This window comes from Capra hircus, chromosome 21 (assembly GCF_001704415.2).
Source record: "Capra hircus breed San Clemente chromosome 21, ASM170441v1, whole genome shotgun sequence".
NCBI classification, from domain to species: domain Eukaryota; kingdom Metazoa; phylum Chordata; class Mammalia; order Artiodactyla; family Bovidae; genus Capra; species Capra hircus.
Window position 1 is genome coordinate 4501471 of NC_030828.1, and position 144179 is coordinate 4645649.

General features: G+C 43.9%; 1 protein-coding gene across 1 annotated transcript; it reads left to right on the plus strand.

Moving 5' to 3' along the window:
• CHSY1 (chondroitin sulfate synthase 1) lies at window positions 11026–91260 on the plus strand. Its single transcript, XM_018066428.1, has 3 exons — window positions 11026–11356; window positions 26600–27095; window positions 88270–91260. The coding sequence occupies exons 1-3, from the start codon at window positions 11034–11036 to the stop codon at window positions 89857–89859; spliced, it is 2409 nt and encodes an 802-aa protein (XP_017921917.1). The 5' UTR covers window positions 11026–11033; the 3' UTR covers window positions 89860–91260.

A 144179-nucleotide genomic window follows, 5' to 3' on the forward strand; every position in this document is an offset into this window, starting at 1 on the left:
CCAGACATCCTGGAATGTGAAGTCAAATGGGCCTTAGGAAGGATCACTAGGAACAAAGGTAGTGGAGATGATAGAATTACAGTTGAGTTATTTCAAATCCTAAAAGACGATGCTGTCAAAGTGCTGCACTCAATATGCCAGCAAATTTGGAAAACTCAGCAGTGGCCACAGGACTGGAAAAGGTCCAGTTTTCACTCCAATCCCAACGAAAGGCAATGCCAAAGAATGCTCAAACTACCACACAATTGCACTCATTTTACACATTAGCAAAGTAATGCTCAAAATCCTCCAAACCAGGCTTGAACAGGACATGAACTATGAACTTCCAGATGTTCAAGCTGGATTTAGCAAAGGCAGAGCAACCACAGATCAAATTGCCAGCATCTACTGGATCATTGAAAAGAAAAGAGTTCCAGAAAAATATCTACTTCTGCTTTATTGACTATGCCAAAATTTTTGACTGTGTGGATCACAACAAACTGGAAAATTCTTAAAGAGATGGGAATACCAGACCACCTGCCCTGCCTTCTGAGAAATCCCCATGCAGGTCAAGAAGAATAGTTAGAACCGGACATGGAACAACAGACTGGTTCCAAATTGGCAAAGGCATATGTCAAGGCTGTATATGGTCACCCTATTTATTTAACTTCTGTGCAGAGTACATCATGCAAAATACTGGGCTGGATGAAGCACAAGCTGGAATCAAGATTGCCAGGAGAAATATCAATAACCTCAGATATGCAGATGCCACCACCCTTATGGCAGAAAGCAAAGAACTAAAGAGCCTCTTGATGAAAGTGAAAGAGGAGAGTGAAAAAGTTGACTTAAAACTCATCATACAGAAAACCGAAAAGATCATGGCATCCAGTCCCATCACTTCATGGCAAATAGATGGGGAAACAGTGGGAACAGTGAGAGACTTTATTTTCTGGGCTCCAAAATCACTGCAGATGGTGACTGCAATCATGAAATTAAAAGACGCTTACTCTTTGGAAGAAAAACTATGACCAACCTAGACAGCATATTAAAAAACAGAGACATTACTTTGCCAACAAAGGTCCAACTAGTCAAAGCTATGGTTTTTCCATTAGTCATGTATGGATGTGAGAGTTGGACTATAAAGAAAGCTGAGCACCGAAGAATTGATGCTTTTGAACTGTGGTGTTGGAGAAGACTTTTTTTGGGGGGGGGGGCAGTCTTTCTTACATATATTATCAAGTTCTTACACATTATCATAGTTCTTTTTAACATAGTTCCCTAGGCTCACCTTTAATCAATGTGTACAAACAATGGAAGTGAAATTGATTTATGCCCTGGTCATATACCCAGGCTCATTAGAATTCAAGATCCAGGAGAGAAGACTCTTGAGAGTCCCTTGGACTGCAAGGAGATCAGCCCTGGCTGCTCATTGGAAGGACTGATGCTGAAGCTGAAGCTCTAATGCTTTGGCCACATGATGTGAAGAACTTTCTCACTGAGAAAGACCCTGATACTGGGAAAGATTGAAGGCAGGAGGAGAAGGGAATGACAGGGGATGAGATGGTTGGATGGCATCAGCGACTCAATGGACATGAGTTTGAGTAAACTCCGCGAGTTGGTGATGGACATGGAGGCCTGATATGCTGCAGTCCATGGGGTTGCAAAGAGTTGGACGTGACTGAGTGACTGAACTGTTTTTAAGTGTGCAGTTCAGCAGCGTTAAGAATATTGACATTTTTATACAGCATCTCTCTAGGTTCACCTTTCAAAATAGAAACCTTACAGATTAAACGACTATTCCCTCTTCCTCTCTGCCACCTCTGGCACCCAGCAGTCTACTTTCAGTCTCTTTGAATTTGACTGCTTTAACCTCTTATAAGTGGAATCACACAGTTTTTGTCCTTTTGTGATTGACTCATTTCACTTCGCATAATGTCCTCAAGGTTCATGCGTGATGCAGCAGGATGATCCATGTGTGACAGGATTTCCTACCTTTTTTGAAAAAATTGAAGTATAGTTGATTTACAATTATGTGGCAGTTTCTGCTGTACTGCAAAGTAACTCATATATATATATATATATACACACACACACACACACACACACACACACACACACACATATAAATTCTTTTCTATTTTTTTAAAAGTGAACAAAAGCATTGAACAGACAGATCACCAAAATGACATTCGGATAGGTATTCATGAGAAGGTACTCAGCATCATTAGTCATTAGGAAAAAGCAGTTAAAACCACCATGAGGTTCTACTACATACTTATTAAAACGGTTATTAAAAATGACTCAGTATTCCAAGTGTTGATGAAGATGTGAAAGAGCTGAAATTCACTGCTAGAAGAAAAAAAAATGAGAAAACGTTTGGCAGTTCCTAAGTTGAAGGCTTCCCTGGTGGCTCAGATGGTGAAGAATCTGCCTGTAATGCATGAGACCCGGAAGGCTACCCACTCCAGTATTCTTGCCTGGAGAATTCCATGGACAGAGGAGCCTGTCAGGCTACAGTCCATGGGATCACAAAGAGTCGAACACGACTGAGCAATTTTCACTTTCAAAAGTTAAATCACACTACTCTACAATCCAGTCATTCCTCTTCTAAGTATTTGCCTAATGGGAATGGAAGCATGTGTTCCTATGAAGACTTCCACATGAATATTCATAGAAGCTTTGCATTTAACAGCCTAAGTCAAAATCAGTACAAATGTCCATCAGTAGGTGAATGCTGGTATGTTCATAGAATTCAGTGCTACTCAGCAGTAAAGTGGAATGAACTCTTGATACATGCAACAACATGAATGGACTCCAAAATAATGTACATGAAAGAAGCCAGATTTTTTAAAGTAGGTACTCTGTAATTCCATTTATGCAAAACTATAGAAAACGCACACTAGTCTATAATGATCAGTGTCCCCGAGATGGAGGCTGGGGCAGGGAAGGAGTAACTTTTAGGAATGACAGATGAGTTCACTTCATTGATCATGGTTGTCTCAGTCTGTTCAAGCTGATGTAACAAAACACAACAGACTAGGTGGTGTATAAACAACAGAAACGTGTTTCTCACAGTCCTGAAATCTGGCAGCCTGAGATGAGGGTGTCAGCACAGTTGGATGAGGGTTCCCTTCCAGGTTTCAGACTTCTTGCGTCCTCACATGGTAGGAAGGGCTAGAGAACTGTATGGGTCCCTTTATAAAGACGCTAGCCTCATTCATGAGGGGTCTCCATCCCAAGGGCCCTACTTCCTGATGCCTTCACCTCAGAGGGTAGGATTTCAGCATAAGAACTGGGAGGGGGGCACAAACATTCAGCTTATAGCAGTGGCGATGTTTTCACAGATGCATACTTGTATAAAAAATTAACAAATTGTATATTTGAAATATGTGCAGTTTATTGTAAATCAATTAGATCTCAATAAAACTTAAAATCTTTCTGTTCAAATGACTGGCAAGGTTTCTATCCTCTAACTAGACTCTGATGGCACAGGTGGTAGTGATGGGGGATCAGAGCTCTCTGTGGGATCTGTGAGTCTCTGCCAGTTTTGCTTTCTTGACGGCACAAAATCTGACCAAGGAGTAAAGCAGAGGTGGTTGGGGCCTGGCATATGTTCCAGGTGTCATCATGCACAGTCCGCATGTCTGAGCCGAAGTGCAAACATCCTTCTGGTGTTCACTCACTTGTAACCTGGCTTCATTACTATGAAATATTTAGAAATAAAGAATGTTTTGCAGTGACATAAACGCTCATTTCTCACTAAGCCACATAAAACAGTGATTGGAAAATGTCATAAAACCCAGAATATACAGAGCAGAAACCAATTATACTAGTTTAGTTAATTTCCTTCTGTCCACTTCAACATCACTGAAATGTTCGGCATCAGGGCCAACTGTGTCAAGGGCCACTTTTAGTTTGTGATAATGAAAGCATGTTAGTGATGAGGTTTTTCTTGTGTTTGCTAGGCAGGAGGGCACATGTACAGGGCGCCGTCTGAATTTAGGTGTGGGTCGAAACTGGTGCCCTCCTTGTGGGGAGCAAAACCAAAGCAAATGCTGTGTGCAGTTGACCACACCACCAACAGTTTAATCAGAAGGATTAAAGGTGGCTTTTTGAGAAGAATCTCAAAGAAGACATTTGGAGTTCTGGGGCCTGCAGACAGCCTCTCCAATGTGAACCCCTTTGCAGCTGTGAATCTGAGCAGTTGCAGGAGGAATCTGCTCCCATATACAATCAATTTACACTGGCTGACACTTTTCATATATTGAGGAAATCAGCCAATTTTCCACAAGAAAGCAGATATCCATGGCTCTCAAAACTATTTGGGTATCAGAGTCAAGAAGGGGAAGTGAGTGCTAAAACTCCCCCAGAGTGTCTCACTCAATTTCAAAATATAAGGAAGGGGTAGGTTCTAGCTGACTGTTTAGCTCAATTCCTCTCATTTTTACAGTATCATCAGCTAGTTAGTCACAGATCCAAGACCAGGATAGCACTTTGGCAAATGCTGGTAAAGTGAAACCATAAAATAAAATACCCAACATTCTCTGAGTCCAAGAGTACAGGCCTTCTGGTGACAGAAATAACTACACACCATAAGAGGGCGCCATTGTCCCAAAGTTCTAGCACTGCTCCAGGCTTTCTTGAGTGTAGTGCTCCAAGAGTCCAAGAGTTTTGAAAGATGGATTTTTCTTTTAAGTGGGAGGAAAAGATGGGGCCAGAGCTCCTAAAATTATGGGAGATCCAAAAATTAAGTCCAAGGAGGAGCCAGTACAAAACAAATGGAGAAAGAGATTCTGAGATGAGTGCTGCTGCTGCTGCTGCTGCTGAGTCGCTTCAGTCGTGTCCGACTCTGTGCAACCCCATAGACGGCAGCCCAGCAGGCTCCGCCGTCCCTGGGATCCTCCAGGCAAGAACACTGGAGTGGGTTGCCATTTCCTTCTCCATGAAATGAGTACAGGCATGTCCATTTTGATGGTTTGAGAAGGCTCTTAATATTTCCTCAGCTGGAAGAACACTTAAAATGATATGCTAAGGAAACTGGAAAGTAAAAGTAATTAGACCTCAGAAATTAGATCTCATTTCAACCAGTTCCTAAGGGGCAAGAGACAAAGCTTGAAAGAAGATATTTGGGGGATTCTTGCTTACAGTCTGCGGCCGGCAGACTGACTGGTTTGGTGGCAGCTCTCACCATGCGGCTAACTGGCACCAGTGGAAGCAAATAAGTTGTCAGGGAGAATGTATGGTGTTAATGGTCAATGCTCTGCTAATAGCATTTTAGGGCTTCAACCTGAAGGAAATGGGTACTTTTTTTGGAGAGGTGGATAGATAATACAGTCACACACTAAAAAATCAGAAGGGTATTTGAAAGTACCCATTGGGAACTCCTGGCTTAGGTCTCTCCTTTCAACCATCCCCACCATCCACCCCAGGTTTCATTTCATTTTGTGTGTATTCTTCTAGTGTTTTGATGTAAAGACCTGAGCAAAATTCTTATTGTCTCTGCTTTTTGTCCTGACGGAATGGCAGTCTCTCAGTCTAAGAAGGAAGAGAGTTTCCTCGCCCTGTTTTACATCTGCAGAATATCTCATTCTCTGATGGATACAGAGTTGTTTACTTCCTCACTCCCCTCTAAATGGACACAGGTCTAATCATTTACTATCACACACAGGTGACAGAGAATAATCCAGTACAAGTGTCCATCTGTACTGGTATGTATGACTGGAAGAAAAATTCTTAGAAGTGAGGGTGCTGAGTCAAAAGTAAATTCATTAGTAATTTGCAACTGTGATGAAGCTGCCGTCCAAACGGGTCGCAGGACTTGGCTCTCCCAGCTGGTTTCAGAGCCTCTTTCTCCAGACTGCCCAGCAGAATGTCTCATCCCACTGTGTTTATTTTAAACTCCGGTAGAGGCCTTACTACCATGGTTGATAACAATGTTATCACCCATCACTGGGTGATAGAAGTCTTTATGACCCTAGCCTGAGCGGAGCAGGATAGCATGACAACAATGTATACAAATGAATGATCAATGCAGTGAGGTCATTTATTGAGTTTATGGTGTTAAAATTTTCTTATCCTTGCCTTGCCCGTTATGCGTTTGTGGATCTGAATTTCTGCTGCCCCAGTTTGAAGCTTAAACCTTCTTCTGCAGCTTGAATTCCACTCCACCACCCCAGGCAATTTTATGCTTCATTAGGCCTCGAGTAAAGCAAAGAGAGTTTGAGTTGCACTTCTGGAACATTTCCACGAGACTCCCAGACCTGACCACCACTGTGTGCGGCCCTCAGGTGGCAAGGCAGCAGGCCAGCTGACCAGTGTCTGGGGGTGGGGAGGTACTCCTTCCCTCTTGAGAAATGGAAGCTTTGTCTTTGTGCAAACTCTCCAGCTGTGGAAACTCCAGCACGGCTTTAAAGATTAATGGCATTACTTGGCGATGAATGGGAAAGGCAAACTGCTCTGCTACACAAGGATTAAGTCCTAGACTAGGAGCAAACTGTCGCCAGCCTCTGCAGTGAGGTTATCTCCCAGAGAACATTCCGGCAGTTTCCTGGTGCTGGCGGTTGCCAGCATTTTCTAGTAAGATTACATCCCGTCCGGACAGCACAGAGTGGCGCCCAGTTCCTCTTCTCTCTCCCATACACACAAACACTTGCACTTGTGTGAGAAACACACACACTGACTCAGTGTCTGACAGAAGAATGGACAGAGCTGATAAGCAGAACAAGGAAGCATGAAGTACATTCTAGCACAACCAGCGTCGCCACCATTAGGGTGTGGAAGCCAGAACATAAGGCATATCGGTTGCCCTTTCCTGCATCTGGCTGGAAATGCTGCAAATACAAGGGAAACCGGGAGCAAAATTCATTAGCTAATGAGGACCTTAAATGTCAGTTTAATAGCAGCATTAATAATAAAGCAAAGTTTTATTGGGTTAATAGAGGTTAAGTGGTAATATTAGTAAAATGGTCATGATAGATTTTCTTCTTTGCAGGCAATGAACAGAGCCTTCTGAAAGCACAGATTATAACTCCCTCCTCTGCATTTGCTGTTTCTTGAAAGAGGCATTTCTAAAGGTTTTAAAAATTATGACCACTTTTTGCAGTGCCCCCTGTTTGAGGCAGGAGTCTAGTAGCTGTGTCTTTAAAGAAGCCCTTACAGGGAACTCTGTCAGTTGTTCGAGGCTTGCTGCCAACAAACAATTGAGGTATTTACCAAGGGTTTCCAAGAAATTGCTGCAAATTATATGAAATATTATACCTGTAACAGGCATTCAATGTATTAGGAACAGGAAAAAAATGTAACATGTGTGGGAACAGTGTTGCAATTTGTGAGAAAGTGTTCAGTAATGTAGGTAGAGATGAATCACACTAATGAAAACAGAAAGGAAGTTGGCTGATGTGGCACTTTTGAACAAATTTTTCATCATCTGTCTAGAATCACTGAGGAGAAACTTCTAACATGAACTAGTGGAAAGGCTCACAAGGAAACTAAGACACTGAGGAGTCTGCAGATGCTTGTCTGGGGGGATACCCTCCATGCAGAAGGAAACGGAGACCCTTACACTCGATGTGAGGCCCTCATTCAGCCCAGGCCGCCTCATGGGTGGGGTGTGCCTTTAGGAGTCTTCCTCACTGAATACCTCTATCTGATTATGGTTAACACCATTCCTTTTTTAATATGAGAAAGACAGTTAATGACTTCAGCCTAACAGAGAGGGCTCCTAGTACAGCTCCTTGGAGGAGAGATTTTTCCTCAGTTTCCTGAGGTGAAACGCCTAGGAACTCTGATGAACCGTCTTCCTCACCTTTGCAAATAAATAAAGGAAAAGAAGACACGGGGAGTGAGCACCCGCCCTGACCTTGAGGGAGTTCCGGGGAGGGGGCATGTGTGTGCAGGGCAGGGGTCTCAGAGCGTGCCTCCAGCTGTGAAATCCTACCATACGGGAGAGTTCTGCCTCCTGATGCAGACCTCTGAGGAGGCCCTTGAGTCCTCACTTCTGCGTCCCTCCCCAGAACTGCCTTAGCCAGACCGTCCAGCTGTGCAGGAGCTTCCTCTCCACTTCCCCAGGCTGCACTTGAGAAGCTGTCCCACCCCCAGCCTGCAGGCTCTTGGAGACCCTGGCCGGCACCTACATGACCCAGCCCTCCCTAGTCTCCTGCCTGCTTCTAGCCTAGCATCACCCCACACTTGTCCGGAGGACTTGACCTGTGTAGCATTTCCCTTGACCCAGGTGCTCTAAACCTTCAGGCCCAATCTTTATTGAAAATAGGTTATTTTCTCTACATTAAGAAACACACACTCCCATTGAGTCTACAGGTATGCAGCTAAGGCTACTGACCTAGGAACTGACGGGGACCTAGGAGCCAGGAAATGGAGGGGGACAAAACATAATTCAAAAAACTAAAATCATGGCATCCAGTCCCATCACTTCATGGCAACAGATGGGGAAAAAATGGAAACAGTGACAGACTATTTTCTTGGGCTCCAAAATCACCGTGGATAGTGACTGTAGCCATGAAATTAAAAGATGCTTGCTCCTTGGAAGAAAAGCTATGACAAACTTTGATGGCTAATTAAAAAGCAGAGACATCACTTTGCCAACAAAGGTCCGTTCAGTCAGAGCTATGGTTTTTCCGATAGTCACGTATGGGTGTTAGAATTGGATCATGAAGAAAGCTGAGCGCCGAAGAATTGATGCTTTCGAATTGTGGTGCTAGGGAAGAAGACACTTGAGAAGCTGGTTCTCAAAACGTGTCTTAAGAAATCCATGGCACTTTTGTGTATGCGAAGACCCGACTCATTGGAAAAGACCCCGATGCTGGGAAAGTTTGAAGGTAGGAGGAGGAGGGGATGGCAGAGGATGAGATCATTGGATGGCATCATTGACTCAATGGATGAGTCTGAGCAAGCTCCAGGAGCTAGTGAAGGACAAGGAAGCCTGGCATGCTGCAGTCCACAAGGTCGCAAAGAGCTGAACATGACTGAGTGACTGAACAACAACACACCATTTATGCGCTTTTTAAATCAGATTTTAGTCTAGATGAGGAAACAGAGAAGTTTAAAGCAAGTTAGAAAATATTGAAATCATTATGTCAAAAAATTGAACATCTGTACCTAGCTAGATTTGTGCTTTATGGACATCATTGTGAATTATGAGGCTGTTGCTGAATTTGGGGAACTTGGCATTTGTGGCTTATGGTCTAACTGGAAACCCCTTTGGCTGATTTTTGAGTCTCTAATTCATGGTTCTGCATTTTTCTCAAGACCACTGTTGGAATCCTGTGTTCACTGTATAATGAGTATTTTATTTTTAGATGTGGATCACCTACCCAGGGAGCCTGTGGGAAGGTGGGTAATGAACTATATCTGGCACAATTCACAAGTGCCGAAGAAAGTGCTGATATCCAAAGAATACCAAGAGTGACCACTATTTAGCGGCAGAGATGATATCTCTCCTGTAAGATGGTACTTTAAATTGTGTATATTTCTTCATTTGGTCATCTTAGCAATGAAGAAAGATCCAAGGTTTACCCAAGCGTGCTTATTTTCTGTCCCTAATTCTTGGCTTCATTTGTTTAAATGACGGGAACCTGTCAGGCCGAGGGAACTACTGTGCTCTCTGGGAGTTTCATTAAAAAAAAAAAAAAACCTCCAACACACTGGCGACTAAATAATAATAATTTACACAAATATTTGTTGTGTGGTCATTTCATCAGCTTTTTGTTACCTTAGCTGTTTTAAGAAGAAGTGCATAGAATTCAAAATCCATCATAGAGAAGCCGGTTCTCAAAAACTGTTTTTAGAAACCCATGGCACTTCTATGGATGGATGATGTTAAAACACAAAGACTCAGACTAGAGAAACTGATGAGTTTCTACGTAGAATGTAAAGAAAAAGCGTATTAACACCATCTACCATTTCTTCAACATCCTTTAAATGCTGCTAGTGTTAGAAGGTTGGACACTGAGTATAGCTTTCTTTTTCTTTCTGTTTTTAGCTTGGAAACCAGTAGCAGAGAACAAGGTAGCTGAATTCACGGTTCATTCTGCAGTCATGCACGTTTCAAACGGTTCCTGAGCTGTTTATGCTACACATGCTCGCTCGTACCCACAGAGCTGCGGGAACAAAGATACAGTGTGAATCGGGAGGACGCAGGGAAGGTGGCCGGAGAGGTCCGCCCGGCTGGAGGGCTGGGCGTGGGGAGGCGGGTGTGTCTGAGGACAGTGTGTGCAGGAGGAACGCGCGGCTCGTCCTCCACGAGTGCACTGTTCGAGGACCAAGAAGCCCCTTCTTAGAAATCCCTGATAAGATCCACGTTGGCGCAGCGTCTCGCGGCAGCCGGAGGCCGGGCGGAACGGCCTAGAGCCAGCGCCGCGCGCCGCAGCAGGGATGCCCCGGCGGGGCGGGTAACGGGCGGCCGGGCGCCTCGCTCCCGGCCCCAGGCGGCGCCGCGCCCGACCCACGCCCCCTCCGCCCGGGGCCGCCGCAGACCGCGCGGGCGGGGCTCTGAGCTGGGCTTTCTTTTTCGGGCAAACTTTCGCCACGTGAACCGCCCCCCATTCACTGCCGCGCCAATCGCGCGGCGCGGACGGATCCCGAGCGGGGCCACAGCGCACCGCCCCCTGCGCGCCGTGCGTGACGTGCGGCGCCCCCGCGGCGATGGCGCGCGGAGCCGGACGATGAGCAGCGGCCGCGCCGGCGCCGGCCACGGACATCAGCGTGCCGCGCGCAGCGCCAGCGGAGCCGAGCGCCCGGGGGGCGCCGCGCGGGGAGCCGAGCCGGCCGGGGAGCGCGGGGCGCGGGGCGCGGGCGGGGGGCCGCGGCCGGCGCGCGCTGGGCATGCTGCGCCCCTGAGGGCGGGCGCGCGCGAGCGGGACCGAGCGCCGGCGCGGGGCCTGCGGGCGGCCCGCGCTCCGCGATGGGCACGGCGGGCCCGCCGCAGCCGCGGCGCTGCCCGGGCGGGGCCGCGTAGGGCGGGCTGGCCTCGGCGGGCGGGCTGAGGGCGCGCGGAGCGGCGGCGGCGGCGGCGGCCCGGCGGGCGGAGCGGCGCGGGCATGGCCGTGCGCGGCCGGCGCGCCTGGCTCAGCGTGCTGCTCGGGCTTGTGCTGGGTTTCGTGCTGGCCTCGCGGCTCGTGCTGCCCCGCGCCTCCGAGTTGAAGCGGGCGGGCCCGCGGCGCCGCGCCAGCCCCGAGGCTTGCCGGCCCGGGCAGGCGGCCGCGGTGCCCCTGGCCGGCGGGGCGCGCGGGGATGCGCGCGGGCAGCGGCTCTGGCCCCACAGCGAGGCCCAGGATGGCGTCCCGCGCGACAGGAACTTTCTCTTCGTGGGAGTCATGACCGCCCAGAAGTACCTGCAGACCCGCGCGGTGGCGGCCTTCAGGTGAGTCCCCGCTCCCGGGCGGCGTCCAGCATCCGAGCGCGCTGCCCCGCGGCCCGCGTGCGGCGCGCGCCTTTGCCTGCCTCCCAGACCCGGCGCTCGCTGGGTTTCCGTGGGGCCGCTGTGCCCCGTGGGGCGTGCCGGGCGTTGGCAGCGGGCTCAGGGGCCGTATAGCGAGCGCAGCGCTCAAAAGCAGGGGCTTTGGGGTCCAGCGGACCAGCGTGGCCCCTCTGGGTGTAGTCTTCACGCGGACTTTCTGCTCCGCGCTTCATCTTTTCTTGTCCTAGTCCTTTCCTTTGTTGAATGAGCACCACGGAACATTTCCAAACACCCATAAGAGTGTTCGGAAAACTCAGCACAATAATGGTAATTGTGGTGGCAGCGGGGGTTATTATTCGAGGCTCTGAAACCTGCACTTTTAGCCTTGCAGAACTAGAGCCTGTGTAAGTTAATTTGGTCAGAGGCCTTCCACTTTTAGTTTTCACTGTTGGGACCATTCTGGTAAATGGAAGGGGTACACGCTGCACACTCAACCCCACCAGACTTTTGTAATTGGAAAGAGAACCTTTGGGAAAGCAGTTCTTGGCTCATGGTAGATTTGTTGTTAACTAGCCCAGTTTAGTGACGTGTGTGTTATCCGGTATCTGGGTCCTAGTTGGCCATATGAGTCAGAAAAGTGGCTGGAATCATGTTCAGGATTAACAAAGGGATTAGCCAAAGTAATCTTTAGAAGAGTGAAAGAGAGATGATATTGGAATGAATTTGAGGTAGAAGAGGGATGTATTAATAGATTCAGTAAAGAGATTTAATGGAAACCTTATCTGTGTGAACTACAGAAATGCTTACTCTACAGATAACATTTGGTATTCATCCAACCACAGAGCAAACCAACCTGAGAGGTCTGCTGGGAATGGACTCTTAGAGCAGTCATTACTGAGAGAGGCCAAGCTGGTGGTTGTTCTTAATTTATAACCATCACCTGTATAACTTCGGCTTTTAACTGTAGTCCTGGTCTAAATTTTCAGGCATTAGATGTTGTGAGGAGAAAAGCATATTTGGGGCTCCGTTCCTCTAAAGGAGGAGGAAAAGGGTTGAAAAGGAAGGTAGAGAGCAGTAGAGAAAGTCTGCCTTTTCAGTGCATTGATTCCCATTCCTGTGTTTCCACTGGATCTTGTTTAAGTCCATGACCTAGGTTCTGCCAGAAGGGGACTGAGTGCCTGAAAAGGTTAGAAAAGGTAGCATAAATTTGACTAAGATCATGACTTGGAAGCAAACATGCAGATCATGGTTTTCTCCCAGATGTATTGAATTAGGTGGAGTTGTGCTTTTTGTTGTTTCGTGGTTTGTTTTTCTGGCCTTTGAAGTATAGTTGATTTACAGTGTTTTAGGTGTATATCAAAAAAACATTTGATTTTTGAAAAAGGGAATACCTAATCAGAAATTGAGGATGAGCTATATACATTGTTTACAACATGGTTTTTAAAGTAAATCTATATGACTCCAATTTGATGACAAGTTCTTTGAAATCAAGTTTGGGACAGTTACCAAAGTGGTTTGTTCAAATATGGACATGTAACTCCCTGCCCCCCAAGCAAATACTTTTTCATAGATAACAAAATCACAAACTAGAAGGGGTCCTGGTAACACCAGCAATACTCAGAAAATGATTTGCACACTGGATACTATTTAACACTTGGAAATGATCTTTCCCCAAACCCATGCTTGAGGCTCTATGCTTGGCCTCCTTTCCAAATCTCCTACCTCATCTTTTTTGGATGTAGGATTTTATCTCATTGTTTATTTTCTTTAAGGCAGCTAGGGAAAAGTAGAAACATAATTTGTCCTCTGGCCCTTCTTTGTGGAAGTTCTGCCTTTTTGATAAAACCCTTGCCCGGAAATGGTATATTCTATACAGTCGTTCCGTCAGCTTTCCAGCATACTTCTTCTTGTGTCTCTCTGATCTTAAGTAGTCACATTAGTTGGAGCCTAGGGGTGGACCTGCCTGTTTAGTTAAGGTCCTCTCCTTCTCAGCTTGTCCACATTGTGATTAGACTGGCTGTAGGAGAGGACACAAGACGATTTTAGCCTCAAGGAACTTCTGGGTAAAGCCAAAATTGGGATGGAGGTTATAGGATGTAACTTATAATTATGGCTTTGCTGTGCTTTGCAGCCTGGGCCAAAAGTCCGCACTCAGCTTTCAAACTGGAAATTTCATGCAGTATAAAAGTTGGCTTGAATCTTCTAGCACAGGGTAGAACTCTAGTTTGGCACTGAGTTCTACATTTCCGCTGAAAGGTGAATGTGTTCTTTACCGTAGGAAAAAAGTCAGTGTTTTTATTTTTGTTTATTAAAGTAAAAATTTTTGTTCGGCTTATAGGTTGAAGGAGATGGCAGTGTTTTTAGAAAGATGACACTATGATGTACTTTTATGCTAGGATGTTGACAGTGTCAGAATTCAGATTTAGGGACTACTAACTGTCTGAGATTCAGAAAGGAGCTATAAAAGCCTTTGAGAAATTCAAGGAGATACACTTGTCTGCACTAAAGTTGGTACAGTTAAGTGATGGGAGAGCACCATCATTGCCGACTTTTCAGTTCTGCCATATGCTCAGTGAGGAGAGGGAGCACCAGTAGACGTTAGCAGTGCAGCTGAAAGCAGGCGAAGCCAAACAGTGTGACCTTCAGACAGGGCAGCAGTGGCGCTCCTTCACAGGCGCCGGGAGATACCGTGGCTCTTATGCTCACGGGAGTGATCTTGGCTCATCAAATGATCCCATACACTTAGGATTCATCCCTTCGTTCAACAAATACGTGCATGGTGCCTTGGGCCTGGACTCTGAATGTTTGGGGACACAAACGTGAAGATGCCTGCCCTCATGGAGCTTCTGCTCTAGTGAGAGGGGCAGATACTTAAAAAGAGGGCTTCAGCTAGTGATGGTACTGTGGAACAAATGAGCAGGGTGATGGGATGGCCTCTCTGTTAGATGTCTGGGGAACACCTCCGAGAATGTGGTGTTTGGGCTAAGATCTGGGAACGTCACTGATGAGTGTGCTTGGCAGAGGGAAGAGCTGGTAAATTATAAGACAGGAATCAGTTTGAAACTTGAAGAAGATCAATAAAAGAAAGAAGATGCGTGTCTGGTGTCATGGAATTTTACTCTAAGTGAATTAGAAAGCCTTTGGAGGTTTTGGGCTTCCCTGATAGCTCTGTTGGTAGGGAATCTGCCTGCAGTGCAGGAGACCCTGGTTCGATTCCTGGGTCAGAAAGATCTGCTGGAGAAGGGACAGGCTACCCACTCCAGTATTCTTGGGCATCCCTTGCGGCTCAGCTGGTAAAGAATCCGCCTTCAATGTGAGAGATGTGGGTTCAGTTCCTGGGTTGGGAAGATCCCCTGGAGGAGGGACAGGCTACCCACTCCAGTATTCTGGCCTGGAGAATTCCACGGACTCTGGTCCACGGGGCTGCAAAGAGTAGGACACAACTGAGCATGTCTCTCTTGGACGGTTTAGATGGGAAAGGCAGGGGCTTGCATTGTGTTCTGAAAAGTTAATTCCCGCTGTTGTGTGAATAGGTTGTGGGGGAGCGAGGAGCTGTTAGGAGGTGGTCTAGGTGAAGATGGTTGGGATGGAGAGAGGATCATTTCCCCACGAAATATGCAGGAGCCAGAGTTGGGGACATGTTGACAAAATGCTTCAGAGGCCGTGAAGCAGAGAGGAATTCAGGATTATCTGTAGGATTTCGCCTTGAAAGAAAGGGTGGGTGGCGGTGTCATTTATTGAGATGGGGAAAACTAGAGGAGGAATGAATTTAGGGGGAAGGAGGTAAGTCAGCAGAAATCTGGTTTTGTACAGGAGCGGGTGGATGTGTCCTTAGTTTTGTAAATATAATGAATTTTAAAAGGAATTGAGAACAGATTTATATCTGAAGTGATTACAGTGTTGCAACTCTAAAGCTGTCTTAAACTAAAATTCCCTTAGGGTTCTGGATAGGGTGGTGTTCTACAAGTCAATATGTAAGATTTTTTTTTTTCCCCACTCATCTGTAAAATATTTGTATTCTAGGTAATTTCACTTTAAAATGGTTCTGTGATTCTTCTAAAGTAATTTAGTGTGCTGGTTAGTGATAGTTCAGTAGAGTCTCCGGCTGGGTTCATTATATCTTACTGTTACTAGCTGCAATTTTTTTTTTCATGTTTTTCTTAGTTACATCATTTGATATGCAGAAGTTAGACGTCCATGTAATTCAGTCTCTTCCTTTCAGGAAGTGCAGAAAGGTTATTGCCCTGGAGAGAGTTTTTTTTTTTTTTTTTGACTGTGCTTCTCAGCTTGTGGGATCTTAGTTCCCCAACCAGAGATCGCAGCTATTCCCCCTGCGCTGGAAGTGTGCAGTCTTACCTGGTGGACAACCAGTGAAGTCCCAAGATTTTTTTAAGGAACATTATTCTCATTTTAGAAGGGGTACAAATCATCTCATCATCATTTTCACCCCAAATGATACATTGTCTCAGCACCACCTGTTAAATAAGCTCCCATTTCCCTACCAATTTGAAATGCCATCTTCATCATACTCAAGATTCTTGGGTATCTTTTTGGACTTCCTGTTTTGATTCATTGATCTTTCTGTCTGTTCTTGTTCCAGTACCACCCACTGAAATTATTGAGGATTGAAAAATATTTTAATATCCGGTAGACAAGTCCCCTTTGTTACTCTTCTGTTTCAAACATTACTTGGCTACACTTACCTGTTCCTGCTGAGAGAGTTTTGGTGCTATTTGAATTTTTTTTTTTAATTAATGGTTTGATTTTTTTAAATTTGTATTTAGATTTCAGTCCATTTTTATGCCCTGAACACTAAACTAATACAGCGCTATCTATTTATCTTGACTCTTGCTTCCCCTGGGCTGAAGATGGGGAACTGATTTGTTCTTTTTCTCAGAATAGAGGTGGATGGTTTCCCTTCTTTGCCCCAGGAGTGATAAAGGGTGCTCTGAAATATTAGCATCTGTTTATAGGGAATTATGGGAAGAAAGTTCAAGAAACACTAGCTTTAGATACAGGAATCTTATTGCAAGATGTTTTATCAATTAATGGCCTCTTCCTAATGTTTTAAATGATGGCAAACTGTTCCTTTTATCAGTCTCCATGAGCAGATCTGAGAGTTCCTTCTTTTTTGAATGCTGTAAACCATGTTTATTTTGAAACAGTTTAGAGCAGTGCTTGCTTTCTTAGAATTCAATTTGGCAAAAAATTACTGAAAGCTTTCTATAGTCAAAATAATTGACATGTAAGTGAACTTTTGGGGGCACAACCCATTTCACATTATAAATTACCTGTATAAGAAAACTGATGAAAATTACGGTCCTGAAAATGAGTTTAATGTTATATATCATGGCTCCAGATCTGGATGTCTCCAAACAGAATATTCCAAGGATACTTTGGTTGTCAATAGAAGATAAACACGATTGTGTTTTTGTTGCATTGGCAATTTCATTTTTTTTCCCATTCATTAGTTAAGCTGCAGTTTTTAAAAGTAGATTAATAATTCCATTCTTGTGGAATTAATTGTCTAGGGAAGGAAGCAAATGATACTGTTGAATGAAAGGGCTCGCAAGGTGCCTGGACTTGTTACTGTGTGGATGCAGAAGAGAGAGGTCTGCACTGACTTACGAAGGGAATTGAAGAAGGTCTCCCTCACAGTCTTACCCCTCTTCCCTTGCGTAGTCGTGAAGGATGAGCTGGAGTTTCTGAGGCAGACACAACAGGTTTCTGGAAATGTGAAATAGCAGGAGTTAGTGAAGGGATGATGAGAAAGAACAGTTCATTGGGACTGGGACCTGAGATCTAGCAATTCCACTAGAAATGTTTCCAAAGGAATTTAGAAATGTGCTCAAACATGTGTTCTATGAAGTGGGAATTGCGAGAAGCTTTGGTGTCCCGCATTAGGGACGACGGACCGTGATCAGTTTCTCCAGCTTGTCCAGTTTGTGACCTGCTTCTCTAATCTTAAGAAATGGTGTGGCTGAATATGTTTATCGGAATGAAGAAAAGTTCATAATATATCTAAATGAGAGTGGGTTTTAAAACTGTATGCCAAGTATGAGACCATTTTAAAAATCAGATGGAATGCTTCTTTTTCTGTGACATAGGAAAGAAAGTGTAAAAGATACACATACCATGATGCTGAATGATTTTTCATATTCTGGGTACTTTTTGTGTTTTTGAGTTTTTCTGCAGTGAGAACTTATTTTATTATAAAGCTACATGACTATAGTTTTTTTTTTTTTAAAGCAGAGAGGTGACAGCTCTTGGGAGGAAGTGTGAATGCAGTTTTGAGCATGTTAATTGCAGGTACCTGCCGGACTGCTGGGCACAGGGGACGTGTTGGCCCTGGGTTCCCTGGGGTTTGAGGTCAGGGCTATTCTTGTTTCAGTAAATGACAATTATTCCTGCCCCCCAAATGTAGGGATAACACATTTATGTGGTGTTACTATAACTGTATTTCATCAGTTACTGTATCTGTACACTTCCAGATGATACTGGGGAGAGTCGGGTGACAGCGTTTTTAATGTGAGGGCTTCTGTGTATTCATAGTATTCTCTGCCTCCATCTTCTGTCAATGTCTTTTTGGCTTCTGGTTCTGGATGAAATTGGAGGAATGAGAAACTTAGTTACAATGTAAAAGAAGCGAAACTAGGGCTTCGCTGGTGGTCCAGTGGTAAAGAATACTTTACAATGCAGGGGACACCTGTTGGATCCTTGTTCTGGGAATATCCTCCGTACGGAGGAGCATCTGAGCCCGTTTTGCACAGCAGCTGAGCCTGCAGCCCACACTCCACAGTGGAAGCCACGGCGGTGAGAAGCCTGTGCCTGGCGACAGAGAGCCGCCCCTGCTCGCCACAGCTGGAGAAAGCCTGTGTGTGGCAACAAAGACCCTCCATGGCCAAAAGATAAACACATCTTTTTAGAACAAGGTAGCGAAACTGTTCATCTCACCTTAATTGTGTCATGAACTGAAGTGTTCATGGCTACTATATTTGTTCTGTAGTTAAGTACATTTTTCTGTGGATGATTAAAAATGAGGTGGTCTGCTCTGATTTGATGTCAACTCTGGGCTTGCAAAGCCTGAGGATGATTGAAAATGTAGCTTGTTCATGCCATTAAAATGATTGCTTTGTAAATTGAACCTAGATGCAACCTAATACCAGAAAATAATTGGGCAGGATTCGGAGGGACAAAGGGACCCAAAGACAGAATGAAAGTTTCAGGAAATTAGTTTTGAATGAAGTCTTCTGGCCTTTGAAATCTGCCCAAACTATGCAGGTATCCTTCGATGGGCAGGTCTTAGCCAGGCAGACAGATGACATGGGAGGCAGTGACTGAAGGCTGTCTCCTTATCTGTGATGGCTGTTTTCTCAGCTGGGGTTTCCCTGGTGGCTCAGATGGTAAAGAATCCGCCTGCAATGCTGGAGACCTGGGTTCAGTCCCTGGGTTGGGAAGATCCCCTGGAGAAGGACATGGCAACCCACTCTAGCATTCTTGCCTGGAGAATCCCCATGGGCAGAGGAGCCTGGCGGACTGCAGTGCCTGGGGTCACAAAGAGTCTGCACGACTGAGGGACTAAGCACAAACACGGAGCAGCGGAGGAGGGACTGCAGGAGTGTGGGTAATAACCTGGGAGAGCAGTGTGACGTGTGCAAGCCAGTGGACTTGTTAGAGTCAGACCTCACTGGTGGCCTGGCTTCCACGTTTTTAGCTGTGTGATCTTGGGCAAGTTACTTACCTGGCTCTGAGCCTCAGTCTCCTCCTCTGTAAAAGGTGGGTCTCAGTACCTCTCACGTCTCGTGGTGTTGTCGTAAGTTTGAGTGTCTGATGCCCTCAGCGTGCACTGCCCCTTACGCCGTAACTGTTGCGTTGTTGATGATTGTGAAGCAGGCTTGATGCCAGGAAGCACTCCAGCAGAAGACGACGACTGGCTTCACAGGAGTTGGCTATGGTTCAGGGTGGTTTCAAACAACGCTGATTTTTTTTTTTCTTAAGATTACATTTGAAAACTTAATTTTGTTTATGCATGGTTAAGAATTAGTTGTGTGTTTACACTTTTTAAGTGTAAGCAGCAGAATATAAACGTATAGCTTTCTAAAAGTAGCTAAGACTTGAAGCTTGGAAATGGACCACAGGGTCAGAATTTATCTTCTGCTATTAACACTCCGAAGTTTAACTACTGTGTTTCCTGGATGGCGTATTTGTGGTCTCTGTGGATAAGTGTTTCTGTGGTTTGCTGTAAATCTAGGCCCAAAGGTGCTGCCTCCTGGGCTTGTGCCCAGGCCATTGTTGAGGTGGGAAGCTGTCATCCACCCTCCAACAGCTTTATTGGGTGGGGGAGCTCTTTAATGTTTGATTTTAGCTTAAGTCTAGTTTTCAGGATTAATGGTAAGTGGTCTAATATGATTTTTCCTTTAAAAAATTTTCCCAACATTTGTGATCCCTGTTACATACTTCCCCACCCGCTTCCAAAAGACTTTGAGATTGCTCATGTCATAGGGTCAAGCAGCGAGGCAGTTAAACATTTAAAAAGAGGAAGCCACATACCGGAAACCACATGCATAGAAGAGAGAAGCTGCAGCTTAGTGCTCTGACTGCAGTGCTCCTGGAGGTAATGGGCTGAATAAGGCTTGTGGTCTCCTGCCAGGGACATTCCTTCAGTTCCGGGAGAGGCTGTGAGTCCTCACTGGGTAGCCTGCCTGGGAAGCCCTCCTTGTTCTCCAGGCCCGTGGCTGCTCTGACTGGCAGTCTAGAACTGTCCTTCATGGGCTTTTTTGGGAGGTTGAGCTAAGACTGCTCCTCTGTCGCGTTGTGCCTCGTGTAAGGGTGCTCCGGACCTTTGCTCCATTTCTTTGTTGTAGACGCAGGGGAGAAACTTCCTTGAGGTCTTAGTATCTAGAATCATTATCCCACTTGACCCTGTACAGTGGAGCTCAGTCTTGTGACTCCTCTTGGTTGCCTGCTGAAAGACTTACAACTAAATTTGGTGCCATGTTAGCGGACGTAGAGGACGTGTGACAACTGATGAGGTCTCGCCCCTTGAGCTCACTGGGTAATCACGGTCATGGGTACTGAGGTGGGCAGGCAGCCCCCACCCTGATTTTGTCCACTCTGCTGCAGGTACCACCTTCATGCCTTGCTCCAACTTTCCGACTTTTGTTTTTCTTTTGCCTAATTTTTTGATTATTCTTTTCATCTTGTATGCGTTTTGGTTAAGTTGTCTTAAATCCTTTCTGTAATAGGGAAGAATATAAATGTGTGCATTTAATTACACCAGCATGATTACGGGAGCCAAACATCCTGGAGTGTGAAGTCAAGTGGGCCTTAGGAAGCATCACTGCAAACAAAAAACTAGTGGAGGTGATGAAATTTCAGCTGAACTATTTCAAATCCTGAAAAATGGTGTGGTGAAAGTGCTGTACTCAGTATGCCAGCAAATTTGGGAAACTCAGCAGGGCCCATAGGACTGGAAAAGGTCAGTTTTCATTCTAGTTTCACAGAAGGGCAATGCCAGAGAATGTTCAAACTACTTCACAGTTGTACTTATTTCACGTGCTAGCAAGGTAATGCTCAAAAATCCTTTAAGCCAGGGTTCAGCAGTACATGAACTGAGAATTTTCAGATGTCCAAGCTGGATTTAGAAAAGGCAGAGGAACCAGAGATCAAATTGCCAACATCTGTTGGGTCACGGAAAAAGCAAGGGAATTCCAGAAAAACATCTGCTACTGCTTCCTCAATTAAAATACCTTACCTGCCTCCTGCGAAACCTGTATGCAGATCAAGAAGCAACAGTTAGAACCAGGCATGGAATAGCAAGCTGCTTCAGAATCATGAAAGGAGTATGTCAAGGCTGTATATTGTCAGCCTGCTTATTTAACTTCTGTGCAGAGTGCATCATGCAAAATGCCAAGCTAAATGAATCACAAGCTGGAATCAAGATTGCTGGGAGAAATATCAATAACTTCAGATATGCAGATGACACCACCCTTATGGCAGAAAGTGAAGAGAAATTGAAGAGCCTCCTGAAGAAAGTTAAAGAGGAGAGTGAAAAAGCTGGCTTAAAACTTGACATTCAAAAAACTAAAATCATGGCATCTGGTCCCATCACTTCATGTCAAATAGATGAGGAAATGATGGAAACAGTGACAGACTTTATTTTCTTGGGCTCCAAAATCACTGTGGATGGTGACTGCAGCCATGAAATTAAAAGACGCTTGCTCCTTGGAAGACAAGCCGTGACCAACGTAGACAAACAGCATTAAAAAGCAGAGGCATCACTTTGCCAACAAAGGTCCACCTAGTCAGAGCTATGGATTTTCCAGTAGTCATGTATGGATGTTGAGAGTTGGACCATAAAGAAGGCTGAGTGCTGAAGAACTGATGCTTTTGAACTGTGGTGTTGGAGAAGACTCTTGAGAGTCCCTTGAACTGCAAAGAGATCCAACCAGTCTATCCTAAAGGAAATCAGTCCTGAATATTCATTGGAAGGACTGATGCTGAAGCTCCAATACTTTGGCCACCTAATGCAAAAAGCCAGCTCATTGGAGACGACTTTGATGCTAGGAAAGATTGAGGGCAGGAGGAGAAGGGGACTACAGAGGGTGAGATGGTTGGATGGCGTTACTGACTCAGTGAACATGAGTTTGAGCAAAGTCAGGAAAATAGGGAAAGACAGGGAAGCCTGGCCGTGGGGTTGCAAAGAATCGGACGTGACTGAGGGACTGAACAAACAAACCAACCTATCAGTTCGTAGGGGAAAACTATATTCTCCCTTCCTTCCTTGACTAGAAATTGCAAAGTGATTTGATCATGAGTTCTTTCAAACTTACACTGTGACCATCAGACCACATATGTAATAGTGATTTGGGGCAACTCACAGAAAATCTCCCCTTATTTATAAAACTTAATATAAACTTTTAAAGCTTAGAAAATGTGAAAGGAAAGTACTCAATCTTACGCCATTTTTCTCTTAGTTTTTTCCCCATTGAATAGAGTAAAAAGTATTACACAAGTAAAATTATCTCTTGTCAAATTCTATTTCTTTGGATGCTTTTTAGTTTGAAGCTTTCCCTTGGACTTAATTTTTTTTTTTTTTTCTGTATTTGTTGTAGAAAACATGAAGAAAAGTAAATCCCTTCTGATCCTCTATCCAAAAATAACTACAGTACACACTTTGGGGCAGAGTTGTACATTATTTTACTTTGTGTGTGTACTTCTGTTCCTCCGTTAATCCATATCACAGGTGTTCTGTTGCTTGCTTTTAAAATTTAGCCACATGAATGTACACCCAGGACAGTACTCATACTGTAGATGGGGTTTTGTACAGAAATGTATTTTGTGTAGTTTTTCTTAAAGTGACGTAAATAGAGATGGAGACTTTTATTAAATCCCAATTCAGCAAAGTCATTCCTCAGCGAAGCTAATGTTGTCCAGCCGTGTGACTTCACTGTGACTTAACTCGGTATAGGGGCAGGGTTTAGAAGCCTGGAGGAAAGGAAGATTATTGACTTGGCATTCACAGACTCCAGTTATCTTGTCTGCTTTAGCAAGAGTTGGTTATCAGCTCATTGAAAAGTGAGCTTTCTGGCAGGGACCCATTCAAATGTTCTGTGGTTTCAATTAAGTAGGAGCTCTTTCCTGCCAGTTACAAATGTGTTGATGGCAAAGTTGATGTTTGCTTATGAAAATTAAGGTTGCTAACCTGTTTCTGTCTCAGAAAGGGGAGGGCAGTTTGCTTCTTCAGTAGCATTTTCTTCATTTCTTTGGAATTATCGATGCCCTCACCTTGGTTCCCCTAGGGTGATGAATCATGATTTGTGTTCCGGAACTCTTTAACTTTATGGAGCTAGTTAAGCTAAAGGTATCCTAAGTTAAAAGATAGTAATTTATCGAGATTAAAGGATTTACAACAACTTCATATTGAGAGATTTCCCTCAAATCACCAGCCATCTAAGCGAAAGGGCAGCATGAGATTTTTCCATGGGTCACCTGAGGAAAAGATAGTAATGGTTGGTGTTACCTTAAAGCTGCAGAGGCTTTCAAAGATGGTTTAAAGTTAGATTGTCTGTTTTTAAAATTAATTGCTTGCTCTTCCTGGACACATTAACACCATTTCAGGTTACAGTTCAAGCATCAATCACGTCACTGATGGTTGTGCCCCTAAGGCTTCCGTCTCTGTCTTCTCTGGGGGCAGCCATGGGAAGCAGAGCCAGACCAAATGGGTTTTATCCTCAGTTTAGTATGAAGGATTGCGGAGTTTTAAGTGAGAGCGCTTTCACAGTTTAAAGTCTTTTTAGACTTGCACCCTGATGTTGTCTTGAGGTTCATAATATGATAGAACTTGTCATATAGCTTAAGTGTCAGGTTTTTAGCCAGAAATAAGAGAAGCAGCATTTATCTCTGTGCTTTCACTTTGGGGTGTAATCTTGAGGCCGACTGTTCCAAGTTCAGCCCACAGTTTCCTCTCTCTCTCATTTTTATTTCAGTACCTTATTTTATTTGCAAACTCTTGTCTTCCCTAATGAGTCACACCTGTAGACTTGCTTATCTCACGCCAGGCTGGCGTTTTTAGATATAATAATCCACTTAACCCTCACCCCAACCCTACAAAGCAGATATTTTTTATTATCCCCGGTTCACAGATAAGGATAGTGAGGCACAGAATATTTTGCCCAAAGTGAGGGCAGGATTCTCACCCCAACAGCCTGATTCCTGAGTCCGTGCTTTTAGCCGTCACACATCCTATTGTGTCTTGAGAGCAGGTTTTTCCTGTGGAGGTAGACGTTGTCTTACAGCCTCTGTATTCCAGACAATCCCATGATGCTTTAGTATTTTAATGGCTTCTGGGACTGACTACTTTAGTACTACTTTGAACTTGGTCTGTGTTGTTAATCACAGAAGCAGTTGGATGGAAGCTAAAGCTAAATTGATTTTATTCATTACCCTTTTAAAAATCAGTTGTGAGATACTACAGACTATTTAGCTTTAAATTGCATTTCAAAAGTAGCATGAATGGTAGTATGTTTCAACTCAAGTATGCCTGTGGATTTTACCTCTTAATAATTGCATTCTAGTTGTGTTCTGATAAAATTGGTTTCTTTGTGCACATAGGAATATTAATGTGGCTCTCTTGGAAAGTTTTCAGAGATAAGAAACAAATGGTTTCTTCCCTTTAGCATGCCCACACATGTACAAAGGTATTTTTCAGTCACTTACTTCACACAGGTGACCAGTGTTTACTGAACACTGTTACATGCCAGGGACTGATACATGAGTTATATTTTGTGTAGGTTGGGGCTGATTCCCATTTTAAAATGGACTTTCTCTTTATGGGAGGGGTTGATTTCTCTTTACATTAATTGCCTCATTCCTGCTATGTTTGCATACTTCTTTTCAGGAGCATATCATTTGTGAAAATGTAGTAACCTGGTATATTTTCTGTAGTCTAGTCAGGTTTCATTTATGCCAGATTCTTTGTTAAGGGTTCTATAACTGGCATAAGACCTGTAGGTCCATTTTAAATCCATAGGCGTTAAGGGAAAAACATTATCAGGTGGCGCTGTTGGTAGTGAAAAGGCCAGTGCAGGAGACAGAAGAGGTGCAAGTTCGAGCCCTGGGTTGGAAGGATCCCCGGGAGGAGGGCATGGCAACCCACTCCAATATTCTTTCCCGGAGAATCCCATGGACAGGAGCCTGGTGGGCTACAGTCCATAGGGTTGCAAAGAGTTGGACACAGCTGACGGCGACTTAGCACTCATTACAATACAACTACTATACTGTATACATTCTAAGATGGGCATTGTTTTCACATTTTAGCATCTCTGAAGTGAAGGTGCATTTTACAGTTGCTGGCATTATGTGATTACAACTGGCAGTATAGGCATATCTCATAGTTACACTGGAAATTTGTAGCTGCTGCAGAAAAACAAGTATCACAAGAATGCAATTCACACAATTTTTTTTGACTTCCCACTGCATATAAAAGTTATATTTATGCTATACTGTGGTCTTTTAGGTGTGCAATATCATCATGTTTAAAAGTCAGTGTACATACGCTAATTTAAAAATATTTTATCACTAAAAATGCTCACCATCATCTGAGCCTACAGAGAGCAGGAGTCTGTTTTCCGTTGACTTTCAGTTGTTTTTCACTATAATAAATACAATTGTAACAGTCACCTACAATAAGACTATATTGGAAAGAACATCATTTGGAAACTATGCTTTTTGACTGTATTAAGGCTAAATGTATGGTTTCATTTATTCTCTGTGATATGTTTTTCCTAGAAGTCGTTTGTATATAAATGGATTTTTGTAGCTAGACTACTTCAACTCTTTATGTAGCATAAAGAAAGCATAAGGAAAAATGTAATCTGATGGCCTTAAATCTGTTGTTTGGCAGCAGAATTCGTCACTGTTTTCTCTTAATTGACCCCTAATGTTTCCTGTGGCAGTGGGATGAGCAGTTTCCTATGAAAGGCATATGTTCCAGAGCTCAGGGCCCTTCACCTTGACGCCAGCGGCTTCCTGCTGTTTTAAAACAGAAAGGCCCCACTGCTGGGGGGCTGTCAGGCCCTGCAGTTTTCCCCTGCTCTCCCCCCAAGACTGCCCCTGCGCTCTGGGCCTGCTGCACCCTGAGGTTCCCCCGCCGCAGGGAAGCAGTCCCTCCCCGGCTCTGGTTCGCATCCTTTCTGTGCTCGCCTTTCCCTTGGAGAGAGATGTGTATCTGCCCTCCTGTTGACTGCACGTCAGCTGGAGGATCTGTGATTTGCTCACCACTGCATCCCTGTGGCCTAGCACATACTTGGCACTTGATGAGCGCTCTAAGAAAATGTGTTGAATGAACAATTTTATTTTTTAATCTTTTATTTTATAGAGCAGAGGGTTTTATAGGTAGGGAGTCGGTAGTATCAGAAACTTAACCTGAATATGTAGACTTCGACTTTCCAGCCTTAGCCAAAACATAGTTATCTGGGAAATATTTTAATATTAGTCATTCTTTTTTGTTGGGATTCCTTTGAAAACAAGTTAGAACTTTGCAATACCCGATAGTGTGGGCTTCTGTTAAGGAGAAGCAAGCATATCAAGTAGCTTTTTATCATCCTTTTGAACGTACAGTGATTCACCGTGAGTCGATATGGGAATTTATAGAAATGGGAAGCTTGGAATGAACTGTTCTCTCACTGATGTTTATCTTAATTCCAGGACGTGGTCCAAGACAATTCCTGGGAAAGTTGAATTCTTCTCCAGTGAGGGTTCAGACACATCGATCTCAATTCCAGTAGTGCCGCTACGGGGCGTGGACGACTCCTACCCGCCCCAGAAGAAGTCTTTCATGATGCTCAAGTACATGCATGACCACTACTTGGACAAATACGAATGGTTTATGAGAGCAGATGATGATGTTTACATCAAAGGAGACCGTCTGGAGAGTTTTCTGAGGAGTTTGAATAGTAGTGAACCCCTCTTTCTTGGGCAGACGGGACTGGGCACCACGGAAGAAATGGGGAAGCTTGCTCTGGAACCTGGCGAGAACTTCTGTATGGGGGGTCCTGGTGTGATCATGAGCCGGGAAGTTCTCCGGAGAATGGTCCCACACATCGGCAAGTGCCTCCGGGAAATGTATACGACCCACGAGGACGTCGAGGTGGGAAGGTGCGTCCGAAGGTTTGCGGGGGTGCAGTGCGTCTGGTCTTACGAGGTAAGAGCAAGAAGAAAATCTGTTGATTTTGCCATTAGTTCTGGACCAGTCATAGGAAACTCTGATGACGTCCTCCTTAGCACTTAACATTTGGTACTAAGTTATATACTTTTACCTTAGTTCTTTTGAGTTCTCTCTTATTACCTTTTCTCTTAGCTTTTAAATTTACCTTCTGTACTTTGGTCCTAAAGTTTTAGTTAATGATGGCATTTGGGACCCAAAGAAAAGGGTTAATACAGGTCACGGTGATACTTTCATGATTTTCCTGAAGACTCGTTTATTCTGACCTCTGATTCTGCAGACGTGATTTGTGAGAGTGTCCTTTTTTCTTCCAAAGGCCTGACGCCTCTCATCTGGTCCTGCTGACCGCATAGTTTAGAGACTTACATGTTTTGAATTCAAAAAATGAGTAATAATGTAAAACAACCGACAGTATTTGGGTGCGTATTTATTTTAAACCTTGACTTTTTTACAGTTACTAAGATCTGGAAGTTTGTAATACAGTTTTCCTTTCAAAATAGGCAGTTTATGAGTTATATTATGATACATAAGTGCGATTTTTGAAAGAAATCGACTTGGAGATGTTTTCTTTTTAATAGTTCTGGAGAATATGAGTTAGCTTTTGACTTTCTTGTGTTTATTGGCAGATGTTCACCTCTTGCCTGCAGTTGCAGGATGTGATATTAGTCAGAATGGAAAAAATTATTTAGGTTGTGTTGTGTTTAGATGGATAAACTACTGATAGTTGTGAGGCACAGAGGGAATTGCTAGACCTTTGCCCAAGAAAAAGAAACGCAGCTTCAGATGTAAACTGTTAGCCTGTCTTCAGAGTTAATTTTCTGAAGTGCTTATGTGAAGAAATGGTGTTCTTGCCCGTACTTGTCTTTCCCCCGGACTCCTTTCGAAATGTCTCCTAATCATACTGTTTCTTTTGGTTAAACTTTCAGGGAAGTGGACACTTTCAACTACACAGGAGGTAGTCTTCCTACAGTTTCCAATTATAAAAGTTGCCTTTTAAGTCAGAATGCCATCCGAGTGAACGCTGTTGTCTCTGTCTCTTCCCCTGCCTCCCCATCCACCAGCTGTTGCTCCCTGAATCGAAGGAGGATTCTGTTTTCACGGATTTTTGCTGCTAGGAAAGCTATTTGGGAATTTTGTGGAGTTTTAAACAAAATAACAGCTGATGATATTCTTGCATTTTCCTCATCCTTAATTAAGTAGTTTTAACTTTAACATGTTTCATTATGTTTAAAATGTGTAATGCCCTCTATTGTGGAGTAGTTTATACTGCCCCTGAACTCTGAGGAGCTAGCCTTCTCGCTAGAAATGTAGAGGATAGGCCTGCCTTTGAGGTGTGCCATGTGCATGCCAAGTCGCTTCCATCCTATGTACCTCTTTGTGACCCTACGGACTGTAGCGCACCAGGCTCCTCTCTTCATGAGGTTCTCCAGGCAAGAGTACTGGAGTGGGTTGCTGTGCCCTCCTCCAGGGGATCTTCCCAATGCAGGCATCGAACCCGTGTCTCTCCTGTCTCCTGCATTGGTGGGCGGGTTCTTTACCGCTGACACCGCCTGCTAAGCGCGTCTGTCTCAGTGTTGTCACACTGTTAGACCTTATATGCTGCTGGTAGGCACCAACACTCAGTGCACTGAGTTATCAAGAACTTAGACCCAACATTAATGCCGAGATAGAGGGAGAAAGTATTATCCTGAGGTTGTAGGGGTTGGGAGCCAGTTTGAGGGGCTATTTCTCTTTTTACCATGTGATCACCAAAGTTTTGTAAGGCCTGAAGTGAGGGTGCTGGAATCATCCCATCTGTATACTTGGAACTGCTGGTTAGACTTGATGGGTCTGGTAAATGACCTTATTAAAAAAAGGGCCTGGTGGGGGAGGAAGCTGCCTTCACTGCTTGTGTGACCGTCACTGCTTGTCCCTGCCCAGGAGCTCCTGAGTCACCTTGGATGCAGGCCCCACTCCTCTGCATTTCTCTAAAGCCTGAAGACAGTTTTTTTCTAGACACTGCTGGGTTGGCCTCCACAAGGCTTATACCAGATGCCTCTGCTTTTGTGGGAGAATGTCTTTCACCTGGGCCTTCCCCGGTGGCTCAGAGGTAGGGGATCTGCCTGCAGTGCAGGAGACGCCAGTCAGATCCCTGGGTTGGGAAGATCCCCTGGAGGAGGAAGCGGCAACGCGCTCCAGTGTCCTTGCCTGGGAAATCCCACGGACAGAGGAGCCTGGCAAGCCACAGTCCATGGGGTCCAAAGAGTTGGACCTGACTGAGCAACTGAACAACAGCAGCAATCTTTTACTGGAGTGTAGCTTGTCTTTTCACTTTAAATATGGTATTTTTAATATATGCAAGTTATGAATTTAAGTGTAGTCTAATTCATCATTTTTTCCCGGTGTGGTTTGTGCATTTTATGTCTTAAGAAATTCTTCCCTTCCTTGGGTCACAGGAACTTTATATATATTTTTCTGTAAATTTAATTTTCACATAGAGTTTATCACCATCATTTTTAAGAATTCTGTTGAGGCATTTACCCCTTTGTTAGACTTTTGATTTCTTTTCTCTTTCCCTTTATGGAGGGCTTTAAGCAGTTCTAACCTGAAAAGTCGTTAGAATTTATTGTGTTCACCATAATCCCCTCATGTGGATGAGGAACTTTTATTAAACTTTCTGCAAAATCTAGATTCTCTGTTAAGGCTCACATTATGAGAAATTGTTGAGGTGGAGTCTTATGTTAAAGACAGTTATGTTAAGCTTTGGATCTTGGAAGGTACTGTTATAAACATAGCCAGAAGGTGTATTTTTTTTTTTTTTTTTCCTTTTTGCAAGTCCAAAATAATACCTTGGGATTACACTTATATAATTAAAGTGGCTCCTCAGGAGCAACTGTCATAATCAAAATTCAGATTCATTTCTACACTTGTTTTGTTTTGTTTTGTTTTGGCCATGCCATGCAGCACACGGGGATCTTAGTTCCCTGACCGTAGATCGAACTTGTGACCACCTGCATTTGAAGCGTGAAGTCTTAACCACTGTACCACCAGAGAAGTCCCTGTTTTGTCTATTAATAGTGGCTGATTCTTGATACATGACTTTAAAAACTTTATTTGGCAATCATTTTAATTTTATAGGAACATTACAGGAATTAAAAAAAAAAAATGCAAGCCTACACTCAGAGTAACCTGTTAATGTTTTATCCATTTGTGCCATCGTTTGCTTGTATTCCCACTTGCCCCCCTTTCCTTCCAGTACAGAGACATAGACATACTCAGCCACCATTTAAGGTTAGCTTTCTTTGTGGCCCTTTACTTTAAACAGTGTCAGTGTATTTTGACTACAAATATAGAAATTCTCTTATACCACCACAGTACAGCTTAAGTAAATTAAACATAATGTCTGTAGACTCAGTAAAGTCCCAGCAACATCTCGTCCTTCTCCATTACAGCCTCCATCCTGGGGTCAGGCATTACATTTGGTTGTCATGTCTCTTTAATCTGGGATGTTTGCACAGCCTCTTTCTTTGTTTTTCATGACCTTGGCATTTTCAAAACATGATTTTCATATTGAAAAAATGTGACTTAAATATAGTAAACCATTAGGTGGTTTTTGGCTCTTCAAGGTTTGTTACCTCGCAGCACAGTGTGGGCCTTGAGACTGTTAATGTTGGTTGGAAAGAGTCAGGAGGAGCTCGCAAGCCTGGTTCTCCCTTGTCACATAGGGTCAGCATCACTACCTCACATTCTTTTCTTAAGAAACATTATTGAACAGTTTGAAACAGTAATTTATTTAGGCAAATACATGACATATTATACCACACACTACTCTTTTAATAGGAGGGACAAAACGAAAGTTGAGCCAAGTAACCCATTCATCTTCATTTCTTATTGAAGTGTATGTTATGCCTCTGGAAAAGTGCACAGATCATAACTAAGTGCAGAGCTCAGTGGGTTTTGGCAAACTGGACACAGCTGGGTAACCAGCATCCAGATCTTTCTTGTATGATTTTAACTCAATGTTGGACTAGTATTGAATGTGTTTGGGGTAGAAAATGATCATTACCAGTGAAAGTCAGTAACAGGAATAGATAGATACAACAACTCAAAGTGAAAGTCGCTCAGTCCTGTCCGACTCTTTGCGACCCCATGGACTATACAGTCCATGGAATTCTCCAGGCCAGAATACTGGAGTGGGTAGCCTTTCCCTTCGCCAGGGGATCTTCCCGACCCAAGGATCAAACCCAGGTCTCCTGCATTGCAGGCAGATTCTTTACCAGCTGAGCCACAAGGGAAGCCCATTTTTAGCAACTTAAAGATCTTTTTAATAGTTAATGCCATTACGTGCTTCAGAATTCGTACGTGCAAAGGGCTTACAAAGATAAGTCCTCCCACCTTTATCTCCAACCACTGGGTCCCCCAAAATCAGTCCCTGCAGTGCGCCCTTACAGTTGCACGCTGTGCGTGGTTTCTTGTTATTCAGGCCCTAAGGCATTCCTGACTCTGCGACCCCATGGACTGCAGCGTGCCAGGCTCCTCTGTCCTGTGCATAAGCAGTTACGTTTGTGTGTCTTCCCCCTTTTATACAAATGGTAGCATGCTCTACATACTATGCACATCCTGCTACGCTACACTTACATGTCTTGGAAGATTTTCAATTTGGTACAGAAAGAGTGTTACCTTTTTCGTGGCATTCAGGCTGTTTCTAGTGTTTTTCCAGCAGTGTTTCTAACCATGATGTATCCTAATGTTTCCCAGTCTTTTTTACATCATGCACACGTACTGAGGAAGCTGCCTCCAGAGGGCTCCTGCTACCCCAACCCCTAACGCTCCACCCGCCCCATCCAGACCCAAGGGGTTGTTATTTGGCACATCCTGAACTGTCCGGGGATACGTCAGTATACCAAGACCATCAGTTGTGAGGTCTGAGTTAACTGGTAAGTGTTTGTTAAGGGAAATTGCCAAATAAGGATGAAAGAAAAATGGCCTTTTTCTCTCTCAGAGACTTTAGTTTAAGGAGATAAAAATACATATGTTCATGAAATAGTTGAAAAAAACTTAGAAGTGTAAAACTTTGTGATACTGATTTTAAAAATATAAAACAGGGAAAGATAAGATCTATTCAGTTCAGCTGCTCATTCGTGTCCAACCCTTTGCGACCCCATGAACCGCAGCATGCCAGGCCCCCTGTCCATCACCAACTCCCAGAGTCCACCCAAACCCATGTCCATCGAGTCGGTGATGCCATCCAGCCATCTCATCCTCTGTCGTCCCCTTCTCCTGCCCTCAACCTTTCCTCAGTCTTTCAAGGTCTTTTCAAATGAGTCAGCTCTTCGCATCAGGTGGCCAAAGTATTAGAGCTACAGCTTCAACATCAGTCTTTCCAATGAACACCCAGGACTGATCTCCTTTAGGATGGACTGGTTGGAGTCTTCTCCAATACCACAGTTCAGAAGCATCAATTCTTCTGCGCTCAGCTTTCTTTATAGTCCAACTCTCACATCCATACATGACCACTGGAAAAACCATAGCTGTTTGGTTTGACTAGATGGACCTCTGTCGGCAAAGTAATGCCTCTGCTTTTGAATATGCTCTCTAGGTTGGTCATAACTTTCCTTCCAAGGAGTAAGCGTCTTTTAATTTCATGGCTGCAGTCACCATCTGCAGTGATTTTGGAGCCCAAAAAAATAAAATCTGTCACTGTTTCCATTGTTTCCCCATCTATTTCCCATGAAGTGATGGGACCGGATGCCATGATCTTAGTTTTCTGAATGTTGAGTTTTAAACCAACTTTTTCACTCTCCTCTCACTTTCATCAAGAGGCTCCTTAGTTCTTCTTCGCTTTCTACCATAAGGATGGTATCATCTGTGTGTCAGAGGTTATTGATATTTCTCCCGGCAATCCTGATTCCAGCGTGTGCTTCATCCAGCCCGGCATTTTGCATTATGAACTCTGCATGTAAGTTAAATAAGCAAACTGGCCATATACAGCCTTGTACTCCTTTCCCAATTTGAAACGAGTCATGTTCCATGTCCAGTTCTAACTGTTGTTTCTTGACCTGCATGCAGATTTCTCAGGAGGCAAGTAAGGTGGTCTAGTATTCCCATCTTTTGAAGAATTTTCCACAGTTTGTTGTGATCCACAATAAAGAAGCAGATGTTTTTCTGGAACTCTCTTGCTTTTTCAGTGATACAGCGGATGTTGGCAATTTGATCTCTCATTCTTCTGCCTTTTCTAAGTCCAGCTTGAACATTCGGAAGTTCATGGTTCATGTACTGTTGAAGCCTGGGTTGGAGAATTTTGAGCATTGTTTTGCTAGCATGTAAAATGAGTGCAATTGTGCGGTCTGCCTTTCTTGGGGATTGGAATGAAAACTGACCTTTTCCAGTCCTGTGGCCACTGCATAGTTCTTCACTTCAGATTTGCTGGCATATTGAGTGCAGCACTTTAACAGCATCATTTTTATCATTTGAGATAGCTCAACTGGAATTCTGTCACTGCCAGTAGCTTTGTTTGTAGTGATGCTGCCTAAGGCCCACTTGACTTCACATTCCAGGATGTCTAGCTCTAGGTGAGTGATCACGCCATTGTGGTTATCCAGGTCATGATGACCTTTTTTGTATAGTTCTTCTGTGTGTTGTTGCCACCTCTTCTTAATATCTTCTGCTAGGTACGTATCATTTCTGTCCTTTATTGTGCCCATCTTTGCATGAAATGTTCCCTTGGTATCTCTAATTTTCTTGAAGAGATCTCTGGTCTTTCCCATTCTATTGTTTTCCTCTATTTCTTTGCATTGATCACTAAGCAAGGCTTATTATCTCTCCTTGCTATTCTTTGGAACTGTATTCAAATGGGTGTATCTTTCCTTTTCTCCTTTGCCTTTCACTTCTCTTCTTTTCTCAGCTATCTGTACGGGCTCCTCAGACAACCATTCTGCCTTTTGGCATTTCTTTTTCTTGGGGATGGTCTTGATCACTGCCTTGTGTACAGTGTCACAAACCTCCATCCATAGTTCTTCAGTCACTCTATCAGATCTAATCACGTGAATCTATTTCTCATTTCCACTGTATAATCACAAGGGATTTGATTTAGGTCATACATTTATGGTCTAGTGGTTTTCCCTACTTTCTTCAACTTAAGTCTGAATTTGGCAATGGGGAGTTCATGATCTGAGCCACAGCCAGCTTCTGGTCTTGTTTTTGCTGACTTTATAGAGCTTCTTCATCTTTGGCTGCAAAAAACACATCAGTCTGATTTCAGTATTGACCATCTGGTGATGTCCATGTGTAGAGTCTTCTCTTGTGTTGTTGGAAGAGGGTGTTTGCTATGACCACTGCGTTCTCTTGGCAGAACTGTTACCCTTTGCCCTGCTTCATTTTGTACTCTAAGGTCAGATTTGCCTGTTACTCCAGGTATCTTTTGATTTCCTACTTTTGGATTACAGTCTCTTATGATGAGAAGGACATCTTTTTTGGGTGTTACTTGTAGTTCTTCATATAACCGTTCAACTTCAGCTTCATCAGCATTGCTGGTTGGGGCATAGACTTGGATTACTGTGATATTAACTGGTTTGCCTTGGAAACGAACAGAGATCATTTTGTCGTTTTTGAAGTTGCATCCAAGTACTGCATTTTGGACTCTTTTGTTGACTTTGAGGGCTACTCCGTTTATTCTAAGGGTTTCTTGCCCACAATAGTAGATATAATGGTCCTCTGAAATAAATTCACCCATTCCAGTCCATTTTACTTCACTGATTCCTAAAATGTCGATGTTCACTCTTGCCATCTCCTCTTTGACCGCTTCCAGTTTACCTTGATTCATGAACCTAACATTGCAGGTTCCTAAGCCGTATTGCTCTGCACAGCATCGGACTTTACTTCCATCGCCAGTCACACCCACAGCTGGGCATTGTTTTTGCTTTCGCTCTGCCTCTTCATTCTTCCTAGAGTTATTTCTCCACCTACCAACCTGGGGAGTTCATTTTTCAGAGTCATATCTTTTTGCCTTTTCATACTGTTCATGCGGTTCTCAAGGCAAGAATACTGAAGTGGTTTACTATTCTCTTCTCCTGTGGACTACGTTTTGTCAGAACTGTCCACCATGACCCATCGGTCTTGGGTGGCCCTACAAGGCATGGCTTGTAGTTACACTGAGTTAGACAGTGCTGTCGTCCATGTGGTCAGTTTGATTAGTTTTCTGTTTTTGGTTTTCATTCTGTCTGCCCTCTGACGGGGAAGGATTAGAGGCTTATGGGAGAGACTGACTGAGGGGGAATCTGGTCTTGTTCTGATGGGCAGGGCCATGCTCAGTAGGTCTTTAATCCAATTTTCTGTTGATGGGCTGTGTTCCCTCCCTGTTGTTTGACCTGAGACCGAACTATGGTGGAGGTGATGAAGATAAGGGCAGCCTCCTTCCAAAGGTCCCATGGAGGCTCTGCTGCACTCAGTGCCCCCAGCCTGCAGCAGGCCCCCGCCGACCCATGCCTCCGCCAGAGACTCCTGGACACTGACGCGGAAGTCTCTTATGGGCTCACTGCTCCTTTCTCCTGGGTCCTGGTGTGTACAAGGTTTTGTTTGTGCCCTCCAAGAGTCTACTTCCCCAGTCCTGGGAAGTTCTGTAATCAAAACCCATTGGCCTCCAAGTCAGATTCCCCGGGGGTGCTCAGTCCTTTTGCCAGATCCCCAGGTTGGGATATCTGTTGTGCACCCTAGAATTTACTTGGTGTAATTGTTCTACAGTTTGTGGGTTGTCTGCTCGGTAGCTCTGTGGTCGTGTTAGTGGTGACCTCCTCCAGAAGGGCTTATGCCACACGCTGTGACCCAGAGCCCCTGCCCCTGCCACAGGCCACTGCTGACCTGTACCTTTGCAGGAGACACCCCAACACTCAAAGGCAGGTCTGGCTCAGTCTCTGTGGGGTCTCTGGGTCCTGGTGTGCACAAGGTTTTATTTGAGTCCTCCGAGCGTCTCTGGTGGGTATGGGGTTTGATTCTAAAATGCGATTTCGCCCTTCCTGCCATCTTGCAGGGGCTTCTCCATTGCCCTTGGATGGGGGGTATCTTATTTTGGTGAGATCCAACATTCTCCTGTCAAAGGTTGTTAAGCAGCGAGTTGTAATTTTGGAGTTCTCACAGGAGAAGATGAGTGCAAGTCCTTCTACTCCACCGTCTAAAAATCTGTTTTATCTGATATTAGTATAACCACTCCATCTCTTTTACACGGTACCTTTTGTTCCATCCTTGCTCTTCCATCCTGTTTGAGTCTCTGACTCTAAAGTATATCTCCTTTATGGCTGGCCAATGGAAGGATGGGGGAAGGGGTGGTTAGGGAGTTTGGGATTGACATGGACAGACTGCTGTATTTAAAATGGATAACCGACAGGGACTACTGGATAGCACACAGAACTCTGCTCAGTGTTACATGGCAGCCTGGATGGAAGGGGAGTTTTCCGGAAGGATGGATACTTATGTATGGCTGAGTCCCTTTGCTGTACACCTGGAACTATCACAACACTGTTAATTGGCTAGACCCCAATACAAAATAGAAGTTTAAAAAAACAGAGTGTATCTATTAGAAACCATATAGTTGGATCATTTTTTAACCCATTTTGCCATTCTTCTTTTTGATTGAAGTGTTTAACCTATTTATATTTAATATTACTGATACAGTGAACTACTGCACAGTTGCACTCATCTCACACACTATCAAAGTAATGCTCAAAATTCTCCAAGCCAGACTTCAACAGTATGTGAACTGTGAACTTCCAGATGTTCAAACCGGATTTAGAAAAGGCAGAGGAACCAGAAATCAGATTGTCAACATCCGTTGGATCATCGAAAAAGCAAGAGAGTTCAGCAAAACATCTACTTCTGCTTTATTGACTACGCCAAAGCTTTTGACTGTGTGAATCACAACAAACTGTGGAAAATTCTTAAAGAGATGGGGATACCAGGCTATCTGACCTGCCTCCTGAGAAATCTATATGCAGGTCAAGAAGCAACAGTTAAAACTGGACATGGAACAACAGACTGGTTCAAAATTGGGAAAGGAGTGCGTCAAGGCTGTAAATGGTCATTCTGCTTATTTAACTTCTATGCAGAGTACATGATGAGAAACGCTGGGCTGGATGAATCACAAGCTGGAATCAAGATTGCCAGGAGAAATATCAATAACCTTAGAGATACAGATGACACCACCCTTATGGCAGAAAGTGAAAAAGAATAAAGAACCTTTTGATGAAAGTGAAAGAGGAGAGTGAAAAAGTTGGCTTAAAACTCAACATTCAGAAAACGAAGATTGTGGCATCTGGTCCCATCACTTCATGGGAAATAGATGCGGAAACAACAGAAACAGCGACACTTTATTTTTCTGGGCTCCAAAATCACTGCGTGTGGTGACTGCAGCCATGGAATTAAAAGATGCTTGCTCCTTGGGAGAAAAGTTATGACCAACCTAGACACCATATTAAAAAGCAGAGACATTACTTTGCCAATAAAGGTCCATCTAGTCAAGGCTATGGTTTTTCCTGTGGTCATGTATGGATGTGAGAGTTGGACTATAAAGAAAGCTGAGCCCTGAAGAACGGATGCTTTTGAACTGTAATGTTGGAGAAGACTCTCTTCAGAGTCCCTTGAACTGCAAAGAGATCCAACCAGTCCATCCTAAAGGAAATCAGTCCTGAATATTCATTCGAAGGACTGATGCTGAAGCTGAAACTCCAATACTTTGGCCACTTGATGCAAAGAGCTGACTCATTTGAAAAGACCTTGATGCTGGGAAAGATTGAAGGCAGGAGGAGAAGGGCACAGCAGAGGATGAGATGGTTGGATGGCATCAGCGACTCGATGGACATGAGTTTGAGTAAACTCCAGGAGTTGGAGATGGACAGGGAGGCCTGGCATGCTGCAGTCCATGGGGTTGCAAAGAGTCAGACACGACTGAGCGACTGAACTGAGGATTTATGTCTCTCATTTTCCTATGTGTTTTACATGTCATGTCTTTTTTTGTTCCTCCATGCCACTTTCGTGTTAAATGCACATTTTCTATACATTTTCACTCTTGTCGTTTCTTTTTTTAATTTTTTTAATTTTCTTAGAAGTCACTCTGAGTGTTACAGTTAACATATTAACTGATAAAAACCTTGGTCAAATTAATTCCAGCTTAATAGTAATATACAAAACCTTTGCTTCTGTATACCTAATTCTCCCCTTAGTCTTTCATGCTGTTATTATAGGGAAATTATTATCTCTATATAATTATGTATACCCGTTGAGGTACATTTATAATTATTGCTTTATGCAGTTGTCTTTTAAATCAAGATAGAGAAAAACAGACTTAGAATTTTTAAAAATGCATTTATAGTATCTTGTATTTACCTATGTAGTTACTCTTAATGGACTTCTTATTCATGTGTATTTGTGTTACTGCCAGTGTCTCTTCATTTCCGTTTGAAAGACTTCAGTATTCCCTGGGGTGGGGAGGGTGAGGACGTGGTGCCGGGCGCCACCGCAGTGGGAGGCCCGGGCACCACCACGAAGAGTAGGCCCGCTCAGTGCAGCTGGAGAGAGCCCGCACCCAGCACAACCGAAAAATAAAAAAGGCGTTCTTCCAAGTGCGGTCTCCTCGGGCACCACTGCACAGGTCTGGTGACGACGGTTCTCTGGGGACGGGGCTATGAAGGACGTGCAGCCGCATCCTGCCTCCTCCTGTGGCTGCCAGGCCGCTGGTTTTCACCATGACGGTGAGCTAGTGATTTTCAAATTTAACACATTGCTAGGAATGTGGGAAGGGAAATAGGGCAAGTCGTAATGTCACAAGACTCACTCTTCTTACCAAAATTTCAGTTATTCTTGGAGAAATGCTTCCTGAATTACTGCAGACCTTTGATTAATATTCAGAGTCCTGAAGAGAGTGTCTGAAAGCATGTGGGGGGCACACGTCTTTGCTCCTGCGAGGGCTTCCCAGGCGGCATGCGTGGTGGGGAGCCCGCCTGCAAGTGCAGGCGTCCTGAGAGAGGCGGTTTCAGTCCTGGAGTCCGGAAGACCCCCTGGAGGAGGGCCTGGCAGCCCCCTCCAGCATTCTTGCCGGGGAAATCCATGGGCAGAGGAGCCTGCTGGGCTGTGGGCCATGGTGTAGCAGAGTCGACATGACTGGAGCAACTCAGCATGCGTGTACCCAGGTGGCTCAGTGGTAAAGAATCTGCCTGCAAATGCAGGAGATGCGGGTTCAGGAGATCCCAGATCAGGAAGATACTCTGGAAGAGTAAATGGCGACCCACCCAGTATCCTTGCCAGGAAAATCCCACGGAGAGGAGTCTGGTGGGCTGTGGTTGATGGGGTCACAAAGAGTCAGACACAACTAAACGACTAACACTTTGTCTTTGTAATAACAGTGTTTTCTTGGAATCTTTGTTTTCTTTTACAATTTTGGGAATACTGTTCTGATGGAACAAATCACAGTTCACCTGAAATGAAGAAGTCCATTGCTTTGGACCTGCAATTATCTTCGTGGCAAGATGAAACCTCCTATAGGTACTTAAACACCTCTGCAGTGGTCTCAGTGTTTAATATAGCAGTCTTGTGGTTCTGAGGTGTGTATCTAAGGCAAATAGATACATCTTCATGACATTCACGTTTGGTAGGAGTGTGTTAAAGGTATTCTAGGCTTTATATACTAACCACCTTTCTTAGTGGAAACTCATAACAAGGCATATTTAACTTAATGTTCAGTTGACAGGAAAGGGCCCCTAGCAACATTATCAGGAGATGGGCTCCATGTATCCTTTTCTTTATCTTACAGTACAGCAGAAGAGCTTTTCCTGTATAGTTGAAAAGATTGAAATCATAAAGGTCATCACCCCAATTCTTGTAATAAACTGACAGTCTATCTTCTAAATTATATCTCAGTATTCAAAGTGCTTTACAAGCCATTGTAAAATGAGCTCTGAAACTTACTATCACTATGTGAAAATGGACTAATCTATGCAAAAAATGCCTCATTATCTAATGCTAATAAAAATAAGCCAACAGTAAGCCAGGGCAAATAGCGTAAAGCACACAGGAGAGGGTGGCGGGCCTGTGGAACAGTTAGGATGAGGCAAGATGGCTTGGGGGACGGTGTGGAGGGGGCTTGCCCTGTCTGGGCCACCACGTTCTCTGAAGATGGCTGGGTCTCGGACTGTCGGGAGCAGTTAGGAAGCTGTCTTGTCACGTCCGGGGGAGGTCTCCGGATGGCAACAGCAAAGGCTTCTAAAGCTGTTAATTCCGGGACTCTCCCGGTCACCCCACCCCCGTTGCCCCTGCCCCCGCCACTTTCTCGTGCTCGTTCTCTGCGTCTGTGCTTCTGTTCCTGCCACGCTGGTGGGTTCCTCTGGGCCACTCTGGGGCTCCCCTGGTGGCTCCGACAGTAAAGAATCCGCCTGCAATGCAGGGGACCTGGGCTCTTTCCTGGATCAGGAAGATCCCCTGGAGGAGGGAACGGCTACCCACTCCAGGATTCTTGCCTGGAGAATCCGGATGGACAGAGGAGGCTGGTGAGCTGTAGTTCGTGGGGTCACAAAGAGGCCCACGTATATCTGTTAATATATGATATTTGGGGTTTTTTTTCTGACTTAATTCACTCTGTATGATAGATTCTAGGTCCATCAAATCTCCACAGATGACCCAATTTCATTTATTTTTATGGTTGAATAATATTCCCTTGAACATTGAGTTGCACATGTCTTTTTGAATTATGGTTTTCTCAGCATATATTCCCAGTAGGAGGATTGCTGGATAACATGGTAGTTCTATTTTTAGTTTTTTAAGAAACATTCATACTGTTTTCCACAGTGGCTGTATCAATTCACATTCCCCCCAACAGTCCAAGAGGGTTCTTTTCTCTCCACACCCTCTCCAGCATTTGTTGTTTGTGGGTTTTTTTGATGATGGCCATTCTGGTTGGTGTGAGGTGTTAACTTCATGGTGGTTTTGATCTGCATTTCTCCAGTAATGACCGATGTTGAGCATCTTTTCCATGTGCCTCTTGGCCATCTGTATGTCTTCTTCAGTGAAATGTATGCTTAGGTCTTCTGCTCACTTTTTGATTGGGCTGTTTGGTTTTCTTTGATATTAAACTGCATGAGCTGTTTGTATATTTTGGAAAGTAATCCTTTGTCCACTGCTTTGTTTGAAAATACTTTCTCCCATTCTGTGGGTTATTATTTCCTCATATGGTTATGGTTTCCTCTGCTATACAAAAACTTTTGAGTTTAATTAGATTCCATTGCTTATTTCTGTTTTTATTTTCATTAACCTAGGAGATGGGTCATAAAAGACCTTGCTGTGATTTATGTCAAAGAGTATTTTTCCTATGTGTTCCTCTAAAAGTTTCATAGTGTCCAGTCTTCCCTTTAGGTCTTTAATCTGTCTTGAGCTTATTTTTGTGCATGGAGTTAGGTAGTGCTCTAGTTTCATCCTTTTACGTGTAGCACTCCAGTACTCTTGCCTGGAAAACCCCATGGACGGAGGAGCCTGGTGGGCTGCAGTCCATGGGGTCGCGAAGAGTCAGACTCAACTGAGCGACTTCACTTTCACTTTTCACTTTCATGCTTTGGAGAAGGAAATGGCAACCCACTCCAGTGTTCTTGCCTGGAGAATCCCAGGGACGGGGGAGCCTGGTGGGCTGCCGTCTATGGGATGGCACAGAGTCGGACACGACTGAAGCGACTTAGCAGCAGCAGTCCAGTTTTCTCATCTCCCTGTATTGAAGAGGTTGTCTTTTCTTCATTATATATTCTTGCCTCATTTGTCATAGATTAAGTGACTGTTGGTGTGTGGGTTTATCTCTGGCTTTCTAACCTGTGCTGTCTTCTGTATTTCTGATTTTCTGCCAGTACCAAACTGTTGATTTCTGTAGCTTGGTGGTATAACCTGAAGCCGGGGAGCCTGGTTCCTCCAGCTTTGTTTTTCTTTCTCAAGATTGCTTTGGTTATTCAGTGTCTTTTGTGTTTCCATACAAATTTTAAGATTTTTTTGTTCTTATTCTGTGAAAACTGGTGTTATTGATTTATAGGAATTGCGCTGAACCTGTAGATTGCTTTGGATTGCTTTCGAATCCAGGAGCATGGCATCTCTCTCCATCTGCTTGTGGCCTCTTTGATTTCTTTCACTGTTTTATAGTTTTCTGAGTACAGGTCTCTTGCCTCATTAGGTAGATTTAGTCCTAGATATTTTACTCTTTTTGTTGCAGGGGTAAATGGTAATTACATTGCTTGTCTGTAAACCTTGTGATTTCTCTTTCAGGTCTTAGTAGGATCAGTGAATCTTGGTGGTAGGTTTTTCCCTTTCATCACTTTAAATGTATCCTGCCACTCCTTTCTGGCCTGCCAAGTTTCTACTGAAAGATCAGCTGATAACCTTAGTGGGATTCCTTTATATATTATTTGTTGCTTTTCTCTTGCTGATTCTAATATTTTCCTTTGAGTTTAATTTTTGTTAGTTTGATTAAACTGTGTCTTGATGTGTTTCTCCTAGAGTTTATCCTGTATGGGACTCTCTGCACTTCCTGAAAGTAAGTAGCTATTTCCTTTCTGATGTTAGGGAAATTTTCAACTATAATCTCTCAAAATATTTCCTTAAAGCCGTTTTTTTTATTTTGCTTTTTGTTTTATTCTTGTAGGACCCCTGTATTTGAATACTGATACATTTAATGTTGTCCCAGAGATCTCTGAGAGTGTCCTCAGCTCTTTCTGTCTCTTCATTCTGCCCCTTGGTAGTTATTGCCACCATTCTGTCTTCCAGCTCTCTTGTTTGCTCTTCTGCATCAGGTATTCTGCTGTTGATTCCTTCTAGTGTGTTTTTCATTTCAGGTGTGATGTTGTTCATCTCTCTTTGTTTTTTAGTTCTTCGAGATCTTTGTTAAACATTTCTTGTGTTTTCTCAATTCTTGCCTCCATTCTGCTCTGAGATTTTGTATCATTTTTACTGTCATTACTCTGAACTCTATTTGAGGTCAGTTGCCTGTTTCCTCTTCATTCATTTGGTCTTGTTGGTTTTTACCTTGCTCCTTCGTCTGTAGCACACTTTCTGGTTGTCTCTCTTCTTTGATGGATAGGGTTGTTTGTCATGACGTTTCTAACACTGGAGTTTGCAGCCAGTTTGGTACAGCCAGGACTCGGTACCTAGATGGGACCTCACTGATTAATATTCCAGGGGGGTTGAGATTCTCTGTTAGTTCAGCGGTTTGGGCTTGGCACCCTCACCACAGAAGCTCAGGCCTGACCCCCAGCCTGGGGACCAAGATCCTACCAGCTGCATGATGTGGCAAAAGAAAAGAAAGGACAGTACAATAACCAAAGAATAGAAAACAAAATAAAGTTGTAAAAATTAAAAATATATTAGGAAAAGTAAAAATGTAATGGAAGCAACTACAGCAAGGTAAACAGAGGAACAGCAGGAAAAAGAAAAAGGGGGCAGGGGAAAACAAGCCAAAAGTAACATAGCAATAACAGGTGAGAAGTAGAAGTGAAAGAAAATTGTTAGAAATAAAAATATAAGTGAAACAACAAGGTAAAACAACCACAACCCCAAAAGAAAGGCCAGAAAAGACCTTTGCTGTAGGGGGCCTTACAAGTAGCTGAGAAAAGAAGAGAAAGGAAATGGATACTCATCTGAATGCAGAGTTCCAAAGAAGAGTAAGGAGAGATAAGAAAGCCTTCTTAAGTGAACAATGCAAAGAAATAGAGGAAAGCAATAGAACGGGAAAGACTAGAGATCTCCTCAAGAAAATTAGAGATACCAAGGGAACATTTCATGCGAAGATGAGTACAATAAAGGACAGAAATGGTATGGACCTAACAGAAGCAGAAGATACTAAGATGAGATGGCAAGAATACACAGAAGAACTATACAAAAAAGGTATAATGACCTGGATAATCATGATGGTGTGGTCACTCTCCTAGAGCCAGACATCCTGGAATGTGAACTCAAGTGGGCTTTAAGAATCATTACTAAGAACAAAGCTAGTGGAGGTGATGGAATTCCAGTTGAGCTATTTCAAATCCTTAAAAAATTATGCTGTTAAAGTGTTGGACTCAATATGCCAGCAAATTTAGAAAACTCAGCAGTGGCCACAGGACTGGAAACACTCAGTTTTCATTCCAATCTGAAAGGACAATTGCAAAGAGTATTCAAAATACCTTACAACTGTGTTCATCTCACATGCTAGCAATGTAATGTTCAAAATCCTTCAAGCCAGGCTTCAATAATATGTGAATCATGAACCTCCAGATGTTCAAGCTGGATTTCGAAAAGGCAGAGGAACCAGAGATCAAATTGCCAGCATCCATTGGTTCAGAAAAAGCAAGAGAATTCCAGAAAAACAATCTGCTTCTGCTTCATTAACTATGCTAAATCCTTTGACTGTGTGGATTACAACAAACTGGAAAAATCATAAAGCGATGGGTATACCAGACCACTTTACCTGCCTCCTGAGAAACCTGTATGCAGGTCAGGAAGCAACAGTTAGAACGGAACATGGAACAATTCACTGGACTGGTTCAGAATTGGGACAGGGGTACATCAAGGGTGTATATTGTCACCCTGCTTATTTAACTTATATGAAGAGTACATCATGTGAAATGCCAGGCTGGATGAAGCACAAGCTGGAATCAAGATTGCTAGGAGAAATATCAATAACCTCAGATATGTAGATGACACTACCCTAATGGCAGAAAGCAGAGAGGAACTAAAGAGCCTTTTGATGAAAGTGAAAGAGGAGAGTGGAAAAAAAAAAGCCAGCTTAAGACTCAACATTCAAAAAATGAAGATCATGGTGTCTGGTCCCATCACTTCATGGCAAATAGATGGGGAAACAGACTTTATTATCTTGGGCTCCAAAGTCACTGCAGATGGTGACTGCAGCCATGAAATTAAAAGACACTTGCTCTTTGGAAGAAAGCTGTGAAGAACCTAGACAGCATATTTTAAAGCCGAGACATCACTTTGCCAACATATACTCAAAACTATGGTTTTTCCATTAGTCATGTATGGATGTGAGAGGTCGGCCATAAAGAAGGCTGACCACCGGAAAATCAGTGCTTTCAAACTGTGGTGCTAGACTCTTCTTGGTCCCTTGGACAGCAAGATCAAACCAGTCTTCTAGGAAATCAACCCTGAATATTCATTAGAAGGACTGGTGCTGAAGCTGAAGCTCCAGTACTTTGGCCACCTGATACGAAGAGCTGACTCATTGGAAAGACCTTGATGCTGGGAAGGATCGAAGGCAGGAGGAGAAGAGGACAACAGAGGATGAGATGGTTGGATGGCATCACCTATTTAATAGACATGAGTTTGAGTAAGCTCTGGGAGTTGATGATGGACAGGGAGGCCTGACGTGCTGCAGTCCATGGGGTCGCAAAGAGTCAGACACGACTGAGAGACTGAACTGACTGTAGATGGTGGAGGTTAGGCAACTCGGGACTTAGGTACAGGCAGGGATTAGGATGTGTTTGGGGCCTAGACTCAGGACCCACAGGGCCAGAGAGGGCCTCAAAGGGTGAAGATTAGGTTCGAGACCTCAGCAGGCTCCCCGGGACCCATGTGGGAAGAGGAGACACTGACCAAGTTCCCCTGCTATCTTCTGCCCTCCCAAGGGTCTTCCCCTCGCCACTGATACCCTCCGTACTGGTGGGCCCCTCTTGGGATGGACACCCCTCCCTAGCTGCCCCTCAAGGCCACAGGTCCCCTCCCTGGCCTGTGCATTTCCTCCTGTCTTCCTCCCCACCCACATCCTACCTGGTGGCTCTGGGGTTGCCCCCATCCCATTAGGTGTCGGTGGTTCACAGCCAGTGCCTGGGAGGCGCCCGAGTCGTGCAGAGATGGGAAGTCTGCATCCTCCTAGTCTCCCACCATCTTCTGTTAATCGTTCTCCTTTTTCGTGTTTAAGAACTATCAATGCCGTTTATTTACCCTTAAAACATTTCTCCTGATCCAGTATGTTTTGAAATTGAGTAGAGACCGTAGTTGTTTTGGTTAATTGCCATCATCTCCTTTAACCCCTGTGGAGGGCTTTGCCCTGGGTAGTGGAGAGCACAGAAAAGGAGTTTAAGACTTTTGCCTTCCCAGGAAGGAACTCACAGTCCAGTTGGTAGGGAAGCCAAACTTGGCACACAGTATCCTCTGGTCATTTATGTTTGGCAGGCTAATGCTTTATATAAATATATTTTTTTCCTTTCTGTCCTTTTCTAAGCCATGTTAATTGCAATCTGGCAGATTAAAAAAGTCAGTGATGATGAGTCCTGGTCAACAGTAAATCCTGAGTAAATGCATCGCTTTTAGATGCAGTGATGAAAATAAGAACTTTTGGGCAGAGATTAAATGGACAAACACTTTAAAGCTAAAAGTCAGTGATATTTTAAAATACTGTTATTTGTCCCTGCAATTTTTGATTTCTCAAATATCTATGTGTTCTGGTTATAAATCTTTCTCAAGGCTCAAGCTTTCTTCTTCTTTTTTTTTTTTTTTCCTATTTTAAGCCTCAGTCTTTGTTAGTTGCTGTGAACCATAACTTGAACTTTGTTTATCAAACAAATTTCAGTTTTAAAAAGTAGTTACAAAGTATTTATTCATCACTATGGTGGTTTTGGGCTTCGCAGGTGGCGCTAGTGTTAAAGAACCCTCGTGAGCCATACAGGAGACTCAGGTTTGACATCTGCGTTGGAAAGATCCCCTGGAGGAGGGCATGGCAACCCACTCCAGTATTCTTGCCTGGAGAATCCAGTGAACAGAAGAGTCTGACGGGCTGTAATCTATAGGGTTGCCAAGAGTCGGACATGACTGAAGCAACTTAGCACGCATGCACGGTGGTTTTAACAGTCACGGATTATTTGATAACCTTCCCTCCTGGAGGTGGAACTTACTTTCCCTCCCCTTGCATGTGGAGTGAACTTGGTGACTCATGTTTAAATGAATGGAGTAAGGAATAGAAAAAATAGTAACTTTATAGTAGAAACCCGTGGCACACCAGGGGGTGGGATGGGATGAGAAAGCTCTTCACGTCTGCCTTAGTCCTCCGTCAGCTACGAGAAAACATAGACAGACGGAGCTGAGGAATATTGTGAAATACTTGGCCACGGTCATGAAAAGCGACGAAAGACTGAGGCACTGTCCCGGAATGGAAGGGACAAAGGAGACACAGCAGCTGAATGAAGAGAAAAGGGACATTGGTGGGAAAACTAATGAAATCTGAATAACGCCTCTAGTTTAGATAATAGTGTATTAATGTTACTTTCTTAGTTCTGATATGTGTTGAATAGTTACATAAGATGCTAACACTAGAGGAAGCAGGGTGAAGAGATGGGAACTCTCTCCACTGCCTTTATAACTGTGCTGTAATTCCGGAATTATTTCTAAATAAAAAGCAGTAAGAACCCATCGATGATTTATTTGGACACAGAAGTGAGGTTGCCGTCTCTGCCACCATGTCGCATTGACCGCCCAGTGCCTTGGGGAACCGGGGAAAGTCATAGAAGACCTTCTGTGAGTCTTAAGTATCAGGCAGGATGTGATTTTTAGCTTATTGACTTCTAGGAAATCCAAGACAGAAAGGCCTTTGTTTGAGAGGACTGCAGGCTTTTAACCCTCATAAAGAGCTTATCATTGGAGCAAGCTTATAATGCACTGTGTTATTACTGTAAGAAATTTGTAATGGTACTGTTACAGCAGAACTTCTCCCTGGCTTAAAGGAATCTTTGAGCATTCACTCAACAATTTAGCACTAGCACCCTTGCCGATGTCATCATGTTTAACCCTATAACGTTCTGCTTCTGTGTTTCTGTTTGTGGACCTTTGCAGGGATTAAATCAGTACAAAATTATTGTCTTTGATGTCTGTCATCATTATTTTCAAAGGTTTTTTTTTTTTTAATTCTTTCAAAACAGTTTTTTCTTTTGATAAATACTGTAGGTACTACTTTTCATTTCGTATATGTTAACATCTATGCATTTCTCTTCAATAGGAACACTCATTTAAAGACATGAGGCTTATTTTTATTTACAACAATGTGGTTTATTTCAGGCAGAAAGATGAGTCCACTCTTAATTCTTTCTTACCACCCAAAGAACACTTCTGTTTACTTTTTAGATTTCTATAAGTTGTTTCTATAATCATTTAGAATTCTGGTTGTTTTATTAGGATCAGGTGGGTATGAGATCCCAGATGATGCAAGCGTACTTTAATTTTTCTTAGTGGTTAATTCATTAGAAAACTACCTGCATGCCCGTGGTGTGGCAGGCCCTGTTCTAGACTCTGGGGTCGCAGCAGGGAGTACAGCAGAGCACTCGTGACACATTTACTCCTCCATGGGAACATCAGAGAATAAGGAGAAAATACATAGCGTCAGGTGGTGCTAAGCCCTCTGAAAAAATACAGGCATGGAAAGGGGATAAAGTGATGGAGCGGCGGGGGAGTGCTAGTCCCGCTGAAAGAGTAGGAAGCACGCCTTGTTATATTGGGGTGGGTCATCTCCAGCAGAGGGAATGGGGTGTGCAAAGCCCTGGGGCAAAGGATGTTGCGTGGTTAGGTCTTGCCGCTGGAGCCCGTGCGTGAGAGGCCGGGTGCTGTAAGGCCTGCCCACGGTTAGGGCTCTGGGTTCCATGCTGAGTGATCTGGGAGGGCCCTCTGGGTTGTGGGGAGAGGAGTGCAGCTTGTCAGTATTTCAAAAGGATTCCTCTGGTTTGTGGACGAAGAAACTGCAGGGGAGCAGGTGTGGAGCAGGGAGATCGGTGAGCCAGACAGGCAACCCCAGAAGAGGGAAGGGTAGCGGGGCCCAGGGAGGGAGCAATGAGAGTGGGGAGAAATGGTTAGACTGTGGGTGGATTTCAGACCTGCCGCTAGTAGGGTTTGTTAAGGGATGAGATGTGGGGAGAGGAAAGTTGCTTGAGCAGGTAGAGAGGGTTAAGGTGGTGGGAGAGACTGGAGAAATTCTGTGAGTCGTCTGCATCTAGACATTTTTTAAAGCCAGAGGACAAATAACATCTCCTAGGAAGTTAGTGGAGATAGAAAAAGGACTGTAAGGCTGAGTCCTGGGGTTGCCAGGGGTTAGAAGTTAGAGATGGAAAGGATCCAGCAAGGGAGACAGGGCTGGTGAAATAAGAGGAAGGTCTTACCTTTGACTGATGTTTGTTTAGTTTTAACTTGCAGTGTTTGAATACCCGCCATTGAGGTACTTGTTATATATATCTGATTTAAAAGATAATAATATGGGAGGTTTTTTTTTTTTATCAGAAGTGATCATTTCCTTCTTTAAAATGAATTTCCTGATATGGGTAGGCAGGGTGGGAGGTATGCTGGCATAATGTTGAGGAGCTTTTTTTAATCAGCTAATGACTAGTGTATGGGAATATTTTCATTGTTTAGTTGCTGAGTTGTGTTCCGCTCTTTTGCACCCCTATGGACTGTAGCCCGCCAGGCTTCTCTGTCCATAAGATTTCCCAGGCAAGAATACTGGAGTGGGTTGCCATTTCCTTCTGCAGGGGATCTTTCCAACTCAGGGATTGAACTTACGTCTCCTGCATTGACAGGCGGATGCTTTGCTGCTGAGCTCCCAGGGAAGTCTGTGAGAACTGCTTGAAACTGATAAACCTCAGGGCAACCTGAAGACCAGTGGACCACAGATGGCTGGTGGTCAGCACCCGAACAGAAGCCAGAACATTGTTTGCTTGGAGTAGTAAGCGCTGAGGCTTGTGCACCTGCGTTATAGAGGTTTTACTTATGAAATTTAACACTTACTTGTAGTGATTTTTGAATGACTTGGTTTTGCTTATTTTTAGAAAGATAAGCCACTCATAGTATTGCATGCATTGATCATGGAATCACTGCACAACCTTTACCAATTGATAGAGAAATGTAGTAGGGGCTCAGTCTTTCTGTTACAATTTTTTTGCTTATAAAACTCCTGCTAATCAGTGGAAAGCCTGTTTATCATCAAGTGATCTAAGTTGTTTTGTCATAGTTATGGTGGGTCCATAGTATTTCCCAGTGGGCATTTAACTTAGAAGGCAGAAATCACTATTAATTTCAGGATAGAGCTTTAATTGAGCATTATTCAGTTAAGCCATTGTAACAGATAGTTTGTTTTTGGAGAGGGGTGAGGTTTAAAGGACATTTTATGCTTTAACCTCTGGTCTCCAAGTCTGTTTCCTCTTCTGTGAATACAGGGTTACTTAACTCATCCAGAGTTGTACAAAAGGTTAAGTGCTTAATTCCAAACTTGAATCCAGGCAGTCTAACTGCAGATCCTGCAGTTCTAACTCGGATGAAATGACATTTTCTTTTTCTTTATAATGCACTGCACTCTGCCTTTTTGCTGTAAATATTGCCAGTATTCATTTGAAAAGAACCAATAAAGTTCAGTTGTCAGGAATCTGAAAAGAGGGGAAGATTTTTGTGGTCCTTACATTTCTTTATTTGGTAGAATATTTTTAGTATGCTCATGTAGTACTAAGATAATGTTTAATGGATAGCAGTTAGACATAATAGTACTCTCTCGGTTTTCTTTGAGACTCCTGCCAAGCCAGTGTAAATGACTTGTTTAAAGCAGTGATGTAATGGGTTTAAAGTGGTGGACCTCAACCTAAGAACAAACAAAGGGGAGTTTGATTTTCAATCCCTAGATTTATTCTTAGGAAATTTTCATTGTAAAAGCAGCAGAGCAAACATTCCTAGATCAGTTTCTTGAGAAATTTTTAAGCTAGTCCTAAAAGTTTCCCAAAAGTCTTTAAAGATCAGGATCTTCTTAAACAAGTTCTTTGAATTCTCCAGCCTTGTAGAAGGTGTTTATTAACTGTAAGTTGAATTTTTGATAGTTTAAAAGACGGCAGTATTTCACATTTGTAGTTGATTTTGTATGGTATTGTGTGGTCATGCCTATAGAAAGAAAAAAGTTGTCAGATCCTTGATTAGAAATCTTCATTCTCTGCTATAATTTTATAGGAGAAATCCATTAGATTAGCATCCTGACTTACAACATGTGTAGTACGTTGAATAATCGCCACCCAAAGGCATCAAGTACCCATCCCTCAAATTGGTAAATGTTACCTTATTTGGAAAATGGGTCTTTGCACATGTATTTAAGCTAAGGATTTTCAGATAAGGAGATTCCAGTTGGGTCCTAAATGCCATCCTAAGTGTTTTTGTAGGAGAGAAACAGGGAATTAACACAGACACACAGAGGACTCACAGAGGAGACAGGCAGAGATTGGAACCATGTGGCCAGGAGCCGGAGAAGCTGGGAGAAGGCAGGGCGGTGCCTTCTCCTTGGGGTGCTAGCTCTCCCCTGCTGGATTTCAAACTTCCGGCCTCCAGAGCTGCTCCTGTTGTGTTAAGCCACCCGGTCTGGGGTCATTTGTTATAGCTGGCCAGGAGATGAATACAATGTGTTGCCCAGAAATGCTGCCCCAGAAGAGGGCAGGACAAAGGTTCCGCAGTCCCATTGGTGATTACTCAGCCAAGAAGAAGCACTGTCGCGCTCTGCGGTGGGTGTGGTGAAACCTTTCTCACAGGTGTGTCGCAGTAAGTACCTGCAAGCACCCAGTAACGGCCGCTCTTATTGCTCGGTTTTTGTAAATCAGAGATTTTCAGAAGTGTGCTCCCAGACCCACAGCCTGAGCATCTTCTGGTTCTCAGGTCCTGCTCACTTCTGGTATCAAATCAGAGCCCCCAGGCAGACTTGAGCATGTCTCATAGTCACCTGAGGGGCTTTTTTAAAAACACAATTGCTGAGCCCCATCCCCTGAATGGAATCAGCAGACCTTGTGTGGGCCTGAAAATTCACTTTTCTCACAAGTTTCCAGGGGATTCTGATGCTGGTCCAGGGACTGCAGTTTGACAACCATTGGTGTCAGGTTTGATTGTGAATAGAAGGAGATTTTGGTTTGTTTCACTGTGTTTTAAAATAAATTTTGACTTTAGAACAGTTTTGGGTTTACAGAAAACCCATAGTTTTTACCAGCGTCTGTTTTCTGTCGTCACCTCTCCTTATGCGCCTCTGCTCTTTAAGTTTCTTAAACCGTGTTTGTTTTTGATGACCTTGACAGGTTGGGTCAGGCATTGGGAAAGTGTCCCTCTACTGAGAGCTGTCGGTTGTCTCATGCTTTGGCGGAGCTGGGGTTGCTTAGGGGAGGACCGCAAAGCTGAGGCGTCACTGCTGTCCCGTGTCACCACACGGCTCATCACCGCTGCAGCTGACCTTGATTGCCTGGCTGAGGGACTGTCTCTCCACTGTAAGAGTTCTCCTCTCATTTCCACACTGTGCTATTTGGAAGGAAATCCCTATGCACAGCCCCACCCTTAAGGAGTGAGGGCTTACGCTCCCCTGGTCTTAAGCTTGAGGTATCTGCATATATCACAGAGCAGTCGGACATGGCTTAGCGTCGAAACAACAACAGCGGCAATCTGCATATATTACTTAGAATTCTGCATGGATTTGTCTCTTCTCTCCCATTTAATTGCTCAATTTTTTTTTAATATCACTTTATGGACTCATAGATATTTATATTTGGGGTTATACACTACTTGATTTGGTTGCTAGAATTGTTCCAGGTGTGGCCACTGGGCCGTCTTTCAATTGGATTCCCTGCCCATCTTCCGAATACTCCCTGGCACTAGAATAAGCTGCAGGCTCGTCTTATAAATTTTCTGCCCGGGCCTTAGAGTCAGCTGTTTCTTCAGGAAGGCCAGCCAGGCTCCTTCTCTTGGAGGAGAGTGTTAGAAACCAAGGTCTGGGTGCTGGGTGTGCTCGTTGCTGTTGGGGTATCATTTGCTCCTAGGTGCCCACTTCATACTGACATCTGTGTGTATACTGACCTGTATACATAAACATGTCCATAAATATCTCTATATGTAATCACCTGTATGTCAAACTACATCTGTATGAAACTAAGTATGAGCTCGCTTTGGTGTCTCCCAACTGGAATCAGTACCACGTGAACCACTCTAGCCTTCTCTTTTTGCTTAACTATAACCTTTCCACTACGCAGTGAAAAACCGGGCTCTCGCCATCCACCGTCCCTTGGCTTAACTGCTCAGGTCCTTTGCCTTTCCTCTCAAATGACTTCATTTCTTATTTTTAATTTTTTGGGTGGCCTGCACTGCATGGCATGTGGGAATCTGCGTTTCCTGGCTGGGGATCAAACCTGTACCCCTGCAATGGACATGCAGAGTCTTAACCACTGGACCACCAGTCCTTTCAGTGACTTTAAATGACTTTCAATGCTGTGAAGTTCCATGGGTTTTGACAAGTACGTGCATAGTGTTTTACGTCCATATTACATAGAATAGTTTCACTATCCTCAAAAATCCTAGTGGATGGACATGAGTTTGAGCAAACTCTGGGAGTTGATGATGGGTAGGGAAGCCTGGCTGCAGTCCATGGGGTCACAGAGAGGTGGACAAGACTGAGCAACTGGACTGACTGACCTCAGAGATCCCTGTGCTTCACCCGTCCACTGCTCGTCCCTCCTCCGTTACCCTCTGAGCCCTCGGCAATCACCCCTCTTTTTACCAGCTGTATAGTTTTACTTTTTCCAGAATGTCATAGAGTTGGAATCACGCACTGTGTACCTTTTTCTGACTGGCTTCTTCACTTAGGAAGAAATGATCAATTTAAGATTCATCCATGTCTCTTGTGGCTTGGTAGCTTATTTCTCTGTATTCAGTTCAGTTCAGTTCAGTTGCTCAGTGGTGTCCGACTCTTTGCAACCCCATGAATCGCAGCACACCAGGCCTCCCTGTCCATCACCAACTCCTGGAGTTCACTCAGACTCACGTCCATCGAGTCAGTGATGCCATCCAGCCATCTCATCCTCGGTCGTCCCCTTCTCCTCCTGCCCCCAATCCCTCCCAGCATCAGAGTCTTTTCCAATGAGTCAACTCTTCGCATGAGGGGGCCAAAGTACTGGACTGATAGATAAATGGATGGTCTGTTTGTACCATAGTTAAATCTGTTCATCTGTTGAAGGACAATTTGATTGTTTTTAGTTTGGGTGATTATGAACAAAGTGGCTGTAAAACTTTTGTCTGCGTGACTTTGTGTAGATATAAGTTCTTAAATCAGTTGGGTAAATTCTGGAAGTGTGATTGCTGGATGATACAAGACTGTGTTTAGCTCTGTAAGAAGCTGCCAAGCTGTCTTCCACAGTGGCTGGCCCAGTTTCCATCCCCACCAGCAATGAGAGAGGTTTTTGTTGCTCTCATCTCTCCAGCAGTTGGATTTGTCAGTGATTTGGATTTTAGCTCTTCTAGTAGGTGTCTCCTAATGTCTTGCTGTTGTTTTCAGAGATTTTTAGTACCCTGTTTATGGTCAGTCCCAGCCGGTGTGCCTTTTTTTGTTTATGTATTTTTGTTTGTAATTTGGGCTAGGTTCAGGTGGGGAGGGGCAAGCAAGGTGGCAGGTTGAGGGTAGTCACGTGATAGTCTGGGAATGTACAGTCATCAACTCTCTTTTGATGTTTCCCCCCAGCAGAGATGAATTTTATGCCTTATATCCCATCCTTTTCCCCTCAAAGGCAAATAAAATGCCAGTGATAATAACTGAAGGCACACCTTGCAGACGCTGGATTCTTTAAATGACATTTTCATCATCTGATAGAGCAGTACAGACTGATAGAAGGATTGTCCGGCTTTTAAGCAGGCGGAGGATCAAAGAGGAGTAAGACGAGACCCAACTGTCAAGGAGCCTGTGGTCCTGCAGGGGAGAGAGCATGTAAACTCACATCTCAGTGGGAAGTGCTGGCAGGGCCAGGATCAGGGTGTTCTGGGAAACCAGACAGACTGGGTGGAGGAGTGGGGTGGGAGGGAGAAGCCCGTGTTGGAGGACAGGGACCCAGAGCCTTGCTGGATGGTCCCAACCTCACAGGGGTGAGGCAGCAGTAAGTCCCATGAATATGGGATAGTCTGATCTGCCGTGAAAAAAGCTGAGCACTGAAGAATTGATGCTTTTGAACTCTGGTGTTGGAGAAGACTCTTGAGAGTCCCTTGGACTGCAAAGAGATCCAACCAGTCCATCCTAAAGGAAATCAGTCCTGAATATTCATTGGAAGGACTGATTTGAAGCTGAAACTCCAATACTTTGGCCACCTGATGGGAAGAACTGACTCATTGGAAAAGACCCTGATGCTGGGAAAGATTGAAGGCAGGAGGAAAAGGGGATGACAGATGATGAGATGGTTGAATGGCATGACCGACTGGATGGATGTGAGTTTGGGCAAGCTCCAGGAGTTGGTGATGGACAGGGAAGCCTGGCGTGCTGCAGTCCATGGGTCACAAAGAGTCGGACACGACTGAGCAACTGAACTGAACCGATATGCTGTGAAAACTACATGTGTCTTAGTATAATGGGTTGGTAGGAAATTAGACTGTAATGATGGATGAACCAAGTGGTTAGATTAGATTTTATTTTAGGGAATAAGGGTATCCAACAAGCACCCTATTCTTTGCATACTGCCTTGATGTTTCAGCGAAAGTCTTTTTCCTGATTAGATAACAAACAAGTAAACTAACAGACCATTGTATAGAAAAGCTGAACTTTGTGTAACTGATAAAGTAATTACAATGAAGAGATTAAAGATTTCCACAGTTTGTTCAGAGGGAGTTGAATATACCCAGCTTACTTTGCCTGATTCCTCCAAGGGAACTTACGCGAATCAGAATTATCCCATGTTGTGACAAGGGAAAGAATCTAAAGTTTCCCCAGATCCTGATTACAAAACTACATGGGACAAATCAGGGTGGAATAAAATGTGTTTTTGTGTAGCTGTGTTGTAGTCGTACTGAAGATGTTTACTGAGCTACTTCTGCTCTAAGACAGGAAGACCATAGACTCTACCTCTTAACCTTAACTTCCTGTGGCCAAGTGTGTGAAAAATCTGACCGATTTTAAGGTAATGTATAATCTCAAACTATGTAATGGGTAATTACTATCAAATCTTGTATCAAGGTTAATAAGAGATCTTTTGAGCTTACCTTTCCATACTTTTTACTTAAAGCATTTGGGAAGTTTTACCAGGGTGAGTGAGTAGGTAGTAAGATAGATACTGGACTGAAGGTCGGAGAAAGGGACTTTGAGAAACCTGATCAGTATTTTAACAGTGCTGGCTCCAGAGTGATCTTAAAAGGGCTAAAGTACAAAGTTGGAGGCACTTTTTACACGTTCTGTATTGAACTTCTATTTAAATTACCCTTTACTGTAGGTCAGTCCCATATCGGTAGACTTTACCATATGGTCATAGCCATTCCCTTCCAGTAAACTGACACGTGTGTAAGCAGATACCTCTGTGGGCGCAGTTTCTGGCTTGACTGTGTATCCTGTCCGGGAAGTTTAACATAGAAAATAGAGAAAGGTTCATTTTTGCTGCCTTTTCGTTGTTTACTCCTTTGTTGACTTCATGCGAACATATCTCATTGTTGCTGCATAGCAACTGACTTTGTAGTTTTATTTAGCAGCTTTTTTAAAATATGGATCTTTGAGTTTGTATAACAGTTTCCAGTCTCTCAAATATCAGTGATCAGAGTTTTTACTTAGCCCCTTTCCCTTAAAACAGAAAAGGCTTCATGCCATACAGGTGTGCTTCTCTTTGTCATTTTTCTATAAACCTGTGTAAATTGAAATTTTATTAGAATAGGTAGCATTTTAAGTGCTCTGAGTGTTGTGTCTTTTCTTGAGTTTTAGACCTTGATGCTTTTGGAGAGCATAGACTGGTGAAGTGTTCATCAGTTTGGACTTGCTTATTGTTTCCTCCCAATTAAATTAAAGTTATGCCTTTGGGGCAGGAATATGACAGAAATAATGCTATGTTCTTATATTTTTAAGTGAATGGTTTTGATTTGTTCTGTTACTGGTGGTATTAACACTGATCACGTGATCAAGGTGTTATTGTCCACTATAAAGTTACTTGCTCTTTTTTTTTTTTAATTAAAGAAATGTTATTGAAACATAGTTACTTTACAATATTGTGTTAGTTTCAGGTGCACAGCAAAATGATTCAGTTATATAGAGGTTTTTTTTTTAATATTCTTTTCCATTATAGGTTATTATAAGGCATTGAATATAGTTACCTGTGCTTTACAGTAAATCCTTGTTTATTTCATATATAGTAGTATGTATCTTGGAGAAGGCAGTGGCACCCCACTCCAGTACTCTTGCCTGGAAAATCCTGTGGACGGAGGAGCCTGGTGGACTGCAGTCCATGGGGTTGCTAAGAGTCAGACATAACTGAGCGTCTTCACTTTCACTTTTCACTTTCATGCATTGGAGAAGGAAATGGCAACCCACTCCAGTGTTCTTGCCTGGAGAATCCCAGGGACGGGGGAGCCTGGTGGGCTGCTGTCTATGGGGTCTCACAGAGTCGGACATGACTGAAGCGACTTAGCAGCAGCAGCAGTATGTATCCATTACTTCCAAACTCATAGTTTATCTAGCCTCACCCCTTTCCCCTTTAGTAACCATAAGATTTTTTTCTATGTCTATGAATGTGTTTCTGTTTTATAAACAAGTTTGTTTATATTGCTTTTTAGATTTCACATATAAGTGATATCATATGGTATTTATCTTTTCACGTCTGACTTGCTTCATTCAGTATCAAAATCTCTGGCTCCATCAATGTTTCTGCAAGTGTCACTGTGTAATTTATTGTGGCTGAGTAATACTCTCTGTGTGTGTGTGCATTTGTGTGTTTGTCTTTATTTATATATACATCTTTACCATTTATCCGTCAATGGACACATAGGTTGCTTCCGTGTCTTGGTTACTGTGAATAGTGCCACTGTGAAAATCGGGGTGCTTGACTTTTTTTTGTAATTATTGTCATTATGGACAGGAACTTTCAGGCTCTGTAAATTCCTCATCAAACTCATACCCACTAGTTTTAACAGCCATCAACAATTTTTAGCTGAATAAATTATTACAAATGATTGCCAAATGATGCTTTTCTAGTTACAGTCATTGTTTCTACTTTTGTTAGTTGAAACTAGATAGAGCTTGCTCTTCGGTCTGTTTATTCATGTATATGTCTATATGAGGAAGGATCTTCTAGTGGGTGATAATCTTTTACTGTCATATTTTTCTGTGTTTAAATATTCCCCGATTTGTCCAGTGGCTGTCTTTTATTGTTGGCTTCTGGGTCTTTTTGACTTGTATCTGTCTGTGTTTTGAGTAGTTTCTTGCTCTCTGGCACAATAAGATCTTCCAAGCTCTTATTTTTTTCCCTGCTATTTCTCTGCAGTCTGCCGTATCTCAGACCCTGGATCATTTTAATGGGAAATATTTAGAAGCCAAGAAAGTGGAAAAGTGAAAGTGTTAGTCGCTCAGTTTTGTCTGACTCTTTGCAGCCCCTTGGACAGTAGCCTGCTAGGCTCCTCTGTCCATGGAATTCTCCAGGCAAGAATATTGGAGTGGATAGCCATTCCCTTCTCCAGGGTATCTTGCCGACCCAGAGGTCAAACCCCGGTCTCCTGCATTGTAGGCAAATTCTTTACCAGCTGAGTCACTAGGAAGGAGACCTCGGCTCTAAATGTGCCCATTGCTATTGGGGTATTGCCACTCTCAGGCCTGTTCAGTGCACTGAACCACAAAGTGTGTGTGTGTATGTGTCTGTATCTGTATCCATGAGTTTACATTGGTACCCAGGGTCCCATTTCAACACTAAAGGATTCATTGTGATTTTCTCCTTTTCCATATTTGTGTCTTTCTTTGACAGTTGAAGAATCTAGCTCCCGCTACCCTCAGAAATACGTACTCGCTGGGTAAATTCCACTGTATGTGGTTAATGGGACACCCTTGTATAGCTTGTTCAGGCTCTTGCACTGTTCAGGCTCTGATATTCCCCCCTTGGTGCTACCTGCCTCCCGCTAGGGACCTTGCCTTGCCTGGTGTCATTGGTGGCTTTACTTCAGGAAAAGGGTGCAGAACGAGCAGGAAGCCTAAATCCATCCTTTTTTTCCTTTTCATAATATTTCTCTTTTGTGGAAGTACAGCTGCACAGCAAGGTGATTCAGTTATACATATATGCAGTTATTATTTTTGAGATTTTTTTCCATTATCGGTTATTATAAGATATTGACTATAGTTCCCTTTGCTATATACAGTAAATCTGTGTTACTTGTTGCACATTTTAATTTTTTTTTAGTTAGAAATATAGCATTCTAGTCATACTAAGTCAAACAAGTAGTTTAGTTAGGCAAAAATTGATAAATTTTCTAAGATATATATTATGCATGCTATTTACATATATGTATACAAAAGCTTTTCTACTGTGCTTGATAAAGGCTTGAGAAAGAACATCAAAAAAAAAGAGATGGAGAAATTGGGAAACATAAACTAAAAAATGAAATGGGAGCACAAAATAGAAAAAATGAAACAAGCTGGAAGAAAGAAAAAAATCTTCATATAGTTCAGTTGTTTTTAAATATGGTTGCTCATTAGAAACATGTCTGGAGCTCTGGAGGACAAAAGCAATAACTGGGCATTTGTATTTTTCAAAAACTTCCAAGATAATTCTGATACGCATCTGGATTTTTAAAAAGTGATTACAGGTTTTTCCTATTAAATGGTAGTTTTGGTGATACAGAATTCTATTATTCTTCTTTTGACCAGTCATGATACAATGATAATTGAGTAACAGTTACATAATCACAAAAGAAAAGATGTTTATCAGTTTTCACAATCAATAGCCAGACAAAAAGTAAAAGAGAATTACAATTATAAGCCTTAATGGAAAGATGGTTAACGATGTAAAATGACTGTGAACAGCTTGGGAGGGCCAGAGTGGTGTGGTGAGTGGCAGTGCATACATGCTGCACGGGTTTCCATCGGCCCGGCTAGCCCGTGTGTTTTGTTTGGTGCGTTTAAGCCATTAACATTTAAGGTAATGATTGATATGTATGCTCCTGTTACCTGCTTCTCAGTCGTTTGGGGTTTATTTTCTGTAGATCTTCTGCTATGCTTCCTGCCTGGAGAAGTTCCTTTAGCGTTTGTTGTAAAGCTGGTTTGATGATGCTGAGTTCTTGTAGCTTTTGCTTGTCTGGAAAGCTTTGATTTCTCCATCAAATCTGAAGGAGAGGCTTGCTGGGTAGAGGATTCTTGGTTGTAAGTTCTTCTCTGTCATCATTTTAAATACATCATGCCATTCCCATCTGCCTTGTAGAGTTTTCTGTTGAGAAATGAACCGATAGCCTGATGCAAGTTCCCTTGTATGTTATTTGTCATTTTTCCCTTGTTGCTTTTAATATTTTATCTGTCTTTAATTTTTGTCAGTTTGATTACTGTGTGTCTTGGTGTGTTCCTCCTTGGGTTTATCCTGCCTGAGGGTCCCTGTACTTCCTGGACTTGGTTGACAATTTCCTTTCCCATGTTTGGGAAGTTTTCATCTATTATCTCTTCAAATATTTTCTCAGGTCCTCTCGGTCTCTTTTCTCCTTCTTGGACCCCTATAATGTGAATATTGGTGTGTTTAGGCCTCTTAGGCTGTCTTCATTTTTTTTTCTTTCTTTTTCCAATATTCTGTTCGGTGGCAGTGCTTCCCACCATTCTGTCTTCCAGGTCACTTATCTGTTCTGCCTCAGTTATCCTGCTGTGGATTCCATCTCTGTTTGTCCTCTAGTTCTTACAGGTCTTTGGTACACGTTTCTTGCATCTTTCCCTTTGTTTTCCCGAGATCCTGGATTACCTTCACTATCATTATTCTAAATTCATTTTCTGGAAGGTTGACGGTCTCTACTTCATTTAGTTGTTTTTCTGGTGCTTTATCTTGTCGTCTGGGACAAGGTAGCTTCATCTGGGACATGACTTTCTGCTTTTTCATCCTGATTAACTTTCTCTAATGTGGTTTTATTCTAGCTGTGGAACTGTGGTTCTTCTTGCTGCTTCTGTCTGTCCTCTGATGGAGGAGGCTCTGAGGCTTATATAAGCTTCCTGATGGGAGGGACTGGCAGTGGGAAAAATTGGGTCTTGCTCTGCAAAGCTTTAATCCAGTTATCTGCTGATGGGTCGGGTTGGCTTGAGGCAGCCCAGCCCTGGGATCTGAGGGGTTGATGGTAGGTTAATGGCCACCTCAGAGAGGGCTTACGCAGTGGGGGGCCTTCCAGGGTTGCTGCCGCCAGTGCCCCATCCCTGTGGGGAGCCCTGCTGACCCTCACCTCCGCAGGAGACCCTCCAGCACCAGCAAGTAGGTCTGCTTCAGCCTCCGGGGGGATCACTGCTCCTCTCCTTTGGGGCGTGGTGGGTGCGGTGTTCTCTGTGCTCCCCAGGACTGGAGTCTGTTTCCCCAGTCCTGTGGAAGTCCTGTAGTCAAGTCCCGCTGGCCATCAAGGTCAGGTTCCCTGGGGATTCCCAGTGCCTTTGTCGGACCCCCAGGCTGGGAAGCCTCACGTGGAGCTCAGAACCTTCGTAAGAGTGGGAGGGCTGCATTGGTGTCGCTGCCCCCAGTTTGTGGGTCGCCCCCCGGCAGGCGCGGGCTGTGACTGCACCGTGGCGGTGCCTCTGCTGCCGTCTCGTGGGGGCTGCTTCTCGGTCTTTGGACGTGGGCCTCTTTTTCTGGAGTGTCCTGCGTCCTCCTGTCGGTGGCTGTTCAGCAGCTACTTGTGGTTTTGGTGCTCTCACAGGAGATGAGCCCGCGTCCTTCTGCTCCGTCGTCTTGAACCAGACCCCTTAGATCCATCTTCATACAGGCTTTTGTAGTTTTAGTTACCTGAGTCTAGGTAATACCTGACTGTGTCACATAGCAACGTAGCCCTCCTCTTAGGATCCTATTGATAAATTTACCAAAACAGTATTTGTTTTGATAGTATGTTCTCTTGAAGATCTGCTTTCTCTCGGTGTGACTTTGAATCAAATTTTCGATTTTGTTTCTTTCCTGGTAAATTGGGTCTTAACCATTTCTGTATTCCTCTTAGAGGCCTAACATATTAGGCACTTTATGTGTTTGATAAATTAGCATTTATAGGTAATATGATAAAGTTACCTTGAGTTTTTTTAAAAAATGATCTGTTAAAATTGAAATAAAATATTACATAAAGTATTAGACTATATAGCTATTAGCCAGCCAGCAAAGTGAATTGTGCTGTGAAAACCAGAATGAAGAATTTCTAAAATACCATACTTGGCAAAGTCGAGAAGTACTTGGTGATGCTAATTCTTCCCATTCTGAAGTTCTATATGGGTGTAACTCTTTCCTCTTCTTTCAGCCAAAGTTTTTTGTTTGTTTGTTTGTTTGTTTCAAGAAATGAGGTGTTAAAGAAAGCCTTTCTCATTTTAGGTAGTGAGTTTTCTGTTTTTGGCTGACTGTGCTGTGTTAATATAGAAAATATTTATCGTGAGTGGGCTTTTTTCCTGACTAGACAAGATGTGTTTCAGACATCCCACTAAAATTTCCCCCCATTAAGTTTTATTTCTTTGCTGTTGGTTTTGTTTCCTTTCGTCTGGTCTTATTTCTTTTAAATAAAATTCTAGTTTTAGAACCAAGCTTCTCCAAAAGGGTTCCCAAGTGTGTGCTGCTAGGTTGGGGGAAAATGAGTAGCCGGAGGATCACCGTGGAAGCCTGGGCTCCGCTGGTGGCTCAGAGCTGAAGAGTCTGCCTGTCAGTGCCAGGGATGTAGGTTTGTCCCTCGGTCAGGAAGGAGTTTAAGGCTGAAAGTGGGAAAAGAAGTTTAATATTTATTGGAGGACTGCTTTAGACTATGCTCTCCAAATTGCAGGAGAACTCATCTATTCTTCTCTGCCATTAAGGTACTTCTGTGTGCAAAAAAGAAAAAGAAAAAATAAATGCATTTATGCCAGTACAGCAACTAAGACCCAGAACAGCAAAAAAAAATGAATAAATAAAACTACTTTTTTTTTTTTAATGCATTTGTTTTCTCACAGGCTAGATCGTCTCTTTTACCCTGTTCTTTTCTGTGACAAATTTATTGATGTTGTGTAATGCTCCTCTCTTTTCTGACTTCCCTAGTTTACTTATATAACACCATATTCTTTCAGTGAATGATAATTTGTTATCTGTTCATTTATTTTCTAAAGTGTTACTTGTATGAAATGAATGTATATAAATCTGCTCTGAGCCACTTCCATAGGAAACAGGTCTCAGTTGTGACCATAGCACTTAGCATTCTGCGGTCTTCAGAGCCCCGTGAACCCATAAGCCAGCTGCTCCTCCCTGTCCCGCACCCTGTCTCACAGGCTTAGTTGCTTCTCTAATGGACTGTTGCTCAGTCACTAAGTTGTGTCCAACTCTTTGCCACCCCATGGACTGCATGCTCCCCTGCCCTTTACTATCTGTCGGACTTTCTCAGTGGATCATTATGACTCTTTAAAAACAAACACTTGGGAATTGGTTCTTCTGCTGCTTTGTCTAACCTCACACCTGGCACAAGAGCCTGATCTGCCCTTATGGCCTCAGTCCATTTCCTAGACCCTACCTGTTTGCTCAGACTGCCCCAGCTGGGAGAGAAGGGAATGTAGGCTTGTGTTTGGGTTTGAAATTAAACTTCACATTTGGTCATACACTGTGTAATATTCATCAAAAATCAAAGACCCTTAGTTAGTTTAAGGATGGAATGTTTCCCTACCTATATGCACTTGAAATATTAGGTTGGTGCAAACATAACTGTAGTTTGGGACTGTGAACTTTCAGTCATTATAACTAGGCTCAAACACATCTTTATTAATCTACATAGAAACCATTGCAATCAACACACTTTAGCCAACAAGAAGTACGTTTATTTGGTAGCGTAAAAATCGGTGCATTGGGATTCTGCGAACTCTTGGAAAGCACTTTCTGCTTCCTTCTGATCTTGGAAGTGTTTTCCCTGCAAAAAATTGCTGAGATGCTTGCAGGAAGTGGTAGTCAGTTGGTGAGAAGTCAGATGAATATGGTGGATGAGGCAAAACTTTGTAACCCAGTTTGTTCAACTTTTGAAGCACTGATTGTGTGACATACATTTGGACGTTGTTGTGGAGAACAGTTTAGCCCTTCTGTTGACCAGTTCTTGCTGCAGGCATTGCAGTGTTCAGTGCATCTCATCAGCTTGCTGAGCGTACTTCTCAGATGTAATGGCTTCACCAGGATTCAGAAAGCAGACCACTAGACATTGCCCATGACTTTTTTTTTGGTGCTAGCTTGGCTTTGAAAAGTGCTTTGAGCTTCTTCTCATTCCAGACATTGAACTGGTCATCACTGGTTGTCATATAAAATCTGCTTTTCATCACATGTCACAGTCCAATTGAGAAACGGTTCATTGGTGATTCACAGAATAAGAGAAGACAACACTTCAAAATGACCAGTTTTAAAATATTCAGTCCGTTCACCCAGCTTTCTTCACCTTTCCTATGTGCTGCTAATGCTGAGTGACTGTGGAACTGTTAACGCTGAGTTCTCGGCAGCTTCTCATGTAGCTGTAAGAGGAACAGCGTCAATGACTGCCCTCAGTCGTTGTCAGCTTCTGATGGCTGGCCACTACAGTCTTCATCTTCAGGGCTCTCTTCTCCTTTGCAAGACTTCTTGAACCTCCACTGCTTTACAACTCATTTTGAACTTGAATAAGAAAATTGATTGAATTTGGGTTTTGTCTGACATCATTTCCCTAGTCTAAAATAAATAATAAACAATAAGTCATTAACAAAAAAAAAAGCAAAGCAAAGAAATGTGCATCAAAATGACGTGTAACATAACCACATTTATTTAAGAATGTTTTCAAGTATCAAATGGCAAATTTCAAAAATCCAAAACCGCAATTACTTTTGCACCAACCTGATAGAAATTAGTACCATACCGACAGCATGGGAGATAGAGCGGATTGTTAAATCATCTTCAAAATTAATGTTTTCCACTTTGAGCAGTTTAAGAGTGTATGGGTTTGTGTGTCCCAGGGTCAGAATGGCTAGTACAGATAGTTGTCAGTTGAAAGGTCAAATTCATAAGAGTTTTATAATACCATTTAGGTTTGCGTTACATCTTTTAGCAAGTGGCTATAAAGATCTGATAGAGCTGTATATTGTCTTTGATTATCAGAAAGTTTTATAGAACATATACAGATTAATGACTACTTTTTTTATGTTAAGGGGACTACAAAGACTTAAGCTTTTTCCTAACTGATGAGTACACTGGTTCTAGTAGTACATACTAAGTCCCCCCCCGCCACCCCGCCATGAATCATCCGTGTGCATGGTGGTAATTTAGTAACTAGGAGGCACTGTAAATTATTGGGTATAATACATTGATGTCATGCCCACAGCACAGCAGGCAAAAAGGATGAATTAGAGACAAGAATAGTAACAAGTTTTTGTCCAGGAAACCTCAAAGAATATAATGAGGCATTGCCATGTTGATTTAAAAAAAAAGTGGAAAATAGATCCAAAAGATGAAATAATGAAACTTTAGGTTTAATAAAAATAGTTGCAGATCAAAAGCATCTTGCTTTATACTTCTGAAAACATCTTTGAGCAGCTGAAGAGCCTTTTAGAGATAAATACTGTCATTCATGATTTCTTTGTTGGTGAATGGACTGTTATAGAAAAAGACCGTGGTCAATTTTAACCTTTTTTTTTTTCCATTTTGAAATAACTTCAGACAGGATAATTTTGAGAATAGTGCAAAGAACTCCTGTTTCCTTCATCCAGATTTCCTGGTTGTTAATGGTTACCACATTTGCCTTATCATTTTTCTCTCTATGTATGTATATTTTTTCTGACTCATTTGAGAATAAGTTGCAAACATTATACACTTTTTTCTCCCTGCATGTATTTTCTAAGAATAAGGACATAATAGGAACACGTGATGTCAATGTGACCCCCCAACGGGCAGGAGCAACTCTGACTGCTTGCTGAGTCTCCACCATGAAATTACTATTTTCCCCTTTGTAATTAATAGATACTTATTTTATAGGGAGATATTTTGAGACCATGATCTATCCTCTACTGCCATCTACTAATTTTAGCATCCATTCATGATTCTTGCCTGAATTAATTACTCTGATGTTTGTCAAATGGTGATATTCTTTACCAGATGCTAGTTTATATGTCTGGCAACTTTATAGTGGAGCTTTTTGGTAATTGTTTACTTTCCTAGAAATAGTTTGAGTGACTAAATATGCTAAGTGTTTGTGTTGAGGTTAAACAGTGTCGCCCTTGTCCTCTCTCACCTTGTTCTCTCGGGTGTTAGCCTTGACCTGTGCAGTGAGTGGCCCAAGGGGAGAAGGTGTGTGGCCTGTGGGAATTTTGGACAGGACCTGCTGAATGCTCTCTGGGGGCCTGGGCTGTCTTATGGTCTTCATTCCCCTTCCAGAGGCTGTGGCTTCTGGAACTCAGCATATTCCATCTTAAAGCTTGGTTTTAGGTCTAAACAGTTCTTAATAAAAGTTGATATGTGGTGGTCTTGTTTCATTTTGGAGAAGGCAGTGGCACCCCACTCCAGTACTCTTGCCTGGAGAATCCCGTGGACAGAGGAGCCTGGTGGGCTGCAGTCCGTGGGATCACAGAGTCGGACTGAGTGACTAACGCTGTTTCATTTAGTTGGAGATAGCTGTTACTGAATCTTGTCACAGTTTTAAAAAATTATATGTTAACTGGTGGTATTACTGTTTTCTTCTAGAAACAAGTGACCTTTTTATAGCAGGTCAAAATGGATTTGGGAAGAAAAAAGAAATCTTGGTCTATGTATAAGCCCAAAGATACTGACATTTCCCCTCAAATTATAGCTGGTTCAGGCTGGTAGGGAGAAAGCCTAAAACACACAATTTATCTCACCAATTTTGGGGGGTTTTTTTCTTTGTGTGTTTTCCATTAAATAGATCTCTTTTAATTATTGGTTCTCATTTTATGATTTTTATCCTTCAGTCTTAACTACCTTTCCAAAATTTCTAAACATGCAAACTACTATTTATAAGTCAGCCTTTTTAAAGGTAAAAAAAGGAAGAAAAAGCCCACCACCCTAAGTTGGGGTTGCTTCGTCCCAACAGTGAGTGCTGCCAGCAGTCCCACACGCCTTGGTCCCCCACTGCCCTTCTTTCCAGAGCCCAGGCCCTTTTCCAGGCCTACCCCTCCCCTGCCTCCCTGGCAGGCTGGCTAGGATGAGAGCTTGTCTCAGCAGCCTCTGAAGCTGCTAAACAGCGCCCAGTACATGCAGTCTGACCCATCACGTTAGCTCAGATTGAAAGCTCTGGTGCAGTCAGAGAGTTGAGGGTTGTCTCTATCTGGCGATGGCCTTGGCTCAAGTGCTGCTGACCTCAGATCACTTCTCACCCCTCCGGTCACTTCTCAGCACAAAGGCAGTGTCCAGTGCTCGCTCGGTCTCAGTTCAGGAAAGATGGAAGGCGACAGTCTTCCTTTCCCTCCTTTGCATCTGGCTAGCCTGGTCTCCCTGAGAAGGGGAGACCTCAGAAGGACATGAGCGGCCCTCCCTGTCGCAGGGCCCCAGAGCTGCCAGGGAGCCTGTCTGCGCTTCTTCCCTGCCACCACTCTTCTGCCCGCCTGTCCTCTCTCCACCTGGTGGCTCACAGCCGCACTTCTCAGTGAAGATTTGGCCCCTGTGACTTGATCCCCTCTGTTTGCTTGCCCAGCATCCTGCTGGACGAAGAGCCACTACTCTACACGTTAAACGCAGATTAGCCCCATGAAGACACGGAGTGAGCTGGGGGTTGCTAACCAATCTGCTGCCCGTTTTCTGGCATCTTTCTTATGAAGTCTTTTCTGGTTTATCCATTGTCCCGCACCTTTGTGCCACAGGATTTGAGAGATGATGCTTCCTGCCAGAGCGCCTTCATGTTGATACTCACGGGCAGGGCACATGTGGGGTAATAGGCACCGGTTCTTGAGGTCCCCTTTCTCTGACTCCAGCCTCATCAGATTCTTTATATCTGCACGGGGTGTGAATCTCAGTTGATTCTGCCATGTTCTCCTCATGGAGAATCACTGCTCTGTTAGAGTTTATCTTCTGTCTGGGCTCAAACTACCCTACCCACCCCTGCCCCAGTCACCCACACACCTGTGAGTACACCCCAGGACATCCTGGGAGGCAGGGCTCAGAATTAGGCAGCGGGAGATCATGTGGCAGAAAGTGCCCAGGTTCCTGGACCCACAGATTTCGGCTCAGGAAAAGACTGAGTCCCAGGGGGACAGGGCGATTGGTACGCACAGAATGGGGTGGCTGCCAGCCCCAGAGGGGCCTCGGAATTAGGCCTGGTGGAGATGGCTAGAATGCGAGGAAACCTCGGGGTTACATAGAGCAGCTCTTTTGGGTGGATCTGATTACTCCCAGCAAGCAAGAAGCATGATGTATTTGAAAGGTCACCGCGACAGGTTTAGAGGAGGGTGAGGCTTGGGGGCAGGGAAGGCAGAAGAGATTTCCGCAGCAGCCAGGTGAGACACGATGAGGGTCAGTGATAACCAGGACCCTCACAAGCAGGCTGCGGAGGAGCGGCGTGTCAGCAGCACCTGGGCTGCACTGCTGATTTCAGGGGTGCAGGTCGGAGGCAGGGGATAACCAGGCATCCTTCTCAGTGCCTGTTTGTGTTGTCTTGGAGAACAGTGTTTGAATGGGCCCCCTTATCTTGTTCATACTATTAATTTACCCTGAATTAAAACCCTGGAAGGGACTTTAATTATTTCCCAATTGCTTTATTTCACAATTAAGCTGAGACTTGTTTGAGAACACATAGCCTGTAGGAGCTAAACAGGCTCTGGGATCTCAGCCTCCTCTTCACAGCACATGTACCAGTCACATAGATCAGACCTTCATAAGCTTCACAGCTAGCAGTTTGTGGCGGGAGAAGTCAAAACACCACCCCCCCCCCCGCTTTTTTTTTTTAACCTTGAAACACATAAGAATGAAAATTTAAAAATCTAGAAGTAATCGGCTCATTAAATGACTGCAGATGGTGATTGTGTTTTGTCTTAATCTGTTTTGTCACATAGATGATGAGTACTTGAAAAATACTTAGCTCATGCTTTAGAGTGCTGGGTGACTGTACACCTCTGCCTGATACATAGTAGGTGTTGAAAAAATATTTTTTGTGAAAAACAAACATTTCCATTTGTTGTGAAATGAATTGTGTAGATGAAGTCATTTTTCTCATACCTTTTGAGACTGACGCTTCTGGGAGCTTTTGTGACTCATTCATATCCAGTTGCTCTTGCAACTCCAGTGCTGGTTAGAAACAGGGATAAAATGAACAGAAGTCTGCTGTTCGTGGTCTTTGAGGGTTCTATTTCAGGGAGGGTTATGTCATGGTTTTGTGTCTTGAAATGGCCTTTATGGACAAAACCAAAGCAAAATGAATATATACCACAAAGTATAAAGTATGCAGAACTTGAGGCATTGTGTTTTCTGCTTCTGGTGTTACTGTTTTCAGATTTTTAATTTCCCTTGAATCAAGTATTTATTTTAAGCAACTTACATAAAGTTCTTAATTTTGAAATTGCTTTTTTTTTAAAGCTGTATAGATAGCGTCGAGATGGTCGGAAGCCAGAGATGTGACTTCCGTGGGTATAATGGAGCACCTTGTGTGAGGGAGATGCAGCCCAGCTCTGGTCAGGAGTGGTGGATTTGGGGGTAGGGAGGTGGGCCCTGGGGGGGGCCACTGTACCAGGCGCAGTCTCTGCGTGCCTGGCTTGGCCCTGCTGAGCAGAGGCACGGGGACAGCGTGTGGCTCTGGATCAGGGGTCAGTGGACTTTTCCTCTCAAGGGCCAGACAGTAAATCCTCCAGGCTTTGTGGGCCGTAAGGTCTCTGTCCCAACAAAAGCACCCATAGACAGTAGTTAGACAGACGAGCATGAGAAGCAGGACTTGCCGTGAACGTGCTGGCCTCTGCTCCAGTTATGACGCGGGCATTCAGATGCCAGCTCTGCCGTTAGGCGCTCGTCTCCTTGTCGGCTCAGCTGGTTTCCTGAAGCTCTTTGTCTTCTGTTAAGTGGGAATGATCCCCAGGACTGGCATGAGATCACATGAACTATGTAAAATCCTGCTCAGAAAATAGTTGCTACATAATTTTTGAGAGATGTCATCCTACAGAGTTACATACGACTTAGAAGAGGGCTGAACATGGTCACAGCCACCTGAGAAATGCAGTGGAGATGGACGTTAAATTTCTCTCTGGGTAGGCGTGTATTCCAGGACGGAAGCGACTCTGCTCCTCACAGTCATTTAGGGACCTGAATGGGTCTGTATGTAGTTTCATTTCTCCGCGTTGTCTGGTGGCTCATTCTCAGCTGCACGGTTATGGTGCTCTGGGTACATGCACAGGAGGAGACCAGGGCCTGGGGAGACAGTCAGACTTGAAAAGATAGCCGGCAGGGGCGCATTTGGAAATAATGGCAGTGTACCAGGGTCAGATGTTTAAGAGTTTCATTTGCACAGTGCCATTTAATTGACTTTTAGGTTAAAAAGCTAATATGAGATCTGAATGGGAAATAGCTTTCTATCAAGCATTTCCATTGGCAAGAACCAATGACTGTTAGGAACTGGTCATCAATACATTGTAGTTCTGTTACAAGATCAAACCAGTCCATCCTAAAGGAAATCAACTCTGAATATTCATTGGAAGGACTGATGTTGAAGCTGAAACTCCAATACTTTGGCCACCTGATGAGAAGAACTGACTCACTGGAAAAGATCCTGATGCTGGGAAAGATTGAAGGCGGGAGGAGAAGGGGACGACAGAGGAAGAGCTGGTTGGATGGCATCACTGACTCAATGGACATGAGTTTTAGTGAGCTCCGGGAATTGGTGATGGACAGGGAGGCCTGGCCTGCTGTAGTCCCTGGGGTCGCAAAGAGTCCGACGCAACTGAGGGACTGAGCTGAACTACTGGAACAAGCTTGAGTTCATCAGCAGCAGAGCCAGTCAGTCTGCTGACAGCAGGCTGTGGTGAGGAAAAGTGCAGCGTTTATTTTCAGGCGCCATTCGCAGGGCTTCCCTGGGGGCTCAGGCAGTAGAGAATCCGCCAGCAATGCAGGAGCCCTGGGTTCGATCCCTGGGTTGGGAAGACCCCCTGGAGGAGGGCGTGGCAACCTACTCCCGTGTTCTTGCCTGGAGAATCCCCATAGACAGAGGAGCCTGGCGGGCTGCTGTCCATGGGGTCGTAAAGAGTCGGGCACGACTGAGCCTCTAAACACAAAGCAAGTACAAAGCATGGAGAACAGGCAGCTCATACTCAATAGACCGATGGCTTTCAGGGAGGGGCTTTTAGAGGCAGCATTTGGGGTGAGGGGTGCAGGGCAAGGGTTTCTTCTGACAGGTTGGCAGCGTGGTGTTCTGGGAATCTTAATCATGAACCTTCTGGTGCTGAGCCGTCTGGGGTCTGCGTCTGTCGTCACCATTCTCCACCTGGGTGAGGGTCTTAGTTTCTGTAGAACAGCTCGAAGATTTGCGTGAGATTGTTGAGCTCTCATGACTTTTCTTGCCTGACTGTGGTTCCTTTGTTTCGGCAGTCTCTCACTTTCCTAATTAGTTACTAATTGAGTCTGCTTTCTGTTAACTCAGGGAAGCCCTTTGGAGACTAAAGACTTTTTCCTACAGACAAGAAACAGGGGACGTGGAGGGGCTCTTGTACCAGGGTGGGCTTGGCAGGGTCCCGCTGGGTTTCAGTATTATCCTGTTTACTTTGATAGCCTCAGTCCCGAGGGGAACAGAAAAGGGACTTGAAAGGAAATACTGGTTCAGATAGAAAGGTTAATGATAAGCTTGCAGGGAAACTCAGTGCTATGGGGGGCTCCCTTTCATTCATAGTTTCGGTTTTATTATATGTAGTATGGTTTTTTGGTCTTAATTAACTTTAAATAAGCGCCATAATTCAGGGTGCCCTTAGATACTTCCCCTGAGTTTTCCTCTCATGGAAAAACATGGTGTCTCTAATAGTAGAATATAATGTAAGGACTTAGGAATATTCTCAAGTTATAGTGTGAAACTAGCAAATCAGTCCAGCTGGGAGTTTCCCTTGGAGTATCTCCTTTTAAATTTATTTTATGTGTTTTTTACCTTTACCCCTGCTGTAGCACTGAGACTGAGAATGCATTTGTGATTAGAGTTCCGTTTGGGGAGCATGGAAATGCTTTATTACTATTCTCAGAGCTTAAAGAAAACATAGTTAATGAGTTTGTCGACTGAAAAAAGATGCACAATGTGAGGGTTGTGAGTTAAGTTTTATTTCGGTCAAAATGAGGACTGCAGCTCAGGAGTCAGCACCTCAGATAGCTCTGAGACTATTCTGAAGAGGCAAGGGGGAACGGTCAGTGTATATTTGATTCTGGTGAAGAGGGAATATATACAGTCAAGCACGTATCTTTCCAGAAGGTTTCTGCTAGTCCTGTGGAGCTTTGCTAGTTGTGAGGAACAGTCGTCACTATGAAGGATTTTAGTGCTCTTCTAGTTATGGGGAGATACCAGACTTGGGCTCATAAAATGAGCTCCTGAAACTATCTATCTGAGGATCTGCTTTCCAGCCCCCCACACCCCCCAGCACAGAGCACCTCATGTCTGCCCTCCACCCTGAACTCCTTTCAGCAGGGATTGAGGATCAGCAGCTGCAGCAGCATGATCTAATTGTTGTAGATGGCAGGGGCCACTTTGTGATTGTCAGGTTTGCAGTCAAATTTACCAATAATGTGAGGGAAAATAGATTAATGCCACCTTTTTTCTGGAGGAGGAAATGGCAACCCACTCCAGTATTCTTGCCTGGAGGATCCCTTGAACAGAGGAGCCTCGTGGGCTGCCGTCCACAGGGTCGCAAAGAGTCAGACATGACTGAGCACACACAGCACCACCTTCTTTGGGAAGAAATAAAGCAAAATCTGATTCTTAAGACTTTGCATTGTACTTGCTTGCATGCATGCTAAGTTTCTTTAGTCCTGTTTGACTCTTGGTGCCCCGGTGGACTGTAGCCCGCCAGGCCGCTCTGTCCATGGTGTTCTCCAGGCAAGAACACTGGAGTAGATTGCCGTGCCCTCCTCCAGGGGATCTTCCTGAACCAGGCATTGAACCTGCATCCCTTAAATCTCCTGCATTGGCAGGCAGACTCTTCACCACTGGCACCACTGGAAAACCCTTATGTTGATTGTACTTGAAAGTAACATACAACAAAGACTAAAATAATTAAAACTACATATATATTGCTCCTTTGTATTCTAGGAATGTGTCTGTAGTTCATGGTGAATTACTTTGCAACTTAAACCCCTTGAGGGAAAACCTGTTTTTATTCATGAGCCATTGCCCCATCAGTACTTGCTGAATAAATGAACATCATTTCTCAAATCACACAAATGAGGACAGAAAGATTAATCACTTAACAGTAAGTGGCTCCAGACAATGTTTAACCATAACAAGGAAAAAGCAGCAGCAGCTTAGAAATCATTGGAAGGACTGATGCTGAAGCTGAAGCTCCAATACTCTGGCCACCTGATACGAAGAACTGACTCATTAGAAAACATTCTGATGCTGGGGAAGATTGAAGACAGGAGGAGAAGGGGACAACAGAGGATCAGATGATTGGATCACATCACCAACTCCATGGACATGAGTTTGAGCGAGCTCCGGGAGTTGCTAATGGACAGGGAGGCCTGGTGTGCTACAGTCCATGGGGTCGCAAAGAGTCAGACACGATTAGGCGACTGACCTGAACTTGGGTTGACATAATATGTAGCTTGAATTCGATTCTAAATCTTTATGAGATTCTCTTCCATTGATACTCTTCCCCCACCAAAGTTTTTTTTAATGAAAGAAGTTTGCACTTCTAGCCTTTGGTTGATGTATGCCTTATTCCTTTACTTTTAACCTTTCAGCTTTCTTGCTTCTATGAAATTTTTGCTTTCCTCATGGCTTATAATTTTAGTGACTCTTTTTCTTTGTGTAAAGTCCTGATAGCTTGATTTTATTTAGCAGTCACTGTTGTTTCAAGAAAATAAGATGGTCAAAAGTAGAATTATTACTTGGGTGTGGTGTGTTTACAAAATAAGTATACCAAGTATAATTTGGTTTTGTTGCTGAAGCCTAATCTGGCCTCTGTACCCAACTCCAAGTTAAATCTGGGAGAAAGTTTTGAGTGGAGTAGAAGAGAAGAGCACTGTTGCTTTGCTAGGCCAGGCTACAGCAGGTTTGTGCCCCCAAAGCTGTGTGTCCCCTGTTGGAGAGAGTAATGAGAAGTTTTATAGTAATGGGTTAAAGAGGGTGTAATCAGGTCATAGATGTTCTTCTGATTGGTTGGTGGTGAGGTAAAGTGGGAATCAGCATCATCAGCCTTCTGGTTCCCATCAGCCTGGGGTCTTCATGCTTGTGGGTAGGATGAAAGTGAAGGTCACTCAGTCCTGTTAGACTCTTTGTGACCCCTTGGACTATACTGTCCATGGAATTCTCCAGGCCAGAATACTGGAGTGGGTAGCCTTTCCCTTCGCCAGGGGATCTTCCCCACCCAGGGATTGAACCCGGGTCTGCTGCACTGCAGGCAGACAGACTCTTTACCACTAGTGCCACCTGGCAAGCCCTGTTTGTGTACAGACACACACTTACTCAGAAAGTTTGGGATAGCCATTTCCTGCTTTTAAACCTTTGATAAGATTATGCTGTTAAAATTCTGTCCATCTCCCTCCCCTCCCCACCTTCTCTTCACAGAAGTGCGCACACACATACACATGCACGCGCGCGTGCACACACACACACTCTCTGTTATGTAACTAACATCATTGACCCCACAGCCGCATGAACATGCCTTGCTATGAGCCAGCCTGGAGGGACTGTAGTAGCACCTGTGGGCTGGAAGAAAACCGGCCCCTTGGGCCACGGAGCTCAGGGGAGCCCGCTACGGTCTGCTTCTGGCAGGGTGGGTGAGCGTGGAGTGGATGGACGCCAGCCCTCAGGAGCGCGCCAGCCCTCAGGAGCGCATCGTCTTCTCATGTCGGACCTGCTGCGTCCTCTGCAGCACTTCCCTTCCCAGTTGCTTCTGACCGGGCTTGGCTCTGATACCCCCTGCCTGAGCGCCTTCCCTTCCTGAGTCTGCAGAGCTCCTCTCTGTCCAGTTTCCCACCTTCTGGTCCTCAGCCTCCTGTGTCAGCTGGTCTTCGTACACTGCCTGTTCTGGCCCTGGAGGGTGAAAACTCCCCCCCCACCCAGAGCAGGGCCCGCCCTGCCCCTGGGGACCCCGGGTAGCTGCTGATGGTCTGCACCCTACCCCCCCGACACCCCTCCTGCCCTGCTGTGTGTGAGATGGCGGGGCAGCAGGACCCCCACGGCCTCACATGTGAGCCTGTGCCGAGTGCTGCACAGACCCTCCCAGAGGCGCTGCTTACTAATGCCTGCCTGCCTTTATGGGTTGGAGGTGAGAAGCCTTTGTTACAAAGTCCAGTGCCTCTGAAGAATCCTTTGGAGGAAAAGACCTGTGTTCTCACGTGTAACTTCAATAACAGAGTCCCATTGAATGGTTGTATGAGGGAGATAGGTTGTCTTGGAATTTATTCTATTAAAATACAGTTGATTTCACAGGGTAGTCTTAGTTTTTGGCATAGAGCGGAGTGATTGAGTTGTGTGTGTATATACATAGTATGTGTGTGTATGTGTGTGTGTATATACATAGTGTGTGTGTGTATATACATAATATGTGTGTATGTGTGTGTATATACATTGTGTGTGTATACATAGTATGTGTGTATATACATAGTATGTGTGTGTATATATAGTGTGTGTGTGTATATACATAATATGTGTGTATGTGTGTGTATATACATTGTGTGTGTGTATACATAGTGTGTGTATGTGTGTGTATATACATGTGTGTATATACGCGTGTGTGTACATTGTGTGTGTGTATACATAGTGTGTGTGTGTATATACATAATATGTGTGTATGTGTGTGTATATACATTGTGTGTGTGTATACATAGTGTGTGTATGTGTGTGTATATACATGTGTGTATATACGCGTGTGTGTGTACATTGTGTGTGTGTATACATAGTGTGTGTATATACATAATATGTGTGTATGTGTGTGTATATACATTGTGTGTGTGTATACATAGTATGTGTGTGTATATACATAGTGTGTGTGTATATACATAGTGTGTGTATATATAGTGTGTGTATGTGTGTATATACATGTGTGTATATACGCGTGTGTACATTGTGTGTGTGTATACATAGTGTGTGTGTATATACATAGTGTGTGTATGTGTGTGTATATACGTGTGTGTATATACATTGTGTGTGTATACATAGTGTGTGTGTATACATAGTGTGTGTGTATATACAGTGTGTGTGTATGTGTGTGTATATACATTGTGTGTGTATACATAGTGTGTGTGTGTACATAGTGTGTGTGTGTGTTTGTGTGTATATATATTTTTCATCTTTTACATTATAGGTTATTACATGACACTGAATATAGTTCCCTGCACTATACAGTAGGTCGTTTGTTGTTTATCTTATATATAATACTTTGTATCTACCAATCTCACACTCCTAACGGATACCCGTCCCCGCCCGCCGCCTGCCACACTTTCCCCTTTGTAACCGTAAGCTTGTTTTCTGTGAGGCTGTTTCTGTTCTGTGAATGAGTTCCTTTGTATCGTGCTTTGGATCTCACGTGTGAGTGATGTCATATGGTGTGTGTCTTTCTCTGACTTGACTTAGTATGATAATCTCTGGTTTTGGCAGTTGAGTCCTATTCCACTGTGTGTGTGTGTGTGTGCGTGTGACATCTTCATGCACTCGTCTGTTGATAGACATCTGGGCTGCTTACATGTCTTGGCTGTTGTAAACAGTGCTGCATGAACTTGAGGCATATGTATCATTTTCAACTAGAGTTTTCTTTGGATATATGGCAAGGAGTGGGATTGCTGATTCATTTGGTGATTCTGCTTTTAGTTTTCTGAGGAACCCCCATGTTATTCTCCATAGTGGCTGTACCAGCTTACATTCCCACTAATAGTTATAGGACGATTCCCTTTTGTCTGCATCATCTCCAGCATTTATCTAACTGGTATGAGGTGATCAGTTCAGTTCAGTTGCTCAGTCGTGTCCAACTCATTGCGACCCCATGGACTGCAGCATGCCAGGCCTCCCTGTCCATCAACAACTCCCGAAGCTTGCTCAAACTCATGTCCATCGAGTCAGTGATGCCATCCAACCATCTCATCCTCAGCCATCCCCTTCTCCTCCCACCTTCAGTCTTTCCCAGCATCAGGCTCTTTTCCAGTGAGTCGGTTCTTCACATCAGGTGGCCAAAGTATTGGAGCTTCAGCATCAGTCCTTCCAATGATTTCTAAACTGCTGCTGCTTTTTCCTTGTTATGGTTAAATATTGTCTGGAGCCACTTACTGTTAAGTGATTAATCTTTCTGTCCTCATTTGTGTGATGTGAGAAATGTTGTTCCTTTTTTCAGCAAGTACTGATGGGGCAATGGCTTATGAATAAAACTAGGTTTTCCCTCAAGGGGTTTAAAGTTGTGAAGAATGTGTGCATTTGTGGAGAGAATCAAAGGGAGAGAAGCATGATGTCTCATAGTAGATGGTCAGACGCCCAAACTATTTCTTCTCTTTCTGTAAGGCTTTTTAGTTTGGATTACTGTCTTAAAGGACAAAAGATTGTACTCATTGTGATAGTTAATCACTTGCATTTTTATTTTCACTTACCTCTTTCCACAAAGATCTGAAATTTTAAGTATTTTATATATTTATGAACAAAGGAAAGGATGAAAGAATTGATCATAAATAAGAATCCAGAGAAAAAAGATTTACTATTTTCCCCTAGAATCTGTCTTAATTAACATAAATATTTTGAGGACTTTTTTCCCTAGTGGGTAGCCTGTATTTTTTGTTTGTTTGTTCTAAGTAATAAGCTCCATTTTTTGTAGTTTTAGTTTCAAAGCAAAATGTACCAAGTTCCCATATACCCCAGCCCTCCCACCCCAGTGCACAAAGCCACCCCTGTTATCAACATCCCTCACAAAGTGGTACATTTATTATAATCTATGAACCTGCATCGTAATTATCCGGAGTCCATAGTTCACCTTAGGTTCCGTCTTGGTGTTGACCACTCCCTGGGTTCTGACAGGTGCATGATGCCACGTGGCCCCCATTGTAGTATCATGCAGATTCGTTTCCCCGCCCTAAAAGTCCCCTGTGCCTCACCTGGCCATCCCTCTCCCCTTCCGGCTAACAACACTGGTCTTAGTGCTCCTAGTTGTGCCTTTTCCAGAATGTGGTACAGTTGATGCTGTAGGATGTAGCCTTTCCAGGTTGGCTTCCTTCACTTAATAATACACACTTACAATTCTCCCATGTGTTTTCATGGCTTTATAACCCTTTCTTTTTAGTTCTGAATAGTATTCCATTTTCTGGATGCATCACAGTTTATCCATTCACCTACTGAAGGACATTGGAGAAGAGAATAGCAACCCACTCCAGTATTCCTGGGTTTCCCTTGTGGCCCAGGTGGTAAAAGAATCCACCTGCCATGTGGGAGACCTGGGCTCGATCCCTGAATTGGGAAGATCCCCTGGAGAAAGGAAAGACTACCCACTCCGGTATTCTGGCCTGGAGAATTCCCTGGGCTGTATAGTCCACGGGGTCGCAAAGAATCGGACACGACTGAGCGACTTTCCCCTTCACTTTGCAGTATTCTTGCCTGGAGAAATCTATGGACAGAGGAGCCTGGAGGGCTACAGTCCATGGGGTCGCAAAGAGTCGGACATGACTGAGCAACTAACACACTCTGAAGGACATCTTGGCTGATTGCAGGATTTGGCACTTATGATCATCCATGTGCACGTGTTTTTGTGGATACAAGTTTTCAGTTCAGTTTGGTAAATGCCAAGAAGTGCAATTGTTAGATCATACAGTAAGAACACATTTAGTTTCATAAGAAATTGCCAAAATGTCTTCCAACAAAGTTTTTCTTATAATCTTTTGTGAAAGAAAACTTTAAGAATTCAAGGGTTTGTGTGGCAGTTGTATATTGAGAATCCCTTCTTAGACTTGACACAGGTTGTTTTAACCCCACAGGGTTCGTTAAACCTGAGCATTCCAAGCCCACTCTTGATCCACTAATTCCACTGCATATTCCTCAGCACTGTGTACTTGCTGAAATACTGACTTGAACGTGTGAAACAGACCTGTAACACACAGCGTTGGTTCTGAAGTGGTGGCTGTGCTCCATGAGGCGTGCAGGGTCTCATAAATGCAGGGTAATTGCGCTGTGCTTTCCCCGCCACCCCCTCCCCCAGTTCGCTCGCCGCCTTCACCCGATGGCCTTGTCTCCTGACTGCAGCTCTCGCCATTCGCTAGTCCTTCATAGCTTAGAGGCCGCTTGAATCTTAGGGCGTGGGCTTAGGTGAGATACTACTTGATAAACGTGGAAAGTTAAATGGCACAGGGACTTAGCTGGCAGTCCAGTAGTTAATAAGACTTTGCCTTCCAACACAGCAGGTGCAAGTTCGATCCCTCTTCAGAGAGCTAAGACTCCAGGTGTCTTGTGTCCAAAAGTGATACTGTGACAAATTCAGCTTTAAAATAAACAAAATATACAGTATTATAAAGTAAAATAAAGTAAAAATAAAAAGTTAAAAAAAATAAAATATTAATGGTACAAAATATCTTTAGACAGAATGAGATTCCATAACAAATCAGGAATAGACTTTAAAAATCCTAGAAGGAGATGAACTTATAGGCCATATTTGACCCACAGACTTATTTTGGCCTGTGTTTCTTTTTCTAGTTTGAAATGGTTGCTGAAATTTAAAAGGTAGAAGATTCTACACAAAACAGCCAGATTTCTAGCTTCTCTATAGAAATCTGGCCTCACAGGGCTATATTCCTATATATCCTGCTCTCCTGACTCCCTCTTGTTTAGTTTTCTTTTTGTTCTGCTTTGTGTTTTGGTGATCTAGACCATGGCTTAACTCAGTTTGTCACAAAGACTTTCGGTCAAGTGTGAGAGCTAGTATGTCGCTTGTTGACTGGAGCTAGTTGCTGGCTCTGTGAGTGATGGATCAGCAGGCGCCAGTGAGGGCTGGACCCAAGTACCTGCTGTGAGTCGAGTTTCAGAGGGAGCCCCTCACTGGTGTCCTGTGTCAGGCTATTCAGTGCTGGGCTCTGTTGCGTATGAGAGAGAGAGTGTGTGTGTGTGTGTGAGTGTAGATATGCTTGCGTATCCTTTCTTTATATGTGGCCTTGTGAATTTTCCTTGCAAGGTACAATGCCTTTAATGTGAATGTTTAGTCAAGTATTTGGTGCTGTATTTGCATAAGACTTTGGTCATTTAAAGATAGTTCTGCATGTACTTTTATTGTCTGATGTAGAAGTCCTAAATTACTACCAAAGTTTTCATTTACTTTGCCAAGATTAATTCTCAATTATTTTGAAATGTGTCAGGCTTTTTTAAAAGGTTGTTTTTAGATTTCAAAATTTAACACTAACCATTCAAGACATGCATATAGTTCTTTTTTTTTTTCTTTTCACCATTAAAGACCTAGCTTAATTCCCATGGAAAACTTCCTTTCTTGAATAGAGTCTTTAAAACACTAAGCACCTAATCCTTGAACTTAATTGGATGAAAATTGGCAAAGCCTACACAAAAGTAATTAGAAGAGACCTAATAGGGACATGTAGAGGAACCATATGTGTTGAGAGCTGGGAACAGGCCCAGTTTATACCAGTGGTCTTGACCTGATTATCAACAGATTTCCTCTTTCATCTCAGAAGATCCTGCTTCAGGCAATAAATTTTCTGGAAACCCTACCTGCAGGTTTATGACATTGTTAATATAAGTATTTAAGACTTGTGAATATAGTTACTTTGAAACCACCACTAGTTATGGTCTCCTGACATTTATACAATCCATATTTTCTTTAAATCAGTTCTCAGGACAAAAGGGTAAGAAAAATTCTGTGCAGTGAATTAAAGCACTGCATAAATCACAGTTAGAAATAGCTGTCCATCTGGAGCAGTGGTAATCTGTTGATATGGCTGAAATATATACTTAATGCTGACATTAGTGTAAACAGTTAATGGGAAGAGTCTTGACTTAATGAGAATGTTGCTGTTCATTACAGAGGACAAGAAGGACATTTGCTAATGAAGACCATTGAAGTATTTGTTAACTAAAGATTAGACGTGGGTAGTTGATAGTTACTCCCAGCTGGCTAGAAGTTCTGGGAATAGAGTGACCTTGTATTTATTAACCCCTTTCAGATTTACAATGGAATGACTCAGAGTCTTGAAACATCTCCCAGAAAAGAGAGAGATTTCTGGAATCCAAGATTATGGGGCTACTTTTTAGATCAAAGATTAAGGGCTGTTTTATGGACACTGGAAATTAACTTCAAACCTTCAGTGGTACTCCATCGTAAAAAGCCTTTAGAGTGTTTTCAACAAGGTATTCCTTGTGATTATTAGATAAGCTATACGCATTGATATGTGTTTTCTTCAGTGCTTTTCAGCTTTGCGTTTTATAATATTTTTCCAAAGAATGTGCCACGTAATAGAGCATTGAAATACTCATTAATAATAAATCACCTCAGATATGCAGATGACACCACCCTTATGGCAGAAAGTGAAGAGGAACTAAAAAGCCTGAAAGTGAAAGTGGAGAGTGAAAAAGTTGGCTTAAAGCTCAACATTCAGAAAACGAAGATCATGGCATCTGGTCCCATCACTTCATGAGAAATAGATGGGGAAACAGTGGAAACAATGTCAGACTTTATTTTCGGGGGGCTCCAAATTCACTGCAGATGGTGACTGCAGCCATGAAATTAAAAGATGCTTACTCCTTGGAAAAAAAGTTATGACCAACCTAGATAGCATATTGAAAAGCAGAGACATTACTTTGCCGACTAAGGTCCGCCTAGTCAAGGCTATGGTTTTTCCTGTGGTCATGTATGGATGTGAGAGTTGGACTGTGAAGAAAGCTGAGTGCTGAAGAATTGATGCTTTTGAACTGTGGTGTTGGAGAAGACTCTTGAGAGTCCCTTAGACTGCAAAGAGATCCAACCAGTCCATTCTAAAGGAGATCAACTCTGGTATTTCTTTGGAAGGAATGATGCTAAAGCTGAAACTCCAGTCCTTCGGCCACCTCATGCGAAGAGTTGACTCATTGGAAAAGACTCTGATGCTGGGAGGGATTGGGGGCAGGAGGAGAAGGGGACGACAGAGGATGAGATGGCTGGATGGCATCACCGACTCAATGGACGTGAGTTTGAACTCTGGGAGTTGGTGATGGACAGGGAGGCCTGGCGTGCTGCGATTCATGAGGTCGCAAAGTCGGACACGACTGAGCGACTGAACTGAGCTGAACTGAATACTGCCATTAATACCCTTATGCGGAGGTGCCGGTGCTCACCTGTTACATTGTGTCTACTTCGCTGTAAAGTACTTGCACCTGCATTTGCCCTTTTAGAACATTTATTTAGACTTTTCTTAAGATCCTAGCAGGTACGTGACTTCATCCTGTGTGCCAAGTGAGTGGCTTCTTTGTCTAAAACGTTTATCTTGTATCAGTGTTAGTGGACTAAGTCAAACGCTCGGAGTGAATTGAGGGGAGGCACTAGCTAGTCTAGGTATAGACTTGACCTTCTTTGGAATAAAATAAGTGCTTCCCACACTAAACACACACACACACAAATGTGCATACACACTTCTGTCTTGCAACAGATTTCTTCTCAGTAAAAGAAAAAAAGAACATAATACAACATTTCTTTCAGCCAATCTTTAGCCAGAAGGTGCTTACAGCATCTTTACTAGAGCTTAAAATTCTGTCTGCAACAGTTCCAGGGGATCCGAAGCCTGCTAGTCAATCATGTTCTCTTCTCTGTATTTATTCCTGCAGCACGCTGAAACTCTGTGTTTCAGGTAAAGCTGGCCTCTGCTTCAGTCACTATGGAAGTAATGGTCATGGACCGCTTCTAAAACATACTGAGAAATGTTTCCCTGAAAGTGTTTGGAAACATGATGTCATATTGAGTCTGTAAGAATTCTCAGTCACGGGTGGAGACCTGCTTTCACAGAGGACTCCTGATGGACCTCGCTCTCCTCATGCAGGGTTTTGATAGCCAAGAATAAAACGCACAGTTGTATACTGGTGTCTGGGGAGTGAAAAACAAATGACAGCTATATCCTTCGGGGTATGTATTCTCTTTCAAAACACGCTGCTGATTTTTATGTTTTAGAGTGTATCCTGGTCAGTGGAACACACCTATGTTGTATTGTGTCTAGCCACATCAGCTGTGTTCGTTCATTTCTTGATACTTGCTATGCTTCAGGACCACTGTTAATCATTAATTCAAGTTGAGTATCTTGCAGTGTGTCAAGCACTGAGCTGGACTCTGGAGATGCAAGCACTGAACCATCTGTGCCGTTTTCCGTGTGCACTGGTACCCTCAGCCTGCTGCAGAGCTCTTTGTCTAGTCTGTTCAACTGCTAGAACAAAAATACTGTAGACTGAGTGGCTTAAACAGCAGCAGTTTCTCACAGTTTTGGAGGCTGGAAGTCCAGGATCCGAGTGTCAGCCTAGTGGGTTCAGGAGGACTGTCCGGGGGTTTGCACACAGCCGCCCTCCTGCTGTGTCCTCTCCTGGTACTCCATCCCCTCTTGAGTGAGGTCCACTGTCTCACGGTGGGCCCTACTCTCACGGCCTGTCTAAGCTCAGGCACCTTCCAGAGGCCCTCCCTCCTGACACACGAGTCTGGGGGGACACGAACCTGCAGTCCACAGCACTGTTCTGGGAGGACTCCCCGGCGCTGTCCTTCTGGGCTCTCTTTTCTTCCTTCTGTGTTTTCCCCTTGTTGCCTGGATCCTGTGTCATCTTAACCCTCGTTCTGGGTGGGCACATTCTCTAACAGCTTCCTGGGAAAGAATGGATGCAAGGTGAAATGTGGGTCGTTGAATACCTGAAACTCTTCCCTCTTCCTTGATGGATAGTTTGGTTGGGAAAACAATTCTATATGAAGAAATAGTTTTTACTCTTCCTACTTTTGAAGGCATTATTCTGTAGTTTTGTTTATGTTTAGTGCCACTCCAGTTTCTGAATTATTTATATGCAGCCTTTCTTCTCCTCTAATAGTTTTACCTGTAGCGTTCCCAATCTATACTCTGTTCTGGGCACTTAGGATTCAATCCAGGCATCTGAACACTTTCATTTTAGACCCTTTTTTGGTATTTTCTTCCCCATGTGCTTCCTCTTTCTAGAATGAATATGTATCTCTCCTGTGTGCTGTTTTTCTATTTTCTGGGGTATTCAGTTTTATCTTTGAACTCTCTTCTTTTTGTTTTGCTATTTTAATTTCAAGAGCTTATTTGTTTTCTGATTGTTCTTTTTTTATAGTATTCTATTTCTGTTGCACAGAGACAGTAGCTTCTCTTTGAATACCTGGTGGTTTTTGTTTTGGTTCTAGAGGTTTTTTTCTCCTCATTTCACTGTTTGCATTTTCACCAAGCTTTTTGTTTCTTTGTTTTGTCTCCATCTTTCTCATTGGAACCCTCTTTCAATTGTCTGATGGTCTTTGCTGTTGATTGTCACTTGAGACTGAAGCGTTGAAAAACTAAGTGGAATCTCTGTAGGCAAGATTTTTTTAAAACTAGTATGTTTGCTGTCTCGCTGGTGGTTCAGACGGTAAAGAATCTGCCTGTAATGTAAGAGACCTGGGTTCGATCCCTGGGTTGGAAAGATCCCCTGGAGAAGGAAACAGATACCCACTCCAGTATTCTTGCCTAGAGAATTCCATGGACAGAGGACCCTGGCAGACTACAGTCCATGGGGTCCCAAAGAGTTGAACACGACTGAGCAACTTTCACTTCACTTCCCCCTGTTGTCAGCTTTGAACTCATCTCTATGCAGGTGTTCGCATTTCATTTTTGGAGAGATTGAACTTAAGGCTGATGTGCTTATCAGTGAAGTAACCCCAGCAGAATAAAGAAAGATAACCTATAGACAGGGACATTCAGGAATAACTACTGTAAATGATTGATGCATTAAGAAACCGCTGGTATTTGCTACTCACAATGCAACAATCGATAGGCAACTCTACATGAACTCTGGCAAAAGACCCATCATCTAAATGGCAGAGTGACGGGGAGCGTGTTTCTCAAGATGTTGGGCATCTCCTGCCAGTGGCCTCCCTGCGCTCCCGAGATGCTCTGCGGGAGGAGCTGTGGGGCTCGCCCTGCCCCTTACTCCCAGCTCCTCCACTCTCCCTGTGTTCAGCCCTGCAGCTCCCCCGCCCCCTAGCTTTTGCAACACCAGTATCTTTTCCCAGGGTTCTCAGGATTAAATAAATTGGCTTACTCTTCAGAGCAGTCTGTTTGGTTTCAACTTCCTTCATGCTCCATTTCTCAGAATTTGGGGACATTTCCTGTCTACTGTGTCTGTGTTTGTGACCCCATTCTCTTGGTCCTTACGAGTTTATTCCTTTTGCATTTCTTTACTCTCTTTTAAGAGCATTTGGGAAGGAGACTCATGTGGGTTCTACCACTCATATTTTAGCCTGAAGCCTCTGATTTATATTTTAAGAAGACTGGTTTTGGTACTGTGCAGGATTGAGGAAAGAACAGAATTCTCCAAGGAGATCCATTGGGAGACCAAGATATCAGCCAGCAGGGCGGAAGCAGAGCAGAGTTGAGACGCCTGTGCAGATGGGGTTGGCAGTGCAGGGCGAGGAAGGAGCCCGCCTGCTTCAGAGCATCCTCAGAGTTGGAAAGCAGTGTTTACGGCCAGGCTGATGGCTCACTGTGTCTGTATTCTTGAAGATGTAAAAGGGACCTTTCCAGAACAGTCGTGGTTCTTCGTGCTCGTTTTCAAAACTTTGAAAGTTATAAGCAGATAAATGGAAATAATTTTTAATTATAACAAATATTTAAACTCTGCCAAAATCGTTAGGAAACCTTCCATCATATAGCTTACAGTGGTGAGTGTACTTTTCCCTGACCTCAGAGCGTTGGGTTTTGCTGAGTTCTTTGCTGTGATGAGGATGTTGCTGACCTTTGAGTGACTCTTCTCACACGGTGGAGTCCTCAGGAGGAGGAAGCGGGGTCAGGTGGCTCACCTAGCTAATTTGATGGATGTTGTAAAGGCTGACTGACTTTATTAAAACTGGAAGAATGACCTCAAGTTGTTAGGGCATATAGGGGTTAGGGTCAGAGAAGGAAATGACAGTATTGAAGGTATTTGTTTCATATCTTTAGCATCTGCAAAGGGTTTTCCCCAGTGTTTCTTCATGGTTTTGAATCTTCAGAGGACACTCACTTGTCACCTTGGAGCCAGGTACTTCTTGAAATCAGCCCAGCTAGAAAATGAATGGTAAAAATACTTTCGATAGGAATTTCATTAAAGTTCTTTTGTTGTGACCTGTCTAAAGAGTGAAATTAAAAGAAAGGTAAATTCTTATGGTCCTTATGATCATCATCCAAACCTTGTCACTTTTCTTGTTTATCATTCTGTGGCCTGTCTGTCTGGGGCTGGAGGAGTTCAAGCATCAGTTACTGAAAGCCCTCTCAGCAAATCAGGTCATTTACTAAGTCGGGTGTTTTCAGTAACTAAGTGCTATTTGTGCTAAGAGGAACAGTGAGTGGGCACTTGCACATGTGGGTGAGCACCCCGCATGCCTGCTGCTCAGGAGAGAAGGGTGTGCTCTCTCCAGCGTTAGAGACACTCTCTCTGCTTCCTTTTCTTTCTTTTTTTTTGCCTGACTACCTGTTCCACTTAACTGTAACATTTGGAAATTATTTCAGTGGATAATTCCATGTGCACACGTACCTTGTATGTTGGTTGTAGATGATTTGGAGAGCGAAGTCAGAAATGATGAGTTCCAGGCTGGCTTGCTCTTCCAAGGACAAGACATAGGTGGTCAGCATTCAGCAGACTCGCGGCTCCAGGGAATTGGGCCAATGGGTGTGCACACAGTCCCTGCTCAGCACTGGTAGCATTACCTGTGCGCCTTTTTATTTTTCCACTTAAGCCATTCTTTGGAAGCATTTCTCTTCTTTTTGCTCTTACTGGCTTATTTATTGGTAGCCTATGGTAATTGTATAGAAAAAGAAAATGCGGTGTAAAAATATTGATCTGTTTTTTTATTATTACAACTTTGGTGGCTCAAGGAAAAAGGTCAAAAATATGACTGTCCAGAGGCAAATAAACTACTTGATCCAAATGCATGTACCCTTATCAAGAGTTAGTTTTTAGTAACATGTTCAGAAAGACAAAGTTGAGCCACAAATCAAACAAAGGCTAGGTTATCAGATAACCAGCTGCAAATGTCATTTTTACTAAAACATTTTTTGCAAATTTTTAAATTCTTCGTTCTAAAAGGCTTTGTAGAGGTCATCATTTTGTTGCGTGAATGTGCTAGATAATTAAGTATATTCTCTATCTAGCTTGAGGCAACAGACCCTGTTTTTGGCTGAAGGACCTCAAACTTTTGTTTCCCAAACCACTGTCCTAAGACAGAGGGAGAGTGGCTAGGATAATGAGCCCCCTTGCTTTGCCTGCCCTTCAGCTCTGCACTGGTCCTTGAGATCTGGTGGCTAGCAAGCAGGCCCTCTCCTGCCTGCCTAGGAACACACAGATGGTTAAGGGACTCTCAGAGTGTGGTCCTGGCAACCTTGCTGACCCTTGACTTTACCTACAGCATGCCCTGCCAAGTGGCAGGCCTCTTCCTGCGTGTGGCTGGATGGTTTTCTCTCTGCTCAGCTCCCTGGAAGCAGCATTTGTCTGTGCTCGGCTCATTCTCCTGGAGTTCTCCTTTTCACCCCACTGATAACGGTTTATTCCTGTTTAGATGGCAGCTCCTTGTGGGTGCCAGTCTTCAGGGAGGGCACCTTGGCTCTCCAGTCCCCTTCCCAGGTTTGTTGGGGGCTAAAGGTGGCATTCTCTTCCAGGTATGCTGAATTGGTGCACTGTGAGCTCAAGATTATACTTTTACTTTATGGGAAAACTTTTTTTCATAGTTCTACTTGCCTACAGAATTGTATTGGCCAGCTTGGTTATTGATGAAGTCTTGTTTCTATAAGCAGTTTACAATTATTCTACTATCACTGGACTGCTGTTTTTTGAGCTTTACCTAGAACCTTAGGTATGTTCTGACTCATTTAGAAAGATTTATAATACAGAGTATGCAGATATATAAGGAAGTACAAGAAGGGGGACACTCAGCCACATATTAATAATAGAAACCTTATTTATTTCTTCACAGATGCAGCAGCTTTTTTATGAGAACTATGAACAGAACAAGAAGGGGTACATTAGGGATCTCCATAACAGTAAAATTCACCGCGCCATCACTCTGCACCCGAACAAAAACCCGCCCTACCAGTACAGGCTTCACAGCTACATGCTCAGCCGCAAAATCGCTGAGCTTCGCCACCGCACCATCCAGCTGCACCGCGAGATTGTCCTGATGAGCAAATACAGCAACACCGAGATTCATAAAGAGGACCTCCAGCTGGGAATCCCTCCTTCCTTCATGAGGTTCCAGCCCCGCCAACGGGAGGAGATTCTGGAATGGGAATTTCTGACTGGGAAATACTTGTACTCAGCCGCTGACAGCCAGCCCCCTCGGAGAGGGATGGACTCCGCGCAGCGCGAGGCCTTGGACGACATTGTCATGCAGGTCATGGAGATGATCAACGCCAACGCCAAGACCAGAGGACGCATAATCGATTTCAAGGAGATCCAGTACGGCTATCGCCGAGTGAACCCCATGTATGGGGCCGAGTACATTCTGGACTTGCTGCTTCTGTACAAAAAGCACAAAGGCAAGAAGATGACGGTCCCTGTGCGGAGGCACGCCTATTTACAGCAGACCTTCAGCAAGATCCAGTTTGTGGAGCACGAGGAGCTGGACGCAAAGGAATTGGCCAACAAAATCAATCAGGAATCCGGATCCTTGTCCTTTCTCTCAAATTCCCTGAAGAAGCTTGTTCCCTTTCAGCTTCCTGGGTCCAAGAATGAGCACAAAGAACCCAAAGAGAAAAAGATCAATATATTGATTCCTTTGTCTGGACGGTTTGACATGTTTGTGAGATTTATGGGGAACTTTGAGAAGACATGCCTCATTCCGAATCAGAACGTCAAGCTCGTTGTTCTGCTTTTCAATTCTGACTCCAACCCTGACAAGGCCAAGCAAGTTGAACTCATGAGAGACTACCGAATTAAGTACCCTAAAGCCGACATGCAGATTTTGCCCGTGTCTGGAGAATTTTCAAGAGCTCTGGCCCTAGAAGTGGGATCGTCTCAGTTTAATAATGAGTCTTTGCTCTTCTTTTGTGACGTTGACCTTGTATTTACTGCAGAATTTCTCCAGCGATGTCGAGCAAATACAGTTCTGGGCCAACAAATATATTTTCCAATCATCTTTAGCCAGTATGATCCAAAGATTGTTTATAGTGGAAAGGTTCCCAGTGACAACCATTTTGCCTTTACTCAAAAAACTGGCTTCTGGAGAAACTATGGGTTTGGCATCACTTGTATTTATAAGGGAGATCTCGTCCGAGTAGGCGGCTTTGATGTTTCTATCCAAGGCTGGGGGCTTGAGGATGTTGACCTTTTCAACAAGGTTGTCCAGGCAGGTTTGAAGACATTTAGGAGCCAAGAAGTAGGAGTAGTCCATGTCCACCATCCTGTCTTTTGCGATCCCAACCTTGATCCCAAACAGTACAAAATGTGCTTGGGGTCCAAAGCGTCAACATATGGGTCCACACAGCAGTTGGCTGAAATGTGGCTAGAGAAAAATGACCCAAATTATAGTAAAAGCAGCAATAATGGCTCAGTGAGGACAGCCTAATGTCCAGCTTTGCTGGAAAGGACATTTTTAATTAATCTAATTTATTTTTCAAAAATTTTTTTGTACGATCAGTTTTTGAAGTCCATACAAGGGGATATATTTTACACATGGTTTTCTTACAAAGGACTCCTTGAAGATTGAGCTTTTTGAACAAAAATGTGATCATGTTTGCCTTTTGAACACATTTTCTTGCTAAACATTATGTAGCAGACGTGCTTAATTATGACTTGAAATGTACCTGAGGAGCAAAACTTTTTTTTAATATTTCTTTTTCAGACCTCTTTGCTATAGTCCTATGGCAGAAAACATGAACGTTACTGCAAAGTATTATTGTAACAAAACACTGTAACTCTGATAAATGTTTTGTTTTGACTGTTAACTTTGCACAGATTGTACCTTTTGTCTTTTTTACAACAGTTTTTTTAAGCCATTTCATGTTCCAGTTGTCAAATAAGGAAATGTGATAGTAGCTATGTCATCGTCCTCAAGAGCTTTCCAAAAGTGATTGTTTCCCCAAAACTTGTCTCATTTTTCAAAACAAGGGGAGCAGGAAAGCATAGTAAGATAGATGGCTGTTCTTATTGCGATTAGTGTGGCCTGATGGACCTGGCATTAGATTTCAAGAAGAGTCTGACACTTTCTCCTCTCCAGACCCTTCTTTTTAAAAGATAAAATATTAATATTTAGAATGGCAAAGAAGAATTATTGCCATAAATGTAATGTATGCAAGGTTAAACAAAATAAACGAAACCTAACCCTAATGAAAGCATTGGGGGAAAATGTATCCGATGTTGTTCACTTCATCCTATCTGTGTTACGTTGACGGAGATGGGTGTCTCATTTTTAATTACTGTTTTGTTCTATCCTTTGTATCTGAAATACCTTTAATTTATTTAATATCCATTGTTTAGAGCGCTACCATTTCCCAAGTTTCTGTTAGTTATTAGTATTTATGTGTATAAGGAGTGTTTAGTATATTTTATTTGCAGTAAACTGATCTCCAAAGATTTCTTTTTGAAAACTCTTCCCTCTCCTCAATTTTTACATTCCTTACTGTTTTACTAAATATTGAGTGTTCTTTGATAATCCTGGTGCTCATGTGTTTTGGGGACAAAAGTGAAATGAATCTGTCGTTACACCAGAAAGTTTGTTTTAGACTCACAGAACAAATGTGCCTTAATAAATTTTTTTTTCATTTAGATTTCAAACAGTAATAGTTTTGTCATTTTAATATACATCATTGGAGATCTGCTTATTTGTAAATAGCCTATTGCTCATTTGGAAAAATAAACCAGTGGACAATATTTTTCTATTGTACTTTTCAAAACCATTTTGTCTCATTACTCCTGTTTTAGCTGAAGAATTTTATTACATTTGGAGAGTAAAGATCTTAAATACTGATTCATAAAGTTTTTCAAGTTATTTGAGGGGAATATTTATGTGCACTGCAGTTGGAAATGAAATGAAACTTTCAAGTGCCTCTTTCCTCTTTTTTTTTTGCTGGAATGAATGCGTCATCTTATGTTTGTTCTTCTTAAAGAACTTGCTGAATCTGTGTTTTATAGAACAAAGGTCTTCAAACCAGATCCAAGCCCCCCTCTGCCTTCTTGATACAAGTGTATCTTTCAGGGCCCCTTAGTGAACCTGCTAGGCCCCTTAGAATCTGCATTTTAACAAGTGTCCACTTGCTGGTACTGTGTGCCTGAATGTGCTCAGGATTTTAGGGTGGATCTAGCTACAGAATAAATTGCCCACAGTTGCCATATAATCTAAGAATCAAACAAAGTAAGATCTTTGACGCCAAAGCAGCAAGCTTTGTGAATGTGAATTACACTCCCAGGACAGGTATTTACCATGTAATGACAGTGAAGATCCAGGATAATGACATTGTGCTCACAGTAGGAATTGCTGTCCTTCAGCCTAATTGCCATTTACTTTGTGGGAGTAGTTAGTTTTTCCTTGGAAAAAAGCACAGACGTTTTTATTCTTCAGTAAGGAAGAGCTAGTATACATCCTGATGACAAAGTCAGTTAAGTTCTCTCCTGTTTATCGTAATAGGGAACCATAGGACAGGGTATGAGCAATTGCTTTGTTGAGCCTCAGTGCCCATCAGGTGTCCCAGTGATCCTTTAACACTGGCCACTTCCTTCCCTAATCTCATTCTTGCCCGCATGTGCTCCTCTTCCTGACATCAGTGTTGATGATGGAAGTGCTGCCCTCTCTTCATCAAGACTCTGGCTCTAGAGATGCCGTTGGAGCCCTTCACTCCCCTGGCATTGCCATGCCTGAACTCAGTACTCCTGGCCTGTGGGTTCATGCTCCAGTTGGACACTCCCTCTTCCTAAAACACCCCTCCAAATCAGTAGCTCTGGTTCCCCCTGCCGTCCAGAAAGAAGACTCTGTAGGACCCACAGGGTGCCACCTCCAGCCGAACAGTCTCTTCGCTCATGAGGACGTCAAGTCTCTCTCCGCCTGCTTTCCCTCCGCCTGGAGCGCTCTCCCTGCCTCGCCTCTGACTCATCTTCCAGGAGACCCTGAAACTCCCCCGCGTCCACCCTGGTGTCATTTCAGGCCCTCCCAGCGTGGTGACACAGGTGGAGAGTCTCCCTGGACCGCGGTCCTGGGTCTCTTCTAGGCGATGACCGCGCACGCTGGGCCCGCGTCTGCAGAAGCCTGCAGTGCCCCACAGTGTCCGGCCCTCCATCCGTGCTCTGGTCCTCACCTTGCATGCCTCCCCACAGATTATGCCCCGTCCCGCCTGCCCACTGCACGGCTTCCCACACTCATGACCTACAGATGAGTCCTTCTTCCCTTAAACTTGGAACGCTTTCTAGTTAGAACTCTGTTTCACTTGTTACTTTAGACTTTCTCTTAGCTTGTGTAACTTTATTTTTTTTTTTTTACTTTATTTTGCTTTATAATACAGTATTGGTTTTGTCATACATTGACATGAATCTGCCACGGGTGTACATGAGTTCCCAATCCTGAACCCCCCTCCCACCTCCCAATCTCTTTAACAAGTGGTGCTGGGAAAACTGGTCAACCACTTGTAAAAGAATGAAACTCGATCACTTTCTAACACCATACACAAAAATAAACTCAAAGTGGATTAAAGATCTAAACGTAAGACCAGAAACTATAAAACTCCTAGAGGAGAACATAGGCAAAACACTCTCCAACATATATCACAGCAGGATCCTCTATGATCCACCTCCCAGAATACTGGGAATAAAAGCAAAAATAAACAAATGGGATCTAATTAAAATTAAAAGCTTCTGCAACTTTATTTAAATACAGAGAAGAATTCAACTGAAATGGCCCATAAACCGCAAACCAGATAATTCCTGTTAAAAGTTAAGGATAATATGTGAAAGTGGTGAAGGGGACGCAATGCACAGACGTGCACGGACCTCTCCTTCCTCCAGCCAGCCTTCAGGCCCTTCCCACCAAGAACCACCAGGTGTGTGGGGTTCTGGTACGGAAGGCAGGATGAATTGTGTAATAGGCTGACTTGGTAGCATTTTAAACTTCACTGAAACGGATGAGGGAGGGCACATGCTTGCTTGGATCTGTGCCAGCCTCTTGCCACAAGCAGACTCACGCACTTGTGTTTTGGAGGAAATCAGGCCGGGTGGGCTGCCTGTGTGGGAGGTCTGCCCGAATGGAGGCTGGAGAGGCTGTCTCAGGTCAGATGGTGCAGCTCATTAACTTTTGGAGGGCCACATCGCTTTCCCAGCACTGTTTCTCTGAGCCAGTGTGAGAACTTGCACGACAGATCTTAGCACGCAGGACTTCGGCTGGAGACAGGCTGCATGTCGCATAATGTAGGCCATATGGCAGCTCTCTTGGCGCAAAGGAGGTGCCATCACTCTCAGAGTCTCAGAGCAGAAGGGCTGGGTGGTGCTCCCCTCCAGGGCCCTTTCTGAGCCCAGACACAGAAGGAGCCACGATCCTCGGGAGCTGGTCTGTGTCCCACTGCCTCAGACACCATCAGCCCAGTGGTCAAGTTCCTGATAGCCGCAGGCAAGTCTGCCCTCCCCTCCTTTGCCCAGCGCTCTGACCTCATCCTGTTTCACAAGGCCAACCGCATCCTGACGCAACTGGAGCAGAGCAAAACATGCAGCGCAGACAGCAGACTGGGGGCCTTGGCTAATACCTCCTAACACAACCTTTGTCACGATGTGTGACCAAGCTAAGTGACAAGTCATGTTTCACCTCAGTTCTCAGCACTTGAAATGTCACCTAGAGGCTCTGGTGGTGTCTGCAGCCACCTTCATGTGTTACTCAGTGTTTCCACGGGGTACCAGTGAGATGTGGGCTCCACACCACCTCCCAAGGATAGTGGTCAGGCTCAGAGAACAGTGGGTTTACAGAAGCTTTTCTCACCTTGCAAGTCCTTCCTCCAGGAAGATGACACTTTGGGGATTGCCTACCCACTGGATGGCTTGCTGGTGGCTGAGGGGCTCTACCCAGTCCCAGACTTCCAAAATCTCTCCTTATGCTTCTTGTCATGGGAGGAAGCAGGTGCCATCCCTCCCTGAGGGGTTTCAACTGCATTGCTACATGTGAACTGCTGTAATCTCAGCTGCAAAGGAGCTTATTGCCACAGTGACGAGGCCAGCAAGGGATCTGTCTTGTGAAGTGGCTCCACACAGCTGCCTCGAGGGGTCCCACTGTTCTTTCCCAAAGAATGTCCCTGTTCCACCTGAAGGAAAAGGCCAGTTCACACCAAATATGCTTAGTTTTGTTATAAATACAACGAAACTGTAAATGTTACGATGCAGAGAATCCAATTAAAGCAGCTCATTTTGTGTGACTTTATGTAGAAGTGTTGCTATGTTTCAGAGTTTTGTTTGTTTTTTTTTACAGAGATGTATGTGGAGGAGGTTGGTGTTTAGTTGGTAAGTCGTATCCAACTCTTTTGTGACCCAATAGACTCTAGCCCACCAGGCTCCTCTGTCCATGGAATTTCCCAGGCAAGAATATGGAGTGCATTGCCATTTCCTTCTCCTTGGGATCTTTCCGACCCAAGGATTGAACCTGTATCTCCTGCATTGGCAGGCAGATGCTTATTTAACTTACATGCAGAGTACATCATGTGAAAAGCTGGACTGGATGAAGCTCAAGCTGGCATCAAGATTGCTGGGAGAAATATCAATAACCTCAGATGACACCCCCCTAATGGCAGAAAGTGAAGAGGGACTAAAAAACCTCTTGATAAAGGTGAAAGAGGAGAGTGAAAAAGCCAGTTTTAAACTCAACATTAAAAAAACAGATCATGGCATCCAGTCCTGGGCCTCCCTTGTGGCTCAGCTTGTAAAGAATGCTCCTGCAATGTGGGAGACCTGGGTTTGATCCCTGGGTTCGGAAGATCCCCTGGAGAAGGGAAAGGCTACCCACTCCAATATTCTAGCCTAGAGAATTCCATGGACTGTATAGTCCATGGGGTCGCAAAGAGTTGGACACAACTGAGCGACTTTCACTTTCATCCAGTCCCATCACTTCATGGTAAATAGATGGGAAACAGTGACAGACTTTATTTTTGGGGGCTCCAAAATCACTGTGAATGGTGACTGCAACCATGGAATTAAAAGATGCTTGCTCCCTGGAAGAAAAGCTATAACCAACCTAGACAGCATATTAAAAAGCAGAGACATCACTTTGCTGACAAGGGTACATATAGTCAAAGCTATGGTTTTTCCAGTAGTCATGTATGGATGTGAGAGTTGGACTATAAAGAAAGCTGAGCAGTGAAGAACTGATGCTTTTGAAACATGGTGCCTCTTGAGAGTCCCTTGGAAAGCAAAGAGATCAAACCAGTCAATCCTCAAGGAAATCAACCCTGAATATTCACTGGAAGCTCTAATGCTGAAGTTGAAGCTCCAATATTTTGACCACCTGATGCAAAGAGCTGACCCACTGGAAAAGACCCTGATGCTGGGAAAGATTGAAGGCAGGAGGAGAAGGGGCAACAGAGGATGAAATGATTGGATGGCATCACTGACTCGATGGACATGAGTTTGAGCAAGCTCTGGTAGATAGTGAAGGACAGGGGAGCCCGGTGTGCTACAGTCCATGGGGTTACAAAGAGTCTAACACAACCGAGCAACTGAACAGTGACAACCACGTGGAGGAGGAGATGGGAGTAAAACGTTCACTGAAAACCACAGGACCAACCAGATTTGAGGTTGGCTTGTCATCAGTGCAGTTAAGCCACTTAAGTGCCTGTTGTCAGATTTTTTTTTTTTAATATATTCAGTTTACCATTCATTATATTCCAGTTATGAGGGTTGTCTTTTCTTACTAATGTAAACGAAAACAAAGGTTTTTTTTCTTTAAGAATATCCTAGCTACATTTCCTTTAAAATGGTAACAGCTATCCATTGATTTCTAATGGGAAAACTTAATAAATTGATTAAATTATTTAATGGTGCAAATTAGGCCAGATCTGGAATCTGCTTAGACAAAGCTGATGCATCTGTAATGAATTTCTCTCTGTTAAGTAGCCCATCACAGTTCAGTCGGTGACACCTCTGGGCTGCCACTTCCTCTTTCCTTTTGCTGATTTACCCCAACCCATCACCCTGTGTCAAGCTCCAGCCCCACACACGCCTAGCTCAGTGCTATAGACATAGTCCCATTTGCAGAAAAGAGAGCATTTCTGGCCAAACCTCAAAATGACCTTCAAATTTATTAATTCCAAAATAAGTTCAGGTCTTTCTTTAGGAAAACACTTCCTGTTACATAACTAAAGGGGAAATCTCATTCATGTGCTCAGAATGCCCTCTGCAAACTAGAAATGTAAAACTAAAACTGCACATTCAAACGATCATGTTGTGAAGGAAGCAATTTGGAGTTTTAGATGAAGACTGTCTCCTCCACTGTAAGTGACAGTGTCTTCACAATGCAAATATAGATTTACTGGGAAGTAGAGAAGGAAAAGGAACGGCCTTTAGTACCTTCCTTTTGCACCATCCTATTCCATTTTGGTAAATTTCTCTAGGGTTTTTCTTTATAGTTTAATGTATGCATACATACTGTTTGGCATCTTGCTCTCCCTCTCCCACTTAAAACACTGTATCTACAATTGTCTTTAAAGGCCCTCATGTCTCTTATTAGAGTTGAGAATTTCCCTGCTGTTGGCCACCTCGAGCATCCTGTTCCATCTTGAATAACACTATATTTGAAGCCTTTTGCACAAAGCCCTTTTCATACTTTAGATCATCAGATTGGTTTCCAGTAGTATGTCATCCACTTCTAGGGACCTTAGTATTTGGCCACTTCTGACATTAAGTCATTTGGCATTTCACTTGGTCGACACTGGCATTTCGCTACTAGTCATTTAATAAAACCTTTTAAAAATAAACCTGAACAACTAACTGGCCTTCAAGAAATACTGTGGGAATATTGCACCCTGTGTCTTGGTTACATCATCCCGTGGAAACAGGAATTCAACAAACCTAATTTTGTTGCTGCAGAACTTGAGTCATTGCAAAGTGAGAAAAAAGGCAGGAAGATTTACTGATGACTCGGGGGTGAGGAGAAGCAAGGTGCAGGTAGATGGGCTGTTTGGGAACGAGTTACATATCTCCAATCCCAGGTCACAGATATTTGTCCCATGAGATCAAAGCACAAAGCAAGATACAAGAACGGCAGCTCAAGGTAAGGGGCTCCTCCAAGACTTAGAGGAGGGTGGGCGTAGCCATGCCCAGAGACACCAGGATCCGTGTGACCAGAAGCAAAGGCATTTTTCCAGAGAGAAAAGTGTACATCTGAACACAAATGGCAGTTAATTTCAGTCTTACCACTGGCCCCTTGCCTATGTTGTAGGGAGGTTTTGAGGGTCTATACAAAAAATATATATATATTTTAGGTAATATATAAAATATGGGCTTCCCAGTTGATTGAATGGTAAAGAATTTGCCTGCCAATACAGGAGACACAGGCTATGCGGGTTCAATCCCTGGCTGGAAGATCCCCTGGAGAAGGAAATGGCAACCCACTCCAGTATTCTTACCTGGAGAATCTAATGGTCAGAGGAGCCAGGTCTATAGGCCATGGGGTCGCAGAAGAGTTGGACACAACTGAGTGACTAAACAATGTATAAAATACAAGTTGACTTTAAAAAAAAATTCACAACCTAAAAATTGAGAGTTATGTTTTAATCCGTGGGAATTATTAAGACTTCAAGCCTGGGAGACAGGATCTCAAGTGACCTTGAGAGAATGGCTCTGAGGAGGTGAGGGGAGGAGCCAGTTTATACAGAAGTTCTGCAACAAAGGGCAGGTAGTCTAAACATCAAGAGATTATTGTTAATTAAAGAAAACCAGATATCCCAAGTTAAGGAGTTTTGTGCTTTTCTATGTATTGTAAGAATCAAGAATCTGGGTTCACTGAAATCATTCCTTTAATAAGCATCTCAGCTCTCCTGGGCTGGTATCTGGTGTTTCTTCACGTCCTGAGCTCCCTTGGGGCTCACCATCAAGAGTGGCTGCAGTCTGAATACCAGTATTCTTCTTCCTAAGTGCCTTTAGGGCCCTTCAGCTCACACTGGAGGGTTGGAATCACCAATGACTGTGATATCTTTGTTTACTGATATGGCAGGAAATATTTCATTTCATTTCTCAATAAAACAATTTATTGTTACTTGGCTTCTGTACTCCCTGGAAGCTAAAGCCCATGACTGAATTTCAAGGCTGAGGCCAGGGGCTTCCGTGAGCAATCCTTTGTTAGTAGAAGCAGCGATGAAGGGAAGATAAGGGCACCTCATGATAGACAAAGGCACCTTGAGACCCCTGTTGGGCCTGGGTGAGGCTGGAGGTCTCTGAGAGGCTCTTGGGATCAGGGGAAACCGCAGTTAACACGTGCCTTCCCAACTTCTCCTTGGCTGGAGCTGAAGGTCCGAGTCAGTCACCAGGCAGTCCCTGGGTAATGAGCAGTTTGGGTTATGATTCACAGGCCTTCTTTAAAATTAGATTTGGGGACAAGCCTTTCCTTCTCCCAAAAGGGTGTGCCTGCCAGCAAAAGCTCACCAGGGCCAGTTTCTCTGAGGCAGATTGTGAGCACAGCCTGCCATGAGCCATGTCCCCAGAAGGATGTGAGGCATATGCTGTGCAGCTCAGCAAGGCAGGAAGCCCCATTCCAGCCCCAGCCAGGGGCCTGAGGTTCAGGGAGTCACGGGGCAGCCTGGCCTCTGTGCCTACCCACTGCCCAGGGCTTGGCTGATAGGTGTCCCCCAGCTGGGAGAACGCACAACTTCTATTTCACCCCCTGGTGACTTCCTGTTAGATGGGTCCCTGCAGTGCCAGCCACCATCATGCCTCCCAGCTGAGGGCCTAACACTGCCCTTCCCCCAGAGTGGCTTCTGCAGCAGTATGCTGCCCCAAGTTGCTTTGGAGATGAGTTCGTCACAGAGTTGCTTGGTTTCACCTAAATCCTCATCCCCTCGTCACCCACAGAAGGGCACGGTCCACGGGGTTCCTCCTGCCCTAATTCCTTGCTTGATGTGTTTGCCTTTCCTCGGCCTCTACAGCAGTCAGTTCCAAGTTAGAAGGAAAATGCTCAGAAAAAACAAGATGGTGGAGGACCTGTGACACATGGATGTTCGTAGGGTCAGTGCTAAAATACTGCAGATTGTCTGAATGTGAATTGTCTGTAAGTTGTAGCTTGGACAACTCTGAAGACAGCTGCTGTGAGTATTGAATCCACTTCCAGATTGTGGCACTAGTAACACCATCCCTACTTGGGACAGGAAACCTCTGTGTTGGGTTCTGAATGGTGAGCAGATATCCAGTCCTTCTGATCCAGGACAGCTGCCAAGTGTGGTTCCTCTGAGTCCTCCAGACACACAATGTGTGCTGGCTGGAGTGCTTCCTCTGCAGATTCAGCAGAAAGGCCCTGAAATACAGCTCCAAGGAATTCACTGCCCTGAAATCTCAGGAAAGGGGCCCTGGGCACAGATGGGGAAGTGTGACTTTTCTCACTAATTTGTATTTCACTGTAACCCACTTGCTATACCAATCTGTGGAGAGATAAATCCTGGAGAGGTTGGGGTGAAGGCCAGTGACTCAAAATGCAAGAAAGTGGGGAAATTGTGAGGTGTTCGGTTTGTCACTGTGAAGGAAGAAGGGGCCCTGGTACCAGCCAAACCTGGGTCAGTGTCAGGGATGAGCTGGCGAGTACCCACTCACCCATTCATGACAATGACTTGCACACAGCCCTTCCCAACTCCATGTTCAGTGACATCTTGCTGGTGGTCTGAAATTGACCTAGGTTGGAGGACTATTTACAACTCAGGAAATGGCAAATGCTTCAAGTCAGGCTTTTTTATTTGAATTGGAATTTCCAGAATAAGCTCTGGTTTACACTGGTTCCGATCAACTCCACAGACATGGACCAGGCCCTGCGCCAGGCCACCTGCTGCTTTGTGATCTCAGTTGAGTTGCCCGCGGCAGAGACTGGCTTCCTCCTCTGAAGGGGTCACAATTATGATTACCTACGAGACTGAGAGAATTCACAGGACCTGGGGCACCTCCTATCTCTGCTTCAGTTAATGTATCACCCCTACATCACTGCCCCACCTAGAAATCTCAGTTGCTCAAGACTTCTTCCAGACGCACTTCCGGTGAGTCATCAACTTCCAGACGCACTTCCGGTGAGTCATCAAAGTCCTCCAGCCCCTCCTGGACGCAGTCACCGGATGGCCCCTCCTCCCACCCTAGTGCCTCCCCGAGAGCTGGTGTACAGAGCACCTCCTGACCATTTCCTGCTCCTTCAGGCCAGCCTCCTCTGGGTCTACGCACTCTTCCTCCTAAAGAAGCAAACTTTATCTGGACTCTTCTGCTTAGACAGGACATCGGTTCGAGCCCAGAAGTGATGGCCTGACCGCCTTAAGGCCCTGATTGACCCTGCCTCCTCCCACCTTTCCAGATTCTGAATTCTAAACCCCTGCCCCCATCACCACAACTCCCCACTAAGGGACCAGACACCTCGCTTAAAGCTCCGAGCTTTGGCCCACATAGCATCCTGGGGCTGGAATGCCTACCTCCTCTCTTCTTGAGGAAATATGGAGATTCTGTGGCAAGATCAGTCCAGCCTTCCTGGGCACTTTGACAGAGTTCTGTCACGCCTCCTCCCCCCATCCAGGCCCCTTTCCACTAATGCCGGTAGATTTCAGCTCCTTACTGGGGGTTTCTTGCCTTCACCTGTGGGTCCCTGGCTGCTACACCAGACTGGCCCTAACCAAGGCTCACTCACCTTCATCATCCACCGTGGCCTGCTAGGTCGGTGGGCAGCCAGTACTAGTTTCTCTTTACTTCTATTCTAGGCTCTTTGTGGGGTTATTTGCCACCAAATAGCATTTGCCATCAAATGACTGTGTCTCAGATTTGTCCTAAAATCAATGGCAAAATCCAAACAGACTTCCCCTAATAAGTGTAAAAGACAAATCTCCACCAAATTGAGATGTTCAGACAGGAATTTAACAGGAATTTCACAAAAATCAACACTTTTCAGGAGAAGATAACAGAATCCGGAGGTTATTTGCCAAGGGGAAATAACAACTAAGATAAAATACTTTTGCACAAACAGCTTGGGATATCCAGTTTTTAGCTTAAAACAATCAAAGAGTTTTCGGTAAAATAATGAGTCTTACTTCAGAGAAATGGAATGTTTCCCTTGTGAATCATGAAATTAACATTTATAGAAGAGTTACTAAGTCCTGGGCACTTTGTATAAGTTACTCCACTTACTTAACCTCTATGAGATCAGTATTCTTGACTTCAGTTTACAGAGGAGGAAAGGAAGTTCAGAGAGCTCACGTAATAAATGGCAGATCCAAAATTCACACTAGATCGGCCTTTTTCCAAAATTCATGTTGGGGCTGGGATGGGGTGTGGAGGAGACATGAAGCGGTGTGTCTACTTGTCAGGGAGATTTCAGCGCTCAATTTAAAGTGGTCACAAATTATCAGGAAATGGAAACCCACTGAATGGTATGTTTTCAGTACCATAGGAGAATGACAGAACTCATATATACTTTATTATTTAAAGTATCATTATCATTTTTCTAAGTACTTTATCATTTTTGTGCCTTTTTAAAAAGCTAAATACTTTTTAAGATTCCAAAACATGCAATTCAATACAGATGCAATAATACTTTTTTAAAAATACACAGTACTGAGAAGAGTTTTTGTTTTAGTAACAGGGGAGTAGGGAATAGCAATCTGCTCCAGTATTCTTGCCTGGGAAATCCCATGCACAGAGGAGGTTGGTGGGCTATAGTCCAGGGGGGTCACAAAAGAGTCAGACAGAACTGAGTGACTAAACAATAGGAATAACTGTGTATTGTGTATCAGATTAACCCTCCCATAGATAGCAAAATAAACTATGGACAAAGTAGCAATACATAAATAAATAAAAACACAAAAAAGGAAAGTAGAAAAAAATTATTTGAAGCACTGGAGTGTGACCAAAATCAGGCAAATGCTAAAGGAGATTTGACTCTTGAAAGAAGAGAACTACATATTGTTATAATCATGCGTATTATTTATCCAGCTTTTTCCTGGAGGACACTCTCCAGGCCACAGAGCACTGGGGGATTAGAACTAAGAAAGCTCCCTTATTATTGGCTTGAGGCATTAGAGGGTGGAGTTTGAACTGACAGTTCATCCGAAAGGGAAAAAGATAAAGCAAAGGAAGCAGGAGACAGGGAGAGGAGAACTTCAAAATCTGCCTATCAGCTCCCTTACTAAGTCAGTTACTCCTGGAATTGTTGCATGGGGGCAACTGGACAGAACACAGTGGAAAGAATTAACTGAAAAAGCTAGTAAAAAAATATTCAGCTGCTTCCCATTGCAGGAAGTCAGAGTTCAGAATTCCACTAGGTTAGAGGAGCTTTCCAAACACCTTGAAATGTCCATTGAAACTCCGTTGGGCTGTATATCAGGAGACAAGACTATATCTCAGATTTATCCTAAAACCAATGGCAAAACCCAAACAGAATTTCCCTAACAAGTGTGAGAAAAAAAAACCTCCACAAAACTGAGATATTTGGCAAGAAATTTAACAGACAGGAACTTCACAAAAATTAACATTCTTCAAAGGAAGTGAAGTGAAAGTAGCTCAGTCATATCCTACTCTTTGGGACCCCATGGACTGTAGCCCGCCAGGCTCCTCTGTCCATGGAATTCTCCAGGCCAGAACACTGGAGTGGGTAGCCGTTTCCTTCTCCTGGGGATCTTTCCAACCCAGGGATTGAACCCAGGTCTCCAGCATTTCGGGTGGATTCTGCACCACCTGAGCCACCAGGGAAAGCCCTGTAGTTGTGGCAGGCAGGCCCTTGAGTGTGCAGGCTTTAGTAGTTGTGCACACAGGCTTTGTTGCTCCACAACTTAGCTGCTCTTTAAAGGAAGATATCCAGAATTTCCTCCTCAATCAAGCCTTTCTTAGTACCTTGGGCAGAGTTTTACTCGGGGCTCCCCACTCTGATTCTGAACCCATTTTGCACTGTGCCCTGTTAAATTCTGCTTACATAGGGTCTTCTTGTCAAGATCTGTGGTTGTGTGGCTGCTGTGAAAGTGAAAGTGAAGTCGCTCAGTCGTGTCCAACTCTTTGTGACCCCATGGGCTGTAACCTATCAGGCTCCTCTGTCCATGGGATTTTCCAGGCAATAGCACTGGAGTGGATTGCCATTTCCTTCTCCAGCAGATCTTCCCGACCCAGGGACCGAACCCAGGTCTCCTGCATTGTAGACGCTTTACCGTCTGAGCCATCAGGGAAGTGATGTGGCTGCCATAGTGATTAATAACTTTTGCTTAGGGGACATGTATACGGGGAAATGGAACCTATAATCAAGAGAAGATCCAAGCAAGAGAAACATAATTTCAGACAAGGTCTCTGAGATAGCTATTATAAAATAGCCAAGGACTTCCTTGGTGGCGCAGTGGATAGGAGTCTGTCTATCAATGCAGGGCACACAGGTTTGACCCCTGGCCAGGAGGACTCCACATGCTGCAAAGTTGCTAAGCCCGTGCATCACAGCTACTGAGGCGGTCCTCTCTGTAGAACCCACATGGCAAAACCACTGAAGCCCCCATAGGCCCATGCTCTGCAACAGTAGACTCCGCAGCAATGAGAGGCCCAACCCGCACACTGCAAGGAAGAGTACCCCTACTCACCACACCCACATGCAGCAATGAAAACCCAACATAATGAAATGCATAAATAATATAAATATAAATAATATAAATGATATAAATAAATACATAAATAATTTTTTTTTTTCATTTTTACTGGGACTTCTTTGGTGGTACAGAGGATAAGAATCCACCTGCCAATGCAGAGGACGTGAGTTCAAGCCCTGGCCTGGGAAGATTCCACATGCCACAGAGTAACTAAGCCCGTGCACACAACTACAGAAGCCTGCACACTCTAGAGCCTGCGTGCTGCAACTGCTGAAGGCCAGACACCTAGAGCCCACACTCTGCAACACGAGAAACCACCACAATGAGAAGCATGTGCACCCCAGCCAGAGGGCAGCCCCCGCTCACCTTCACCAGAGAGAGTCTGCATGTAGAGATAAAGACCCAGTGAAACCAAAATCAATCAATCAATCAATTAACAAAAAATAGTCAAGAGGTCACTATATGGGGAATCTTAATGAGAAATAAAAACTAGAAAAAATGGACTTCATTGGCTATTCGGAAAAATGCAATACCTGAAATGACAGCGTATTGAAAATTTTAAAAAATTAGCAAAGCTCTACAAAGACTGATCAAGGGGGAGAAAAAGACTAAACGCAAATTACCAATATACAATTGAAAAAGAGGTTATCACTACAGATCTTGAAGCTATTTAAAGAGTAGTAAGAGATAACTTAGTATTTAAAGAGTATTAAGAGATAACTTTGGAAAAGGAAATGGCAACCCACTCCAGGACTCTTGCCTGGAAAGTCCCATGGACAGAGAAGCCTGGTAGGCTACAGTCTATGGGGTCGTAAAGAGTCGGACACGACTGAGCGACTTCACTCACTCAAGAGATAACTTTATGTCAATTAATTCAGTAACAAAGATGAATGGGCACATTTAAAAATATGACAATAAAATTGACACAAGGTGAAATATATAATCTGAATAACCTTATATAAAATAAAAAATTAAATTTGTAAAGAAAAACCTGGCCAGAGGGAAAAATCTCCAAGACCAAATGGCTTCACTGGTTAATTGTATCAATATTTAATTAAGAAATGATACCAATTTCATAGACATTCTGTTATGAAATAGAGGAGGAGGGAGTACCTCTCAATGTCATTTTTAAGACCAACATAAAACCCCAAAACAAAATCTGACAAAGATGTCACAGGAAAAGACTGATATATCTTACCAACATAGACACAAAGATCCTTTAGAAAATGCTTATTAGCAAACCAAGTCTAGCAACATGTGGTGGTTGTGCAGGGAATGTAGGACCATTACAGAATTCAGAGATCACTCACTAGAATTATAGAACAGAGTCGAAAATCATATAATCAGCTCATGTATGCAGAAAAAGTACTTGATAAAATTCAACACTCATCCATGGTATCAACTCAGCAAACTAGAAATAGAGGGAGCTTCTTCAAGCTGAGAAAGGTTGTTTACAGAATAACTGGAGTGCTGACATTACGCTTAATGAGAAGTAGGGAGCACTTTACCCCATCCCTAGAAACAGGCTTCACTGCTCCATTCAGCCCTGTGCTGGAGCTCGGCATGCAGAGGGGAGTGTCAGCCCAAGTGCCCCAGCTCTCGGACTCTGTCCGCAGGCCGTGCGGGCCATGCTCACACCCTCCCGCTCCATTGCAGGGCCTCTTTACAGGGGCACTCTCTCAGTCACAGTTGTGCCCCCGGATATTCAGGAAACATTTGTCACCTTCTGGGCCTCTTCTGCTTCCCATCTCCAACACTGCCAGGCACAGGGCAAATCTGGGGTTTTGCTAATGTCCCCAATCCTACTCAGGTCGGGGGCACCTGTTCCTTCTGCTCTTATACTTCCAATAACCTGAGGCATCAAGGAAGGGAACAGCAATCCACTCCAGTATTCTTGCCTGGAGAATCCCATGGACAGAGGAGCCTGGCAGTCTACAGGCATGGGGTCGCAAAAGTTGGACATGGCTTAGTGACTGAAGGGAGAGAAAGAGAGAGAGAGAGGCATCAAGAGAGATGATCCAGAGACAGGAAGACTGCTTCAAGCCCTCTCTGTCCCTTGCATCTCCTTTCCTCATCTAAGTGATCTTTATCTCATCTTATGGGTGTGAAATACTAGCTCTGACTTATCTGTATCTTTTTGAAATTCAAGAGTCAAGAACTTGACTATTTATCATGTATGTTCTGCTACAACAGTCATTCCTGAAGAAATGGAAATAGGATACAGGCCAGGTGGGTGAATGAGGGGATAACATGGAAGTTGTAGGGTTGTGGAAATATGTGTTTTCAGAAGGTGATTCAGCCACACAGTTCTGTATTAAGAGACTCGGATAAAGCCTGAGATAGGCAGAGAAACAGACCCACGGATAGAGTAGAGAGCTCAAAAACAGGTCTGTACATATGTGGATACCAAATGTTATAGATCTGTGGGAGAGGATGGATTGGTTTTTCAATGATGATACTGGCAGGGAGCTCAGGTGGGTGCTCTGTGATAACCTAGAGGATGGGTTGGGGGGGTGCTGAGAAGGAGGCTCAAAAAGGAGGGCATATATGTGCATATAGCTGATTTACATTATTGTACAGCAGAAAGCAAGACAATGTTGTGAAGCAGTTATACTCCAATTAAAAAAATAAATAAACAATGGCATTGGGACAATTGTGGAGAATTAGAGCACTACCTTTTACCGATAAATAAATAAACCAAAAAAACACAAAAAACAAATAACAGATGGCTTAAAGACCTAAATGTGAAAGACAAGGCAATACAACTTTTAGAAAGCAACATGGTAGAATATCTTCCTGATCTTGGGATTAAGAAGAGTTTCTTAAAGAAGAACTCAAAATGTGCTAATTTAAAAGGCAAAGAGTAATAAATACATGCACATCAAAATATATAAAGGAAACCAAAAGACAAGCCATAGATCAGAAGAAAATATTTGCAACAGATACAGCTGACAAAGCACTTGTATTTAAAATGTATAAAGCATTCCTATAAGATAATACGAACAAGACAGACATCCCACAGGAAAGGCTCATCTCTCTTGGCAAAACGCAAAAGATCTCAACAAGAATTCCACAATGAAGGAAATCCAAATGGCCAGTCAATATGAAAGGATACTCAATTTTATTAGTCATCAGGAGCACGAAAATTACAACCACAATAAAATACTCTCACATTATCACTTGACTAGTAAAAATGTTAAAATCTGATGGCCCCTAGTGTTGGTGATGCATGGGTGTCCAACCCTTTGTGACCCCGTGGACTAGCCTGCTAGGCTCCTCTGTCTGTGGAATTTTCCAGGTAAGAATACTTAAGTGGGTTGCCATTTCCTCCTCCAGAGGATGTTCCCAATCCAGAGATCAAACCCGCATCTCTTGCCTCTTGCATTGGCAGGTGTGTTCTTTACCACTACTCCACCTGGGAAGCCCAGTGTTGGTGAGGATGTGGAGAAATGAGAACTCATCCACTGTTGACAGGAGTGTGCACTGATACAGACACTCTGAGAACAAGTTTGGCATTACCTAATCAAGCTGATGACGTAGACTTTGTCTTAGAAGCGACTCCACACATAAGTGTTTCAGTTCAGTTCAGTTCAGTTCAGTTGCTCAGTCATGTCTGACTCTTTGTGACCGCATGAATCTCAGCACACCAAGCCTCCCTGTCCATCACCAACTCCTGGAGTTCACTCAGACTCACATCCATCGAGTCAGTGATGCCATCCAGCCATCTCATCCTCTGTCATCCCTTTCTCCTCCTGCCCCCAATCCCTCCCAGCATAAAAGTCTTTTCCAATGAGTCAACTCTTCGCATGAGGTGGCCAAAGTACTGGAGTTTCAGCTTTAGCATCATTCCTTCCAAATAAATCCCAGGGCTGATCTTCAGAATGGACTGGTTGGACCTCCTTGAAGTCCAAGGGACTCTCAAGAGTCTTCTCCAACACCACAGTTCAAAAGCATCAATCCTTCTGCACTCAGCTTTCTTCACAGTCCAACTCTCACATCCATACATGACTACTGGAAAAACCATAGCCTTCACTATATGGACCTTTGTTGGCAAAGTAATATCTCTGCTTTTGAATATGCTGTCTAGGTTTGTCATAACTTTTCTTCCAAGGAGTAAGCATCTTAATTTCATGGCTGCAGTCACCATCTGCAGTGATTTTGGAGCCCCCAAAAATAAAGTCTGACACTGTTTCCACTGTTTCCCCATCTATTTCCCATGAAGTGATGGGACCAGATGCCATGGTCTTCATTTTCTGAATGTTGAGCTTTAAGCCAGCTTTTTCACTCTCCTCTTTCACTTTCATCAAGAGGCTTTTTAGTTCCTCTTCACTTTCTGCCATAAGGGTGGTGTCATCTGCATATCTGAGGTTATTGATATTTCTCCCAGCAATCTTGATTCCAGCTTGTGTTTCTTCCAGTCCAGCATTTCTCATGATGTACTCTGCATAGAAGTTAAATAAGCAGGGTGACAATATACAGCCTTGACGTACTCCTTTTCCTGTTTGAAACCAGTCTGTTGTTCCATGTCCAGTTCTAACTGTTGCTTCCTGACCTGTATACAGATTCCTCAAGAGGCAGGTCAGGTGGTCTGGTATTCCCATCTCTTTCAGCATTTTCCACAGTTTATTGTGATCCACACAGTCAAAGGCTTTGGCATAGTCAATAAAGCAGATATAGATGTTTTTCTGGAACTCTCTTGCTTTTTCCATGATCCAGCAGATGTTGGCAATTTGATCTCTGGTTCCTCTGCCTTTTCTAAAACCAGCTTGAACATCAGGAAGTTCATGATTCACATATTGCTGAAGCCTGGCTTGGAGAATTTTGAGTATTACGTTACTAACGTGTGCGATGAGTGCAATTGTGAGGTAGTTTGGGCATTCTTTGGCATTGTCTTTCTTTGAGATTGGAATGAAACCTGACCTTTTCCAGGCCTGTGGCCACTGCTGAGTTTTCCAAATTTGCTGGCATATTGAGTGCAGCACTTTCACAGCATCATCTTTCAGGATTTGAAATAGCTCAACTGGAATGCCATCACCTCCACTAGCTTTGTTCATAGTGATGCTTTCTAAGGCCCACTTGACTTCACATTCCAGGATGTCTGGCTCTAGATGAGTGATCACACCATCGTGATTGTCTGGGTCATGAAGCTCTTTTTTGTACAGTTCTTCTGTGTATTCTTGCCACCTCTTCTTAATATCTTCTGCCTCTGTTAGGTCCATACCATTTCTGTCCTTTATCAAGCCCATCTTTAGGGTAGAGTAAATGTTCTGTTTCCCTATCTGTGTGGTCATTTTATAATTATTATTTAAACTGTAAATGTTAATGACCTCTTATATTTAGTAGTTATCTCACAAGAGAAGTGAGTTAAAACCAAAAAAAAAAAAAGTCCCTATAAGTGAGTTAAAACATAAAAATGTCATCTGTGTCTAAAGATGATTAAAAACTCATCTTTTTGATGATAACTGTAAAACATGGGGAATTATTTACATATTAATAAGAATAGAAAAGCCGGTTACAAAACCATATACACATTATGAACCCAGCTTAGAGGGAACATATTCACAGAGAAAAGAGCGGAAAAACTTCAAAAGTGTTAAAAAGGATTCTTTTCTCTTTTCTCTTGTATACAAGTAATTCCAAAGTTTTAATGAAGAGATATTAATTTTCCAGCATTAATTAGGAAATCAATAATGTTATGAAATTCTTGGCAGAAAAGTCTGAAGTAAGATCTATGCAATTATTTCTGTCAGGATCCATTGTGGAAAATGGGAGACTCTCAAGGCATTTCCAGGAAAGGCGTTTAACAGCGCGGACTAGGTGCCTGCCGTGCCATTGGAAGGCTGGGGGAGCCAGGGGTGATTTGCGGGAGGGCCCCCCCATGTGGCCTTACCCCAGAGGTCATTGCCGCCCCCACTGCATACACACCTCCTACACGCATGAAACATCTCGGGACGCTGCTGGATGTTCACATGCCAGTGTGGGGAGCAGTCAGAGGCTGGCGTCTCCCTCAGTGCCACCTTCCAAATCTCAGGAGAATGCCCCTGGGTGGTGAAACTAACTCACGTGAAGAAACCATGTGTACACAAGTCTGGTGAACGGAGTTCGGAGTGCTGTGGCCTCAGCATACCAGCCTGGAGGAAGATCCGAAGGAAGGCACCTGAGGGAGTCAGCTTTCCCTTCATACTTGATACCCTTCTGTATTTAATGCTAGGGTTGCCGTACCAAAATGCTATAAGCTGGGTAGTTTAAACGATGGAAATACATAGTTTCACAACTCTGCAGGCAAGATCAAGGCATCGGAAGGGCTGGTTCCTTCTGAGGGCTGGGCGGGAAGGATTGGTTCCAGGCCTCTCTCCTTGGTATGGAGGTGGCTTTCCCCTTTGTCTTCACACGGTCTTCCTTTTTGTGTGTGTGTCTGTGTCCAAATTCCCCCTTTTATAAGAACATTAGTCCTACTGGATTAGCGGCCTCTCCACTCCACTATGAGCTCATCCTGACTTATACTGGCAATGGCTCATTTCCAAATACTGTCACTGTCTGAAGTACTGGGGGTTAGGACTCCATCAGATGAATTTGGAGGGGTGATACTATTCAACCCTGGAGGAGGAAATGGCAGCCCACTCCAGTATTCTTGCCTGGAGAATTCTATGGACAGAGGAGCCTGATGGGTTACAGTCCATGGGGTCACAAAGAGTCGGACACGACTGAGCGACTTATCACAGTTCAACCCATACAGGATCGTTCAAGTTTCCGCATACCAAAAAACGTGTAACTGGGGAGGGGGGCATAACGTGGAAGGAAATCCGAGTTTTTCTGCAGATAAATCGTAGAACCTTGGACGATGTGCTGTGCTGGGAAAGGCCTTGCGGAGGCTGTGACTCGGGAACACGTCTGAGGTCAAAGGTCAGAACCAAGGGCAGGGACGGTGGCCTTCTGAAAATATTATTCCAAGTGATCACTTTGTTAGCAGCAGGATCCAAGAACTAACGTAAGAGCCGTTTGTCCCTTGCCCCACCAAAAGCTCTTTTGTGGAGCAGAGGAGACCCCTACCTTGTCTCCCTCCCATTTAGCTGTTCTATGGTGAAATCCCACTGCTACCTGGCTGGACTGTCCCCTTGGAGGCAAAGGAAGGAGCAAATGCTGGGGGCTCCAGGCTCAAACACCTCTGTATTATTCTGAGTAGAGCTGGGTTTGAGCCTTGGAAGCTGCTGGGAGGACAGAGAGAGGCCCCATGAGAAGTGATCTCACCTGGCCGAGACCCTGTCACAGAGCCGAACACAGCCACCCTCCCCAACTGCTGCAGGATCTCCAAACCAGAGGGCCTCTCGGCTCCAGTGGCCGCAGAAACAGCCAGTGTGATGCTGGCCTTGGGGTCGCCTCCCTGCTGGGACCGTCCCTTCAAATGATGAATGTGCGTCTGTGGCCTGAGCTTCGAGTTGGAGCTGAGCCTTGGGACTCCCAGGGAGGGTTTCTCATTTCTCTCCGGTGGGTGTTGGCTGGGACAGCACAGAGCCCTGTGTCCCTGCTGGTCACTCCCAAGCTTGGAATCTGTCCCTGGAGAAGCCCTAGAGAGGCCAGATGCTGGCCAGTTTCCTCCAGTGGAAGAAGATGCTCTTTGGGGGTCTGCAGATGGTCCCCTTGTGAGCCACCTTGGTCAGGAGCTCTGGGAGAGAGGTCTGCAGGGAGTGGAAGTTCCCCTTCCCTTGAGAGGGGCTGCTGGACAGGCTGGAAATAGCCCTGTGGTCAGCGGTTTCTGTTCAGTACTTTGGAGATAATTCACCATGTTCTGGAGGTTATTCATCTTGTCTTCTCATGGCTTTGCTCCTCCCTCTCCTCTCCTGTTTCCCCTTTAGCCATAAGGACAGGTTGGCTTTGTAACTTCTCCCTGCACGCCACCACTTAACTTTCCACTTGCATCCTGCACAACCCTGCTCCGAAAACTTTCATGGCTCCCTACTGCCTGGAGTGGTGCTTCCCAAACTGTGATGTGGGCCTCCGATATGCCTGTAGCTCTTGAAAGGTCAGTGCCTCCTGAGTCCCACCATAGCCCCAGCAATCAGATCACCCCATGCTGGTGCCCAAGGACCAGAGTCTTCAACTCACCACACAGGTGATTTTTTTTTACTTGTATAATAACAGTATTGTAAAGTAGAATAAAGTAAAAATAAAATTTTTAAAAAAATTTTTAAAAGGAAAAAAGTAAAAATTAAAAAAAATATTGTTTTAAAATATATATCATAAAATTTATGATTTTAACAATTTTTAAATATACAGTTCAATGGCACTAAGTACTATCATGGACTAAATGTGTCCCCCCACGTAAGCTAATACGTTGAAGCTGCAGTCTCTATTTTGATGGTATACAGTGGTGGGATCTTAGGCAGGTGATCAAGTTTAGATGAGATCACGAGGGCAGGGATCTAGTGATGGAATCTGTGCCCTTTAACAAGAGGAAGAGAGATCCCTCTGTCTCTCCATGCACATCCTCTGAGAAAAGGATATATAAGTGCACAGCAAGGAACAGGGTCCTCATTAGGATCTTCCTACCCTGACACCACGAGCTTGAGCTTCTAGCCTTCAGAACTGTGAGAAAATAAATGCCTGTTGTTTAAGCCACCAAGTGGGTGGCATTGTTTTAGGAGTCTGAGCCAACGAAGAGAGGCACACTTGCACCGCCGTGCAGTCATCACCACCATTCATCCACGGAACGCTTCATCTTCTCGAACTCAAACTCTGCACCCATCAAACACTAACCCCTCAGCCCCCTCTCCCTGGAAAATAGCTTTCTACACTCTGTCTCTGTGAACTTGACTGCTCTAGGTGTGTCCTATGGGCTTCTTAGGTGCGTAAGTGGTAAAGAGTCTGCCTGCCACTGCAGGCGACCCAGAGACACAAGTCTGATCCCTGGGCTGGGACGGTCCCCCGGAGAAGGGAATGGCAACCCACTCCAGTATTCTTGCCTGGAGAATCCCATGGACAGAGGCGCCTGGTAAGCTTCAGTCTAAGGAGTCACAAAGAGTCAGACATGACTGAGTAACTAAGCACACACACAGATGTGTCATATAAGAGCCATCATATTTGTCCTTTCCTTTCTGGCTTATTTCAGTCAACATGTCCTTGAGTTTCATTCTTATTGTAGCATGTGTCAGAATGTTCTTCTTTTTTAAGGCTGAATAATATTCCGTTGTACATGTTTAGGCCACATTTTGTTTATCCATTCATCTTTCAAAGGACACTTGGATTGCTTCTATATTTTGGTTATTGTGAATCATGCTACTATGAACTTGGATGTACAGATATCTCTTCTAGCCCTTGCCTGCAGTTCATTTGGGTTTATACTCAGAAAGGGAATTGCTGGATCATTTGGTCATTCTATTTTTAATTTTTTAGGAACTGTCATAGTGTTTTCCACAGTGGCTGTGCCATTGTACATTCCTACCAACAGAGCACAAGAGTTCCACTTCCTCCATATCCTCACCAACAATTGTTACTTTCTTTTTTTAAAAAAAATAGTAGCCAGAGGGTGACTGCAGGCATGAAATTTAAAGATGCTTTCTTCTTGGAAGGAAAGCAATGACAAACCTACACAGTGTATTAAAAAGAGGAGGTATCACTTTGCCAACAAAAGGGCCAGCTAGTCAAAGCTATGGCTTTTCCAGGAGTCATGTACTGATGGGAGAGTTGGACCATAAAGAAGGCTGAGTGCTGAAAAATTGATGTGACTACATTGTGGTGCTGGAGGAGACTCTTGAGGGGCCCCTGGACTGCAAGGAAATCAAACCAGTCCATCCTAAAGGAAATCAGTCCTGAATAGTCATTGGAAGGACTGATGCTGAAGCTCCAACACTTTGATCACCTGATGTGAAAAGCTGACTCTTTGGAAAAGACCCTGATGTTGGGAAAGATTGCAGGCAAAAGGAGAAGGGGGCGGCAGAGGATGAGATAGTTAGATAGTATCACCAATTCAATGAACATAAATTTGAACGAATTCCAGGAGAGAGTGGACAACAGAGGAGCCTGGCATGCTTCAGCCCTTGTATTTGCAAAGAGTCAGACACAGCTTAGCAATTGAACAACAACAATCCTAATGGGTGTGAGGGAATTAAAGCATTGTGGTTTTGATTTGTATTTCTCTAATGAATGGTTGCAGCCATGAAATTAAAAGATGCTTACTCCTTGGAGGAAAGTTATGACCAACCTAGATAGCATATTGAAAAGCAGAGACATTACTTTGCCAGCAAAGGTCTGTCTAGTTAAGGCTATGGTTTTTCCAGTAGTCATGTATGGATGTGAGAGTTGGACTGTGAAGAAAGCTGAGTGCAGAAGGATTGATGTTTTTGAACTGTGGTGTTGGAGAAGACTCTTGAGAGTCCCTTAGATTGCAAGGAGATCCAACCAATCCATTCTAAAGGAGATCACCCCTGGGATTTCTTTGGAAGGAATGATGCTAAAGCTGAAGCTCCAGTACTTTGGCCACCTCATGCAAAGAGTTGACTCATTGGAAAAGACTCTGATGCTGGGAGGGATTGGGGGCAGGAGGAGAAGGGGATGACAGAGGATGAGATGGCTGGATGGCATCACCGATTCGATGGACTTGAGTTTGAGTGAACTCCAGGAGTAGGTGATGGACAGGGAGGCCTGGTGTGCTGCAATTCATGAGGTCGCAAAGAGTCGGACATGACTGAGCGACTGAACAGAACTGAACTGAACTGAATGAATGATGCTGAGCATCTTTTTATGTGTTAATTGGCCATTCATATATCTTCTGTGAATGTCTATTCAGGTTCTTTGCTTGTTTTTAAATTGTGTTGGGTTTTTTTGTTTTGTATCTACAGGTGGTTTTGATAGAAGGTGGACTGAAAGTGGATTGAGAAGATGAGTCCTGCATGGGGTGTCAAGGACCCTCTGTGAGGGGACCGTGATCCACCTTCCATCTCATTTTCTGTTTTTCCCAGAAAGACTATTTTGTTCTAGCTGTATGTTCCCATCTTCTAGCTTTTGTTTATACCCTTCCAAACACTTGGACAACCATAGCAGAAATTTTCTTGTCTGCACAAGAACCACCCTCTACCATCTCCTATCAAAATAGTTCTGGTAGGACTGTGGGTCATAGTGTTCCTCCCCATCCTGACATTGACAGCACACAACCCGGGCTTGGCCCACCCTAATGCTCCCATCACCATGGTACCAGGGATTGGCTCAAGGGTGGACATGGGCTCCAAGCCAATCCATGAGGCTGTTAGAGAAATGTCTCTTATGGCTGGCTTGCCCAGCTAAGCTTGGGCTACTGGCTTCTTCCTTGATAGCATGGTCCATTTGCAGGCAGAAAGAAGAGGTCAACACACAAATGTAAGATGAGTCAAGGTGAGGAAAGTGAAGAGAAAATAACATTATAAGAGTCCCTGGATCCGTGCCTGATAGTAGTGCCCCCTCACTGGATACTTCAGGTATATAAGCCAATAGATTCCTTTTTGCCTAAGCTGGCCTGCATTCAGTTTCTGTCCCCGGTAACAGAAGGTTCTGGCAGTGCCCAAGGCTTCCTTCCCAGCTCCTCTGTCTGTCCTCCATGCATTCACCCGCCCACTCTTCTGCCTTTTATGCCTGTGGCCTGAAGGGCTGTTCCCTTTAGGGTCTCCAGTAATCAGGGAGTGGGAACACGGCTCTCCAAGTGTTTTGATTTCCAACCCCTCTGCCTGCCCTGTCCCTTAAGACCTTCTGGGTATAGAGTCACTGTCTGTGGCTTGTGTAACAGGGTGAGTCTTTACGAGAAAAGTAATTCTTGCGGTGGCTGGTGTGGGCTTGTGAAGGAAACATCCAGCATGGCCACCTCGCCCTCCCACTCCACAGGGCAGCCTTGGGCGGAGGCTCAGCCCAGAGGAACACAGGGTCTGCAGGGGCTTAGAGAGGGAGGGTGTGAAAGGTGAGTAATCGCTGAAAACATGACCTTGTGTCTCCTCGTTGTGGGTTTTGAGTGTGTGGCTTTTTCTTTTTGCAGCTCCTTAGAGAGTTTCCCGCCCCCGGCCCAGGAAGGGGAAGCTGCCCCCGGGTGTTGCAAAGGGCTGCGCCTCCCCGGGGAGCCTCTGGTCTTTGTGGTTCAGTCCTGGGAGCGGGGTGGGTGGTGGGGGGGTGCAGAGCTGGACCTTGAAGGCTCTGCATAGAGGCTGTGCCTGGTGCTGGGCTTACACTTTGGGAACGTGTTCTCGGATGACTTACTCAAAGACAGCATTTTTATTTGTTTTGAGATTTTTATTTGAAAAAATAAAGAAGTGTTTCTTGACCCCAGTTATTGTGGAACAAGTTTTGTGCTACACACTGCTATGTCCATGGATCACATGTGCTTTGCACTGTTTTTGCTAGCGCTGTTTGGAAGGCTTGTTTTATGTTCACACCGTGTCCATTTCCCCCAGTTGTACTGTGAGAGCCCAGCTTCTGCTCACAGTCAGTGAGAAATGCTCAAAAGGTGTGAAGCTGATGATAGGGATAATAATAGTTAACAGTTACGGAGGGCTTGGTATGCCAGAGAGTTGTTGTTCAGTCACTCAGTCATATCTGACTCTTTGTGACCCCATGGACTGCAGCACACCAGGCCTCCCTGTCCTTCACCATCTCCCAGGGTTTTTTCAAACTCATGTCCACTGTATTGGTCATGCCATCCAACAATCTCACCCTCTGTTGCCCCCTTCTCCTCCTGCCTTCAATCTTTCCCAGCATCAGGGTCTTTTCCAGTGAGTCAGCTCTTCGCATCAGGTGGCCAAAGTATTGGAGTTTCAGCTTCAGCATCAGTCCTTCCAATGAATACCCAGGACTGATCTCCTTCAGGATGGACTGGTTGGATCTCCTTGCAGTCCAAGGGACTCTCAAGAGTTTTCTCCAACACCACAGTTCAAAAGCATCAATTTTTCGGTGCTCAGCTTTATGGTCCAACTCTCACATCCATACATGACTACTGGCAAAACCAAAGCTTTGACTATACGGAACTTTGTGAGTAAAGTGATATATATATTCCATATATAAAGCTTTATATACAGAATGTCTAGGTTTCTCATAACTTTCTTCCAAGGAACAGGCATATTTTAATTTCCTGGCTGCAGTCACCATTCACAGTGATTTTGGAGCCAAAGAAAATGAAGTGTTCTGTCAGTGTTTCCACTTTTTTCCCATCATTTGCCATGAAGTGATGGGACCAGTTGCCATGGTCTTAGCTTTTTGAATGTGGAGTTTTAAAGCAGTTTTTTCACTTTCCTTTTTCACCATCATCAAGTGGTGGTTCTTTAATTCCTCTTTGCTTTCTGCCGTTAAAGTGGTATCATCTGCATATCTGAGGTTGTTGATAGTTCTCCCGGCAATCTTGATTCCAGCTTGTGACTCATATAGCCTGGCATTTCGCATGATGTACTTTGCATATAAGTTAAATAAGCAGGGTGACAATATACAGCCTTAATGTACTCTTTCTCAATTTTGAACCAGTCTGTTGTTTCATGTCTTGTTCTAAATGTTGCTTATTGACCTGCATACAGGTTTCTCAAGAGACAGGTAAGGTGGTCTGATATTCCCATCTCTTTCAGAATTTTCCGCAGTTTGTTGTGATCCACACACTCAAAGGCTTTAGCGTAGTCAGTGAAGCAGAAGTAGATTTCTGGAATTCCTTTGCTTTTTCTATGATCCAGCAGATATTGGCAATTTGATCTCAGGTTCCTCTGCCTTTTCTAAATCCAGCTTGAACATCATTGGCTATGCCAAAGCCTTTGACTATGATTGTACTCATTCCACTGAATTGCGTACTTGAAAATGGTTGTGTGTGTGTGTGCTAAGTTGCTTCAGTCATGTCCAACTCTGTGTGACCCCACAGACGGCAGCCCACCAGGTTCCTCTGTCCATGGAATTCTCCAGGCAAGAATACTGGAGTGGATTGCCATTCCCATCTCCAGGGGATCTTCCCAAACCAGAGACTGAACCGACGTCTCTTATGTCTAACCTGCATTGGCAGGCAGATTCTTTACCACTAGGGCCACCTGGGAAGGTTAGATGGTAAATTTTGTGTATGTATAGCTTCACACACACACACACAGACACGCACAGATACACACACACAGACACACACCCACACCTTGAGCTGGGCCTTGCCCCTCAGTGCTTCACCTCACCAAGAAGCTCTGAGGGTATTTCTGGTGAATGTGACTGGGACATAATGTTCTTCCTTGAGCCTTAATATGTTTTCCCAGTGCCTTATAAAGAACACTTACTACTTTAAGGATTGGAGGGTGAGAGTAGGACAATTTAAGAATTTAAAAGAAGATAAAAATTGAGGGCATAGGGAGTTGAATGGGTTTCCCTGGTGGTCAGGAAGATGCCCTGGAGGAGGAAATGACAACCCCCTCCAATAATCTTGCCTAGGAAATCCCATGGCCAGAGGAGCCTGGTTGGACAGCCCATAGGGACGCGAACGCGTTGGACATGGCTTAGCAACTAAACAGCAACAGGGAATTAATTGCCCAGAGTCCTCCCAGGGCTCGGGTGCCGTCCAGGTGGATGGAGGTGAGGAGCAGCTGTGCTCTTAGGGACCAGGTCAGACCCTTTGTCCTGCCCCTGAGAGGTTTGCCAAGATTCTCTGTAGAGCTAAGTAAGCCTGGGTTCCTGTTGGAGGTGCCACCAGGAGAGTGGGGCCTTTTTGTCCAGAAAATGGTGAGGCAATACCTGTGGTGATGGGACAGTCAGCATTTAGCCCTAACAATGGTCTTAATTTAATAATCAGTAAATCGATAAATTTACTTCCGGATCCCCTGGAGAAGGGCACAGCAATCCACTCCAGCATTCTTGCCTAGAGAATCTGATGGACAGAGGAGCCCGACCGGCTACAGTCCGCAGGCTCACACACACTCAGACAAGACTGAGGCAACTTAGCACACACGTGCAAATAGATTAGTAATAGATGCTACGCATCTTAGAGCACCAACTCTGTTTCAGTCTGAGGAAGGCTTTACATACGTTATTTTTTGAATCTTCATGGTATCCCTGTGGGTTGAGGATCTCTATTTTAAATATTTTTCCCTGTAAAATACATCCTGCAAATAAAGAAGCTTATAATGTGTATTTGTACACTTATTTTTAATAAGAAATTAATTGCCTTAGGGTGACTGCTGTAATAAATAGAAATACAAGGACGCTTCTTATTCATCAGAGCCGGGCAGGGAGGCAGGGAGAGGAGGGTGGACAGCTGCTCTCCACACAGTCACTCAGGGATCCAGGTTGCCAAGGCCTGCTCTAGGTTTAGCTCGGGGCATCTGAGGTTGCCTTTCACACTGACACCAGCCAGCTGGAAAGGAAAGGACCTCACATATCAGTTTTACAGGCCAAGCCTGAAAGTCATGACTTAACTTCCGTTTAAATCCCGCTGCCTAGAACTCACTCTCCAGGGGATCCGGAAGTAAATTTATCGATTTACTAATTGTTAAACTGAGACCATTGTTAGGGCTGAATGCTGAGAAATGCAGTCTAGATTTGTTCTCAGGACAAAGAATTAGTGAATTTGGGTTAGGGTGGCTCATGTAACTTCTTGTTCAAACCAGAGCCTTATCAACAGGGAAGGGAGTGATTAAATCATCCCAGGACAGCACGTATAAATCTGGATGGGAACAGTCACCTGGTTTTTGTGAGCAAGAGTAGGCAAAGACAAGCAAACAGCACCGTTTTCTTTGTTTAAAATAAAAGCAAGGCATACCCACAGCCTGTTCTACACCTTGGCTTTATTTCTCCCACTTAGCAGTAAATCTCAGTGATCTGGTCGTAAGAGATCCTGCTTTAGGTGTTTTTCTACAGATGGAAGTCAGGTGGGGGACATTGTGGTGGGGTGTTCTGTTCTGGGGAGGCCCTTAGTGTCCTATTTAGTTACCCTAACAGCCTAAGGCTTCATTTCACTACTGCTATCTATTTAAGATGTAACTAAAATGATTGACTCATTGTACTGTTGTTTGTAATGCAAAAAATTGAAACAGCTCACTTCCATCAGTAGGGACTGGTTCAACAGATTGTTTCACAAAGTGTCACTGTCTTCCATGGACAGAGGAGCCTGGTGGGCTACAGTCCAAGGGATCACAAAGAGTCAGACACAACTGAGTGACATCACTTTCTTTCTTTCTTTCACACAGTGACACTTTACATCTTAAATAGATAGCAGTAGTAAAATGAAGTCTTAGGCTGTTATGGTAACTAAATAGCACCCTAAGGGGCCTCCCCAGAACAGAATACCCCACCACAATGTCCCCCACCTGTCTTTCATCTGTAGAAAAACTTTATTCAAAGCATAAATTTAGTCTGAGAAGTGAGAAAGTGAAGAAGAAATGAAAACAGTCAAGCAAGACAAAATAATAAGTTTAGTCATTAAGCAAAGTCTTTAGTTTGGAATAAACCTTTAGTTCCTCCTCAAGGGCTACAGAGAATATTCCGAGCCATGTTCTTTGAGCTGTTTTGTAGACTCTGAACCCCCTTCCAGGTAGAAGAATTTAACTGTGTGCTGCCCACAGGCATATAGACCCCAGACAGCTTGGTTAATGATGGTTAATGATGTTGACTCCCGATTACCTCAACATCAACCAGTCTGAAGAACTTCCACGAGCTGATCATACTCCCCACAACCCTCCTCCCTCACCCTGTCTTTAGAAACTTTCCCCTCAAAGCCTCTGGGGAGTTTAGGCCTTTTGAGCACTAGCTGCCTGGACAGCTTGCTTGGCGCCTGCAATAAACTCTGCACTTTCCTTCACCACAGCCCAATGTCAGTAAATTGTCTTTATTCAGTTCAGTCACTCAGTCATGTCTGACTATTTGCGACCCCATGAATCGCAGCACACCAGGCCTCCCTATATGTCACCAACTCCCTGAGTTCACTCAAACTCATGTCCATCGAGTCAGTGATGCCATCCAGCCATCTCATCCTCTGTTGTCCCCTTCTCCTGCCCCCAATCCCTCCCAGCATCAGAGTCTTTTCCAATGAGTCAACTTTTCACATGAGGTGGCCAAAGTACTGGAGTTTCAGCTTTAGCATCATTCCTTCCAAAGAACATCCAGGGCTGATCTCCTTCAGAATGGACTGGTTGGATCTCCTTGCAGTCCAAGGGACTCTCAAGAGTCTTCTCCAACAGCACACTTCAAAAGCATCAATTCATCGGTGCTCAGCCTTCTTCACAGTCCAACTCTCACATCCATATGTGACCACTGTCTTTACTGGATGCGGGCAAAAAGCATCCTGGCATAAGAGCATCTCAAGTTAATGTATTCGATAGCTTTCTTTATTTTTGTACTTTATAGAAATAGGGTCAAACATATTCTTTCAAAATTCTGTGATTCTTTCCCAATTTTTGCTCAAAATGGCGTTTGTCAGATTTATGTGATTAGTAAGTGAGTAGCCCATGTTCTGAAGGTAAGCAGTGTGCTTTTGAGTGTTGTTTGCGCTGTTGCCAGTGTTCCATGTTTTGCAGGATGAGGTGTGACTACTCCCCGGCTCCTAGACGCCCATGCACAAGTTTCCTCTACGACTTACCCCTAACTGTTGATCTGCCCTGTCATAGGGCAGGTACGCATCCCTTCATTAGACGCTGTCAGATCCCTCGCTGGACTCTCCCCGAGTGGTTGTGCCAAATGAGACTCCCACACTCGGAAGATTCACATGGCTCCACATTCTTATCTTGGCTTTCATGTGCATTTGAGATTAAGTAACATTTCCTTTCTTTGTAATTTGAGATTCCTTGTTTACAAACACCTCTCTGTGCCTTTTGCTCATTTTTCCATTGGACGGCTTATATTTTCCATGTCAGATTGGAGCTCTTTCATACTTTGAATACTAACTCTTTGTTGGTTACAGTTGCTACGAATACTCTGTGTGACTTGTCTTTGCTCTCACAGTGTCTTCTGATAACGGTTCTTAATGCAACATGATCTAATGGATCAATTTTTCCCATATGGTGGATTTTTTTGTTTTGTTTTGTTTTGTTTTCCTGCTTGTTCCCTACTTTACACGGGAACAGACAGTGGTTCAGATGTTGGGTAATCTCATGCCCAGGTTCCAACCCAGTTTCCTCCTCCTGGGGATTTACCCACACAAGTCATCTCCCAAGGCCACCGTGAGTCCAAAGACACCTGGGCTCCGCAGGTCCAGTCGACTCCCCACCCTCAGGCACTGTCACCAGCTCCTTCTTCAGGTCAAGAATTTTATTCTTCCCCCTAGTATTCATCCCCGTAGCAGGACTGGCTGGAATGCTTGTGTGATGTGTCCTTAGGGCATTGGGGCTCCAGGATGCATCTATGAAGGGAGGGCCCCCTGGAGCCTCCCAAGGAAGATCTTCCTGGAGCAGATTCTCAGGGAAGGGCCTTCAGGGAAAATGGGGATTCGTTAGGGAGGCTATTTAATGTTACTGTCCCTTTGATGACGATGACAATGGTGATAATGATGCTATCTTGTTGCTATTTGTGTTCCACAGAGGCTGAGAGGAAGAACAAAGATTTGGATTCAAGGAAAGCTGGGAGGGCATGGCCTCCTCTCTCCTGAGGGCTCTTGCCCCTGTGTCTTGAAGAGTAAACTGCATGACCTCAGTTAAAGGAAGGAAGAGAGGGTGAAAGGAAAGAAGACAGGAAGGAAAAGGAAAGGAGGTCCCCCGCAGTCCCATCGTCCCCACACGCACCTCCTTCCGGTCGCGTGCAGGCCTGTGCCACTTGGTGTACTTACTATTTTGTGCTCCTTTGTCACTTCTACGTTTGTTCTTGTGAAACATACTTAATTTTTAACAGCCATCCAAGGCACCATTGAGTGGATAGATGTGCCCGAACGCAGCCATACTTCCAGTATTGGACAGACAGGAGGCTATTTTCAGAGTCAGCCTAGATGATTCAGTCAAACCAGTAGTGGTTAGTTTTAATCATTATTTCTTTTTTCTACCTTTTAACTATTTCCTTAAGCTACATTCTCAGAAATGGGATTTCTGGGTAAAAGGGGATGGATATTTTTGTTGCTTTTAAAAGATAGTGGCAGATCTCTTTTCAAAAATGTTGTGCTAATTTGTAAAACCCAAAATAAATTTCTTGCAATTTTTCAAAGGGAATAGTGCAGCAAGAAAAGTTCCCCAGAATATCCCTCCAGTGCCTTGGAGGGCTCTTTCCTTATAGAGTTTCAGGAAGGTTCTAATCAGCAGCTCTATTTTTGTGAGCTCAGGTTGTGGTAGACAGGAGGCTGTGTGGCTATCAGGACTGATAAGGGTATCTGGGGACTGTTTGTGGCCAGTTTAAATGCCTACTATGTAGCGCTGTAGTCTGGGAACCTGGTGAGAGTGGCAGGCTCTCTTTGTAGAGACTCTGTTTCCACTCTCCCAAAGCTTGCACTTCAGGTGTGGAATGACACGTCTGAGGGCACTGCCAACTGGATGGGCAGCCTTGCTCACATGGTGGTCTTGCGTTGTTCTCTCAAGAAAGTAAAGGCCTGGGTGATTGTCGCCGGGCTCAACTGTACCCCAAGAGGGTGTAAGTGCTCAGGCCAACAGCCCAGGTAGGGAGGCTGAACCCTGAGGATCAGAGCTGTTCTGGGCTCAGCTCAGGTTCCCTCCCTGGGAACCAGTTGGAGGATCCAGGCAGCATCAAAGCCCAGGGAGCAGTGAGTGGGTGCAGGGATGTCCCTGCCCTCCTGCCAAAGCCTTTCCCTCTGGCTGCTGGGCCTTCCCAGGGACAGAGGGACCCATGGCTCAAGGGCGAGGGGCAAGTGTCCCCAGACTGACTGGGCCACAGACCCACACGCATGCTCCAGCAGAGGCATTTTGCGCAGGACCTGGGAACCCAGGCCCACTCTGCAAGCTACCCCTGAGAGAGGCCAGGGCCTTGGAAGGGATCTGCCCAGGACATAAGCGTGGGCATGTTTGCTTGGAGAGCAGGGTCAGAGGCTCTGTCGGGGCAGGAACCCAAGGAGGCCTGAGTCTGAACACTCAGCACAAACAGACAAGCAAACCCCTTCCTGTGTGCGGGCAGAGCCCAGCTCGCCATGCCCCACCCCTGCTGCTGCTGAGGTGGAATTCTGGGGCTTCCGGAGCTGGGGGAGTTTGGGACTTTTTCCCCAATGACAGCCTCGGCTATGCAGTTTCACAAGCTCCTTCAATACACCAGTGTCAACATCAACCACAACAGTAGAAGTAATAAAAATAGTGCTAACTGTTACTTACTCAGGACTTCTCGTGTGCCCACTACTGTTCTAAGGGTTTTGTATGGTCTCACTACGTGGGAGGTGTTGCTGTCATTATCCCCATTTTACAGACGTGGACCCTAAAGCCCAAGAGGGGTTAAGAAACTTGCTCCAGGTCATACAGCCAGTAAGTAGGGGAATTGGAGTCAAACTGAGGCTGCCTGGCTCTGGAGCCAGTGAGTTTCCTCACTTCCCTGACCAGCTTTTGTGTCTTACAAGATAACAGACGCTCTCACATCTACGGTCGCATAGAAACTGCCAGCAACGGCGTCTGGGGGCAGAGCTGCAGCTCCGATCACTGACAAGGGCTGCAGCCAGCACCTGGCTTTCCAGCCGGACAACTTTAGCTGATTACCCAATTTGTCTTATCCAATCACTTTATCCGTAAAATGGGGGTATAATCCCCACTTCACTGCACCAGGGGAGGAAGGGCTGTGAGGATTAAATGAGATCACCTCTCTGAGTGTGTGCAGCGCCTTGGTAGACACCTAGGAAATGTGGGCTTCTGGGCCAAGTTCTCTTCCTCTTAATATGTTCTCCAAAGGCCCCCTAACTGTCCTGGGTGCACGGGCCGAGGCAGCGGAGCAGTCACAAAGCAGTGATGAGTCTGTGCACACTGCCACACAAAGCTCCAAGAGGAGGCAAACATGCACAGTGTAAGACTCCACCTCACAAGGCCACACTCTGCGCATGGCCTCCAAGAAGCTGTGAAACTGTAGGAGAAAATCACACTTTCTCAACACTTTGCTGACAACGGGAAGGCTCTGTGGTTTAACTGCCTAATGTCCTGCTCTCAGTTACGTCCTTCTGTTGAGTGGCCCTTGGGGACTAGCTAATCTGTGAGCCCGGGGCACACGCCCCCTTTAGTTATTAGATTCTCCTTCCAGTTTCACCTCTGAATCCCCAAAAGGCCCATCTGAGAACTTCCTCATCTTCTTGACCTCCCTGTTCTATGGGAAAGTCAGCCAACTAGCCACAGAGAGTGTGTGCGCATGTGTGCGCGTGTGCACGCTCAGTCACTCAGTCGTGTCTGACTCTAAAGACAGAGATATTTATTAATACCATAAAAACGTAATGCTGATTTAGATTTCAGTTTTTTTTTTTTACTCCATTAAAATAGATTGGGAGAAAGAATGAATATCACTGACGGCATGGATTCTGCCGTTAGTAACTGAGAAAATGAGTATTTTAGAAAGGCACTTGGATACTCACTTTCAAACCAGTAAAGAAGGCAGGGGGGTGGACACTGAGCAGGCAGCGAGCAGGAACTGCACACAGTCTGCCTCTTTGCTGTCCAGCACTCATTCCACCCTTCCCCAACCCCCCACAGGAAATTCACTGTCTCCCATGGCAGAGAGCCAACGTTTCGTATCTCTACACCAGGCCAGCTTCTCCATTAGACTCATTGGAAAAGTCCCACGGCCTTCAAACTACAAGACAAGTTCTCTGCTCCAGCATCGGCAGCTGTCACTGGTACATGCAGCAAACGTCCTGCCCTGTGAGGACACTCTGTTCCTGGGGCACCTGGCACCCTGCTCTGCTCCTGGGAGTATCTGCTGTAGTCATTGCCTGCTGTGGACTTGGTTCTGCCCTCCATAGGGGTCATCCCTGTCCATTACTCTCATGACCACACATAAGGCAGGTTGGCAGAGGCATGCCATCACTGGGGCCACATAGCTTCTGGTTGGAGAGCATTAGGGGTCCTGAGGACCAGGGATAGTCTGTCACTGTTTCCATTGTTTCCCCATCTATTTGCCATGAAGTGATGGGACCGGAAGCCATGATCTGAGTTTTCTGAATGTTGAGTTTTAAACCAAATTTTTCACTCTTCTCTTTCACCTTCATCAAAAGGCTCTTTAGTCCTTCTTTGCTTTCGGCCATAAGGGTGGTGTCATCTGCATATCTGAGGTTATTGATATTTCTCCTGGCAATCTTGGTTCCAGTTTGTGCTTCCTCCAGCCCAGCGTTTCTCATGATGTACTCTGCATAGAACTTAAATAAGTAGGGTGACAACATTCAGCCTTGATGTACTCCTTTCCCAATTTGGAACCAGTCTGTTGTTCCGTGTCCAGTTCTAACTATTGCTTCTTGACCTGCATACTGATTTCTCAGAAGGCAGGTCAGGTGGTCTGGTATTCCCATCTCTTTCAGAATTTTCCACAGTTTGTTGTGATCCACACAGTCAAAAGCTTTGGCATAGTCAAGAAAGCAGAAATAGATGTTTTTCCAGAACTCTCTTGTTTTTTTGATGATTCAACAGATGTTGGCAATTTGATCTCTGCTTCCTCTGCCTTTTATAAATCCAGCTTGAACATCTGGAAGTTCATGGTTCATGTACTGTTGAAGTTTGGTTGGAGAATTTTGAGCATTACTTTGCTAGTGTGTGAGATGAGTGCAAATGTGTGGTAGTTTGAACATTCTTTGGCATTGCCTTTCTTTGTCATTGGAATGAAAACTGATGTTTTCCAGTCTTGTGGCCACTGCAAAGTTTTCCAAATTTGCTGGCATAATGAATGCAGAACTTTCACAGCATCATCTTTTCGGATCTGAAATAGCTCAACTGGAATTTCATCACCTCCACTAGCTTTGTTCATAGTGATGCTTCCTAAGGCCCACTTGACTTCACACTCCAAGATTTCTAGCTCTAGGAGGGTGATCACACCATCGTGGTTATCTGGGTCTTGAAGATCTTTTTTGTGTAGTTTTTCTGTGTATTCTTGCCACCGCTTCTTAACATCTTCTGCTTCTGTTAGGTCCATACCATTTCTGTCCTTTATTGTGCCCATCTTTGCATGAAACGTTCCCTTGGCATCTCTCGTTTTCTTGAAGAGATCTCTGGTCTTTCCCATTGCATTGTTTCCCTCTATTTATTTGCATTGATCATTGAGGCAGGCTTTCTTATCCCTTCAGAAGGGATTGCTGTTACCCATTGAATTATCTCAGGTAATAATTTTACTCAAAAACCTGGGTGGCCTTTGGTATTTTGTTGAGGGTAAGGGGAAGTCATTCCATTCGAAAGGAACCATAGTCAAAGATCTACCCTAGTCTAAGTCTTATACAATAATTCCAATGATTTACCTACTTGGCATCTGTGTATTGCTCTCACCCTAACTGGATTGTTACTACATTCAAACAGTAGCCTCATGGGAGATGCCCCTTCACATGCCATTTTCTGGGGGTCTCTCTGTTAGATGAAGTTCTTAAGAGAAGGTTCTAGAGAAAGACCTTATATTCCAATTTTATCTCCTGCTATGGCTGCCATTTGCAGGCAACAATTTCAGTCTAGTGTAAAGAAACTCTGTGTATGTGTGTGTGTGTGTGTGTGTGTGTGTGTGTGTGTGTAAAATCCTGTAAGACTCTTCCAGAACTTTCACTGCATCAAGCTTGAAGGCCACTGAGAGAGGGAGCTTCTCTTAGATTGTCACATTCCCTCCTATCCTTGCCTGACATCTGGCTCTTTCTGATCTCAGTCCATTCCTCTATTGTAGAACATTGCCTAAAGTAGCCAAAACAACAGTCCCGTTCTGGATTTTTCCTAACATCTCCCCAAGTCGACAGCCTCACTCAATATATAGTCTGTGCCTCACCATTTGGCCAAATGTTTTGCTATGGCATGACAAGGATCACCAACATTCTGTCCTGGAAAGTTGAGTTTCTCATTATCTGCCTCTTCCTCCTCCCTCAGCCCATTCCTGCAGTGCTCCACTGCCATCTACCAGATTTTGGATCAGTTAGGAGGGCACTTGGTTGCAAGAAAACCTGAATAGTGGGGAGGAATGTATGGGTCTCCTACAACAGGAAGTTTGAAGCAGTCCAGGGCTGGTCCATCATCCAGGGGTATCAGGGCACTCAGGCTCTTCCTTGCTTCCTGTTCTGCTCTTTTTGTATTTTTCAATCCTACTAAATCAGAAATAGTTGTTTATTTGTGCAACAGAAGCTGTGTCAAGATGGTTAAGCAAAAGAGGAATTTATTAAAAGGAATTTTGGGGAAGGCTGAAGAAACAGCTAGAGAGGAAACCACTGCCATTGGCCCACGGAGCACCAGATGTCACAGGGGGCCTGTTACCTGGAGCCTGACCTCACTCCATACACGGCTGCCACCAGCAGCGTCCCTCCAGCACTTGGAGCCTGACCACTCCTACGCTCTGAAGCCTCTTTCTGGGCTGATGCCTTATGCAGCTGAATAGGACTGGGGGCGGGGGAGGGGTCAGCTCACATGCTTAAGCCCTCCCTGCAAAGGAGGCTGGGAAGGGAGTTTGATGTCTCGTGAGGTTGAATCTGATTGGAGAATCCTAGGTCACGTGCCTGAGCCCTGGGTGTCCTGGGTGCAAAGGAGACCGGCTGGAGGGTTTTTTCTATTCTACTCAGGGCACAGGTGCAAAGGGCCCCCAAACAGAGCCAGAGTGTTCTCAAGGTGTGGGGCAGCCCGTGAATGTAACAGGTGTAACTCCACCTACTGTCTCCTCTTTCTCAGCTCGGCTTCACTCTGCACGCTGCCCCATGGCCTCCCGTCCCTCAGCCGCACTGGACCTGCTCTGGTCAGTCTCAGTGGCCTCCCAGACATCCCTGGGCAGGTCTTGGTGCTCACCTAACTTTTCAGCAAACAATATGTTGAGCTCCTTCTTCTTAAAGCGCTTCTCTTGCTTTCCACAGCCCAACTTTCTCGAGATTCTCTCTCCCTCCTCTGCCACTTCTCTGCCTTCTCGGCTTACTCTTCTGCCTCTGTTTCTAAGTCTGAGGTGCCCTGCACCACTTGGGCGATTTCATCTATGTATTAATGGCCTCACATTCCAATCTCTAGGTCGGATCTCTCCTCTGAGTTCCTGAAGCCCTTAAATCACTTGTATTTGGTTGTTCCACAGCATCTCAAACTTCGCAAGTCCAACACAGGACTCCTGATTTCCCATTTTGATATATCTAACCAGAACCAACCTAGATAGCATATTAAAAAGCAGAGATATTACTTTGCCAACAAAGGTCCATCTAGTCAAGGCTATGGTTTTTCCTGTGGTCATGTATGGATGTGAGAGTTGGACTGTGAAGAAAGCTGAGTGCCGAAGAATTGATGCTTTTGAACTGTGGTGCTGGAGAAGACTCTTATGAGTCCCTTGGACTGCAAGGAGATCCAACCAGTCCATTCTAAAGGAGATCACCCCTGGGTGTTCATTGGAAGGAATGATGCTAAAGCTGAAACTCCAGTACTTTGGCCACCTCATGTGAAGAGTTGACTCACTGGAAAAGACCCTGATGCTGGGAGGGATTGGGAGCAGGAGGAGAAGGGGACAACAGAGGATGAGATGGCTGGATGGCATCACCGACTCGATGCACATGAGTTTGAGTGAACTCCAGGAGTCGGTGAAGGACAGGGAGGCCTGGCGTGCTGCAATTCATGGGGTCGCAAAGAGTCGGACATGACTGAGCAATTGAACTGAACTGAACTGAACCTCAACCAGTGTCCTCATCCCAGCATCTGGTACTAACGTTTTAAACCCAGGAGTTCATGAGGCTCCTTTTTTCCTTCCAATCTCAAATCCAACCTAGCAGCAAGTGACATCAGGTTCTAGATATTTTGAATTCTCTCCACTTTTCTCTATCTCATTCAAGTAGTCATCAGTTTTTACTTGGACTGCTTTTTAAATTTCTTTTAATGCACTTTAAATTTCTTTTTAAAATATCAGTTTATTTTAATTAGAGGATAATTATTTTACAATATTGTGATGGTTTTTGTTATATAACATGAATTAGCCTCTGGCCTGGAGAATCCCAGAGATGGGGGAGCCTGGTGGGCTGCCATCTATGGGGTCGCACAGAGTCAGACATGACTGAGGTGACTTAGCATGCATGCATGCATTGGAGAAGGAAATGGCAACCCACTCCAGCACTCTTGCCTGGAGAATCCCAGAGACAGAGGAGCCTGGTGGGCTGCCGTCTATGGGATTGCACAGAGTTGGTCACGACTGAAGTAACTTAGCAGCAGCAGCAGCAGCAGCCATAGGTATACATGTATCCCCCTATCCTGAGCCCCTTCCCACCTCCCTCCCCATCCCATCCCTCTGGGTTGTTCCAGACCACTGACTTTGGGTGCCCTGCTTCATGCATTGAACTCACACTGGTCATCTGTTTTACATATGGTGATATACACGTTTCAGTGCTATTCTCTCAAATCATCCCACCCTCATCTTCTCCCACTGAGTCCAAAAGTCTGTTCTTTACATCTTTACATATGTGTCTCCTTTGCTGCCCTGCATGTAGGATCATGGTTACCCATCTTTCTAAATTCCATATATATGCATTAATATACAGTATTTGTCTTTCTCGTTCTGACTTATTTCTCTCTGTATAATAGGCTCCAGCTTCATCCACCTCATTAGAACTGACTCAAATGCATTCCACTGTATAGCTGAGTAGTATTCCATTGTGTATATGTATCACAGCTTCCCTATCCATTTGTCTGCCGATGGACCTCTAGGTTGCTTCCATGTCCTAGCTGTTGTAAATAGTGCTGTGATGAACATTGGGGTACACGTGTCTCTTTCAGTTCTGGTTTCCTCAGTGTGTAGGCCCAGCAGTGGGATTGCTGGGTTGTGTGGCAGGTCTATTTCCAGTTTTTTATGGAATCTCCATTTTGTTCTCCATAGCAGCCGTACCAGTTTGCATTCCCACCAATAGTGTAAGAGGTTCCCTTTTCTCTACACCCTCTTCAGTATTTATTGTTTGTAGACTTCTAGTCTGTTCTCCATGCAGCAACAGAAGGGTAGTATTTCTCAAGCATAAATGTGAGGGCATGACTCCTCTGGGGCAATTTCTAATAGCTGTTCATTTAACTAAGGATAAAATTCATGCTCTATATCATGGCTTATGTGGGCCCCATCATTCTGTTCCTGCCTCCCTGACTGTGCTCCAGTCTTTCAGGAGATTGAGCACGGTAACATTTTTCCTGCCCCAGGACATTTGCACATACGACTCCCTGTCTGTAATGTTTTCCCTTGCATTTTCCCCGTGACTAGCTCATTCTCCATCCTTCTAATCTCAGTTTAAAAAAATAGGCCTCTGATCCCCTAGTATTATTATTATCTCAGTCCTTTGTTTATTTTCTTCACAACACTTGAACACTTGTGATAATTTTGTTTATTTCCTTATCTGCTCCTGAACTTGAATACCAAGTCCATAAAGTTAGGGACTACTCTTGTCTCATTCACTAACTAGCAGAGTACCTGAAGAGTAATCATTAAATAAATAAGTGTTGTTTGAATGATTTATCTGTTTTTCCCTCAAACATGCCCCAACACATGGTGCTTTAGAGATCTTTATTGCTTCATCTCACTTGAGCACTTGGGCAAATGTTGCCTGTAGAATATGTTCCTGTAGGGAGAAATAGTTTTGTAAACCCATGCCTACTCAGCTCTCAAGCTGCATTTACAACTAATTGATCTGATCTTGAACTTTTTCATAATCAGCGGTGAGAAGCAGCCAACCAGCCCTCTTTCAGGTGTGCAAAGCCCTGTTGACCACCTGCCATGAATCCAGGCTCTGTGGCTGTTTGTATGCTTATAAAAGGCAACTCCCAGTTACCTGGGGGATGCAGACCTCCTGGCTGGCTTGCACGTTGACATGTGTGATGAAAATTCTCCAAGGACTCAGGTAAAGTATGTGGGGGAGCAGATTCCCCAGGCAGGTCAAGGTGTTTTGATTCATGGCCTGTTGCCCTTTTCCACTGAGTACAAGCCAGAGCTCATGCACAGGATGGTTTTGTTCAGGCTTGTGAAGTTACAGAAGTAATCCTGTATGCCTGAAATCTCTAGTTTATAGCATTAGAGTTTGTGAGAGTGGACAGGGAGCCCTCCATTCCTTGTAACCATGTGTAGTATTTATTAGGCACCAGCTGTGTGTCAGCCCCCCAGCTAGGCCTTTGTTCATATTGCCTTCAATCCTCACATAACTCTGCAAGATGAATGGGCCTATGTGTTATGGACAGGGCTTCCAAAGCTCTAAGCAGCCCCACAGCTCCAGAATGGAAGAGCTGGGACCATGGCCAGGCCCTGAGAGCACCTTTTCCAACTCCTCTGAAGAGAAGCCAGAGTTGCCGAGGCAGCTTGAACCAAGATCCTCTGCAGGTGAGGTTAACCTTGGGAGTTCCTGGGTCTTTTCCTTTTGTAGGAGCAGAGACTTGGCAGTCTAAGAATGTCCAGCCACAGGGTGGACAGGTCAGGGTGACCTGGACCTCATCTTGGCTGAGTGGCCTAGCCAGAACAAGTCTCAACCCCCATGAGCCTCCTTCAAGGTGTTTGGGCAGGTCCCAGCAAGTGGGCTGACAGCCTTAGCCTACCTTGGGAAGCACGGACTCCTTAAGAGAGGAGGAAGCTTAGACGGCTCCTCAGCATTTAGTCAGTATTTACCATTAACTCTGTCTCCAGCAGGCCCTCCCCTCGTGTCTCTCAGCCTGTTTATCACACCACTGTGCTGATTGGTATTAGTGTTGCTGCTGTTGTTGATATTATTATTGTTGCTATACTAGTTTTCATACTGAGGTGGGAGATTGTGGCTCATTTGTTTTGTATCCACAATACCTGGAAAGCAGGAGTGTGGGATGGATGGTTGGATGGATGAGTGGGTGAGTGGGTGAGTGGGTGGATGGATAGGGATGGATGGGTGAGAAAGTTGAGGGAGGAGTTTCACCTCCATTTACCCAGTCATCTACCACGTGGGCTGACAGCACCCCGGTCCACCTTGCCCTAACCTCCTTGTCTTCCTCCTTATCCCTGTTGGTGTCTCTTCCCATAGTGACAGCACTTGACTTGGCTGGCTTTGGGCCCTGGCATCAGGCAGAGTGTCCACCCCATTGGTTGCTGTGATGGGGCCAGTATGTGGCACTGGTCACCAGAAGTGGGGATTGTGATGAGGGAAAACGCAGGAGCACAAAAGGGGGCCCATGAGTGGAAGCTTATGGGCTCTAATCCTTCACCTCTCTGAGCAGTGCTGCCAGCAGAACTTTCTTCTGTGATGGAATTGTCTATCTGTGCTGTCCAGTATGCTAGGACCTAGCTCCATATGGCTGTCAAATAGTTGATATTGTTCAGTTGCTAAGTTGTGTCCAACTCTTTGCGACCCCATGGGCTGCAGCACGCCAGGCTTCCCTGTCCTTCACCATCTCCCAGAGTTTGCTCAGACTCATGTCCATTGAGTAAGTGATGCCATCCAACCATCTCATCCTCTGTCTCCCCCTTCTCCTGTTGCCCTCACTCTTTCCCATCATCAGGGTCTTTTCCAATGAGTCAGTTCTTCACATTAGGTGGAAAGTATACTTCACAAAATATTGGAGCTTTGGCTTCAGCATCAGTCCTTCCAATGAATATTCAGGGTTGATTTCCATTAGGATTGACAGGTTTGATCTCCTTGCTGTCCAAGGAACTCTCAAGGATCTTCTCCAACACCACAGTTCAAAAATATAAATTATTCAGCATTCAGCCTTCTTTATCAAACACTTAAAATGTTAAAATGCTAGTGTAGCAGAGAAGCTGACTTTAACATTTTTTTGTTTTTATTTATTTTTGTTGAAGTGTAATTGACATATAACACTGTTAATTTGGGGTGTACAAGGTAATGATTTGATATTTGTATATGTTGTGAAATGATCACAATAAGTGTAGTTAACATCCTTTACTACAGACAGCTACAAATTTTGTTTTCTTGTGATAACTTCTAAAATCTCTTCTCTTAGTGACTTTCAAATATACAGCACAGTATTATGAACTACAGTCACCATGCTGTACATTACATCCTCAGGACTTATTTTATAACTGAACATTTATAATTTTTGACCACCTTCACCCTTTTGGCACACACCCAATCCCATCCCCTCTTGCAAGCACCAATCTGTCCTCTATCTATGAGCCTAATATTTTGAGCTCAGAGGTGGGAGTACCTCTGAGGTCTTTCAGAGCCTGCTCCTCAAATCAGATGTCAGCTTGAGCCAGGCCTCATGCCACTGCTATGCACACTCTACCCGCGGCCATTCTGGGCCTAACTTTTCAATTTAATACACACACACATACACATTTCTCACAAGTGGGATTGTTGGAAGACTTGGTAGTTCTATTTTTAATTTTTTGAAGAATCTCTCTACTGTTTTCCATAGAGGCTGCATCAGTTCACACGCCCACTTACAGTTGTACGGGAGTCCCTTTTCTCCACCCTTATCATCACTTGTTATCTCATTTTTGATGATAGTTATTCTACTAGGTGTGAGATAATATCTTATTGGGGTTTTGATTTGCATTTCCTTGATGATGAGTGATGTTAAGCACTAAATATTACTTAATTTTAATTAATTTAAATTTATCTTTCAACAGCCAGAGATGAGTAGTTGCTGACTTTCTGGAGCACGTGGCTCTGGTGGACTGGGCCAGCTCTTGTTTGTTCTGATCAATAGGCAGAGGTGCTATGAGGCGGTGAATGGGAAATAGCTTGAAGAAGGGCTGTGGGACAGGCTTTGCGGTCCTTTTCCCTTTCTCCATCCTGCTGCTTAAAGGAGGGATAATAAAGCTAAGGCTTCGTCTCTAGTCCTGAGGGCCAGAAACACCCCAGACCCAGTGGAGGGGAAAGCTTTTAAGCGTAACCATCTCACCTGCCGTGATCACAAACTCTGCAGGAGAGGTCTACCTCTCTGTCCTCTCCCATTTCAGGTGATTGGCACTTGAACAGTCTTGGCCGGGGCTTAGGGCACCCTCCAGCCACTCTACGCACTCATCTCCTCCATTGGAGCCCTGGCTCTGCAAGCATCCTTCCTTAGCCTGCTGTCTATGGTCTAACCCTTGTCCTCCAGGCCTTTGAGGACCAAATCAAAGCCACAATTTTCTCTTTTGAAAAGCCTGGCTCTTGCAATGTGAAGCCTTGGCTCCTACCATACTTTTCTTCCCCAAGTCTTGGCAACCTGCTTTGGAAGTTGAAAGCCTGAATGTTTGGGCTCTGTTCCCCAATGGGTGACCCCACCCTGAGGACCACCCGTCTAAAATAACACCCTGCCTGAATGGACTAAGTGATGTGGTAGCAAAAAGTTTGGAAAAAAAAAAAAAACCAGAAATACTTCAATATACTGAAGTACTATCCTGTCGCATCAGAAATAGCTCCCCCTGAATTGAAAACAACTGCTGCCCGTATTCTGTTAATATGGAAAGAAACTTCTTGGCTGAAAGACATTTGGATCCCATGGGGGACAGGAGGGAAAGGCAGAGGGAGCCAGGCTCAGAGGTGGGAGTACCTCTGAGGTCTTTCAGAGCCTGCTCCTCAAATCAGATGTCAGCTTGAGCCAGGCCTCATGCCACTGCTATGCACACTCTACCCGCGGCCATTCTGGGCTGGCTTGATGCCTTCATTCCTTGCCTGTCACCCCTGTCAAAGAATAACACTTCCATTTGTCTTTTTTGGGTCCTGGAAGCTATGCGGGTTACAAGAGAAAAGGAAAGGTGAATTTCTTCACTGAGTTCAATGTATCATGGTTATAAAAGCAGGGGTTCTGCATCCAGATGCAGGAGCCTCCCCAGAGGTCTTGGAGCATGCAGGGAGTGATGTATTTTTTTCCTGAGAGTAGTGGGTGTGCAAGGCACTGGAGCTGCCAGATTGTGACACACATTGGTGAGGTAGTGCGCAGACCTAGACAGTCCCCAGAGTCTAAGTCCTTCTCCATTCAGTGGGGCCCCGCCCTCCAACCTCAGGGTCCAGGCACCCCAGGGCTATGTCTGTTAACGGCGTCTGTCTTGGAAACACCTGAACCCTTAAAGTGAATTCTTCAGGGAGCTTGTTCTTAAATTAGAGGTCTAAATCTTGACATTTAGGAATGAATGGTGGGATTTTAGGCATCACTACTGGGTGGGCACCTCTATTTCTGTGTCTGGGCTCTTTCAGTACCCTTGAAGTTAATTATTCATCATCTGGGCTTAAGGCCCTGACCACAGGGGTGAGATCAAGAATACTAAAGAGACGCTGACAAGGCCTCTCTTAGGCAGAACATACACATAGAACTGACCTACCTGGAAACCCCTCTCACTGCATTTAGCCTGAGCAGAGAGCTGAGAGTCTTGGAATTCAGCCTCCATTCTGCCTCAGGTGCCCAGAGGACCTGGCTGATCCTCAGCCCCTCTGGTGTCAGAGGATCTTTCTTCTACACAGCGTGGGGGATCACCTCTGTGGCACTGAAACCCTGATAGCCAGATCCTGGGGTTTTTTTCTTTTGTTAATTTGTATTTTTATTGAAGAATAATTGCTTTACAGAATTTTGTTGTTTTCTGTCAAACCTCAACATGAATCAGCCATAGGTATACATATATCCCTGCCCTTTTGAACCTCCCTCCCATCTGCCTCCCCATCCCAACCCTCTAGGTTGGTACAGAGCCCCTGTTTGAGATTCCTGAGCCATACAGCAAATTTCCATTGGCTATCTATTTTACATATGGTAATATAAGTTTCCATGTCACTCTTTCCATACATCTCACCCTCTCCTCCCCTCTCCCCCCCTCTCCCCATGTCCATAAGTCTGTTCTCTATGTCTGTTTCTCCACTGCTGCCCTGTAAGTAAATTCTTCAGTACCATTTTTCTAGAGTCTGTTTATGTGCGTTCAAATACGATGTTTGTCTTTCTCTTTCTGACTCACTTCACTCTGTATAATAGGTTCTAGGTTCATCCATCTCATCAGAACTGACTCAAATGCATTCCTTTTTATGGCTGAGTAATATTCTGTTGTGTGTATGTACCACAACATCTTTATCCATTCATCTGTCGATGGACATTTAGGTTGCTTCCATGTTCTAGCTATTGTAAATAGGGCTGCAATGAACAATGGGATACATGTGTCTTTTTCAACCCTGGTTTTCTCAGGATATATGCCTCGGAGTGGGATTGTTGGGTCATATGATGGGTTTATTCCTAGTTTTTTAAGGAATCTCCATACCGTCTTCCATAGTGGCTGTACTAGTTTGCATTCCCACCAATGATGTAAGAGGGTTCCCTTTTCTCCACACCCTCTCCAGCATTTATTGTTTGTAGGCTTTTTGATGATGGTCATTCTGGCCTGTGTGGGGTGATATCTCATTGTGGTTTTGATTTGCATTTCTCTAATAATGAGTGATGTTGAGCATCTTTTCATGTGTTTGTTAGCCATCAGTATGTCTTTGGAGAAATGTCTGTTTAGGTCTTTTGCCCATTTTTTGGTTGGGTTGTTTGTTTCCGTGGTATTGAGTTGTATGAGCTGCTTGTATATTTTGGAAATTAATCCTTTGTCAGTTGTTTCATTTGCTATAATTTTCTCCCATTCTGAGGGTTGTCTTTTCACCTTGCTTATAGTTTCCTTTGCTGTGCAAAAGCTTTTAAGTTTAGTTCAGTTCAGTTCAGTCACTCAGTCATGTCTGACTCTTTGCCACCCCATGAATCACAGCACGCCAGGCCTCCCTGTCCATCACCAACTCCCGGAGCTCACCCAGACTCACGTCCATCGAGTCAGTGATGCCATCCAGCCATCTCATCCTCTGTCGTCCCCTTCTCCTCCTGCCCCCAATCCCTCCCAGCATCAGAGTCTTTTCCAATGAGTCAACTCTTTGCATGAGGTGGCCAAAGGACTGGAGTTTCAGCTTTAGCATCATTCCTTCCAAAGAAATCCCAGGGCTGATCTCCTTCAGAATGGACTGGTTGGATCTCCTTGCAGTCCAAGGGACTCTCAAGGGTCTTCTCCAACACCACAGTTTGAAAGCATCAATTCTTCGGTGCTCAGCCTTCTTCACAGTCTAACTCTCACATCCATACATGACCACAGGAAAAACCATAGCCTTGATTAGACAGACCTTAGTCGGCAAAGTAATGTCTCTGCTTTTGAATATACTATCTAGGTTGGTCATAACTTTTCTGCCAAGGAGTAAGCGTCTTTTAATTTCATGGCTGCAATCACCATCTGCAGTGATTTTGGAGCCCCCCAAAATAAAGTCTGACACTGTTTCCACTGTTTCCCCATCTATTTCCCATGAAGTGATGGGACCAGATCAGGTCCCAATTGTTTACTTTTGTTTTTAATTCCATTACTCTAGGAGGTGGGTCATAGAGAATCTTGCTTTGATTTATGTCATCGAGTGTTGTGCTATGTTTTCCTCTAAGAATTTTATAGTTTCTGGTCTTACATTTATGTCTTTAATCCATTTTGAGTTTATCTTTGTGTATGGTGTTAGGAAGTGTTCTAATTGCATTCTTTTACATGTATCTGTCCAGTTTTCCCAGCACTATTTTTTGAAGAGGCTGTCTTTGCCCCACTGTATATTCTTGCCTCCTTTGTCAAAAATAAGTTACCCATAGGTGCATGGCTTTATTTCTAAGCTTTCTATCTTTTTTCATTGGTCTATATTTCTGTTTTTGTACCAGTACCATAATGTCTTGATGACTGTAGCTTTGTAGTGTAATCTGAAGTCAGGAAAGTTGATTCCTCCAGCTCCATTCTTCCTTCTCAAGACTGCTTTGTGTCTTTGTGTTTCCATATGAATTGTGAAGTTTTTTTTCAAGTTCTTTGAAAAATGCCATTGGTAATTTGATAGCGATTGCATTGACTCTGTAGATTGCCTTTGGTAGTATAGTCATTTTCACAATATTGATTCTGCCTACCCAGGAACATGGACTATCTCTCCATCTGCTTATGTCATCTCTGGTGTCTTTCATCAGTGTCTTATAATTTTCTGTGTATAGTTCTTTTGTCTCCTTAGGTAAGTTTATTCCTAGATATTTAATTCTTTTTGTTACAATGGTGAATGGGATTGATTCCTTAATTTCTATTTCTAATTTTTCATTGTTAGTGTATAGAAATCAAGTGATTTCCATGTATTGATTTTGTATCCTGCAACTTTGCTAAGTTCACTGATTAGCTCTAGTAATTTTCTGATACTATCTTTAGGGTTTTCTACATACAGTATCATGTCATCTGCAAACAGTGAGAGCTTTACTTCTTTTCTGAGCTGGATTCCTTTTATTTCTTTTTCTTCTCCAATTGCTGTAACTAGGCCTTCCAGAACTATGTTGAATAATAGTGGCAAAAGTGGACACCCTTGTCTTGTTCCTGATCTTAGGGGGAATGCTTTCAGGTTTTCACCATTGAGAATAATGTTTGCTGTAGGCTTATCATATATGGCCTTTACTGTGTTGAGGTAGTTTCTGTCTATGCCATTTTTTAAATGGGTGCTGAATATTTTCAAGGCTTTTTCTGCATCTGTTGAGATTATCATATGGTTTTTATCTTTCAATTTGTTAATATGGAAGGTATCACATTGATTGATTTTAATATATTGAATAATCCTTGCATTCTTGGAACAAACCCAACTTGATCATGGTGTATGAGCTTTTGGATGTGTTGCTGAATTCTGTTGGCTAAAATTTTGTTGAGAATTTTTGCACCTATGTTCATCAGTGATATTGGCCTGTAGTTTTCTTTTGTGTGTGTGTTGTCTTTGTCTGATTTTGGTATCAGGGTGATGGTGGCCTTGTACAATGAGTTTGGAAGTACTCCTTCCTCTGCAATTTTTTGAAAGAATTTTAGAAGGATAGGCATTGGCCCTTCTCTAAATGTTTGATAGAATTCTTTGAAGCCATCTGGTCCTGGGCTTTTGTTTTTTGGAAGATTTTTGATCACAGCTTCAATTTCAGTGCTTGTAACTGGGTTGTTCATAATTTCTATTTCTTCTGGTTAGGTCTTGGAAGATTGAACTTTTCTAAGAACCTGTCCATTTCTTCCAGGTTATCCATTTTATTGCCTTATAGTTGTTCATAACACTCTCTTACAGTCCTTTATATTTCTGCATTGTCTGGGGTAACCTCTCCTTTTTCATTTCTAATTTTGTTGATTTGATTCTTCTCTCTTTTTTCCTTGATGACTCTGGCTAAAGCTTTGTCAATTTTGTTTATCTTCTCAAAGAACCAGCTTATAGTTTTATTAATCTTTACTATTGTTTCTTTCATTTCCTTTTCATTTATTTCTACTCGAATACTGATTATTTCTTTCCTTCTACTAATTTTGGTGGTGGGGGTAGGGGAGGGGTTTGTTCTTCTTTTTCCAGTTGTTTTAGGTGTAAAGTTCAGTTCAGTTCAGTTCAGCCTCTCAGTCCCGCCCAACTCTTTGCGACCCCATGAATCACAGCACGCCAGGCTTCCCTGTCCATCACCGACTCCCGGAGTTCACTCAAACTCACGTCCATCGAGTCGGTGATGCCATCCAGCCATCTCATCCTCTGTCGTCCCCTTCTCCTCCTGCCCCCAATCCCTCCCAGCATCAGTCTTTTCCAATGAGTCAGCTCTTCGCATGAGGTGGCCAAAGTACTAGAGTTTCAGCCTCAGCATCAGTCCTTCCAATGAATACCCAGGACTGATCTCCTTGAGGATGAACTGATTGGATCTCCTTGCAGTCCAAGGGACTCTCAAGAGTCTTCTCCAACACCACAGTTCAAAAGCATCAATTCTTCAGTTGCTCAGCTTTCTTCACAGTCCAACTCTCACATTCATACATGACCATTGGAAAAACCTTGACTAGATGGACGTTTGTTGGCAAAGTAATGTCTCTGCTTTTGAACATACTATCTAGGTTGGTCATAACTTTCCCTCCAAGGAGTAAGCGTTTTTTAATTTCATGGCTGCAATCACCATCTGCAGTGACTTTGGAGCCCCCCCAAATAAAGTCAGACACTGTTTCCACTGTTTCCCCATCTATTTCCCATGAAGTGATGGGACCAGATGCCTTGATCTTCATTTTCTGAATGTTGAGCTTTAAGCCAACTTTTTCACTCTCCTCTTTCACTTTCATTAAGAGGCTTTTTAGTTCCTCTTCATTTTCTGCCATAAGGGTGGTGTCATCTGCATATCTGAGGTTATTGATATTTCTCCTGGCAATCTTGGTTCTAGTTTGTGCTTCCTCCAGCCCAGCGTTTCTCATGATATTCTCTGTGTATAAGTTAAATAAGCAGGGTGACAATATTCAGCCTTGATGTACTCCTTTCCCAATTTGGAACCAGTCTGTTGTTCCATGTCCAGTTCTAACTGTTGCTTCCTGACCTGCATACAGATTTCTCAAGAGGCAGGTCAGGTGGTCTGATATTCCCATCTCTTTCAGCATTTTCCACAGTTTATTGTGATCCATACAGTCAAAGGCTTTGGCATAGTCAATAAAGCAGGAATAGATGTTTTTCTGGAACTCTCTTGCTTTTTCCATGATCCAGTAGATGTTGGCAATTTGATCTCTGGTTCTTCTGCCTTTTCTAAAACCAGCTTGCACATCTGGAAGTTCATGGTTCACATACTGCTGAAGCCTGGCTTGAAGAATTTTGAGCATCACTTTACTACCGTGTGCGATAAGTGCAATTGTGTGGTAGTTTGAGCATTCTTTGGCATTGCCTCTCTTTAGGATTGGAATGAAAACTGACCTTTTCCAGTCCTGTGTCCACTGCTGAGTTTTCCAAATTTGCTGGCATATTGAGTGCAGCACTTTCACAGCATCATCTTTCAGGATTTGAAATAGCTCAACTGGAATGCCATCACCTCCACTAGCTTTGTTCATAGTAATGCTTTCTAAGGTCCACTTGACTTCACATTCCAGGATGTTTGACTCTAGGTGAGTGATCACATCACAGTGATTATCCGGGTTGTGAAGATCTTTTTTGTGCAATTCTTCTGTGTATTCTTGCCACCTCTTCTTAATATTTTTTGCTTCTATTAGGTCCATATCATTTCTGTCCTTTATCGAGCCTATCTTTGCATGAAATGTTCCCTTGGCATCTCTAATTTTCTTGAAGAGATCTCTTTTCTTTTCCATTCTGTTGTTTTCCTGTATTTCTTTGCATTGATCGCTGAGGAAGTCTTTCTTATCTCTCCTTGCTCTTCTTTGGGACTCTGCATTCAGATGCTTATATCTTTCCTTTTCTCCTTTGCTTTTGCCTTCTTTTCACAGCTGTTTGTAAGGCCTCCCCAGACAGCCATTTTACTTTTTTGCATTTCTTTTCCATGTGGATGGTCTTGATCCCTGTCTCCTGTACAATGTCACGAACCTCCATCCATAGTTCATCAGGCACTCTATCTATCAGATCTAGTTCCTTAAATATATTTCTCACTTTCATTGCATAATCATAAAGGATTTGATTTAGGTCATACCTGAATGGTCTAGTGGTTTCCCCCACTTTCTTCAATTTAAGTCTGAATTTGGCAATAAGGAGTTCATGTAAGGTGTAAAGTTAAGTTGTCTATTCAATGTTTTTCTTGAGGTAGGATTGTATTGCTATAAACTTCCCTCTTAGTACTGCTTTTGCTGCATCCCACAGGTTTTGAGTTGTGTTTTCATTGTCATTTGTTTCTAGAAATTTTTAAATTTCCCTTTTGATTTCTTCAGTAAACTGTTGGTTATTTAGAAACGTGTTGTTTAATCTCCATGTGTTTGTATTTCTTACTGGTTTTTTCTTGTAATTTATATCTAGTCTTATGGTGCTGTGGTCAGAGAAGATGCTTGACATGATTTCAATTTTCTTAAATTTACTGAGGTTTGATTTGTGACTCAAGATGTGGTCTATCCTGCAGAATATTCCATGAGCAGTTGAGAAGAAGGTGTATTCTTCTGCATTTGAGTGGAATGTCCTGAAGATATCAATGAGATCCAACTCATCTAATGTATCATTTAAGACTTGTGTTTCCTTATAATTTCCTGTTTTGATGATCTCTCCATTGGTGAGTGGGATGTTAAAGTTTCCAATTTTATTGTGTTACTGTCAATTTCTCCTTTTGTGTCTGTTAGTGTTTGTCTTATGTATTGAGGTGCACCTACGTTGGGTGCATAGATATTTACAATTATTACATCTTCCTCTTGGATTGATCCCTTGATCATTATGTAGTGTCCTTCCTAATGTCTTGTAATCTTCTTTATTTTAAGGTCTGTTTTGTCTCATATGAGAATTGCTACTCCAGCTTTCTTTTGCTTTCCAATTGCATGGAATATATTTTTCCATCCTCTCACTTTCAGTCTATATGTATCTTTAAGTCTGAAGTGGGTTTCTTGGTAGACAGCATATATATAGGTCTTGTATTTGTATCCATTCAGCCAGTCTGTCTTTTTTGGTTGGAGCATTTAATACTTTTACATTTAAAGTAATTATTAATATATATGTTGCTATTGCCATTTTCTTAATTATTTGGGGTTGATTTTGTACATCTTTTTTCTTCTCGTATTTCTTGACTATGTAAGTCACTTAACATTTGTTGTAAAGCTGATTTGGAGGTACTGAATTCTCTTAACTTTTGCTTGTCTGAAGAACTTTTGATTTCTCCATCAATTTTGAATGAGATCCTTGCCGGGTACAGTAATCTTGTTTGTAGATTTTTCCCTTTCAGTACTTTAAATATATCCTGCCATTCCTTTCTGGCCTGCAGAGTTCTTGCTGAAAGATCAGTTGTTAAGCATATGGGGTTTCCCTTGTATGTTATTTGTTGCTTCTCCCTTGCTGCTTTTAATATTCTTTCTTCATATTTAGTCTTTGTTAGTTTGATTAGTATGTGTCTTGGCATGTTTCTCCTTGGGTTTCTCCTGTATGGGACTCTTCATGACTCATGGACTTGATTGACTATTTCCTTTTCCGTGTTGGGGAAATTTTCAACTATAATCTCTTCTCATACCCTTTCTTCTGGGACCCCTATAATTCGAATGTTGGTGTGTTTGATATTGTCCCAGAAGTCTCTGAGACTATCCTCAGTTCTTTTCATTCTTTTTACCTTATTCTGCTCTTCAGAAGTTATTTCCACCATTTCATCTTCTAGCTCACTGATTCGTTTCTTCTGCTTCGGATATTCTGCTATTGATTCCTTCTAGAGTATTTTTAATTTCAGTAATTGTGCTGTTTGTCTCTGCATGTTTATTCTTTAATTCTTCTAGGTCT

Excerpts from the sequence above, each read along its gene's own strand:
- CHSY1 (XM_018066428.1), top strand. The coding sequence starts at position 11,034 with ATGGCCGTGCGCGGCCGGCGCGCCTGGCTCAGCGTGCTGCTCGGGCTT. Across the intron at positions 11,357-26,599 it reads CGCGCGGTGGCGGCCTTCAG|GACGTGGTCCAAGACAATTC; the intron begins GTGAGTCCCCGC and ends TCTTAATTCCAG. Across the intron at positions 27,096-88,269 it reads AGTGCGTCTGGTCTTACGAG|ATGCAGCAGCTTTTTTATGA; the intron begins GTAAGAGCAAGA and ends ATTTCTTCACAG.